The 106,418-nt window shown below is 40.9% G+C and overlaps 3 protein-coding genes across 3 annotated transcripts; all 3 read left to right on the top strand.

The window, feature by feature from the left end:
• Positions 1-4,187: 4,187 nt before the first annotated feature.
• On the top strand, positions 4,188-97,413 carry nol11 (nucleolar protein 11). Its single transcript, XM_039693820.2, has 18 exons — positions 4,188-4,388; positions 4,604-4,717; positions 4,815-4,871; positions 28,910-29,058; positions 60,288-60,345; positions 60,448-60,589; positions 60,671-60,874; positions 73,956-74,032; positions 74,136-74,256; positions 74,359-74,456; positions 92,199-92,252; positions 93,961-94,145; positions 94,258-94,383; positions 94,549-94,779; positions 94,883-94,961; positions 95,568-95,660; positions 95,761-95,868; positions 95,976-97,413. The coding sequence occupies exons 1-18, from the start codon at positions 4,242-4,244 to the stop codon at positions 96,087-96,089; spliced, it is 2,157 nt and encodes a 718-aa protein (XP_039549754.1). The 5' UTR covers positions 4,188-4,241; the 3' UTR covers positions 96,090-97,413.
• LOC148977681 (uncharacterized) lies at positions 44,682-50,826 on the top strand. Its single transcript, XM_089134042.1, has 2 exons — positions 44,682-49,577; positions 49,652-50,826. The coding sequence occupies exons 1-2, from the start codon at positions 49,138-49,140 to the stop codon at positions 49,830-49,832; spliced, it is 621 nt and encodes a 206-aa protein (XP_088990168.1). The 5' UTR covers positions 44,682-49,137; the 3' UTR covers positions 49,833-50,826.
• On the top strand, positions 85,453-90,218 carry LOC148977680 (uncharacterized). The gene is made up of 2 exons (XM_089134041.1): positions 85,453-86,193; positions 86,267-90,218. The coding sequence occupies exons 1-2, from the start codon at positions 85,739-85,741 to the stop codon at positions 86,445-86,447; spliced, it is 636 nt and encodes a 211-aa protein (XP_088990167.1). The 5' UTR covers positions 85,453-85,738; the 3' UTR covers positions 86,448-90,218.
• Positions 97,414-106,418: the final 9,005 nt, after the last annotated feature.

Here is a 106,418-nt window from a genome sequence, read left to right as displayed (position 1 = left end):
AGTCTATGGTTCACCTTGGTCTCAAAACCAGCATTTACAAAATAAATTCTCCCGCTGCTCACTGTGCCTGAGCAGTTTGAAATAATTTGTATCCAAACCACAACGTTTAAAAACGCGTTTAAATGATAAACTTACATCATGATGGCGCAGCAAAATTTAAATATTTCTACCGGATATATTATCGCCAGTCCTTTAGGCGAATATTGAGTTTAATCAAACACAAAAAGCAAAATTATACATCCATCAAGTTAATATTCAAACTTACCGAAAGTTTGTGGGGTCGATGACGCTGTGTTTTAAGACTAGATTAGAATGAAGAGAAGAGTAAAGGCGATTTATTGGTTGATGTATAACCTATTCTAATAAGGCGCAGGCAGCAATCATCTATAGGCCTACGTGCAGCAGCAGGTCGGTCGTTCACAAGTTAAATATAGAATAAATATATTTGTCATATCAAATTAAAACCTGACGTTTCAATTTACCATGCCCTGCTCAGAGCCGTTGGCCCTGCATGCCTACGGGGGTTTGATTGACAGGTGGCCTGGCCAATCATAACGCCGAATACGCAACTTTGTCCGACAACAAAGCTGTCAGTCGGTGGACATGAACTTGAAAACGGTAATGTTTAAATTACTTAAATGACAATATTTGAAAGTTGAGACTTTGTTTCATATCAACAGTAAGCTGCTCTGAACTCTCTCTCGTAATCACTCGGTGTAACGTTAGTCTTTGCCCCGCGAAGTATTTTTCACTGCGTGAGTGCATGAGAACATGATGTGCGTGACTCGCGAGAGCCGCCTGGCTCGTGGCCCGTCCGTCACATAGTACCTAAAAAAGGCGGGTCTTTGCGAACGTCTCTATTAATGATAATGATTCCATGATAATGCATGGAATATAAGGCAAAGTGCAACTAAATAACAGGGATAATTTGTGGGGGACGTTGTTGCGTGGTAAGGCTTTGGTAATCAGATGGCTTGCAGTATCTGCTCCACAGCCAATCACGGGCCCCCTCCTTGCTTGGGCGCCGGGGCTTAAGCCCCGCCTAGCCCTATGGTTAATGCGGCCGTGCCTATGGTTAATGCGGCCGTGCTTATAACATGGATTGAGGCTTTCTTTCACCTAATTCTTTCTCTATAACATGCGATTAAGGCTTTATTTGACCTAATTCTGTCTTTATAAGATGCGACTGAGGCTTTATTTCACCTAATTCTGTCTTTATAACATGCGATTGAGGCTTTATTTCACGCAATTATGTCTTTATAACATGCGATTGAGGCTTATTTCAAGCAATTATGTCTTTTATGCGATTGAGGCTTTAGTTTATTTCACGCAATTATGTCTTTATAACATGCGATTGAGGCTTTATTTCACCTAATTCTGTCTTTATAACATGCGATTGAGGCTTTATTTCAAGCAATTATGTCTTTATGCGATTGAGGCTTTATTTCAAGCAATTATGTCTTTATAACATGCGATTGAGGCTTTATTTCACGCAATTCTGACTTTATATCTCACAATTCTGAGAAATAAAGTCTGCGAAAAGTAGCCTATAGGCTACTCGCAATTGTAAGGAAAAAGTCGCAATTATTAAAAAAAAAAGTTTTATTCTGAAAGCTCTGAAAATAAGAGCTTCGCTAGTGACCATATTTAAATGTATTCTTGGAAGATCAACGATTGTTCACCAACTCTCTAACTAGGCCTATGAATTCTTAATGTGCATGTGCCATCAGCGTTTATCACAGGATCGCGTTTAAAGTCTGTTTAGAGAGAACGATGTCATCCCCTAATTTAATAACAAATTATCATTTCGACAGAATCAAAACTAACTAGCTGTAAAATAACATTATTCATGAACCGCTATAAAGCAAAAACAATCTGTTACATTAAATTAAAGCTGCTTTGAAACAATCTAAATTGTTAAAAGCGATATATAAATCAAGATGACTTGACTTGACTAGTGCGCATACGCGCGTTACAGGGTCCAATACGTATTGGACCGTCCAGCTACGTCATCGTGCTACAGACTGCAGCGAGGACCTCTTGACCCCTGTCTCCTTTCAGTTGTGTGCAAGTTGCAAGAGGTCCTCGCTGTGTAACGGAGGCCAGCTAGTAGTTGCTGTGCGAGTAAACCTCACTCCCCGATCTCAATAGGCGCTCTAGCGACAGATGCTAGAGGCTGCAGTCTTTAGCCTCCTTGTTAGCACGCCTGACTCTCATGCCGGAAACCCGGGTTCGAGGCCCGCTCGGAGCGGGGCGAGTAGGACCCGGGTGTGAGGGGTTACATTGGTGCCGTGACCCGGATGAGAGTGAGGTTTAGGGGGGTGAGTGTAACGGAGGCCAGCTAGTAGTTGCTGTGCGAGTAAACCTCACTCCCCGATCTCAATAGGCGCTCTAGCGACAGATGCTAGAGGCTGCAGTCTTTAGCCTCCTTGCTAGAGCGCCCGACTCTCACGCCGGAGACCCGGGTTAGAGGCCCGCTCGGAGCGGGGCGAGTAGGACCCGGGTGAAGGGGTTACAGCTGCAGTCGGAGACAGGGGTCAAGAGGTCCTCGCTGCAGTCTGTAGCACGATGACGTAGCTGGACGGTCCAATACGTATTGGACCCTGTAACGCGCGCATGCGCACTAGTCAAGTCAAGTCATCTTGATTTATATATCGCTTTTAACAATTTAGATTGTTTCAAAGCAGCTTTAATTTAATGTAACAGATTGTTTTTGCTTTATAGCGGTTCATGAATAATGTTATTTTACAGCTAGTTAGTTTTGATTCTGTCGAAATGATAATTTGTTATTAAATTAGGGGATGACACCGTTCTCAAACAGACTTTAAACGCGATCCTGTGATAAACGCTGATGGCACATGCACATTAAGAATTCATAGGCCTAGTTAGAGAGTTGGTGAACAATCGTTGATCTTCCAAGAATACATTTAAATATGGTCACGAGCGAAGCTCTTATTTTCAGAGCTTTCAGAATAAAACTTTTTTTTTTTAATAATTGCGACTTTTTCCTTACAATTGCGAGTAGCCTATAGGCTACTTTTCGCAGACTTTATTTCTCAGAATTGTGAGATATAAAGTCAGAATTGCGTGAAATAAAGACTTAATCGCATGTTATAAAGATAATTGCTTGAAATAAAGCCTCAATCGCATAAAGACATAATTGCTTGAAATAAAGCCTCAATCGCATGTTATAAAGACAGAATTAGGTGAAATAAAGCCTCAATCGCATGTTATAAAGACATAATTGCGTGAAATAAACTAAAGCCTCAATCGCATAAAAGACATAGCTAATTGCTTGAAATAAGCCTCAATCGCATGTTATAAAGACATAATTGCGTGAAATAAAGCCTCAATCGCATGTTATAAAGACAGAATTAGGTGAAATAAAGCCTCAATTGCATCTTATAAAGACAGAATTAGGTCAAATAAAGCCTTAATCGCATGTTATAGAGAAAGAATTAGGTGAAAGAAAGCCTCAATCCATGTTATAAGGACAGAATTAGGTGAAATAAAGACATAATTGCGTGAAATAAAGCCTCAATGTTATAAAGACAGAATTAGGTGAAATAAAGCCTCAATCGCATCTTATAAAGACAGAATTAGGTCAAATAAAGCCTTAATCGCATGTTATAGAGAAAGAATTAGGTGAAAGAAAGCCTCAATCCATGTTATAAGGACAGAATTAGGTGAAATAAAGCCTCAATCGCTTGTTATAAAGACAGAATTGCGTGAAATAAAGTCGCAATTGTGTGCTATAAAGTCAGAATTCTGACCTTTTTTCTCGCAATTCTGAATGTATAACATAAATGCGAGTTTATTATTACAAGATTTATTTTCCCCATGCTGTTATTATTTTAGCATTTTCCTTACTTATTCATCAATAATTACTTATAATTATTTAACAGTATTATACTACACAGTTTGAACATCATCTCAGTACAATATTGAGCTTACATAAACCAATGCATTCGAATTATAATCAGAGATCGGCACTGCGCATGCGTAAATGACGTCACCAAAACACACATCCATCCACTACGTATTGGACCATCCAGCTACGTCATCGTGCTACAGGCTGCAGCGAGGGGTGTCTCGCAAGTTGTGTGGCCAATGGAGAAAAAATATAATGCTTTCACACTCCTGTCCAGCTGGTGGCGGTAATATACCAGAAGTTGGTTTATCAACGACTTTAAGCAGTACTAGAAAAAGAAGAATCACTCGGCCCGCGTGGAAAGAGAAACATGGCTGCGTTGTTTGAAGGATACACACTGTGTGGAATTGGACCAGCGCAAAATTCTTCGAATTCGGGAATTCTGGGTATTGAATTGGGCAGAGATATCGACCATGTCCTCGTAACCGACGCTTCGAGATCTGTTACTGTTTACAAGGTAAAATTGGGTTAGTTGTAAATACTGTTTGTCTCATAATGGATTGCATGCAGTGCTGTGTTAAATTCTAGCACGTGAACATGAGCGCTACATCACACAAACACAGGAAATGCTCCAACGGCATATAATGCTGTTTTATTTTTTCTGTAAATGTTATTCAGAAAGTAATTTGGTAGCTGTTTGTGTTGCTGTTTAACCGATATCTTGATTAATAGGTGTCTGATCAGAAGCCTACGGGCAGTTGGACAGTGAAACATGGGCAGATAATCACCTGCCCCGCTGTGTTTAATACTCAGTCCCAGGAATATGTGGTTGTAACTGATGACAGGGTAAGGATCGAGACATGATGTTTTCCATATGAATAATTCAGTTTTACATGCAGAGTACTTACAATTATTTTTTTTATTTATTGTTCGTGTGTCTAAGGTTGTCAGAGTTTGGAAAGATGATGATGTCTACTTGGAAAAGGCTTTCAAAGCTACAGTAAGTGAAGTTAAAATTCATAAGGATTCATTTGAGTGAGTGGTACCTGCCAGGGGCAGATAAACGTACAGGGTAGGCTAACCTGGACTGTATCAGAGAATAGCTAGCTGTGTCCCAATGTGAAGGCTGTGGACTTAGAAGGATGCAGCCTATTTGTCCTTCGAAGGATGCATCATGTAGCCTTCTTGGGATGTCCTAATTGCGCAACCAGGTGTTCCTGATTACCGCTCCTGGCGCCAATCTACGGTGTAAGGCCATGTCCACACGGAGTTTTTCCCTCCTGCGTTTAAAAAAAAACCTCCATCCACATGAAAACGCAAAAACAAGCCATCAAGCGCTGTCAAGAGCATGCAACACCAGCAGGCGGCGATATAAACCTAACCGTAAAGCCACGTTAGCTAATCAGAAGCCGTCAGCGGTGCAAAAACTCCGGTTTCGCTGTCTACACGACAACACTGCAACCGACTTTTCAGAAAATACTCACCCTGGCAGGGGTTTTCAAAAATGTTCGGTTTCAGTGTCCTTTCACGTTTCCGTGTGGACGAACGGCCAAACCGCGTAAAAAAAGTCACGGTTATAAAAATACCCGTGTCCGTGTGGACATGGCCTGAGTACCATCCTGCCATCCTGATCATTTATTTGATAAATTTGATAAATATATATATAGCCAGAATTTTACAGGCCTATTCTGGGTGTGGTGGCGACTCATATGGGCTCGTATGGGTTCTTGAGGCTTTTTTGTGCGTCTTGATATGATACACGTCGCCACCAAATTTCGCGCTTGTAGGTTGAACGTGGACGAGGGGCTAATTTTTTACAATTTTCTAGGTGGCGCTAGTGTGCCATTTTGCCATGCCCATCCACGAAACTCAGAAAATACAAAATTATTCACCAGTCCTGACATGCGTGAGACGAAACGACACTTTCGTGAGTTTTTGAGCATGTTGCGGCCCCGAAAATGGCGCTTACTTTGCAGAAAAAAAAAATAAAGTTGCAAGCAGCGATGGGCAAGCCCTCGCACCTGTCGCGCGTCGGGTTGTGAGGCGGCCGCGTTGCATATTCTGGAGCTCAGCCGATGCGGCTGTGAATTTGCTATGCTTCATTGAAGGTCACTTCCTGTTGCCAGCAGGTGGCGCTATGACTTGGTGAATGTCGGCATGTAGATTTGTTCAGGGCGGGACTCTTGTCAAATGTGTAAAATTTGGTGCAGATCTGGGCATTTACAGCCAAGTTACTACAACTTCCTGTTTCATGGCGAATCATCGACGCCACAGACACACCCATCGACGAAAACATGCAGATAGCACAACTTTACATCGTCAACGCCTTTAGAAGGCACAGCAGAAATGTGAAGTCAATTCGACTAAATCCCTAGGAGGAGTTAGTTAAAGTACGTAATGAGTAAATCATCCAAAAATGGCGGTGAAATTAGAAATGGCCGACTTCCTGTTGAGTTTAGGGCATCGCTCCAAGAGACTTTTCTGTGCGTCTGGACATGGTAGATGTACCATAGAAATTTCGAACATGTCGTTCAATCATGCGACGGGGGCTGCTTCTTTAAAGGTCACTTCCTGTTGACCGATATATCGGCCGGCCGATATTTGAGGTTGTTACGTGTATCGGAATCGGCCGATACACCGCTGCGCGTTCGCCGATAGTTTTTTTTTTTTTTCCCGCCGTTATTTAAAGCAGGCGGCCACGGGCAGCTCTGTGCTGCTGGAGATGCTGCATTTCACGTGCCCCACTAGCAGAGTGCAACCTTCTCTTCACGAGAATGGTAACTTAAACTTTCAAAGGATCTTTTAAATGTTTGACTGCTGAAATATTGTCAAACACTTTGAAAATGGAAACACGTCGCCCTATAACTGTTATGTGCTTCCAACTAAGCAAGTTTGTGGGTCCAAATGGAAAACGCGAATGCCTCGTCTATAAAACTTAACTGCTTGCCATTGTATTAGGGAGCTCCAAATAGCTAAGGTGTAGGCTATCCGTTCAGTATGCATTAGGACTGTCTATGAATATTCTACATTTGAATATCTATTAATTTTTAAGGTGAAAATTAATATTTGAATGTGGAAAAACACGCCTGCGGTTGCAGACTAATAACGTTACCACAGCTGCACAGCTCGCTCAGAGCGCTCACTGTCGGTTCCATACTGTGAAACTTCAATCACTGAATGAAGCCTGTTATATTTGGGACAAGAGTCACGACTCGCAACCTTAAATTGCTTGCACAAAACTCTTGATCAGCACTCAACATTTGTTTGTTGTTGTTCATTTAACCGACGCGCAGAGAGCGTGAGGGCGAGAGAGAGAGTGCCTGCTACGAGTCCGGGCGAGAGAGAGAGAGTGCCTGAGCGAGTCCAGGGTGAGAGTGAGCTCTGCGGTCTTGGCCATTAGTTGATTTACTTGCTTTTTAATACGTTGTCAAATGTTTAAACTCAAATGAACTATCTAATACTAGTTGTTATGTCTCTTTGTATTAATGTGTCCTGTTATTGACGTAATGCGCGTCAATAACAAAATGCGCAACGGGATGTTCGGATATGTTTTTTAGAGGGAATATGCAAACTCCATTTGAGCAATTTTGACAGCCCTAGTATGCATACGGGTGCTGTAACGAACACTGGTCATAGGATTAAGTAATGCCAACGTTGTTCTGTGCTTTTTGTGGGAGATTTATTCAGCGCCCACCTGGCTGAGGTTTGGACGTGTGTGGTGTGTCTCCCTCGCCATCGCAGTGATATTAGAGACTAGACATGCTCATTTTATTTTATGTAGAAAAATTGAAACCATGCAGTATATAGTTCGTTTCTTTTAAAATGAAGTACAGTGTGCACTGTGCACTTTATTATGCTGGTTGCTACTGTGTGCAATAGTGTAATTTAATTTATGCTTATTTATTTTCAGCACTGAACTTTTTTTGTTCTACTTTGTTTTTAATATTTGTTAAATTGTTTATCTTCTTGTTCTACCTCACATGTTTTTACTATTTGTTAAATATTAATTTTTGAAGTTAGTTATATGTTACTTTTATTAAATTGAGACCTGTAACATTTGTTAACATCATGTAATTTTTATGATGTAAATTGAGGGAGCAAAATGTATCGGCTCCAAATATCGGCTCAAGAAAATCGGCAGCCCGTATCGGTCATCGGCTAAGGCTGATGGTAAAAAAATCGGTATCGGCACTAAAAAATCCATATCGGTCGATCCCTAGTTGAGACGTTGGCTTGACGTTGTATTTTGATGAGTAAGTACCACAACCTGAAACCAACATATCAACGTCTAATGATGTTAGAATTTGTCGTTGTGTGGACGATGCATTATCACGTTAAGAACATGTTGGGTTTTGGTCACCATAACTCACGACCAAATGTCAATGTTTGACGTAAATATGACGTTGTCAGGAGACGTTGGTTTGACGTTATTTGGTTAGTTAATAACAATAACACAACCTAAAACCAACAAAATATCAACATGTAATGATGTTGTAACAGACGTTGTGTGGACGTTACAATTATGATGCCAAGATGGCGTTTGATTTTGGTCACCATACCTCAACACTAAATGTTAGTATTTGACGTCAATGTGACATTGGTTTGAGACGTTGGCTTAACTTTGGATTTTGGTTACTTTAAAACGCAACCTAAAAATAACAAAAGATCAACGTTTAATGATGTTAGAACTGACGTTATATGGATGTTAACATTATGACGTTAAAGAGACGCTGATTTTTGGTCACCATACCTTTATGACTAAATATCAGTATTTGACGTTGGTTTGAGACGTTGGCTCAACGTTGGATTTTAGTTTCTTTACAACACAACCTAAAAATAACAAAGGAGCAACGTCTAATAATGTTAGAATTTGACATTGTTTTGAAGTTACCATTATGACGTCAAGGAGATGTTAGGTTGTGGTCACCATACCTAACGACTAAATGTTAGGGATGCACCGAAATGAAAATTCTTGGCCGAAACCGAAAACCGAAAAAGAGGAAACCAAGGCCGAAAACCGAAACACCGAAAGAAATTATGCCAATTATTAGTATAATTGCATTTATGGCTATGACTGTGTACAAACTTTACTAAAATCAAGGCATTGCAATTGCATAAATTAATATAACATTTTCAAAGAATAAATCAATTACAAATTATGCAAATATTTATTTAGCACAATGCACAGTATAAAATAAAATTCAAACTAAAATGTTTAACTTGACCCCACTCATGTGTACACTAAATAATAATCTACTGGCCTGCAGAAAGGTTTTAAAATGAAATGTTCTCTCAAAAACAAAGCCGAGCACAAACTTCTCATCACACTAGCACCCAGTTTGCATGTCTAAATTAGTTACATTTTAAAAATTTAGCATACAATAGCATAAAAAGCCTTTTTAAATGAACAATGGTCCATGTTTAATACAAATGTACATGAAACTTAATGAAACATGTTTAGTGAATGTAGAAAATATTTAATTAATTTAGTTCTATACATACATGTTCCCAAATATACATATTTTTTTGTAATGTCACAAGTAATAATCTCAGGGTTTACTGAGTGTTACATGATTATTTTTGTATTGGTGGTGGAATACTAAAAAAATAAACATTGTCATGTATCTGTCTTCTTCTCACCGATTCCTGATGGTTAGAGAGGACAGTTACTTGAGTCGTCCCCTGTCGTTTCAAGGAATAGTACAACGGAGAGCGCGTCAAGTATAAACGCCTCGACCGTTTGGAGCAGTGCACGCGCTGTTTGTGGAGACTCGCGCTGCCTTGTTTCGCCTGCCTCCGCAGCGCGAGTCTTAATTATAATTTTTAATTGTTTCATCCACCTATATCTGCTCTAAACAATGCGTGCCGCCATGACGACGACTCCGGTTGTGAGCGGGTCAAGAGCGGTGCGCGCGCTGTCTGTGGAGACTCGCGCTGCCTTGTTTATACTTTCGCCTGCCTCCGTAGCGCGAGTCTCCACAGACAGCGCGCGCACCGCTCTTGACCCGCTCGCATCCGGACTCGTCGTCATGGCGGCGCGCATTGTTTAGAGGTTTCCGTCTCATCGCGGGTTCAGATACACTGAAATACGTCCACACCACAGACATGTTGCTTCAGACAAGCACGTGCAGGTCGCGGTTTCTGTTTGCGTCATCACAACATTTCGGCCGTATTGTTTCGGTGATAAAAGTCTTTCGGCCGAAAACCGAAAATGCACTTTTGGGCCATTTTCGGCCGAAAATTTTCGGCGGCCGAATATTCGGTGCATCCCTACTAAATGTCAATGTTTGACGTAAATATGACATTGTCTCGAGATGTTGGCTTGACGTTGTATTTTGGTTTGTTAATACCACAACCTAAAACCAACAAAATAACAACGTCTAATGATGTTAGAATTTGACATTGTGCAGACATCAACATTATGACGTCAAGATGATGTTGGGTTTTGGTCACCACGCATCACATATAAATGTTTGTCGTAGGACGTTGTGTTGAGACGTTGGCTTGACATTGGATTTTGGTTAGTTAATACCACAACCTGAAACCAACAAAATATCAACGTCTAATGATGTTAGAATTTGACGTTGTGTGGACGATGCATTATAATGTTAAGAACATGTTGGGTTTTGGTCACCATACCTCATGACTAAATGTCAGTTTTTGACGTAAATATGACGTTGTCAGGAGACGTTGGCATGAAGTTGTATTTTGGTTAGTTAATACCACAACCTAAAACCAACAAAATATCAACATCTAATGATGTTGGAATTTGGACGTTGTGTGGACGTTACCATTATGACGTCAAAAAGACGTTGGATTTTGGTAACTTTACAACAGAACCGAAAAATAACAAAATATGAACGTCAGCTGACGTCATTATTTGACGTCAATTTAACGTTCGCCATAGATGTTGAGTTGATGTTGGATTTTGGTCACAGACGTCGCAACCAAAATTAAACCAAATATCAATGTCATATGACGTTGTGTGTCTGCTGGGAAGGCAGGCAAAGGCATTCGTTTTCAAGTCGAGTTCGCACGCCACTGCGCAATACACACACAGTGTGTGTGTACACACATTCATAATCTGGACGATGATAGCTTATTTAATGTATGAAGTAATGTATATGTCCAAAAAAAAGGGTAATGTCATGCTTTGTAGTCGTGCTATACTGTATGGTGTTTGGTTGTAAAATGTATTACCTGAATGAAACGAAATCGAATGTATCGTCGTGTGGAATGATTCATTCACAGACAGCTTACGAAGTAACATACGAAGATGTTCAACTAATAAAGATCTTCATCGCTGGCATCATACAAAAATATGATGCATTTGCAGATTTACCACAGCCACTTCATACAACGCTCTTGATGTTGTTTATCTTCCTGTTACGACTCCGAGACGATTCAGCGTGTGCAGGAAACTGAACAGATCATTCAAACTGATTTGTGAACCGATTTAGACAGATCTGCCCAACTTGCTTGATGAAGTCTTTGAACAGAATCAACTCAAAAGAGTGATTCATTTGTGAATTGCGCTTTGCTCATGCCCAGAAAAAAGAGAGAGCGCGCGCTTGGAATAAACTATGCTTTTAACAACGTATTGCATTAAAATAAAGTAACGAGAGGAACGTCGCTCAATGTAACGAAGTAAAAGTACAGTTTTTTCATAAGAAATTTACTCGAGTTAAAGTAAAAGTACCCACAATTAAATCTACTCTTAAAAGTAAAAATTTTCCCCAAAAAAAATACTCAAGCAGGGCTCCAGACTAACTTCCAGACTAAGTGCTGTTGCCCCTAACTGAAAATTTTAGGAGCGCAATCAGAAAATTTAGGGGCACACCTTAAATCAGCTCGCAAAGCAATTATTCAAATTTACCCCAAAACAACTGTAATACTGACAAATTCTATAATAATAAATAGACTTAACATTATGATATGCTGTTTTATTTTAAGTTCACAGGGCTCCAGACTCAAATTTGAAAGCAGCACCACCTCAACTGAGAACTCACACCGAGTTCTACAAAAAAAAAAAGAAAAAAAATCTAGTATCACTGGGGCTGACAATAAATCACTAGGGTGTAGATGAAATTAACTTTAGTTCTCATTTATAATGTCTTAGGCCTAATATTAAATAAAAAAAAAAACTATTAATTTGAAAACATGTATATGGAGTGAAAATAGCCAATAAACATTCCTACTGTTTACAATGGTGTTATTATTTTTTAAATAAATGTTTAAATAAGAGTCTTAAAATGTTTATTTTAGGACAATCTTTGAAGGATGAACAAAAAATGTGTTAGTCATCACATAAAAAATACAAAAAATAAAATATTTATATGTGATATTATAGTTTTGATTTTGAAGTGCTAGAAAAAGATGTGTAGTAGGCTACTTGTAAGTGTTTAACCATAAATATGATAATGTGGAAGAAATAGTCAGAGTTAAGTTACTACATTAGCCTAAATCCATGGTGAGCTGCTGATTTAGTGGACTGAAAGCCTTCTATAAGTGTTTATCCTGGTTTCCACGTCAGCGCTGTTGATATGATAACTTATAACTTACTATATATGATTTATAACAGAACTCTGCGCCGAATCGGAATGTTTGTCACTGGATCTCGTGGTGTTGATGTTACTAATTCTGAAGCGAATTCAATGGATTCATTCACTGGATCTCCTAACAGTGTCGCGTGAGCGAGATCGGCCCGCGACTGGCAAGTTCGGGGCTTTTTTAACTGTCAGTGGTTCGGGTCGCTGGTGCTGTTGCTCGACGGTCCTAATCATGAGTATCGTATTTTCGTTCCACTCCACTTTCGTTTCGTTTCATTTTGTTTGCATTCGCTGCAAGGTAACGAGTCGATAGATCGCTTATTTGCTCAGACGCACATAGCAGGTTGTGATATTTGTCTCCGTCTCCTTCCCACAGACGTTTATGCGCGCGATTCTTGTCACTGATTCATTGACGCGCCCCTTCCACGCTTAACCATGCGTTTAACGTGTGGCAAATTTGGTCGCACATGTGCGACTGGATGTAAAATTCACGCCTGCAGAACAGAGGGGCGGGGTTTATTATTTAAAGGCATATGACACTCAAACAGCTTGCTGATAACAAGAGCTGATTTTGACCAGGTAAAATGGTGTTTTCTTAAAATACTGAGAATTTTTAATAAAAGTATATTACAAAGTTTTCATTTAGACCCTAAACATTCATATTAACTTTTACAAAAATGGCATTATATGACCACTTTAAGCCAACGATTCGATTATTTTCGATTTTTCAGAATTTCCCACAATACGATTCGATTCAATACTAGATATTTTTTATGATATATATTGAGTTTAAAAAAATTATAATAATTAGCCTTTTATTGAGAATACAGAAACCGCATTTGTAGCGAGCAGGACACGACCGACGTAAGAGAATGGCGCTAGGCCGGTGGCATGGGTGTTAATGACTGTCACCTGTGAGACGCAACGGTCTCTCGATCTTCAGCTCATCGATCCTCTTTTTGATAACGTCTTATTTGCACTCTTGATGTTTTAGAGTGTCACCCCTTCATTGCTGTACACTTTTTTTTTTATGCAGAGTTGCTGATCTGTAGCTTGTACCATCAAAAGTTTCTCTGAGTTTTCCTGTTTTTTAGTATTTTCTATTCATTTCCTATGTCGTCCGTTTTTGACTGGGAGGAAGCTAAGTGTGACTTTTTTTTTTTTACAGCCCTTGAACAAATCAGAATCATCTCTTTTTTTTTTTTTGTTCATATAGGTAATACAACAAAAATCACCCCCATCCGATAAAGCAAAAAAATTAAATAATTAAAAACGTAAATGTTTTCTACCTTTTTCAGACGAAGAAGCCCAGAGAGTTAAAAATTTGATTTGACGGGTTTGGAGCTGTGATCCATGCGTTCACCGGGGTCTCAGCGCTCACCCCGCCTGAAACAGCATTACCTCAGCTGGTGCTTCTGACGTTTGCCCCTGGTTCTTCTGATGTCTCTAGTCTAGTGGTTAAATTATATAAACATGAGAGATAATTCATCTTGTGTATATCTAACGGGCGATCTTTGGTCTCATTAATTGATCATTTGTTCCCTGGCAATTTGTTTTGGCTGAGGGGAAAGTGAAGTTTCATAACTTCATATTTAGGCTATTTTAACATTGTATCCTGTAGGGGTGTAACGGTACACAAAAGTCACGGTTCGGTACGTACCTCGGTTTTAAAGTCACGGTTCGGTACGTTTTTGAAACAGCAGAAAGAAAGAAATTTCTTGTCTTGTATAACTTATTATACCTTTTATAGTATCTTGTCTTACAGATCAATAAAACTGAAATTTAACAAAAATAGACAGGGTTGTCATTTTATTCTATATAGACTATATTTTATATAGCCTTTTCATTACTGTTTTATTCGCTGTATACTGTTTATTTTGACTATAGGGGTGTAACGGTACACAAATCACGGTTCGGTACGTACCTCGGTTTTAAAGTCACGGTTCGGTAGGTTTTCGATACAGCAAAAAGAAAGAAATGCCAGAGAAATTTCCTATTTGTTTAAAGAAAAAATATTTTTAAATAAGTGTGAGTTTTCCTAGATCTTGAAACTTTCAGGTTTATAAATAGGGGTCATCTTTGAAGAATGAACAAATAATGTTTTGGTTATCACATTAAAAATAACATTTAAATATATATTTATTTATATAATATTTGAATTTTGAAGTGCTGGAAAAAGATGTGTGAAGTACTTGAAAGCATTTCACCATTCCAGCCAAACTGGTTACAGTTAGTGTTACTATATTAAATCCATGGTGAATGTTGCTGGTCTGTGGACGTAAAGTACCAGTTCATTCACGGCACAATGTTTCTCCTGGTTTCCATGACAGCGCTGTTTGATCTAATAGAGATCTACGGTAGGGGTGCACGATATTGACAAAAATGTGATATTGCGATATCGATAATGAATATTGCGATATCGATATTAATTTCGATATTTTTAAACGGATGAAAAAATACAAAAGTTATTGGAAAACGCATCAAAAAGATTAATAAATAAAACAAGTTTTCTTACAACATAAGATTTATTTCAACTGACAGTCATATTGGACTGGTACAGCATTAATAAATAGGCCTAAATAATATGTGAACAGAACAGGACATGTTAGTTGTGTACACTACACTGTAAAAGATAATAAATAAATAGCAAGTCTACAGAACACACTATGCAAAATAAACCCCACTATATGCGTTTTCTTTGACCGAATAGCTATCTGATCGTGAAAAGACCAGGTGTAAATGCCCTGTGAAACGCATTCGTGACGTATTTGAATCTAATCGCTCAAACCACTTCAGGAGGCGGTCTGGGCCGCATTTCAGTTGAAATTGGACAAATGTAAATGCATCTCGTTACTGAATAAACCACATATGTAAAATGTACTCCTTCCAAAAACGCTAAAAATGAGAACGTTACAGGCTTGTCATGTTATAGCCAGATATGACGACGAGCGCGACTGCAACACGCATCACCGCAGATGAGCAGCTGTTGAACATTTCCTTTTCATCAAGCCAATGCGCAAACTATCGCAAATCAAAGTGAAAGTAAGTCGCAGACGCTTTTCACAGTTATCTTCATTAAAAGTAAATAAACGAACTGATCTTATTTTACCTGATGATCATAAAACGCAGCTCATAACTGTTGACGTGACGGTGACGTGCACTCCATTAAATCTGCATATAGCGCGGGAATTGAAGATCGTATTTTGATAAATCAGATAGCTATCCGATCAGTGAAAACGCATGAAGTTGCCAGGTGGACCGTGGCCTGATGTTTAAAGGCTACTTGTGCGCTGGTGTGCGCGTCGAGCCGGGGCAAGTGTGTGTGTGTGTGTGTGTGGGACTGTGTGGCAGGAGAGCAAGGGAGAAGTGAGAGAGTGACGGCGGTTAGCTTTGGAGCGAGTAGCGACTTTATATTGAGAAAAACAAAGTGTCTCTCCTGTTCTTTCTGACCACTGTGGGAAATCTGTAGCATGAAAAGTTAAACCTCTCTTGATTTAATATTGTTTATGGAAAAGGAGAATCAGGAAATGAGTCGGGGGGAAATGCAACGGTGCATGTCGGACCAGACGCATCATAAACAAAATATTGCATAAATATCGCGACACTTTCGATATGGATATCGAGCAACGTGATATCGCGATAACGATATTGATTCGATATATCGTGCACCCCTAATCTACGGTTAATAACGGAGAAATGTGAATGCATCTCACTAGATCTCGCAGCGATGTTATTACCTCAGTGGCGAATTCAAATGTTTTCTTTACCGGATCTCTTAGCGCGGTGTGGTAACAGTGTTGCTTGATCGAGAATGATACCAAATCGGATGCATGTTGTGGACGTATACTTCCATGCTAGAGCCATTTGTTGCCATGGCAAGCAATCCCATTAAAGTTTTTTGCAAGAAAAATTCACACCTTTTTGCAGGAAACATTCACACGTTTTTGCCTTCCAACCAAACCGGATTGGTTGTTCTTTTAAAGCCTCTCCCAACACCCAGACCACTATTGGAGGACAGGACACATTGAAAACCAAGTAAAGGGACTTTATTGGTTACTTTTAAACATAGCCCACCCTAGGCCTTATAGCATAGTGATGCAGATATTGCTCAAATATATACCAAACCTCCCTCCCCCAATTTTAATATATTCATTAAAATAAAATTGATATATATATATATATATATATATATATATATATATATAGTGTGTGTATATACAGTATATATATATATATATATATATAACACAAAGAACAATGGGAAAGTCTGAAATTTTTATTAAGGTGTATAACACATTCCAAATAGCATTATAAACAAGCATTACAGAGGAATGGGGGAACAAAAACAAGAAAAAAAAAACTATGAAGTAATGACATCTCAAAAGAAGAAAAAAAAACATGGACGGTATTAGGCTTCTCTCCCGCTACAGACTTAGAAAAATCACACCCTCCTTGCCACAGTCAGGTTTGCCGGAGTGGTTTAATTTGTTTATTTTTGTCCCTGCGTGCCGATCGGAGACGGAGTTCACTGCTGATATTCTGAGAGCTTTCTTGTCTCGCGGCTGTCATCAGCAGCGCCTTGTATCGGCCAATCAGCGGATGGCGGGCAGGTGCGGTTTTGAAAATTGGTCAAAAACGTTGGTGCGGATGGTTGGCAGATGGATTATGAGTTTTGTGATGCGGTTGCGGATGAATTAATACCCCATCCGCGCATCTCTAGCGCCATACTGTGCCTGGTTCGCGCTTAAGAAAAAAAAAATGTCTGGCCAATCCGAGGCCCTCTGAACACGTGGGGCCCCTAGGCTGCAGCCTATGTAAGCCTGTGCATTAATCTGCGCTTATATATATATATATATATATATATATAAACTTTCATGTTTTTTGTCAAATAAATTAACTTGTCCACATTGTCTGCAGAAAGGGAAGATCTGCTGGCAGTTACAATTTCTCCAGCTGCTAAGGACTGAGGTAGCAGGTACAGCAAGGTACTGCTTTGCTAACTTGGCAATATGAGGATATGTGGGTTCATTGGTCCTCCACCATTCAAGTGGGTTGGAATCCAGTGAAATGCAATCCACAGACTTGTATAAGGTAACCTCTTCCTTCACTAGCTGCAAAGTAGGCTTGTTTCCCACCTGAGTCTTGAAGAGTTCACTGAACAGTTCAGCCATGGCAGACTTCTTGACAGGAGGAGATGATGCCTCTGAGTGTCCTGTCACTGGAGATGAACTAACTTCTGTGGCCTCTGCAAAATAAAATGACAAAACTAACTTTAATAAATTACTACTACTGGCACTGTAGCAGCAAAGTATTTCGGATTATACAATGTCAATGAAGATATTTTACACACTAGCAAATTAACACAATACCTGTTCTTCCATGGTTACAATTTCTGTGATGAGGTCGTTGTAGATTCTGTCACGACAGGCATCATCCACATGAGGAAGGGCCTTGAACCTTGGATCAAGAACTGTGCATTTGTGGAGGAAGTAATGACAAGCAGAGTATCTGTTCTTCAGGTTTTCTGTGATGACAGCCTTGATTTCTCTTACAGTTGGACTGTCTTCCTCATTGGGTGCCATAGAGTTGAGGACTGTGGTTTTTAGGGGGAGGATCATTGATGGTGAAGGTGTGGATTCAGTGCTCATCAGTGTTGTGATGGTTTTTAGTGGTTTAAGAACCTCAAGTACCTCCTCTGCCGTTTTCACATCCTGGTCAGACAACGTGCTTATTTCTTTGTTCTTCTTGAGGGCCTTTTCTGTCAGTGCAGAGTACACCGCTGCTTGCAGTTCAAGGTACCTCTCTAGCATATCATAACTGGAGTTCCAGCGGGTGGTGACATCATGAATAAGGGTGTGTTTTGGAATATTAAGCATTTCCTGTTTGCTCTCCAATAGAGGCAATGCATTGACGTCACTTTCCCGCTGGAACAACCCCCCTCAGCCTGACTGAGTGGCAAAAGATCTGCTGCGTGACTGGATTTAATAGGGGAACACTGCGAAAATGCGAGTAAAACGAACTATTTGATCAATTTAAACTAAATGTTGGACTCAATATAGTGTTCCTTACAACTCACTAAAGATCCAGTGATCCATTGATATTGACATGCAGCCATGAATCGTGTTGCCTGACATTTGTTTGCCTGATTTCGACACCGGGAAAATAAAAGCAATATAGACCTAAACATAAAGCAAATTTGCCTGTGAACGCTTTATATAAATATAATATAGGTAGGTCTAAATCCGGGTGATCACTTGTATCAGTGTTATATATAGCCTATAGGGATGCACCGAATATTCGGCCACCGAAAATTTTCGGCCGAAAATGGCCCAAAAGTGCATTTTCGGTTTTCGGCCGAAAGACTTTTATCACCGAAACAATACGGGCGAAATGTTGTGATGACGCAAACAGAAACCGCGACCTGCACGTGCTTGTCTGAAGCAACATGTTTGCGGTGCGGACGTATTTCAGTGAATCTGAACCTGCGAGGAGACGGAAGCCTTGTTTATCCACCTATATCTGCTCTAAACAATGCGCGCCGCCATGACAACGACTCCGGATGCGAGCGGGTGAAGTATAAACTGTGGAGACTCGCGCTGCGGAGGTAGGCGAAAGTATGCGCGAGTCTCCTCAGACAGCGCGCACACCGCTCCAAACGGTCGAGGCGTTTATACTGGACCCGCTCTCCGTCGTACTATTCCTTGAAACGACAGGGGACGACTCAAGTAACTGTCCTCTAACCATTAGGAATCGGTGAGAAGAAGAATAATCATGTAAAACCCAGTAAACTCTGAGATTATTACTTGTGTGACATTACAAAAAAATATATATGGGAACATGTATGTATAGAACTAAATTAATGCTCTCTTAAATATTTTCTACATTCACTAAACATGTTTCGTTAAGTTTCATGTACATTTGTATTAATCATGGACCTTTGTTCATTTAAAAAGGCTTTTTATGCTATTGTATGCTAAATTTTTAAAATGTAAGAAACTAATTTAGACGTGCAAAGGGTGCTGGTGTGATGAGAAGAAGTTCGCACTCGGCTTTGTTTTTATGAGAGAACATTTAATTTTAAAACCTTTCTGCAGGCCATTAGATTATTATTTAATGTACACATGAGTGGGGTCAAAAACATTTTACTTTGAATTTTATTTTATACTGTGCATTGTGCTAAATAAATATTTGCATAATTTGTAATTGATTTATTCTTTGAAAATTTTATATTAATTTATGCAATTGCAATGCCTTGATTTTAGTAACGTTTGTACCAAGGTTATAATCGTTAACGAAAACTAACGAAAAAACGAAACCTAGATGGGAAAAAACATTGTCGTTAACTGAAATAAAAATAAAAACGAGCCATTACAAAAAAACTATAACTAACTAAAACTGTAATGTGTGTTTGCAAAACTAACTAAAATAAAATAAAATTATAGAGCAAATGCCCTTAGTTTTCGTCTCTAACACTATTTAAAACACGCAGTGTATTCGTTGCATTTCATTTCCCTGTAACGCTCTCTCCCTCCGTCTCTCTCTCAAATGCACGCACACACACAGCCCCTCCCCTCCGTGCAATGCACACCGCGTCTCTATGAAAACGAGGGTTCGGATCAATGTTAAAAGCAAGTTCGCGAAAGGTTGGTATCTCATGATGAACATCTTTACACAATCACACATTAAAAGGTGGTGTAAAAATATGTTAAATTCTTAATACAATTCTGTAAGTGTGTTAATGTCAACCCGAGAAGCGATTGAGCCTTCGTTAGAAAGTTACTGACTTAGTTGCAATTTTGAGGTAAAATGCTGCTGGGCATGGCCGTAGCTAACCAGTCCGGACCTCGGCCATTTTTTTTACATTCAAAAATGGAATGGCATGATTGAATGATTATGTGAATGATTAATTAGCCATGTTTAGACCACCTGTGTGTTTGCAATTCATGTTGCAGCGAGAAGCTAGCGCAGTGAAGGGGGCTTGAGAACGCATTGTGAATGAGGGCGCTAGTGTAGCCTCTGTGTTGCCAGATCCACCTAATCGAAGGGTGCGGTAATCTTCTGGACCTGTTTTTCGGATTTAATGTGACACTTTAGGAAGTTATTATAGTGGAAAGTTGCATGTTAGTGTTAGTGATATATTAATCTTATTTCCAAAACACAAGCTTTGAAGTAATTTCGAATTGTTATTATATTATTTGTTTTGTTTTGCTTGTTTTTCGTAGCAATATCTTGCAACATTTTACTGTCTGCGTTAATAAAAAAAGCTTTTAGACAAACTGCAATTGCATAAAGCTACCACACCAAACGCAATGATCATTGTGATTATCTGTAAAAACAATAGCATAATACAGATCTGTATGTTACAGAATTAAATTTGCTAAAATAACCTTACTGGCCAGCTGGAAGACGGCTCATGCTTTGTTAACGTTTCACATAGTCATCATAAATGCAATAATTAAAGTAGTGTTTCTCAACTAGCAATCTATTCAACTAGCAATCTATTTAGACCTACTTTTATTCTGTTTCTTTGCACAAAACTCTCCAGAAAGTGCCATTTAATAGTTATAAATAGTTATGTATATATATATATATATATATATATATATATATATATATGGTAAATTCCTTTAAAAAATCCCTTCATGTCCATGGGGAAATGTGGGTCCAATAGCCTAACCATTATTATATTACTAATTATTGTGAGGTAATTATTAACCATTATTACCTCACTAGTTTTCAGACCCTGGTTGCGGCCTTGCTGCTTGGTTGTCGGTGTCAAAACTCTATAAGCTGTGATTCAAATATTAAATAATGTTATGTCATTATTTTACTCTTACACTGACTGTTTGCTGCTTCAGTCCAGATTAGTGTTGTATAGGGTAAATTTAGTATAAGGTGTGGAAATTGTAAAGCTGTGGGATTTTTTTATAGAAGATATGTAGATTGTTACGGTAAAGGATTTTCACATTGTAGGCTTCATTTTATGTACTGGTTTTAATGTTGAATAGATATTTCTAAAATTGTATGATGTTTTTGTTGAGTTATTATTACACAATTCTTTTTCTGACCTTTTTCAACCTTGCCCCTGACAAATAACCCAAACTACAAAAAAGACTAAAACTAACACTAAAACTAATAAAAACTAAACTAAAACTAAGCATTTTCAAAAAATAGAAACTAAACTAAACTAGCAAACCCACTTTTAAAACTAATTAAAACTAAACTGAATTTGAAAACAAAAATTCAAAACGAAATAAAAATAAAAACTAATGAAAAATGCAAAACTATAATAACCTTGGTTTGTACACAGTCATAGCCATAAATGCAATGATACTGATAATTGGCATAATTTCTTTCGGTGTTTCGGTTTTCGTTTTTCGGCCTTGGTTTCCTCTTTTTCGGTTTTCGGTTTCGGCCAAGAATTTTCATTTCGGTGCATCCCTAATAGCCTATATATATCATATCGTCCATATATATATATATATATATATTAGGGGTGTGCAAAGCAGCCGCTATTTGTATTTGTTCAGGGAGGAAAAGTATTTGTATTTGTATTCGAGTAAAATTCAAAATAGACATAAAAATCTTTAAAAATACTTTATAGTGTATGCATTCTTTAATTATATCCATTATAATAATTATGGATATGCAATATTGGTTGATTTTTTTCTATAAATCCAGCAATGAACATGTAACAAGAAAAGTCATTGAAAAGAAAATAACAGTCAGCCATTACCTCATGAACCATGGTTAAACCAACAACTAATAAAATACAATTGTGAACATTATGAACCCCAACACCACGGTGGAGGATGCTGTGCAGACAGAATAAGTTATATGGATAATTTATAGTGAGGAGGTTGATTATGAGCCCGACGCGAAGCCTGAAGGGTTTTCGCTATAACTACGCCTCGCTCTACATTACCCCGCTTATTACATGGCTACCTACCAAATAAATCAATAATTTGACTCAAAATATGGATATAAAAAGGAGTTTATTGATTTAAAAAGCGATTGTATCGCTCCCGCTAAAAAAAGAAAAATAGTCCGTTCTGTCTCTACGTTTAGAATCCATGGCAACGCTCTGTTTTTCATAGCAACGGTGTGTTATACTTATAATCAACGGCCTGTTATAATAACAGACCGCATTCTACATTGGAATTCAATCAAGCCATGAAACAAATAATTACCGTTACCGAGCTAACAGAGCTACGTAAACAGAGCGAACATGAGAGCACCCGTCTGCAGACGTCAATAATCATGGAATATACTCCCGATCAAACTCCGCTTCCCGAAAGTTATAAACTGCCACCGGAACATAGTTAAGGTACAAACATCTATTAAACAAAAATAGTGATGCAGTTAAGTGTTTTTTTTCTTTTTTTCCCTCTCTGTTGCTGTGTGGAGCAGCCTGTGTCAGTCACCTCTTCCTGAACGTCACTCACTTAACTCGGTCTCGTGAGGAACGCAGCTTTTTTAAAATAAAGTATTTCTTGTTCCCGAATACAAATATTTTTTTAAGTATTTGTTCGGAATAAGTATTCGTAAAAAACACATTATTTGTACCTTTCCGAATACCGTATTCGGATTCGGCTCCACCCCTAATATATATATAACAATACAAAATATATGGGTATGGTTTTTCACCTAAATTCAGCATATTGACACAAAATGATAACTGCAAATCCACCTTTCGCTGACTGGAGTTCAGTTGTTTCTGTCATTTGCAGTGATCCATTTGCTCCTTCTATAGCAGTCTGTAAAAATATACCTCCTTTTTTTTGTCAGATCTAGTTGTACAGTCAATCGCAAAGCTCTTTCCGACTTTATATGTGTTTGTTTTTCGCGGCATTCACGCTGAAAGCATATACAGCCGCTCAGTCTTTCTGCCACTCGCTGTGAGGAACTGCAGGCACTCCGGCCGACGGTGACGTCACGCGCATTCCCTCTATATATATGCTGCTGTTGGGCTACGGTGAAAAAAAGACACAACCCTTCTGACTCTACCTAGCACTCTGGACACCTGGTTGGGACCTGTTGCATTCTGTGATGCTAAATTAATTGTGTGTGCAAAACATCCAATTTGAGCGCCCAGTCCAGCTTGACTGACTGCATTGACAATTAAGGCTGTCGCGGTAACCTCAATTTTGTAGTACTGCGCTTCTGACAAGTCAACCGCAGAGGATTGCACGTAACCGCAGCAACCGCGATATTCACATTTTTTTTTTATAAGGCTATACCCTTCTTGTTTTGAACTTAATGCATGTGTATTGAATGTTAAACAAGTTCATAATGATAACAAGACTGTTTATCATGGTGATGTGTAGCCTACAGGCTTCACACAGACAGTGAATGATCGGCAGAGCGCGTGCAATTCTGCGTCTGTGTTTGAAGTCGTGAAAAGCTTATCGTGTCGAAGGGAAGCAAAATATTTGTCGCATCATCATATTAACGTTCTCTTCACGGATATTTTCCCATAAGTGCGCATCAGCAGCAGCGCTGGTCAGCATCCCATAGCACAAGGAAACCACGGGGAAATAAAATCAGTGAGTCACGCATTGAATCAATGCTATATTGGTCTCTAATAAGTTTTTTTCTGATTTGATTGATCCATCTGTATCATGCTAGGGTAATGTGTTTAACACGTGAATCCTTACTAAAAATGCAGTTCTATAATGAGCCGTTGGCATGAATTGTCCTCGTGATAGAGCGGTAGTGGAGCGCGCTCGGAGCAAGTGAAAACCACAACGCTCTGACTTTTAAAAAATCCGCTCCGCACTCCATTCAAAATCATGCCGCTCCCACTCCAGTCCGCTCACATACTCTGGTCGAGTTCATAGCCGTGGAGATTGTCTTGGACGGGGTGCAGCAGGCAATCAGATGATCTTCTAGAAAATAACATGCAATGTGTCACAGAGCCAACAATGTTACATAGAATTTACAATAGGACAAATGGTTTATTACAAGGAAGCAAGCTAGAGCAGAGATGAAATGCAGAAAAGATAAAGAATATAAAAAATCCTAAGGTAATATATTGTGCAATAAATGCAAATTATTATCATGATAAACAATAATTCCCCCTTTGTTGTGGAGGGTTTTTTTCTCTTCCTCCTGAAATCACTTATTATCAATCTTTGTAAGTGACGTCATTAACAGTACGTTACAATGAATTATTTCAGGTTAAATAAATTAGCTTACTTCCCACCCACTGACAAATTACCAGCAAAACAAAACTATCAAAAACTGTTAACACAAAAATGTGGTTAAACCCAAACTTATGTAGAACAAGAGCTCAATTGTAACGTAAACTTAACTTAACGTTAAATTAGCTCTTCTGAAAACGGAGATGCTAACAGACTTTTTCCGAAGACACAAAACCATTTCTATAAAGTAAATATTCAACAGAAGTGTATCAATTACACGTAAGAAAGGTGTCCGGAACGTTTATATGTATTATTTGAGTGATTTTGGTAACTAAACTCACCTGAAAACAGAGAAAACAGTGAGAGACGCTAGTCTTGCTGTTTGTCAGTTGATGAGGTTTCCTCGTTTCCATGGTTTCCATCTGCTCGTGCGCTCCTTTCAATCAGATAGCTTTTGCGACTCAATGTTTACGCGCACGTACGCCCAAAAACGTCAAAAGACACGCAGCATTTAAATAAACATCTAGAATTATAACATTTAACAATTTAAATATCTTGTAAAAAAGGGGCCACAAAATCGATCCAAATAGCGGGGTTCGATTTGTGGTGAAGGTTTCAAGTGCGTTCCGTCTTTTCCAAGCAAAGTGTTTTTTTAATTAAATGCGACACATTTAATCTTATGTATTAACTCGTTTCATCTGACTCCACAAAATGAAAAAGTGTTTATCAATGATATCTGTGCATCATTTAATACGTTAATGCTTGAAGGTATAGCGGAGGATCTTTCCGAATTTTAGAGAAGACCCGCCCTCTCCATTTTTAAAAAAAAAATGCACATGCACAAACACAACACTCTTGCTCCCGAGAGGGAACGTCTATTACGCCTTGCACAATTATGTTGCAAATTCTAAACTAACTCAAAAATATTCATAAAAAAGACAACATCTCAAATGCCCTTCCGTGTTTTATTTACTTATTATACTGATCGATTGAGTGACCGAGGACTCAAGACATGATATGTGCAACCCTGTATCACACGAAATACGTTCTGAGGAAACTATTTTGCAAATCGCAATTACGTTACATAGCAACATATAATCAGTGCTATTACGTTGGTCCTTAACCTAATATCTCTCATTGTTAATACGTTATTTTTATACATAGTTGCATATGGAGAAGTAGCTTGTTGCATTTGTGTAATAATAAACACAAAAGGTTTTAGAATATTTCAGCGTGATACCATTTACCATTTTGGTCAAAAGGCTACTTTAGACAAATTGAGATGTTTACCGTGTCTATGCGGTGCATGACTCGTGCCAGGGCTAGCATTGTAGCTTGCATTAACTTTTACTAGTGATTTTAAATGGATTTCTCCAAATAGCGTGACAAACTTTACCTGTCTGGTAGAATCTTCGCGACTGCGGCATCAATGAGAAGCCCAACCTGTGCTTTTAGCGCACGCCAGCGTGTGATTCACCCAAAATCACTCTGGTCTTGTTTCTATATTCTGAGGCCTTTCTCTTCTTATCATACACTTCGTAAACATTTTTTCTCTTTCGACCCTCACCCATTTTCAAAGGAATGGCTGAAACCGTAACTCTGACATAATACACCTGAAAGTGAAAACTACATAGGGATGAGCACGTAGCCTACGACGGCCTTACGTAAACATATCACCAGAATGATTGACACTTAGGTGGACCAATAGTATAGACTACCCACCCGGAAAAAGAAAATCCTCCGCTATACCTTTGACTTTCTTATAACTCTAATGAAAATAAAGTCAAAGTCTGTTAGAATAGCCAAATATAACAATGTATTATGTCAGGTAAATGTATTATTACAGTTCCACAAGATAATCAGAGCAAACCATCAATTGTTTTAGGACAAAGATACTTTACCCAACATATTAACTACATGAGCTGAGTCTCAAAGACACAGCATCATGGGCTGATCTGATACAGAATAGCAGCCCTGAACTCTTGTGCATTTTCCTTAAATAGAGCTAGACCTGATCCAATCACCAAATTTACCTGATTTAATCACCAAACTACAATGGACTGAATCCCCCACCATGCTTACTGTGGGAAGGAGAGTTTGCATTCAGACAAAAGGTAGAAGGTGAATAACTCAAAGACATACCCTTTTGTGTGCAAGATATTTCTATATTCTTAAAAACCTTATTACCTTTTCTTTTACTTCTTTGGAAATGAGACATTATTACCAGTCACCCTGAGACTTTTGAAATGATTCTAAACAGTCCTTAAAGATGATCACATTCACATTAAAAACACATATTCTTGTTCAAGCAAGGTCCTCTTGTCTTCAGAAGACACTGGTCACTAATTACATCAACCAGTTCCAGTTTTCCAGTCTTACAATACCAATCTTTCATTTGAAAGTCATGTGTCTAGTATCTGTAAAACTGCAATTCCATCTTAAAAATATATCTAAATTACGCCATATGCTCTCATTAAAAAATGCGGAACAATTCGTTAATGCGTTCATGACCTCAAGGCTAGATTATTGTAATGGTCTACTGGGTGGGTGCCCTGCACGTTTAATAAACAAACTACAGCTAGTTCAAAACGTTGCAGCTCGAGTTCTTACCAGAACCAGGAAGTATGACCATATTAGCCCGTATATTCTTCAGAAAACACTGGTCACTAATTACATCAACCAGGTCCATTTTTCCAGTCTTACAATCTTTAATTTTAAATAATGAATTTAAAACTCATTGTAGTTCTCATTCACTTGACAATTATGCTTTTTTTATACCATTTTGCTAATGTAAGCAATTTTCAAATTTCAATTGCAGTTTCGTTGCCAGTAAGTCATAAAATTACCAAGTAATTACAATTAGAGCACGTATCTGCGACGTTGGTTATCTTATAACCTTAGGAGGACGTACTGATGACTTTGTGAGTTGGTAATATGATGGTAATGAAATTACGAGCATACGACGTTGTAGTTACGTTGTCAATTGGTAAGTCATGAAGTGACCAAAAAGTACGAATATATTACGTAACTGTTACGTCGTGTGTTAGCTGGGAAATAGCTTTGTTTTAGTATTTGATTTAAGTTGATATTTACAATAAATATTGTATGGCTACAGTGTAAAGGGAATGCTGCTGGTTTAAAGCACCTTATTTGTTTTCAAGTTTTTGCACCCCTAGCCACTATGTTAATAAGCAACTGAAAAAAGCACAAATCTCAGGGCATGTCAAAACATCTCAAGGACCCTAAAAACACCTTAGACCCGAGGGTTATTCTTGTGGGCCTGGACTTCTTGTTCAGACACATGGCATCATGGAATCAAGTAGCAATGGATAAAAAATCAAAACCTGACTAAATCTGCTACAAATCTTATATTGGGACTTGTGTGATTCTTCCATCAGAGCAATGATCCAAAACAAACATAATCAACAACAATAAAAAGGGTAACTGAGCACAGAATTAAGGTTCTGCCATAACCATCCCAGTCCTCTGAACTGAACCCTATTGACAACTGAAGAGGAAAGTGTATCAACATGGACCCAGGAATGTGAAGGATCTGGGGGAGTGATCTCTGATCTCCAAACATTATAATCATTATTGAAGAATACTCTGTTAGAAGAGCTGTTATCATGACAAAAGGAGGTTGCAAAAAGTATTGAACAAAAGAGTAGAATTATTTGTTGGCCAATGTGAATTAAAGAAACATTTCATAGTGAGATTTCCCCCTCGTTTCAGTTGTTTTACTTCAATGAATGGATAGGTTTTTGTGACTTGTTATTTGCCAAGGGTGCCAATAATTCTGACGACTACTATATGTACTCAAGTAATACATGTGTCTTTGAAACGCAGTGTAAATATGAAGTTAAACCTGCCTCCTGATAGGTTTAATTCAGCTGTATTCAGCTCAAACTCTGCTACAGTAATATAAGCAGCATGTATGTGTGTGGGTTGTGAGAGATTAAAATGCTTTGTGGTGCTCCCTTAAAATGGAAATATCTATATAAATCTAAATATATCTAAAAACAAATAATTATAAATCTTTTGCACAAAAGCAACAAGAACTAAAACAAAATAAAAACTATTTACAGGCAGAGTTTCTAATTATAAAATGTTTTTTACAGCATTGTGCAAGCCAATCACAGTTTATTTCTTGAACGCAATGGCCAATCAGATGCATTATAAAAAGATTCATTGTGTGATTCAAGGCACCTAACCCCCAATCGCTCCCCAAGCCCTGCAGAAAAAAATGGCTGGGTGTATTCACTGTGTGTGTGTGTGCATTGGATTGTTGAAATGCAGAGTACAAATTCTGAGTATGGGACATCATTATTTTTTTGTGCCTTTTTTAGGTTTCTGCGGATGTTCTTAGAGTGTTGTCAGCTGCCGACTCTGAGGCTGTGGTGCTGTTTTGTTGTGGGGCTGTCAGGTTCCTGGACTCATTGCTCGCTTCCCCACAACAGCCTATAGAAGATGTTTTGGCAGAGGAAGAAATTATCAGGTCAGAGATTGCAAACTATTCACTATATCTTTTTTCAGTATGGCCGAAAGGATTTGTGGGGCCGATTACTGGAAGCTGAATCACCCGATACCGATCACCCTAACAGGGTGTATTTGTAGCCTTCTATTTATCATGTAGCATTATTTATTACAGTATATTTAACAACAATGTACATTAAGTATTACAATTAAGAGAAGACAACACATCATGAATTCACAACTGTGTATTTTTTTGCAAGCAACATGATGCAACCAGCATATTGACAGCCTGTGCTTGGTTATTAGGAACAGTTAGGGCTTGACAAATATAACTTTCCTGTAGAATATAAAATAAAAAAGATAAAATACAGAACATCTGAGCCTTTAAATTTAGCTTTAGACTACTTAACTAAAAACTGCAACAAAAAAGACTATAGCCAAAATATTTTTGAGTCAGTCAGCCATCAGTTTTTCTAATAAACTTAAAGGACCACTGGTAACAAAGTGCACAGCAACAAAAAATACAAATAACTAAGAACTTCCATATCTGTATCTATGTATAACTCCTTGCTCAGTCAGATTTGGGCATTTAGAGAGGTAGAGAGAGGGAGAGTGAGGTAGAGAAAAGAGAAGAGGGAAAGAGGTTATTAGACTGTGATCTCTTCCAAAACTAACTAACTTAAGCATTAATGGCAGATTTTTCTTTATAAATATAAGCATCTCATCATCATTTTTGGCTGACAACTTATTCCTTTTTTCATCTATAATATTCCCTGCTCTGCTAAAAAGCCACTCGGTATGAACACTTGTGCACGGTGAACAGAGGTAGTTTCGTCCTGCTTGTGCGAGAGCCGGAAAGCAGCTTTTATTGTTCTGCCAATAAACAAGTGGCTGTCTACTTTGTGTTATAACTGGCTCTGACAGGTAGAGATTGATTTGAAATGATACTGAGCTGTTGTCACTGCCACCACATTCCTGATCTCCACCCAACAACTCAGTATACATTGCATGCAAGGAGCCAGTTCGTGGTACTTTCTCTGGGGGTCCGGCTCCAGACCCGCTTGCAGCTAAACTCTCCTCTCTCTCCTGCTGTTCCAGTCCAGTGGCCAGACATCAGAAAGCAGCCCACGTATCTGGGGCTTGACTGCGTCAGAGAAATACCTGTCTTTGTACCTTTTATTAACAAGAAAACAAAACATTCATTAATTTATTTGAACTGTATATTAATTTGTCAAGTCAGAATCAGAAATACTTTAATAATTGGGTTACAGTTGCTCCATGTTAGAAAAGAAATAAGTAACAGCAAAGAAATAAGAAAAATGGAATCTTTATTAAGAAATGTTCTATTTAATTTAGAAGGTTATGATTAGTCAGCCTAGCATACTCCATAAAGTTTTTTTTTTACTCTTTAGACTTAACTCTTCTAAATGCTTATGTTTACAGAAAATGTAACGTAACTTGAAGGAAATACCAGCCTACACAAGACACAATTACACTATTTATTTCAGTAATAGCTCCTTATTAATCATGTAGTCCAAAGATACCTTCTAAGGAGCCTACTAGAATAGTCAAATATACGGTGGGGCCAAAAAGTATTTAGTCAGCCACTGATTGTGCAAGTTCTCCTACTTAGAATAATGAGAGAGGTCTGTAATTTTCATCATAGGTACACTTCAACTATGAGAGACAAAATGAGAAAAAAATCCAGGAAATCACATTGTAGGAATTTATTTGTAAATTATGGTGGAAAATAAGTATTTGGTCACCCACAAACAGCAAGATTTCTGGCTCTCACAGACCTGTAACTTCTTTAAGAAGCTATTCTGTCCTCCACTCGTTACCTGTATTGGCACCTGTTTGAACCCGGTATCTGTATAAAAGACACCTGTCCACAGCCTCAAACATTCACACTCCAAACTCAACCATGGCCAAGACCAAAGAGCTGTCGAAGGACACCAGGAAGAAAATTGTAGACCTGCACCAGGGTGGGAAGAGTGAATCTACAATAGGCAAGCAGCTTGGTGTGAAAAAATCAACTGTTGGGAGCAGTTGTAAAAAAATGGAAGACATACAAGACCACTGATAATCTCCCTCGATCTGGGGGTCCACGCAAGATCTCATCCCGTGGGGTCAAAATGATCATGAGAACGTTGAGCAAAAATCCCAGAACTAGACGGAGAGACCTAATGAATGACCTGCAGAGAGCTAGGACCAAAGTAACAAAGGCTACCATAAGTAACACACTACATGGGGACTCAAATCCTGCAGTGCCAGGCATGTCCCCCTGCTTAAGCCAGTACATGTCCAGGCCTGTCTGAAGTTTGCCAGAAAGCATATGGATGATCCAGAAGAGGATTGAGAGAATATCATGTGGTCAGATGAAACCAAAATAGGACTTTTTGGTAAAAACTCAACTCGTCGTGTTTGGAGGAAGAAGAATGCAGAGTTGCATTCCAAGAACACCAAACCTACTGTGAAGCATGGGGGTGGAAACATCATGCTTTGGGGCTGTTTTTTCTGCAAAGGGGACAGGAAAACTGATCTGTGTTGAGGGAAGAATGAACGGGGCCATGTATCGTGAGTTTTTAAGCCAAATCCTCCTTCCATCAGTGAGAGCCTTGAAGATGAAACTTGACTGGATCTTCCAGCATGACAATGATCCCAAACACAACGCCCGGGCTACGAAGGAGTGGCTCCGTAAAAAGCATTTCAAGGTCCTGGAGTGGCCTAGCCAGTCTCCAGACCTCAACCCCATAAAAAATTTGTGGAGGGTGTTGAAAGTCCGTGTTGCCCAGCGACAGCCCCAAAACATCATTGCTCTAGAGGAGATCTACATGGAGGAGTGGGCCAAAATACCAGCTACAGTGTGTGCAAATCTGGTGAAGACTTACAGGAAATGTTTGACCTTTGTCATTCAAGGTTATGTTAAAGTATTGAGTTGATCTTTTGTTATTGACCAAATACTTATTTTCTACCATAATTTACAAATACATTCTTACAATGTGATTTCCTGGATTTAATTTTTATTTTTTTCATTTTGTCTCTCATAGTTAAAGTGTACTTACGATGAAAATTAGAGACTTCTCATCGTTCTAAGTAGGAGAACTTGCACAATCAGTGGCTGACTAAATCATTTTTGCCCCCACTGTGTGTGTGTGTGTGTGTGTGTGTGTGTGTGTGTGTGTGTGTGTGTGTGTGTGTGTGTGTGTGTGTGTGTGTGTGTGTGTGCGCGCATATATATCGTTAAACACAGCAGGAGAGAACGCAATGTTAGCCAGCTAAAGCCTAGTTCACACTACATGATTTTAAAACGTCGGGCTGAACTGTGCGGTTCACACTACATCACTTGCTCTCAGTGAAATCAGGAGTGTTCAAGTTTTTAGCTGTTCACACCACACAACACAACGTGATTGATCCACAACAGGAGGTAACTCACTACACGAGTTGACAACGCACTACATAGAGATACAACCACGATTGGATGATAAGAGCAAATCATTTGTGACTCAATGAGAGCTGTTTCATTACTATGCTACGGTCTAAATCCTGAAAATCAAATAAATAACGAGTTGACGACAACTCTGTCACTCAACGATTTTATCTTGTCTACAAACCACGTTTTGTCACGATAAAACACGCAGTAAATAAATAAATATTGCGCCAATTATACCCAGCGAAGAAGAGAACACAACACGTGAATATGGACGTCAGACAGAAACTAGTGCTGCACACTGTTTGCGCTACGATCTTCTCTGAGGGAAAAAAAAAAAAAGAGAAGATTTACCTGGTGTCCTCAACCCATGCGTTGCTATGATTGGCTGTACCCATGACATCACTGAGTTTGAGTCGCGTGATGGCTCTGGATATCTAGCAGGCTAGATATTTTTCTGGGCTCGGCGACGAGTCTGTGAGGCATCTGCGAGCGTTTTCGCTGCGTTGTTGGCTCTTTCATACTAACAGATTGGCAAGCGTTCATCGTCCGCTAATCCCCCGCGATTTGCACACGATAACACCCTGTCCTGTCGGCATAAATCGGGCTTAAAATCCTGTAGTGTGAACTTGGCATTACTAAAGCTCCGGCGGAAAATTATTAGCTAACGCTACGGAGGCCATAATATTTTTGACTCATGGCTGAAGTTAAGTTTCTCCAGCTCTCCACAGTTAAAAAAAAATGCATCTCAAAATGCATCAGATTGATGCTTTAAAATATGGAATATTTACAATTTTCTTACGGGGGAGCATGCCCCTTAAATTTAAAGAGATTCACAAAAGTATATCAAAGTCACAAATAAATAAAGATCCAGAAATAAATGTAAAGAGTTTCACAAAAAAAAAAAAAATAAAACTCACAAATAAAATGAGATTTGCAAATAAAAATATATATTTACAAATGTTTTTTTATGCCACAAACACAACTCTGCCTGGCATTTATTTGTGTACCGCTTTTTGTGCATTTGTAAATCCCCTCACGCATTTGTGAATCGGTTCCTGTGCATTTGTAAATCCCCTCACGCATTTGTGGATTTTGAAACAAATAAGTGCACTCCACCCACCCTTTCCTCAAGCCAATCAGATAATGGACACATTGAGCTGACCAGTCATAGCATGTTCTCGCTACAACCAATTAGGCTTTACTCTTGGGGACGTAAACTGAATCTGATTCATTTTGAAGATATGCACCCTTGAAATGGAGCTGTAAACTATGGGCGCTTCATTCAAATTGAGCTGTTTGTGTGGTTAACACCCTGTTTTCAAAAGGTTGTTGGAGTTTAAGGCTTTTTTATATTTCCATCAGGATAAATTCAGGATTACACGCAAATTATGATCACCATCCCGGGCATAACAACCTCTACACCTGAATCAAGCGGCGCGACAGCTCGTTAGAAGCAAATATCCCATTATCTTCTTGGCTGCCTTGGCAGTTTCGATAATGTAAACTAACATGTTTGTAATGTTAACACATTTTGCCCATGACGTTTTCTTACCTGCAGATATATGACGCGTCTATAATCTTCCTTCTTGACTAATGCTGGCTACATGCATAATTCATAATTCGTGATAATGTAGTCTATTGCAGTGTTTCCCAAACTTTTTTTCTGGCGACCCACATTTTAAAGTCGATAAATCCTTGTGACCCAAAAAACATTAGGCCCATATAGTTCATATATCACGAAGAGAATTTATGCATTAACAAAATATGTATGACCATTTTTTAAGGTCATTTTTTAAGCTTACAGTTAACTATTTAAAAGAGATACAGATATTTGACAAAGCACTTTTTTTGTTTAACCTGTTGTTGACAATATGCAGAGGTGAAATGAGAAAGGAAAAGTTGACAGGGCATCTCATTGTTTTCATATTCTCATAGTTACAGTGTACATAATTTACTATAATAATTATTATAGGCTTAAATTAAAATATTCTGACACTGAGACTTTGTAACCATGCATGGCTCACTACCACTGCATAAAAATGCCTAAACAGGCACAAAAAAAAAAAAAAAAACTACACACACGATTAAATACATATTCCTCTACCCCCCTAATAAATCTAAGGCAATATAAATGACTATAACATAGCATTCAATATAAATATTCCACATTTATGCCCAAACCATGGTAAATTATTACATTCAGGCTATTACATGGTAAATGTTTGTAAGGGGGGTGATTAGGGCATTTAGTCTTCTAACTGTATTCATGTTTCTTCTATTTTTCTCATCAGTAGTGTTGGGAATGTTAAGACTGTTTCATCCGATTTAATACTAGTTAAAATCATTGAGTGATGTGTGGTTTGTAAGAGAGAGGAGTACGTGTCCGACGCTTCTTAAAGGATGTCGCGCAACGTTGTTTAATAATAGTGTCCGGGACCGGGAGTAAACGCAACTCCTTTAAGCTTTGCGTTCCGTTATCCACTGGGCCGTGCTGCCTAGTTCAAAGTAAACTAGTGAAACGACTGAAACCAGCGCTATTTTGTTCTATTTGTTGTTACTTACCGAGAAACCGCTTCAGGTGAACAAATCCGAATCGTTTCAGACCGTTATGCACGCGCGTTTGGCCAATGGCCAATTCATGGAAAGGAAATAATCAAACCAACGAATGATTATTATCGCTGGTTCAGTCGACAGAAATACGGGACACACATAAAAACTGCTGAAATATTCGGACTGTAAACTTTTCTCTCAGGTCAGTCGGAGTGCTCATGGTACACACACAGTGCGTGCGTATAGTCATCCAGCTGCACGCGCCACTGCGTCCACGTGCATATCTAACCAAATTTAGCCGCGCGGCACCACCAGAAAATAGGAGGAGAGGGAGGTTGGGGTGCCCTCGGCAGTATGGAGATGATTGGCGGGCTGCACTTGGCCCGCGGGCCGCCAATTGAATAGCCCATATCTAGAGAGTAGCCTACAACACACTGAAAAATAGTGCTCGACTTGGCGACCCAGACAAAATCTCCCGCGACCCACGTGTGGGTCGGGACCCCGACTTTGGGAATGACTGGTCTATTGGACGCGGCGCAGCGTGACACGATGATTCACTGATAGTAAACGGATGCCCGTTCTTCTGAAGCAGCGGCTACACAGAGGACACATCATTTGCACCTTTGCTTTGTCCAGTGTAGACAGACTCCAAGGGGTAGACACAATGTAAAAAAATGACAAAACGGATTTTCTTTTAAAGTACAGTCTTGGTGACAAATAGCTTGCTATTAGGGGTGTATCGATATTCGAACAGAACTGAAAAACCACGATACAGACCTCAAGATTCGAATCCCGATACTCTCATTGCGTGCCGAACATGCCCCGCCCCCTGTTACCCCGGTCCCGCCCAGCCCGGCTCAATGGACCTCAGGTCTTATGTGTACAGTACACAACGAATTCAGTTTTGTAGCCTAATCACCATTAACACCAAATAACAAGCTCTGTGTTTTGTTACTTTCGATGATAAGCAAGGTGTAATCTTTCAAATTCTGTCTATTTGATCACGAAATTCAAACAATAAATGGCGTTTTGGTGCTCTTTGATGTGGCGTGACCGATTGCTGTAGGCCTATCAGGGTCCTTATTTCAAGCAGCAGCGCGGCATGCGAGTAAACGCAATCATCTTTTCCTCAGTTACAGAATGGACACAAGGCTCGAAATTGCGACCATTTTGGTCGCATATGCTCCTGAATTTTAACCTGTGCGACCTAAAAATATATTTGGGAGCATTAGTGCGAGTGCAAATAATGGTTGTGGTGCGACCTGTTTTCATTTCTCTACAAAAAGTTAGCAAGTTTTTTTTAACAAATCTCTTGAACGAATGATTCAATAATAAATACATTTAAGTCACTTGTCGCAACCTAGTGGAGTAACAATGTGATCGATACAATTGTTATTTGAAGCTCCATGTTACTTTCAAAAGGTCTCTATTTTGATCGCTTCTGTAGACGTCAGTGTTTATATCCAAACCATAATCTTTAATTCTAGTTCCGATTCAAGTTCTTCTGTGATAAGAATATTTGTAACACAGAAATAACAATACTGCGTAGTTGTATATACTCTCTGGGTCAGCAGGAGCACCATAATGTTCCACTGTGATTTATTATAGACATGTTTAATAGACAAAAAAGTTGTAATTTAGGAATGAAAATCAGACATTAGATCTTCATTACATCCTAACACAGTAGAAGATCTAATCCAAATCAGCGTTGAGGGTCCTCCTTTGGAGGCGTTCGATGCCTCAGTGAAGAGATGGATGGAGGAGGGACAGAGAGCCTGGAGACCAAATTTCAAATCCTGGCCACAGGATGTGTAAAGCCCCAGTGATTGTTGGTGTTGATAGGTGTTGTTTTTAATTGAAAGAAATCTGTTTATATATAATTTGTAGTTGTGGTGCTCCTTAATTTTTGGTGGATGCTCCTTAATTTTTGGTGGGTGCTCCTTAATTTTTGCTGGTGCTCCTAACTTTTTGAAGTTAAAAAAAGTTAATTTCGAGCCCTGGGACACCTGAAGGTACAGTAGGTGGACAACCAGAATGACACTTACCGCCGCGACAAAAATAAACCAGCCGTATTTCAAAGTCGTTCGCTAAATGACCACCAGGCGGCGCAAAGGGACATTTAGTAAAAGCAAAACGTAATTATGTAAAAGTAGCCTACATTTTAAAAAGAATATAGCAAACTTTTATAGCAGAACATTTTATGAATCAAAAGTTTAAATAGGCCTGTCTCGCAGTCAGTGAAAATAAATTGGTTGCAATCAAATACGCTATTGAGTAGTGCTGGGCAAAAGAAACGGTTTTTCGATTAATCTTTTTTTTTTTTTTGGACATGAGGAATATTCACTTGCACAATCGGGCCTGCATTGCATCGTAACTAACCTTTATCATTTTCACGTCTTTTTAAGTTTTACCAGTTTAAACATTCAACCAATGTTAAACAATCCCATGCTTGCGCACTCTCAGAGATGTTTTTCACTGCGTGCACACACAGTAAAGCCTAAATCCGCCTCACAAACTGCTCGCCAGTAACAGAAGTTCCTTTTCGTGGATTATATTGCTTTAACAGTTAAAAACACACAAAAAGATGTCAACTCTGGTCTTGGTGAGTAACCTCGTAAAGACAGTCGGTTATGTCTGTCGGTTAGACAGAGAATAAGCATAAAACGCGTGTGACAGACAGTAAAATGAAACGGTAATGGATTTGTGCACTAGTTCTTAAAGTGAACGCAGCCATTTGTGTCTGTCATTAATTTTGTTGTCATAACAACATAGTATATGGTATACTATATTGTTATGACAACAAAATTAATTGTAACAAATCAGAATTAATATTATTTTTAAAGTAGGCCTTTTACATTTTATAATACATATTTCAAAGATAAGGATTCATTATTTTGATATGTGCATGCCATTAGCTTGCATTGGATAACAGTTGATTAGTTTATTTTTGACAAAACATACTATATATTTAACATATGTGCAGAAACTGTCTAATTAAAGCTTATTTGATGTCTATATTATAGTAAACTTTATAATCTATTTCGTCTGTAACAATAGGCTTTGCACTTTTTAGTTTTACAGATCAGTATAGAACAAATCTCAGTAGTCTATATAGTCTTACTAATGTAGGAGCGAAAGTGAATGAACGCCCAGTGCTCGCGCGTCTGTCTGTGCGCGTATTTACTATTTAAACAGTCTTTGTCTAGTTTACAGACACTATTCAATAATGCGATTCGAACAAAGCTCTTAAGAATAAATGACTTACCGTATTTTCCGCACCATAAGGCGCACTTAAAAGCCTTCTATTTTCTCAAAAAACGACAGTGCGCCTTATAATCCGGAGTGCCTTATATATGGATCAATTGGTTAAAGGGGGGGTTGACTGCTTTTTTTCTTTGCATGATTGTGTTTATGGGGTGCAATATAACATGTATTTGTGGTTTTTCTTTTTTTTAAAAGTCTTTTTTAATAAACTTCAGCTTTATTGTCAGCCGCGCTCTCCTCTGTCCCCTGAACGAGCGGTTGACTTCCTGATTCTATGAAAACACTCCCTCAGAAACACGTAGTGGGCTCAGATTGGTTGGTTTGGCCCGGTGTGTTGTGATTGGCTAAACTGTCGCTCACGTTGTCCAGAAGGTTTAACGCCCATTACCTTTACGGGCGGAACGTGAGCTCCGGTCCAGAATGTAAATATGTGTCGAACTGCAGTATCAGTATGACCCAGAATCAGACAGAGAAACCCGCGATGAAGACAGTCAAACAGAACCTCACCACACACGGCACTTAATAAACGTTTCTGAATGATAATTTGCTACATTTTTTAACTTTTTGCACGTTTGTTTTACACAATAACATCTGACTGGCAACAATAGCAACTGACTGGCTACTAATGTCATACTCAAACAGCGTTGGCATGTTTACGTTCTTGATCAAATCGAAAATAACGTCATAAAGCATATGAAGAGTTCAGATGCAAAAGCCTCTAAATGCCATTTGAAATTTTCTTCTTTAATGATGATTTTCATCAAACTTGTATATTTAAGTTCAGTAATTTCACTTAAATAACAATTAATAGGTAATTATCATTGCCATTTAAGTGAAATCACTGAACTTAAATATACAAGCTTGATAAAAATGATCATTCTAGAAGAAAATTTCAAATGGCACTTAGAGGCTTTTGCATCTGAACTCTTCATATATATATATATTAGGGGTGTAACGGTACACAAAAATCACGGTTCGGTACGTACCTCGGTTTTAAAGTCACGGTTCGGTACGTTTTCGATACAGCAAAAAGAAAGAAATGCCAGAGAAATTTCCTATTTGTTTAAAGAAAAAATATTTTTAAATAAGTGTGAGTTCCTAGATCTTGAAACTTTCAGGTTTATAAATGGGGGTCATCTTTGAAGGATGAACAAATAATGTTTTGGTCATCACATTAAAAATAACTTTTAAATATATATTTATTTATATAATATGTGAATTTTGAAATGCTGGAAAAAGATGTGTGAAGTACAAAGCATTTCATCATTCCAGCCAAACTGGTTCCAGTTTGTGTTACTATATTAAATCCATGGTGAATGTTGCTGGTCTGTGGACGTAAAGTACTTTATTCACGGCACAATGTTTCTCCTGGTTTCCATGACAGCGCTGTTTGATCTAATAGAGATCTACGGTTATTAACGGAGAAATGTGAATGCTTCTCACTGACTAGATCTCGCAGCGATGTTATTACCTCAGTGGCGAATTCAAATGTTTTCTTTACCGGATCTCTTAGCGCTGTGAAGTAACAGTATTGCTTGATCGAGATCGGCTCGCGCTGCACAGATGTTGCTGGTCCGAACTGATAAACGATCCGTGAAGCACATAACGAGGAGCGCAGTTTCGTTCATTACGCTTGCCATTTGATGTTGTGCAACGTTGTGTTGGCCGCGTCAGCACGAATTTTGTCGGCAGGAAAAATGATCCAAGCAATCGTTCGGTTTGTATGCGTACCGAACCGGAAGCCTCGAACCGAAACGGTTCAATACGAATACATGTACCGTTACACCCCTAATATATATACATGAAAAATACGTTTAAAACATTAGTACTTATAGAAAATTAAGATCCATAATGTTTGTACGAGTTTGTCGTGGACACAAAATAGCATAGGCTAACTAGTAGTGGCTATAAAGCCAGCGCTGGCATTTGAAAAAATAAAATAAAACACAAGGCTAACGTTACGTCTGGAATTATACATGCAAATACATTTAAAATAATGAAGTCTTAGCCTACTTACAGGTTGTGGCCCAACACTGCTGCCTCTTGTTTTAAAGTCGGAATTGCTTCATGTTTCTGGTTGAATCTGGAGTTGAACTCGTGGAGATTCTGGAAGCTGTCTTCTGTAAAATGCGCAGCACAGAGAGCTAGATTGCTAAACAGAGAAGACCTGACAGCTGCGTGAACAACACACTCGACGAGTCGACGTGCCTCAGAAATATACGCATGCCATTTTCTGCATATTCTGAGGGAGGGGTTGATGCAAATGTGCGGGTTAGTGACGTACCATAACCCAGCTGTAGTCCCAATCGAGTCGTTTTTGTAGGCAATTATACTTCCTGATTTTTAAAAGACGATATCTCTGCTTACATTGAACTTTCAGCGCTGCAACTTTGCAGATACTGTTCATGAACCAACAGCAACATTACACACTATTTAAAATGAAAAAAGTGAAATCGCAGTCAACCCCCCTTTAATAACGCTCCGTGTTATTAAATTCACACGCAAACTCGTGCTCATGTCCATCTTATGCTCGCTCTGTCACACGGCCAGTTCAACCTCGTATAAATCACTGTCCCCGGCGCTGCTCGCGCATCACAGAATGTTCATAAAGCGCTCACCGTTCAGCGCTTAACCCAGTTTGCTTCACGCTCCACTCAAATCGCCCCCGCTCGCTCCAAAAAACGAAAGAAAAAAAATCTGCATTATTTTTATTTCACTTTTTGGTTTTGGCCTTACCTTACAAAGAACTAAAGACCTAAAACAACTATTAACAACTATTCTGTGTTATTGTTAAGCCCCACAAAACGCACAGAAACATTCTAAAGTACCATAAAGTTTTCGTGCACCATATTATAAGTGTTCAGAAGCCATTATGTGAGAAATTAATTCATTAAATTAGTCATTAAATTCAAGATCACGTAAACTTTTCTCTCCGCTGCGGCTGTCAGTCATTCTCCATTCAGTGTTCAAACAGCGCGTTGCGTTGATTGTTTTACAGCTTATGAATTCAAAATAAGAATATTGTGAAAGGGTTTTCACATTATTATTGACATCTTTTAAATTGAATTACTGAAATTACTTTTGCATGATATTCTACTTTTTCGAGTTTCACCTGTAGTTGTCAACTAGGGATGGGATGGTATGAAAATTTCATATCACGATTATAGTGACCCAAATTATCGTGATTATCAATATTAACATGGTTTTGTTAAAACGAGATGAAAGTTCAAAAACAATTTATGCTCACACTGAAAACATTATATTTAATAAATCTACAAACAACAAATAAAAAAAGCAGCTCTATGCACTTTTTAAAGCAAGATTCTATTCTGTGGCATTTCCTTCCTTATAATGACCATCGTCAATAGCAACACATTACCAGCACATCCATGTATCACGCGTGCTCTAATTTCATTCAAATACAACTAGGGCTGTCGCGGTAACCGCAATATTGTAGTACCGCGCTTCTGACAAGTCAACCGCAGAGGATAGCACGTAACCGCAGCAACCGCGATATTCACGTTTTTTTTTTTATAAGGCTATACCCTTCTTGTTTTGAACTTAATGCATGTGTATTGAATGTTAAACAAGTTCATAACGATAACAAGACTGTTTATCATGGTGATGTGTAGCCTACAGGCTTCACACAGACAGTGAATGAGAGAGATCGGCAGAGCGCGTCACGCGCTGCGCATGCAATTACCTGCGTCTGTCTTTGAAGTCGTGAAAAGCTTGTCGTGTCAAAGGGAAGCGAAAAATTTGTCGCATCATCATTTTAATGTTGTTCTCTTGTTCTGTTGTTCTCAATGTTCTCTTCACGGGTATTTTCCCATAAATGCGCGTCAGCAGCAGCTCTGGTCAGCATCCCACAACACAAGGAAGCCGAAATAAAATCAGTGAGTCACGCATTGAATCAATGGGTCTCTAATAAGTGAAGCATCAGCTTCAGCATTGCCTATGCGACGCATTGCTGCTCAGCTGAGCCTTGAAAAGTTGAATCTCAAAGTTAAAAATAAATAACATCTTGTTGAATCAGCTTTTTTAAACGTGTTCGTTGAATGAACGGTTCAATGACTCGCTCAAAGTCCGTTGTCATAACAATATGCGCGCTGAGTGAAAGTCTTTCAATGCGCATATACTGTAGACGCTGTTTAGTTTCGGTTACATTGGTTACTGAAAATGTCCTCGTTTTTGTCCACATCGTAAACATTATTTATATAGCAACAAAAACATAAAAATTAAATAAATAAATAAATAAATGGCGGTAATACCGCATATCACGCTATTGAGCCACTCAACATTACCGCAAGGGAAATTCCATAACCGCGACAGCCCTAAATACAACTTGCCGTCTTGATTGTATTGAAAATGAAATCCGAGATGATTTATTATTTACAGTTTGATTATATTGTTGTGATCATCTTGTCTGGACAAGTTTTGTACGCTGTACAAAATGGATTTAACAGGTAACGGTAACGTTAAGATTTAAAACATTAATCTCAATTCAATATGTCCCTGTAACTTAATTATGTGCTAAAAAATAGATATAATAAGTGTACAATAAATATATAAAGTTGCATTATTATCTCTTAAATGTCACTCTTAATTAGGGCTGAACGATTTTGGGAAATAATCTAATTGCTATTTTAACCAATATTGCGATTTAATATGCGATTTAAAAAAAAAGTTCTTTACCTTCTGTATTAGTCGACAAAGACAAGTACTAAATCATTGTACAGTAGGGATGGGAATCTTTAGGTAGCTCATGATCCGATCTACTTTTTTTCTTATTAATTAATCTTAATAACACTTAAAATATGCATTTAATTACATATGTAAACATTCTTTTAAAAAATAAATATATATATAAAAAAACATTTAATTAAACCAATTACATGTTAAGAATTTTAAATAGGCTATATAAAATAATATAGCTTCAAAATATAAAAGCTAATAAATAAAGAGAAACAAAAAAAGCATTACAAGCAATAAACAGTGGTCTCAGTATTTAAAAGTAGGCTGTCTGAATGTTTTTCATTCAAGAGCTGGAGTGATTTCCCCCTCAGTAGATACGATAAGCTGTGTTCATACTAATGCACATATCTCTTTTGAAATTGTAAATGTGGTTTGTCCTGTTGGTTTAAGATATAACTGACCGTGTTTACTTTAATTTCGCGTCATAAAAGCATTTTGACATGCAAGTAGATTTAACCAATGAGTCGCTCACGGCCGCATGCACGAGCGCTCTTCACAAAGCACGCGTTAGTATTTTAAAATGAAAGCATCCTTCTAAGTGATTTTCATAGTTTTATTATATAAGCCAACTGCATTCCAATAGACATAAATAATGCCTCTGTGACTGCAAGAGTAACGTTATAACATCAAGCAAAGCGGCAAAACCTGTTCCCGGGAATGTCCTTGTAATTCGGTTCAATCCCGAACTTTATGAAATAACGTTAATATGTTTCGGAACTCGGAAGGTTCAGGCGGTGTCGTGTGTGTGTGTGTGTGTGTGAGAGAGAAAGAGAGAGAATAGAAGCAAGCAGAACACGGTTCGTTTCTAAAGCACGTGCAGTGTCATCACGCATCTGTGTTTAAAAACTAAGCTCAGACTCGATTCTGAAATTCTCTCAATCGATCCAGGATTGTTGGGGAGAGAATAAAAAACACAATATCACATACATTAAAAATAAACTGTTATTTTCTGAACGCCGGACTGCGTAGCGTGGCAAGTTGATGCTTGATCTTGCAGACTGCTTTTCTCTCGCGTGTCACGTGACCAGTGTAATCGCGTTTCAACATATCGCGATTTTATCGCAAATGCAATTAATCGCTCAGCCCTACTCTTAATTGAACATGTTCAATCTTTGGCCAGGGAACTACACTAACCTTTTCCACTGGTGGCACTTGCGCTACTAACTTTTTCAGTTACTGGTGCAAAACATGATTTGGTCGCACAAATTATTTATAGTAAGCCACACTCTGGATAGTAATGAATAATAATGAAACTGCATTAGGGGTGGAACGGTACAGAAGTCATGGTTGGGTCGGGTTCATACCTTGGTTCAGACATTCAGACGGTTCGGTACGATTTCGGTACAATGGAGTGAAAAGCAAAACAAAAATGCAGAAGGCATTTTTATAAATGTCTTAAGCCTCTTATTTTTTAAGTTGTTTAAGTTTTATTAATAAAGGCATGAAACCAGTTTATTTGTAGTGCACTGACAATAGTTTTATATAATTAGTTTATTAATTAAATTAATAAAAAGACAAAATGACCTTGATATGTTTGGTAATTGTACTTGAATGAATGTAAAATTAATTTGCAATATTTCAGATCAGTATATTTGTTTTCCTTAATTTTAACTAACCCTAACTTATAAATACACTATTTCCGTATAAAATAATTACCATTAAAACACATTTGATTTTCTTTTTTAATCAATGTAGAATCATATGCAGGACTGTTGGAAAGCTGTGATGGCAATAAAATGATAGCTTATAAATATATCTCTGGTTGTTTCTGTTCCACAACATTTTGTATGTCATGTTTGGGGTGTGGGATGAAGAGAGGGATATTTTCAGTAATTATTTAATAAAACATTTAATTTATCTTCAGTGTGTAGTATTAGCCAATCAGGTGTCTTGACGCGAATCACGCGATTATGATTATGAAAAAACTAACGTTAGTCTAAAAAACTGCTAGTGATCATATAACGTTAGTCGATGTCAATATCAGCGCTAGCAATATAATTAGTTAGCTCATGGCAGAGTTTATCAGCCGAACACCAGACCGCAAATCTACCTTTGATGTAAGGAAGAGACACGGTGTCTTACATCTCTGCGTCTTTTTCCTGCCGCCATGCAGGCTCAGATGGTAGCCTATATGATTATGATTAGCATGCCTATTATAAAGACACAAACCTTTTACTATCATGTCATTTGAATAATATGCGCGCGATAGAGAGAGAGAGCAAGACAGCGCTTGTGTTGTGTGAAGATGTGATAGTGCGCGCGGCCAGGGCGCGCTCTCTCTCTCTCAGCTCGTTTGCGCCCTGTCAAACACATCAGTCATTCTACTCTACAACACTCACCGCGATCAAAAAAGGCTTTGACGGGACAAAAAGCGGACGATCCGACAGGTTTTAGAAGATTAAATACAAACCGAAAGAAACTAAAAAAAAACAGACCCGTCAAAATAGTCAGTGTAACATTTGCCACCCATTAAAAATTATGGTCGCAATGGGATTTCAAAAGGTCGCATATGCGACCATTTTGGTCGCAGTGTAGTTCCCTGTTGGCTCAAAGCCACTTGTTGAGGACCTTTCTTCGCGGAAGCTTCACGTTTATTTTAAGTGAGTGAGATAAAATATTTTAAGTCATAATAACATATTGTGCACAATTTTTTCCCAGACGTAGTTTTGGTATTGGGGTCAAAGTTAACTTGCCTTGCGTTCGCTATAAGTTACAACAGAGGGTGATGGTCACACAAGACGATTTGAAGCGTTTCCCCCTATTACAGCGACTTTTTTGTGCATGTTCTGCAGACAGGGTGACCATCCTCGATTTAAGTTTCCCTCTGGACTTTTGTAAAAACCAAAATATGACCACATCTCAGATTTGGTCCTCTAAAAAGGCTGAAATATCTCCTGATCACGGTCACTTCCTTCCGCCATTCCTTCTCGAATAAAAAAATAAAAATAAACATCTTTGCGTGCCTGCGTCAGACTGTGTACATGCTTTTATAGTGAGTTATTAAAATCGCGATAATCAAACACGGTTTTAATGACAATTAAATTTTAAACGATAATACTAACCGTCGGTACATTATCGTGGTTTATAGTGAAACCTGTAAACGTCCCATCCCTATTGTCAACATTTGAAGTGGATCAAAAAAGTGAACCAAAGTTGTCCTAAGACAAGAACGGGTTTTGTTCAATATTAATGTATAACTTTGAAAGGGTTAGGTCCACTTCAAATGTTGACTACTGCATTCATTTATAAATACATAAACAAAAAACATCCTCTCACTTTCAACAGCTTTTATTTAGGGGTGCACGATATTGACAAAAATGTGATATTGCGACATCGATAATGAATATTGCGATATCGATATTAATTTCGATATTTTTAAATGGATGTAAAACTACAAAAGTTATAGGAAAACGCATCAAAAAAGATTAATAAATAAAACAAGTTTTCTTACAACATAAGGTTTATTTCAACTGACGGTCATATTGGACTGGTACAGCATGAATAAATAAATAACCATGTCTACAGAACAGGACATGTTTTACTAGTTGTGTACACTACAGTGTAAAAGACAATAAATAAATAGCATTTTGTGAGTATTTGAATCTAATCGCTCAAACCACTTCAGGAGGAGGTCTGGGCCGCATTCCAGTCGAAACTGGACAAATGTAAATGCATCTAGTTATTGAATAAACCACAAATGTAAAATGTACTCCTTCCAAAAACGCTAAAAATGAGAACAGGCTTGTCATGTAATGGCCAGATATGACGACGCGCGCGACTGCAACACGCATCACCGCAGATGAGCAGCTGAGCATCTCAAGTCAACGCGCAAACTATCGCAAATCAAATTGAAAGTAAGTCGCAGACGCTTTTCACACAGTTACCTTCATTAAAAGTAAATAAACGAACTGATCTTATTTTACCTGATGATCATAAAATGCAGCTCATAACTGTTGCTTTTGGTGACGTGCACTCCATTAAATCTGCATATAGCGCGGGAATTGAAGATCGTATTTTGATAAATCAGATAGCTATCCGATCAGTGAAAACACATGAAGTTGCCAGGTGGCCTGATGTTTATACTTGTGCGCGTCGAGCTGGCCGGCAAGTGTGTGTGTTGGGGGACTGTGTGGTAGTAGAGCAAGTGAGAAGTGAGAGAGTGACGGCGATTAGCTTCGAAGCGAATTAGCCACTCTATATTGAGAAACAAAGTGTCTCCCCTGTTCTTTCTGACCACTGTGGGAAATCTGTAGCATGAAAAGTTAAACCTCTCCTTGATTTCATGTTGTTTATGGAGAAGGAGAATCAGAAAATTAATCGGGGGAAATGCAACGATGCCGGACGCATCATAAATGAAATATTGCATAAATATCGCAAGACTTTCGATATGTATATCGAGCAACGTGATATCGCGATAACGATATTGATTCGATATATCGTGCACCCCTACTTTTATTTCCAGCAAATTTCTTATTATGTGGAAATACTTATGAACACACAATGCTTCAACAACTGAGACAACAAAAAAACACATTTCACATATTTTTTTTACAAACAGAGATGGAGTAATGAGTCCCTGAACCCCCTTTGTTCAATATCAATCAAGTTCTCCAACACATCTGGGGCTTCATACAGTGTGCAGAATTATTAGGCACGTTGATTTTCTGATCATATTTTTTTAAGACAGTTTACCAATTCCAAACCACATTAATCTTAACTAATATTCATTTCAGTTTGTATTTAATCATTTACAAGTGATATATAATTGACCCTTCGCTAAGCCACGCCCGAAAACCGCCACTGGCCAATCATGTCTTAGCAACCGTAACTATGCGCGGGAGGTCTGGCAAGCTTTCGAACGAGGGAAACATGCTAAAGCATTGTGTGTATGGATTGTGCAAATCTGATACCGGTATACTAAAAGTTTGGATGGGGGAGAGGAATTGTTTTCCTTCCAGAAAATCTAAAAGCCAAGGGGAAAAATGATTGGCGTGATCTAGCGTCTATGTGCGAGACCCATTCACAACTACTGGTAAATGTCGACATGCTTAACAAAAACACCTATTGCTTGGAAATATTGACGGTTCTTTGGTCATAATGATAACGTAAAATAAGACGATTAAAGAGACAAGACAAAGGCTCACTGACATACTTTAAAATATATTTCAGCATTTTGTTAATCGACGTCCTACTAACGTTACCCCTTACTAAGTAACTTAACCCAATCCGATCGCGGCTCTCCCAGTATTAATGTTATTCCACAAGATTTATTGATTAGCTGTTTGATTTATAATTATTAAGATTATTTTCACATACCCTGCTGTGTATGAACATAGCTGTTCCTCAATTTGTGTTTCCCATTTGAACGGTCAGCGTATGAGGCGCTGCTGCTTGCGATGCGACTATAACGTTAGGCTTTAACTTCAATTTTTAAGAAATTATTCTCTAATCGGTTGCATATAATGTCGTGAATATATCCCTCGAATGCATACTGTAGTCCCTTTTGTCTCTCTCAGATATTTCACTTGTTCGCCAAAAAATTACTAATTATCTCATTGAAATGTCTGATACTGGGTGCATCCACACTATAATAGATGGGCCAGCCGCGAAAGCTTGACAGGCGTAGCAACAGTAACTAGGGAGGGCGGGGCTTAGCGAAAGGTCAATTGTTTATAAAGGCTGGAAATGAAAAACGCCTTATATTCAGGTGTTCATAATTACGCATTTTTTCTTTTACAGATAAAATAAGCCAAAAAGAGAGGCAAAGAATCTTTAAAAAATTACCCCCACTTAATAAGAATCACAAGCTGAAGTGTAGTAAACTCAGCAAAAAAAGAAACGTCCCTTTTTCAGGACTGTGTATTTCAACAATAATGTTATAAAAATCCAAATAACTTTACAGATCTTCATTGTAAAGGGTTTAAACAATGTTTTCATGCATGTTCAATTTACCATAATCAATTAATTAACATGCACCTGTGGAATGGTCATTAACACCTTAACAGCTTACACAGAGAGTAGGCACTTAAGGTCACAGTTCTAAAAACGCAGGACACTAAAGAGACTTGTCTACCGACTGTGAAAAACACCCAAAGAAAGATGCCCAGGGTCCCTGCTCATCTGCGTGAACGTGCATTAGGCATGCTGCAGGGAGGCATGAGGACTGCTGATGTGACCAGGGCAATAAATTGCCATGTCCGCACTGTGAGATGCCTACGACAGCGCTACAGGGAGACAGGAAGGACAGCTGATCATCCTCGCAGTGTACGTGTAACACCTGCACAGGATCGGTACCGAATATCACACCTGCGTGACAGGTACAGGATGGCCACAACTGCCCGAGTCACACCAGGAACACACAATCCCTCCATCAGTGCTCAGACTGTCTGCAATAGGCTGAGAGAGGCTGGACTGAGGGCTTGTAGGCCTGTTGTAAGGCAGGTCCTTACCAGACATCACCAGCAACAACGCCGCCTATGGGCACAAACCCACCTTCGCTGGACCAGACAGGAATGGCAAAAAGTGCTCTTCACTGATGAGTCACGGTTTTGTCTCTACCAGGGGTGATGGACGGATTCGTGTTTATCGTCGAAGGAATGAGCGTTACACCGAGGCCTGTACTCTGGAGAGGGATCGATTTGGAGGTGGGGGGTCCGTCATGGTCTGGGGCGGTATATCACATCACCATCGGACTTAGCTTGTTGTCATTGCAGGCAATCTCAATGCCTTGCGGTACAGGGAAGACATCCTCCTCCCTCATGTGGTACCCTTTATGCATGCTCATCCGGACATGATCCTCCAGCAGGACAATGCCACCAGCCATGCTGCTTGTTCTGTGCGTGAGTTTCTGCATGACCGCAATGTCAGTGTTCTGCCATGGCCAGCGAAGAGCCCAGATCTCAATCCCATTGAGCACGTCTGGAACCTGTTGGATCGCAGGGTGAGGGCTAGGGCCATTCCCCCCAGAAATGTCCAGGAACTTGCAAGTGCCTTGGTGGAAGAGTGGGGTAACATCTCACAGCAAGAACTGACAAATCTGGTCCAGTCCATGAGGAGGAGATGCACTGCAGTACTTCAAGCAGCTGGTGGCCACATCAGATACTGACTGGTACTTTTGATTTTGAGCCTCCCATCATTCAGGGACAGATTATTCTCTTCTGTTAGTCACATGTCTGTGAAACATTTTTAGTTTGTCTTATGGTGTTGACTCTTTTAGTGTTCATACAAATATTTACACATATTAAGTTTACTGAAAGAAAAAACAGTTGAAAGTCAGACGTTTCTTTTTTTGCTGAGTTTAGAATACATGATCATCCAGAATCTGACTAAATTTTGGGAGTTCATTTTTAGTCAATCTCTGCTAAACGGACTTCAGGGTAGGAGATGGACTAAAAATTAACTCTGAAATTAGTGCCAGATTCTGGAAGATGAATTCTTCAAACAGTGGTGCTGGTCCTTCAACAGTCACTCTCAATCTGTCTGTCTATAAAGCCTATAAAAAAGTCTTCATGTATTTTACTAACTTCAGCTTGTGATTCTTATTAGGAGGGCATCATTTTTTTAGGATTCTTCACACCAAACCAACAATTGCTAAACACGCACAAAAAATATTTTGCACGGGCATTTTGCGGTCAATAGTAAAACGAAACGTAGACTAAATTGGCGTCGACAAATTTGCATTGCCGATTATGTCGACTAATCGCGGCAGCACATACACACACAAACAGATCTCAGAGTGAGATCATAGGCTCATTTGGAAACTGTTTACCAGTTAGTTGAGCCAGCAGATTCAACAACATTTTAAACAAATCAAATTTAAATTTTGAAAGTAGCCTGTGAGTAGTCTTGAGTGTCTAAAAAAATATAGCTTTATATTATTCTAAGTAGGGATGTCCCGATCAGGTTTTTTTTGCCTCCGAGTCATTTGATTTTGAGTATCTACCGATACAGAGTCCCAATCCGATACTTCTATAATATATACAAAAAAGAATAAAGAAGACTGAAAAAACAGATCCAGATTCCAGGATGTTCCTAATTTTTTATTTAATTCGCCTTATTTTAGCACTTCTGTGAGGTAGCTTGAACAATCAGGTAATAAACAAATTCTTCACTTTTGGACTGTAGTGCAAAACGTGTGTATAAAAAAAGTCTAATATAAAAATAAATAGCACTCATTGCGATCATTTGTGCTATCTTGGCTGTGATGACCTCCGGCTTCTCACAATCAAGGGGCATTTTTCTCTTTTCTTCAAACTGTCCCGCAGCATTAGCAGACTCGTCTTCGGCGGGGTTTGCGGGTAAACTCACTGTATTGTCGGGTGTGTGTTTTTGAGGTGCCGTATCAGGTTTGTTGTGTTAAATGTAGCCATTTTCTTTCCACCTATTGAGATCCCAAGTTTACATACCTCACAGTTTGCTATGGTAATGTTGTCTTTATATATACTGATAAAGACACAGTCAGCAGTATTGACAGCAAAATAGACCACATAATATTTCGTTCTGTATTGACAGGTGCAACATTTGAAAATTGATAATTAGGGGCCAAGCACCGAAGGTGCGAGGCACCTATTGTAATCGTTCTGGTTCTTATTATTCTTCTTCTTCTTCCGTTTCCGACTGGGCGTCTATGGCAGCCCATAGACCGGTTTGCGGGAACTGTTTTGGTTTGACATTCTGATAGACGACAGTCCCAACATTAAATACACCAATTTTGGCGTCTCTAACTCATTCCCTCTAGCGCCACCAACTGTCCAAAATTTCACTTTTATTATGCTAATAACTTTTGAACCGTAAGGCCTATCAACAAAATTCTTTTTAGGGGCCAAGCACCGAATGGTGCGGAGGCACCTATTGTATCCGTTCCCATTCTTATTATTCTTCTTCTTCCGCTCTGGGAGTCTATGGCAGCCCATAAAACCGATTGTGGGAAAGTTATGAAATTTGGTACACTGATAGAGGACAGTCTGAAAAGTCTTCATAGCAAATTTGGAGTCTCCAACTCAATCCCTCTAGCACCACCACCTGTCCAAAATTTCCAAAATTCTATGCAAATAACTTTTGAACCATTTTGAACCATTTTTTCCTCTGATTCCTGAGCTCATGAATTGTTCAAAAAAACTACTTTTGCGAACTCGTCCTAGACGTTTTTTCCGATTTTCACCAAAATTGCACCAGATCATCTCCAGGCTGTGCTGACAAAGTTATGGAATTCAAGTCGATTCGCTTAACCGTTGTCAAATACCGCGCAAATTATTTTTACGTAACGCTTGCAAAAACAGACATAAGGCTGTATCTCCGCAAAGCTTTTACTTATTTAGACCAAACTTGGTACATGTCATCATAAGCATGACCTGAGGCTATATGCTGTTCTCTTACGAGAGGTTCTCTCGTATTGCGTAAGCTAGCTTACGCTACGGGAAAGATTCATCTTTGCTGAGAAGTTGAAGCCAAAAAATTATTCCATAATTTTGTAATCATTGTCAACGCAGTCTCTCTGAGGCAGACCATGAGCGGGCTAGCTAGCAGCTCATTGGTTCGCTCAGAGAGAATGCACGAACCTATGGGGGAGCGGCGCTGAGCCCGCGGCCAATGAGCGGACGGCGCTCGCTCATTGCGTCAGAGCCCGCCGAAAGGGGCGTGGCTACAGTGTATAAAAGTAGCACTCCCAGACTCGTTCGTCGATTCTTCATCATTCAGCGAGCTACACGCATCCGCTGTCCTGGGAAGTAGCTGCCGTCGTCGAGAAGGCATCTTCTAGCGAGCTCCGGAGACTGAGGAAGCCGGCCGTCTGCCACCTTCAGCCGCCCAGCAAGCTAGCGCCATCCGACGCCGTATCCTTTTTCACTTATTCCATTCACAAAAGAGCTCGAGCGTCTTTTTCAAGATGCCTCGAATTTCCTTCGGCTCATGCCGCTCTTCACTCGAGGAAGGAGACCGCCACCCCATCTGCGCTCTCTGTCTCGGAGTGGAACACGCAGAGCTCGCCCTCGCCAACGGAGGATGCGACCACTGCGAGGACCTGCCTCTGTCCGCCCTGCGGGCTCGACTGCAGGTGGTCAAAACCGCTCCCGCGCCGCCTCTCACTTCGCCGCGGAAGAAGAAACGCCGCTCCCAGAGGCTGCCGGAGCCCCCTGCGGATCCATGCGGGCCGCCGCCCACCGACCGCTCTCCCTCTCCGCCCCAGCCGGACATACAGTTGCCGCCGAGTGGCCGCTCTGTCGCCTCCGACGACACCGCGGATGAGAAGGACTCCTGTTCGCTGCACGCTTCTGACAGCGAGGACTGGTCGTCGATTGGCTCTTCGACAAGAGAGAGTCTGCGGGGACTTGCGCCGGCATCGAAGAGGAACTTTTGCGTCTCCTCTCACAGGCCGTCGACCGCCTGGGTCTCGAGTGGTCTCCTCCCCCCGAGCAACCACCGAACTGTATGGATGGTAAATTCCTGCACCGGCGCCCGTCCTCCGCCTGCAGCCGGGCTGCACCATTCCTGCCTGAGCTGCATAACGAGCTCACTAAGTCCTGGAATGCCCCTCTTTCGGCTCGAAACCGCTCCGACGTGTCCGCCTCGCTGCGCTCAGTGGACGGAGCCGCCGAGAAGGGTTACACCGCCATGCCACCCGTCGAGGACCTGGTCGCCGCTCATCTTTGCCCGCCCTCTGCTAGATGGCGTTCTTCCCCTACGCTTCCTTCAAAGGCGTGCAGAGCGACCTCTACCTTTCATGCTTGCGCCTATGCTGCCGCCGGACAGGCCGCTTCAGCGCTGCATTCAATGTCAGTCCTCCAAGTGCTTCAGAGCGACATCTTGTGCGAAATGGCGAACAGCGGTAGGAACCCGCCCATCCTCTCGGATCTGAGAAGCGCTACGGACCTTTCCCTTCGCGCCACTAAAGCCTCCGCACAAGCCCTGGGGAAATGCATGGCCGCCCTCTGTGTCGCTGAGAGACACTTGTGGCTCACGCTTACCGACATGGGAGATTCAGAACGCGCCGTGTTCCTCAACGCGCCTATCTCTCCGACCGGCCTCTTCGGATCTGCCGTCACGGGCATCGTTGACCGTTTCTCCGAGGTACAGAAAGCGACCCAGGCCATGAACTTGTTCCTACCCCGCCGCGCTAGCTCTTCGGCAGGCCGCTCTCACGAGCCCCCTGCCAGAACCCCACATCAACGCCCGCCTCAGCAAGCTCAGCAGCCCCAGCGTAGACAGGGCGGCCGCCCTCGCTCTCGCTCTGACAGCCGCCGCAGACAGCCTCCCCCCCGGGGGCCTCGACCCAAGATCACGCTGAAGCCTGATCAGCAAATGTCTGCCTAGCACAGCTGAGAAAAAGACTGCTCTCTCCCGCTGCGGCCGGACCGCCGTCAAAGCTTCGCCCTCTGTTAGTCCCCGTCTCCTCGCCGACTACAGTAGAGTTCACCGCCACAAACAAGCCGGTCTCCCTGCCCGCTTGCGAGCGACAAAAAGCTGTTTTCACGGCTACCCAGAGAGTTCACAAAAAGAGCATAAAAGCCTCAAGTGTAAAAAATGTGCCCACAAGCATGTGTTCACGTATACACACAAGCACCATATGCCCCGGGTCTCACACAGAGCCCATTCTCACGGAGCGGTCACTAACCGCTCTAGTAGCGGAGAACAAAAACACGTCCACGAGCCCATGCGCGTGTCCCCCCTCTGCTTGCTCTGTCACACGGCCAATAAACTCCTCTCTGAGTGCAAGTCCCGTTGCCACTCACATTTTAAGCGCGCCCACACCCAGTGTCCAGCCCGCTATGTGCAGCAACCAGGGCGAAATCGCCATTCAACCGCTAGCCGCATGCTGCGAAGCGTGGGAAGCCATCCCCGGCATCTCCCCGTGGGTCTTAAGCATCATAAAGAATGGCTATCGATTACAGTTTCGTCGCCGCCCGCCACGTTCGTGCGTTCGGCTCGAATCCACTGTCAGCCCAGCTGCTATGAACACGCTTCGCTCAGAAATAGCCAAGCTGCTGCAGAAAGGCGCAATAGAGAGAGTCCCGCCATCTATGACCGAGTCGGGGTTCTACGGCCGTTACTTTCTGGTTCCCAAGAAAGACGGCGGCCTCAGGCCGATTTTAGATCTCAGGGCTTTGAACAAAGCGCTCATGAAGAGACCGTTCAAAATGCTCACAGTCAAGAAACTCCTCGCGCACGTCCGCCAGGGGGACTGGTTCATCTCTCTAGACCTGAAAGACGCCTATTTTCAGATCCAGATAAACCCTCATCACAGGCCATTCCTACGTTTCGCCTTCGAGGGTCAGGTTTACCAATATGCCGTTCTCCCGTTCGGCCTATCCTTAGCACCCCGTACGTTCACGAAGTGCATGGATACAGTGCTCGCTCCCCTGCGGAGTCAGGGGCTGCGCATTCTAAACTATCTGGACGACTGGCTGATTCTAGCAGATTCCCAGACGGGAAACCATCTGAAAGCGCTGGGACTCTCTGTCAACTGGACAAAGAGCTCTCTCCAGCCCAGTCAAACTATTTCATTCCTTGGAATAGATTTGAACTCTATCACAATGACGGCTCGCTTATCCACACAGCGCGCTCGCCGTGTTCAGCGTCTAGCCGCCTCTTTTCGGATGGGTACCCACACATCCCTGAAATCTTTTCAGAGGAGGCTGGGTTATATGGCCTCAGCCTCCGCTGTGCTACAGCTGGGTCTTCTGCACATGCGCCCCCTTCAACTCTGGTTAAAGAGCCGCGTATCCCACCGCGAGTGGACTACGGGCCGCCAGATTATTAAGATTACTCAGACATGTATCTCTGCACTGCAGCCATGGTCAGTAATCTAGTGTTTTCAGAAGGGCGTTACCATGGGAACCTTTTCTCGCCGAAAAGTCATCTCGACAGACGCATCCAACTCGGGTTGGGGTGCGGTCTGCGAGGGCTCACCGGCCGCCGGCCAGTGGTCGAGCCAGGAGAGTTCCCTACACATAAAGTGTCTGGAAATGATCGCGGTCGAGAACGCGCTGCTGTTTTTCCTCCCGCGCATACACGGTCACCACGTCCTGATTCGCTCAGACAATACGGCCGTGGTATCTTACATCAACCGTCAGGGCGGGGTCAGATCCAAGAATCTCTTTCATCTGATGCGCCGCATCCTATTGTGGTCCCAGAGTCACCTGCTTTCGCTCAGAGCGACGCACGTACCGGGCCATCTGAACGACGGCCCAGACATGCTGTCCAGGAACCTTGTCTCCCCCGGAGAATGGTCCCTGCACACTCATACAGTCCAAACGCTGTGGCGCCTATTCGGCAGAGCGGAGGTAGATCTTTCCGTGTCAGAAGAGAACGCTCACTGCCCGATATTCTTTTCAAAGAGCGAGGACGCGTTAGCCCAGGATTGGCCCCGCCGCCAACTCTATGCTTTTCCCCCGATTTCTCTGCTACCGCAGGTCATTCAGAGAATCAGGGACTCACGCCACTCGGTGCTCCTCATAGCCCCGCGCTGGGAGAATCAGATTTGGTTCCCGGAGCTTACGCAGCTGTCACGGACAGCCCCGTGGCCCATTCCAATCAGAGCAGATCTCCTCACTCAAGCCCGCGGCTCGATCTGGCATCCCCATCCACAGCGCTGGGCGCTTCATGCATGGGTGACCAACGACTACGCGTCGAATTGCCAGAAGGGGTTCTGAACACGATCAAACACGCCAGAGCGGAATCTACCAGAAAGCTCTATGCTGCTAAATGGTCTGTGTTCTCTAGATGGTGCACCGACAAAAATTTGGACCCACGGGCGTGCGAGGTTTCGTCTTTGCTCGTGTTCCTTCAGGAGATGCTGGATAAGGACAGGTCCCCATCCACTCTAAAGGTTTACGTGGCAGCCGTCGCGGCGTTCGTTGAACCCCGGCGCGCCCAGTCTTTGGGCAAAGACGAGCTAATCATCCGCTTCCTCAGGGGAGCCAGAAGGATGAACCCCCCCCTCGCCCCCCCACGGTGCCGGTCTGGGATCTTTCTATAGTCCTAGAAGCTTTAAAAGCCCCACCGTTTGAACCACTCGAGTCCGTGGAACTAAAATACCTCTCGCTAAAAACCGTTTTTCTGACTGCACTCGCCTCAGTAAAACGTGTGGGGGACATTCACGCGCTGTCTTCAAGCGCCGCGTGCCTTGAGTTTGGACCTAATGACTCCATCGTCATTCTGAAACCTAGACACGGTTATGTTCCGAAAGCGGTTGGTACCCCCTTCAGGGCGCAAGTGATCTCTCTATCGGCGCTGCCTGCATCCGATAGCGAACATGACGCTGATCGCCTCTGCCTGGTTCGGGCTCTCAGAGTGTACACTACACGGGTTGCTGCGTTCAGACGCTCGGAGCAGCTGTTTGTGTCGTTCGGTGGCCGCACCAAGGGATTAGCCGCCTCGAAACAGACACTATCCAGGTGGATAGTAGATGCGATTGCCTCTGCTTATGCCTCAAAAGACCTGCCTTGCCCACTGGGCATCAGGGCTCATTCCACCAGAGGCATGGCCTCATCGTGGGCATGGTCCTGCGGAATTTCCATTCACGACATTTGTGTGGCTGCGGGATGGGCCTCCCCCTCCACTTTTGTCAGATTCTATAACTTGGAAGTTCCCGCCTTACAGGCTAAAATTCTGGCGGTCTAGTACTATACAGCTCTCCTATAGGAAGCCGCACTATTGGGAGTTCTATTACAACCGGCTCGCCCCTTGTGTTTCCCCTATGTGCTTATGCATTATACTTTCACGGCCCGCTACGCCGGCCGCCTTTAGGGCGTTTTGCACTAGATGATAACGGCCGCTATGCTGGCCGCCTTATTCTCTTCGTCCACTTAAGATTCCCCCGGTGTGTTTTCCCCCTGGGATGTTTAGTGGTTACATAGCGCGCACGGTGTTGACCAGATGTTCCCGTAGCATAAGCTAGCTTACGCAATACGAGAGAACCTCTCGTAAGAGAACGAATCGGTTACCTAACGTAACCTCGGTTCTCTCTAGATGAGGGAACGAGTATTGCGTTCCCGGCCGTGCTTGCGCCACCAGCATTTCGCTTCATGCTGAAGAATCGACGAACGAGTCTGGGAGAGCTACTTTTATACACTGTAGCCACGCCCCTTTCGGCGGGCTCTGACGCAATGAGCGAGCGCCGTCCGCTCATTGGCCGCGGGCTCAGCGCCGCTCTCCCATAGGTTCGTGCATTCTCTCTGAGCAAACCAATGAGCTGTTAGCTAGTCCGCTCATGGTCTGCCTCAGAGAGACTGCGTTGACAATGATTACAAATAATTTTTTGGCTTCAACTTCTCAGCAAAGATGAATCTTTCCCGTAGCGTAAGCTAGCTTACGCAATACTCGTTCCCTCATCTAGAGAGAACCGAGGTTACGTTAGGTAACCGATTCGTTTTTCGGCGCTGCGCCACCTACCGGTCCGGAGATATGAGAAATGGCTATTTTTGCTCATAACTTCTGAGCAGTTTTTTTCAAAAATCATAAATATGGTCTTCTTAGATTCAGGGCGTCATGTCGACGTTTTGGCTGTCGGCCATTTTGAATTATGTGCTAAAATGCTGTATTTTTTGAACGCATGAGCGAATTGTTACGAAACTCTGTATGGGTCATCAGTACGATTCCCTGAAGGAGCCTGAGAAGTTTCGAAACAGCGCCACCAAGGTGTGAATTTTTTTCCAAATGCTTATAACTTTGGGTTTGGTAAACTTATTTTCACGGGAGTCATATTTTTGAGTTCCTGACTCGTTGCCGAGTCCAACGATACCACACATGCTGGGTTTTGTCTTACGGTTGGTGTAGTGTAGCAATTTAGCGTGAAAAAAAAAAACATTTGGCGATATCTTCGAAACCGCTGTTCGATCGAGACGAAACCACTGTCAGAAAATTGGAAACATAGGTCGATAGCTATACGCCTATGCCCAAATGCGAAAATATTGATAGTAAGGGGTAGTAAAATTCAAACAAAGTCATGTGTCGGTCATTTTTACGTGTTTTTTCATATAAATGTCTATAACTCTGAAGCGAATTGAGATTTTCAGTAAAATTGACACATGTATGGGCTCACTCTGAGGACGCATAAAAAAAATTGTGGGACTGAGCCTCTTGGGGGTGCTATAATAGAACAAAACGTGAAATTCCCATTGACTTCAATACAGTTTTGTGATTTAAATGCTATACTAAACAAATGCATTGGTGTAATATTACAAACTCAGAATGTGTGAACACCATCCCCTGAAGGTACTCAAAATATTTTTCGTGTCGATTGATTAAACCGTTTTCGTATAGCGCAGCAGAAAAATTGAGGCATGATGCTAAAAGCACTATTCAGGCTTTATCTCTGCAATACCTTGACATTGACACCAAACTTTATATGTGTCATTGTCACTTCACTCTGACCACATCAGTTTTGTAACTGCGCCACCTATTGGTCGAAAGTGATAAATCATAGAAACTGTAAATAAAAATATGATTTAATGGATTTTCAGCCATTTCGCCTACAATTGTCTTTAAATGTCTTTAATTGTTCATTGTTGCAGTTGGTCTGACATTTTCAGCAATGTTGGCATGTCTTGTCGTCTGATTGTGCTTGGCCCCGGTAATGGCTGCTTGCAGCTATATTTATTTATTTATTTTTGAATTATAGCCTATTTATATCAGAATTTGTCAACCTAGACTTTCAACCATCAACATTTAATTTATTAATATGTATTCGTGTACAAAACAACATATAAACATCTTTTCCTATTCTAATTTGCCTGGAAACACTTCCAACGCTTGTGTGTCGCGTGAAAAATAGGCGTCATTTCTATTTCTAGCATGCATGCGTTTTCCGCGCGGCTCGAGCGTGCCTGAGACTTGCGTGTCACTCAGGCAGTCTGCAAGCTCTATCCTGTTAACATGGGAGCCGAAATAAAAACGGACACGCCACGCAGCTGAGATGCCGCCACGCAGCCATTGCGTCACAGGGCACTCTGTTCCTCCGCATAACTATTGATGTGTTTTAAAAATACTAAGAATATAATATACATGTATATCCGAGTCCTGATCGGGAGGTAACGTCCGATTCCGATTGAGTCTGAAAACACGTGATCGGGCCCGATTTCCGATCACGTGATCGGATCGGGACATCCCTAATACTAAGTTAATATTCAATTATAAGCTAATACTAACAGATAACTGCATTAGCTCACTACTTGATGTCCAATGCTATTTTCTGCAAAGACTTATTTTAAATTAAGTGCAAGTTTCCTTATTAAATTTCTTTCTCTTTTTCACAGATGGAGTACTGTTGTTAAGGCAGAGCACCAGCTTGTTGTTTTGTTCAACACAGAACAGGTTCTCTCTGAAGTCTTTTTGAATCATTGTTGATCTTTTGTTCTATCTGTGCATAGTGAGGGGAACCTGTAAATCAACTCTAAGGTTTTGTGTTCGTTTCAGAGAGGAGAGCACTGGCTTTATGCTCAAAGATTTAACCCCAACACCCTTGTGAAACACAGAATTGAGACTGAACCTGGTCTCTCTGCACCTATCAGTTTCTCTGCCACATGCAGGGGTTGTAACATACACCTGTTGTACTTGTGTAAGTCTCTTAATTTATTATCATCTTACCAGAGAGACAATTTTGTACTAATAGCAACCCAATGACTCTGCATTATTTCAGATTTGAATGGCAGCTTGTATGAGAGCGTGTTGCCACTCAGAAGTTCAGCAACAGTAGCTGAAGGTGTCCAGGCTCTACCTCGCTCCCTGCGTCTTAATCTGCCTCTGGGGGAGGAAGAACTGAAATCTGGTGCTGCTGTTGTGCTTGATGAGGCTCATGTAGCTGTGGTAGGATTCCCCCACCTCTCTGCTGGATCTTGCAAAGGTGTGATGCTCCATCCTTAATCCCGATATTCCATCTTATTCACTAGGGGTTGTGTAATATTGTTGATGTTTATCTTCATTGTGCTAGCTGATTATTGACCATCCACTTGAGTCCAGAGAGTCTGCATCACTGTGTGATGTGGCCTAATATGTTAAACTAGGGTTCATGTGGATTGGTGAGTTTATGAAACTTTTACTCACCAGTTGGATGGTAACCTTTTTTATTTATATGAATTCTAACAATGCAATTTTGAGAGAATGTGATATGCCATAATGTGATATATCAAGAGTGGCACTGTTTTTGTTTTGTTGGCAATATTGACAATTATCAAGATAAATGTCAAATCTTATTTATTTCAAGTTTAAAGATGAACTGAACTGAAATTTGGAAAAAGGTGACATAACAGATGTATTTTATTAATTATCATTGGTACAATTTTTAAAATGGCAGAATTTGTTAAAAGGGATAAAATGGTACATTGAAAGTGTTGTTTTTGTTACACGGGCGCCACCATGTTGGATTTCAACATTCGACTACGTCACTGGCATGGTAAGCCACTCGCTACCTACCCGCACCAGCAGAACAGCTGTAGCTTGTAAACAGTCTGAGGCGCGCTGACATGACTGAAGAAACAGAATTTTTAGCGACACACTATCTAGAGATATGTACTTTCGTCAATGAGTACATGAAACGTCTGACAATGTCTGCATTAAATGTTTTATTTACACAAGTTACAAGTTCAACACATCACGTTAACGTTACACGAATCCTTGATATTCGGCTGAGGGGAAAAGATTCCTGATGTATAGTTCACGGTAAAGGATGGGATTCTCCTTTCTAAATGCACCCTCGCACATAGAGTGAACTGCCAGTACGCTGTTAATCTAAACAGTCTGAGAAAAGTATAACAAGTTAGCCCAGCCTAGTTGCTATTCATAAAATACCCTGCTACTGATGGGGCGCTCGCGCCTCAGCTCGGACATCCATTAGAGACAGCATAGCCTCCTCCAACACGTTTCTCTCACCGAACAGCATCCGAAATGAACGGTGCACGACGGTGATTCCTTTTTTCGCCGATCAATATATGATCCAGGTTGACCTCTCTGCAAAAGATCGACTCCTGTGCATTATGCATACTCCACAGTGCTCGCTCCCACAGTCACTTCTCCCCAAACAATCCTGTACTGTAAGTGAAGCCTAAAACTGATCGTCCTCCATGTGGTGGTAGTCAGACACTACCGGCCTGTCCCTCGCGGGCTCAAATGCGTAATTCATGCCGTTAAAAGTGTGTATATGGGAACTGCAGCTGTTGTTTATGGAGCTCCGCGGGTCCTACCATGCCAGTGACGTCATCGAAATTGCCAGCGCTAACAAGCGCAATTTTGCGTTGCTTATAAAAAGCTATATTAATATTTTTTATTAAAATGTTTAGTGTAATTTACTTTTAATTGTCAAACACGTTTTCATCGTCTTTTTTTTTTTTTTTTTTTTTTTTTTTCAGTTCATCTTTAACCCTCTGGGCTTCTTCGTAAATGGATTACACTTAGCTTCCTCCCGGTCAAAAACGAAGCCTTAAAATTTAACTTTACTTTTCCCCAGGATAACCGTTCAAATATATTTTTGTTCTATAATATTTTCTGATTATTATTAAGAATTTTCAGAGTTTTTTATATTTTGCATTACTTATATAATTTTTAAGAGCTATTTTTTCCATTAGAATTAATATTTTTTTTTTTATTTTATGTTTATTTTTATCAAAATAGTGCCAGCTTAATAAAAAAAATCTTCAAGTAGATGAGCGCCACCTTGTGGCTTTAAAAAAATAGTTACATGTGTGCAATGTCCTGTACAGCCTGTAGGCTGCCTATAGCTTCCTATATAAATACATAGGAAGGCTTTTTGATTCCTGTTGTTGTTTTAGACATGATTTCTCCATCTTATTCGTTTTTTATTTATTTAGATATACAATTAGATATTATAAAAGACAACTAATTAATTTTTTTATCAATTTTTTTGATAATTATCAGGTTTTGCATTATGATTACAATCAAACTATAGCATTTGGTTAGAAAGGGAACACAATGCAAATATTTTTGTTACTCAGTATTTGATCATTCAAATAATTGAACAAAATAAGGGATGGCTAGTGATAATTCAAAACAATTTACAGACATTTTGCTATAAATTGGTATTTTTTCTTAATAGAATATATTAACCTCTTAATTGTTGCCAGAGCGCTGGCACACTGAAGCGTTTTTTTTTTTTTTTTTTTTTTTTTTTTTATAGTTCAAAGTTACTATCATATTTAAAGTTATTATCTTAACAAACATCATTAAAGGTGCCCTCTGGGATAAAAAATCAAATCATACCCCATATTCCATACCAAATGGGGGCAGTATACCTCCAGAAAAATACCTCCGCGGCTGCGCGCACTCATGTCTTCAAACAACACGGGCGAGCGCTGTGTTGCTCTGTCTCCCTCGTGCATTTTAATCAAATCAATTGACACGATAGTGAAAGGTTGGAAGACCGCAGTTTCATGTGGATCATTTGGAGATTTTCAGAGATTAGAGACTAAATGAACAACATATCAATACTAAATTATAAAGGCCGTCTCATAGACAAGTCGGTGCATTTCGACGATATGGGAAAATTAAACCCCAGGCATTTCTAGTTTATGGTATTCGTTTTGTTCATGTTACATTTTTATCATTAGTTTGAATTAATTTGACAGACAGCATTCCCTGATGTGGACCAAGCTAGCGCGTTTCAGAGCTGCCAACTCTCACAAATTCACTGTGAGACACAACTTTTCACACACTCTCATGCCACATCAATTTTGTCATGCACAGAAAAGGACAGAGACCGATCTCAGCTCTCGGATTCTGTCAATTTTATTACGCAATTCAAACAATAAATGCAGTTTTGGCGCTTGTAAAAATGTTAGACGACAGATCCCTAGCGCACGTGAACCGATCATCTCTACTAGCTAATGGTAAAAGAACAAGAACACTGTTGAAAGATATGTTACAACTTACCAAAATGTATTCCTCATGCATAATGTCGACCAATCATTTTTTTTAACTCATCCCTGAACTGAAATTTAGTAGTGGGCTGTATTTCCACATGACTGACATCAGGTTCAAGTACACACAAGCCGGCGCGAGCGCGACTCACTCGTGTACATCAGTTTGGCTGATGGTAACGTTGCCCGCCCGCATACCGCCTCCCATGGCCGAAACTGGTATTACGACACCTGCCGGGCCGGGGCTAGTAATTTAGCATGCTAATTTAGGTTTATATCTCGGCAGCACTATAACTTGTCAGGTTTTAAATGACATCATTGCACTTATTTCTTCTCATTCTTTTGATGTGTGTAGTTCATTTTTTGGATGTTTTTACCTCAATTATCCCATATGGCACCTTTAAAAAGATATAAGACTCAAGTTTCAGTATTTGTCCACTATTGTATTACGAGAAACTTATAGTGACAGTTGTCTTAATTTGTGTCAGGAGTTATGTAATTAAAAAATGAATCTATTCTTTTAATATGAATTATGAGCGTCAGCCGCTCCCATTCAGAAAAAAAACTCCTGTGTTGTCTTGACAGCGCTTGACAAAACGATGTCCCTCAGGGCTTTTAGCTCCACAATGTGCAGATTTGGAAAAATATTGATAGATTCTCATAGGTTTACATCATATTTCTATAGACAAGAATAATATTTATTGAATTTATACCCAAATGTGTCCATGTAATCTTTGAGCGCTGGATACTCTGATGTACTGTGTTCAGTCCATACCAGCAGCCTGAGGGCACCCTATGCACCGTATAGTCCATATATGGTACACACGAAGAAGAGCCATAATCATGTGACATTCCAGTCACTGCCTGACCAACAAAGCTAACAGAGATTGCTGTAACATGCAGATAAAGATGTTTGAAGACAATAAACATGATTGCAATGATATTTGATTTACGTGTTCTTCGAGCCCTGTCAGGTATATTCAAAATAATAGCTATATTCATAATGTAATGCTAATCGAAATAGACTTTATCATTGTCACGAATACTATAAAATTATATATTTTCTGTATCATTTTTTTTTTATTATCTGAAGCTAAATCAGATCACAAAAGGTTATTTAAAACACTCGACTTGCGTTATAAAGTAAGTTTGGAACAAATATTATAAATTCTTGTGTATTGATGGTGTGCTAAGCTAATATGCTAGCTAGCTCTAGGTGCACCTGCCTCCCCATCTGTTTTTTTCTAAATATAAATGCTTACTGAAATGTTAATTTATTTATTTATTTTTTTCTAAAAAGGTCAATTGATACAGTTTCATAGTGAAGTGAGAACTTTGATAAAAGAAATGACTGCTCGAAACAGTGAATAGCCAGTCCTTTAGTGATTATAATGTAGACAAAAGAAAAGCATATATAGAGCCATAAACAGGCTGGAGAGGTGTTAATGTGTGCAGGGGAGACTGACCACTTAATAGGGCTCGTTTGTACCCCAACACAATAGAGTCAATAGACTGAATAGATGCTAGACAATGACAAACACCAGTTATCTGAATGACACCTGGCCGTTTATTTTAAATGTAGAATTAATTAGTCATAATGAAAAAAAACAACAATTATAAATGGCTTCAAAGTTTTGTAAAGCTATTAGAAATTTGTTTTTATGAAACATCTTCATGAAAATAAAATGGAAGTTGGCCCTGTAGCAATCTAGAAATGCACTGCAGCTAAAGCCATATATGTGTGACCATTTTATATTTAAAATCTTAAAATGATAAGTCTAAAACTTTATTTAGTTAAACGTTTTTCCAAGATCATGTCAAATTACTTTATTTTGATTATACTCTAAAATGCAAGCTGATGTTAAGTAATCTTCTAAGTCATCTATTCAGTCTATTGTCTCTATTGTTTTGTGGTGCAAACGAGCCCCATTCAGTCTGTCTCCCCATGCACACATTCACACCTCTCCAGCCTGATTATGGCTTTAAATATTTTTTTTTTTGTCTGCATTATAGCTACTAACGACTGGCTATTCACAGGCTGTTCATAGGGTTTCAAACCCTAATTTCTTCAAACCCTACAATCTTCTGTGATCTAGTTTGGTTTCAGATAAAAAAAAATATATTTTGGTTTGTAAAATTCTTATTGTAGTTGCTCAATTAATTGGGAAAAAATAGAAGTAAAAACGATACAAAAACACAAATCATAACTGCTTTTTTGGGTTGAAAATGCAAGGAGTATAGATCTAGGCGATAAAATGATAATTATTGAAAAAAATTTTCCTCTAACAAGTTTAATAAATGTTCAATATAATGTTTGCACACCAAACGTCGAATGAAATTGCGCTACTTGTTTGATCTCTACCACTCAAACCATTTATTAGCTCGCTACAAACTGCATCAGCTCGGTACAAACGGCTCGGTACGAATATTCTGTGCAGAGAGCGCCCTCAGGCTATTGGTATGAATTGAAAACACAGCACATCTCAGTAAGAAGCGGGAATTATACCACGGCTATGGCCGCCGTTGCCCTACACTTTTTCCCGTCATGCCCCGTGAAAAAAGAAATCATCCTACGGCCACAGTGGCCTGTGTGCCATGGCCCTGTCCAAGTTCCATGTATAAAGTGCCTGTGCAGCATAAAGGGCTTGCTTTGAATTACAGCGAGCCACCCAAGAAGTCTCTGAACTTCAATTAGTTTGTGGATTCGTGCAGGTGCAGTGTCATAATCATGTCGATGATCTCACGCCTCAAAACAGCAGTGAAAGAAGCATGTAATGTCAGCACCAACAGAAGAACGACTCTCAGGCAAATATTAGCATAGCAAACAAGCTAAGCCGGTGATGATTAATGTGGTTAAGGTTAGGATTTGACTGAACGTAACACTTACCGTTATCTTAAACCTGTTAACCGTTTCCAGTGCGTCCGCGCACAAGTGTTTTATTTTTTAATAGTTCAAAGTTACTATAAGATTTAATGTTTTTACCTTGACAAACTATACATTATTAAAAAGATATAAGACTCACGTGTCAGTCTTTGACCACTACTGTATTCTGAGAAATTTATATTGACAGACAGTCATGTCTTAATTTGCGTCAGACGTTCCCATTCATAAAAAAAACCCCTCCTGTGCTGTCGTCATGACAGCGATTCACAAAACAACGTCCCTCACGGCTTTTAGCTCAAAAGTGTGCAGATTTGGCGAAATATTGATGTATTCTCAGTTTACATCAGATTTCTATTGACAGGAATAATATTTCATTGAATTTATAGCCAAATGCGTCGATTAAATCATTATGAGCGCTGTGGGCGCTCTACTGAACATTATAGTCCATATTTGAAACACATGAAGAAGAGCGTTCGACAATGCATGAAAACCAAAAAGATTTAATAGATCGCTGTAACATGCAGATTATGTCGTTTTGAAGACAATAAACATTTTTTGCAATGATATTTGACTTACCTGTGTTCTTCAAGCCATGTCAGGCATTTTCATAATAATAGATTATATGTATAATGTTTTGATAATCAATAGACTTTATCATCGTTGCAATATACATAAAATACTATATTTTCGGTCTGACTTTTTTACCTTCTAGAATGTAATCTCTCTCTCTCTCATTAAAAAATGTTTTTTTTATTTTTTATTAAAAAATTCATTCATGTCTTATTCCAAATTAGGATGTTATGGTATTAATCTGAATGGGAAAACCATCGAATTGTACTCAATGGCCTTTGTGCCCTGTCATATGGCCTTGGTGCCCCTAAAAAAAAAAAGAAAAGGTGGAGGCCAAATGGCCTTGCCCCTAAAATTACATAATTCCCACCCTGATTTCATCGACACATTTTAGTATAAATTCAATAAATACCTATTAAAGGGCACCTATTATGCCCCTTTTTACAAGATGTAATATTGGTCTCGGGTGTCCCCAGAATGTATTTGTGAAGTTTCAGCTCAAAATACCCCACAGTTAATTTATTATAACCATTTGAAAATGTCATTTTGGGGCCTGCTTAAAAATTAGCTGTTTCGGGGGGTATACCACCTTAAATGCAAATGAGCTGCATATCCCCGCCCTGCCTTTGGGGCGTATACGTATAGCAGTCGGTACTGAGTAGGGCTGAACGATTATGGAAAATAATCTAATTGCGATTTTTTTTTTTTTTTTTTTTTTTTTTTTTTTACCAATATTGCGATTGCGATTTAATATGCGATTTAAAAATAAAGTTTTTTACCTTCTGTATTAGTGGACAAAGACAAGCAATAAATCATTGTACAGTAGGGATGGGAATCTTTAGGTAGCTCATGATCTGACCTACTTTTTTTCTTTTAATTAATCTTAATAACACTTAAAATATATATTTAATTACATGTGTAAAAACACATACTTTAAAAAATAAATATATTAAAAAAAACATTTAATTAAACCAATTACATGTTAAGAATTTTAAATAGGCTATATAAAATAATATAGCTTCAAAATATAAAAGCTAGTAAATAAAGAGAAACAAAAAAAGCATTACAAGCAATAAAGAAAGAGTGGTCTCAGTATTTAAAAGTAGGCTGTCTGAATGTTTTTCATTCAAGAGCTGGAGTGATTTCCCCTCAGTTTAGATATGATAAGCTGCATTCACACTAATGCACATATCTCTTTTGAAATAGTAAATGTGGTTTGTCCTGTTGGTTTAAGATATAACTGACCGTGTTTACATTAATTTCGCGTCATAAAAGCATTTTGGCATGCACGTTTATGCACATTTAACCAATGTTCACGGCTCACGGCCGCATGCACGAGCGCTCTTCATAAAGCACGCGTTAGTATTTTAAAATGAAAGCAGCCTTCTCAGTGATTTTCATAGTTTTAATATACAAGTCAACTGCATTCCAAAACACATAAATAATGCCTCTGTGAAGCATTTGTAAGGAAAATTCCCGCGGCAGAGAACGTGCACTGCAAGAGTACCGTTATAACATCAAACAAAGCGGCAAAACCTGTTCAATGAAGCCCGCGAATGTCCTTGTAATTCGGTTGAACCCCGAACTTTATGACATAACGTTACTATGTTTCGGAAGGTTCTAGCGGTGTCGTGTGTGTGAGTGAGGAAGAGAGAGAGAGAGAGAGAGAGCGAGAGAGAGAGAGAGAACATAGAAGCAAGCAGAACACGGTTCGTTTCTAAAGCACGCGCAGCGTCATCACGCATCTGTGTTTAAAAACTAAGCTCAGACTCGATTCTGAAATTCTCTGAATCGATCCAGGATTGTTGGGGAGAAAATAAATAACACATACATTAAAAATAAACTGTTCTTTTCTGAACGCCAGACCGCGTAGCGTGGCAAGTAGGGGTGGGGAAAAAAATCGATTAACGATGCATCGCGATGCGGACGTGGACGATCCTGAATCGATTCACAAATGTCAAAAAATCGATTAAAAAAAAAATGTTTTATATGTATTTATAATAACGTAATATTGACGGAACGCGAAAGACGGAACTCTAAAGCGCGGAAGTGCAGTGGCGGGACCGTCTGTGGCGTGCACATAATAGAGATGAGATGGCACGCGAGATCCAAACACTTTCCTTGTTAGGTTAAAAGCTGACGTGTGGAAATATTTTGGCTTCTGAAGTTGAAGGGGGAAAGGAGCTGGACAAGAGCCGCACTAGTTGTACGCTTTGTGGAATAAAACCAACGACGGAAACACGACAAATATGATAAGCCATATGACACCTTTCCAGCCAGAGGAGGAAAAACACTCGGCTGCACCAGTCGTTATATTATTTATTTACTACAAGTATGCTCCTAGTTCAAGCACACATTTATTTTCCTGGTCGTTCTTTGTAATGTTAATAAAATATATTGTGCATTAATTCTTTATGGGTCATTAATTTGTACTTTTAAAGCAAATTATTTATAGTCACACACAAAAGCTTCAGATAATCGATTTGTAACATTATAAATGTCTTGTACTTTAACTTTTGATCAACTTAATTTATCCTTGATGAATAAAAGTATAGATTTCTTTTTTCTATTGCCCAAAAAATTAAATAAAAATTCTTACCGACTTCAAACATTTGAACGGTATTGTTTAATGTTACAAAAGCTTTCTATTTCAGATAAATGCTGTTCTTTTGAATTTCTAGGTGATTCTCTTAATCGGGTGCCCTTCAAGTCCCCCAAACTTGCTTCAAATATTTTCAATTGAAGGAAATCACAAAATACATTTTAATGCTGTCAATTAATAGAACCAGGTGCATTTGCATTATAATGCAACAAAATTGCTTTTGAAAAAATTTTTAAAGTTAATAAATGTAAAGATAATGAGTTGCCTAAGTAGTAGACAACAAGCATGTTTGCATGTCCTCACTAACCATCATTATATTTTCAATGAATATCAAACAAATAAAAAGTGCAATTAATACCAAAATGTTGCTGCTGCTAATATAATCATATGTTGATCTAGTGTATTTTCGTTTACTGTTGTGAAATGGAAAATCAATAATCGGTAATCGAGAATCGTTAATAATCGAAAATCGACTGTAATCGAATCGGGACTTCAATAATCGGAATCGAATCGAATCGGGAAATCAGACAGATTAACCACCCCTAGTGGCAAGTTGATGCTTGATCTTGCAGACTGCTTTTCTCTCGCGTGTCACGTGACCAGTGTAATCGCAGCTCTTGCGAATACAAAATCGCATTTCATCATATCGCGATTTTATCGCAAATGCAATTAATCGTTCAGCCCTAGTACTGAGTGAGTGAGAGAAACCGCTGTTTTGAATGTCATTCAGCGTACTTTTGAATCGGAATATATAAATAGTACGAAGAGACTCCGGCAGAATAAACACAGATGCGAATGGACCAGTACGTAACGGTATGGTTATTTGATACATTTATGTACTTATAGAGTTGTAATCGCGTCCCCTTTGAAATGATGGGCATGTGCAACGCACACACACAGACACACAAACACTAACGCTGGCGCAATTTTGTGAAACTACATACACATTTTGTGAAAGTTTGACGTACAAGCGAAATTACATTTATGCGAGGGACCTGTTGCGCCATGTTTACTTGTCATACAGGTGCTTCTGTGGCAAATGTGAGAAGATGGCTAACTTACAGAACAACATATGCAGTTTTTAATACAATATCTTTAAAAATATATATATATATTTATAAACGTGTTGTTACACACTATACAAACAAGGTTTAAATTATATACACAGACATCCTACGATGACGACGACGACAACAACTTTAGATGTATTTGTTGTTGAATTGGCTGACATCGACTGAAAAGACTATTTGCTCAAAAATCATAAAATACACTTACTGTTACTGGAGGTGACAGTGGAACAGTAGACAACAATCCACACTTGAGGATTAATTTTAAGCTATAACAACAGGATTAACCCACGACAGAACATTTATTTTTCCAAAAGACATTACCGGCTGTCGTTGAAACAATGGAGGATGGTGTGCAGATCACCGAGGGCGGGGTCTATGCCACAACCACACTGTCAATCAAACCCCTTGCTCAATTCTACGTCACAAAGCGCTGTATCTTAGAACAGCTCGTTCTGAGACAGGGCATATTATTTATTAAGATTGTAAAAAAAAAACACTGGGTGGATTTGTATCATTCTAGGGTGGTTTTGCTAACACACTGCCAACACACATTTATGTTCAAACACCATGTAAAAGTGAATTTTCCATAATAGGTGCCCTTTAATATTACTGCTTTTCACACCTGAGAAAGATATCAAGAGAAACTATAGGGCTGCAATATTTTGGGAATACATTTATTTTTCTGGTTACAATTATTAAATATATATGAACACCAAGTTTGTTGTGCATTGTTATAGCATATATATATAGGGCTGCATAAAATAACAGATAAATAGCAGGCAGCCTATATATTGTTAAAAAGAAACACTTCAGTAACACTACACTAGACAAAAAAATATGAAAAATATATATTCAAAAGTTTCCATTCGTTATGAAATGAGATTGGAGAAAACCTGTGCCTATAATGTTTGGCATGTTTTGCTTTTCAAACCCACAGCGCGAGTGACTCACTCACCGCGTGCAGAGGACATTTACTGAACCGATCCGAATCCGCTCCAAACTATTAAACACTATTGTTACATTATACATATCTACGTTTCAGCAGATATCAGCAAACATACATGTCTTAACATTATAATATTCACCATTGAAGAGTAACTAATCCTTCTTTTATCATGCTGTGTTTAATTATCGAAGATAAAAACATTCTTGTGTGTACATTCACTCCAGTCTCATTTCATAACATTTTAGTCTGGCACCAGTTTAACTAGTAGCTACAATGTAAAGAAGGCTGTATACAACCATAAGATGTGTATTATGTGTCTTACCTTAATCTTCCAAACTCGACAAAAAGCAGAGTGAAAAGAGTTTGTTTAGAGGTGATTAGGGCGGTAACAGCTCTGCTTCCTTTACGTGGATCATTTGAATAGCTCGCGTGGGCGTGGTCGCACTAGCGCTAATCAGCTCGGCCTGGAGAAAATGTACATGTCGTTGCTTTCATACGAATTACTTAGACAGAGAATATTTGTTTTTGGTTTGATTTACATCATTTAAAAATGGAGACTTAATTAGTGTACACAAATAAAAGACATTTAACAGTTTTGAATGATGTATAACACTTGCCTGTATCACAAAAACCGACAGTTATTTGAGTCTCTTATATGTTAGGCTGCTGTAACTTTAAGCACAGATCTAATATATAATTATGCGTTTTCTTTGTTAACTGTTTACGTTCACATAAGACATAACTGACTGTGTTTGGGGATATTTTGACTTGTGTCCATTCAAGTAAAAAAAGATTAGCAATGCACCGATTACAATTTTCTAGGCCGATTCCGATTTTCATTGAGTTTGACCTGCCGATGCCAATTTGAGCCGATAATCACCATATACTTTTATCCAAACTGAATAATAAAAACAAGTTTAATTGGGTGAACTTTTTATAAATATTTTCTATAAAGAGTCATTTTAATTTCTGACACAGCCTACTCCAGTTCTTGTTAAAACACACTAGACATGCAAATTTTGTGCATTTTGGGCACTTTTTGTGTTAAATTTATTTTGTCCATCAAAAGTGTGCTTTCACTTTAATGGAGCGTGAGCGGCGCAGCAAAAATAGACTCGGTGGCGAAACCACTTCACTGCTGCTCATGCGACGCTCCTGATGTGAATGCACTTGTTTAACATGCACGCTGGAAAAAATGCGCGCCGCTTGCAGTGTGAAACGGTCATATTTCACAAGGTTTCCTACATGTGCGTTCCGTGTGCATTTGTAATGCTGATGTTGCGCAATGTTAATCATGCACCGCCCGACTGCATTTGACCGGCATAAAATCGGCATGTCAGACTGACCGGCCGGTCGCCGATCATGGCAGATCACATGAAAATCGGCAAATTCCGGTCACCAGCCGATCAATCGGTGCATCTCTAAAAAAGATGCTTCTCAACTGGATCTCAAAATACTTGTTTAGTGGTTGCGTGATCAACGCTCAGTGTTTTGAATTCATTTGCTCTCGTAAGCTCGCGCTGTGCTGCCGTTTGTACCGAGATGATAAATTGTTTGAGTGGTGGAGATCAAACAAGTAGCGCAATTTCATTCCACGTTTGGCGTGCAAACATTATATTGAACATTTATTAAACTTGTTAATAGAGGAAAATTAATTTCAATAATTATCGTTTTATCGCCTAGATCTATACTCCTTGCATTTTCCACCCAAAAAAGCAGTTTATGATTTTTGTGTTTTTGTATCGGTTTTACTTCTATTTTTTCCCATTTAATTAAGCAACTTCAACAAGAATTTTACAAACCAAAATATATTTTTACAAATTTCTACTTACCGTTATCAATAAAATGACAATCAAATTGTCAACACCCATACTCTTCACATTCTTATCAATGACATTTAGTGCTGGATTTTTTTTTATTCTTCCCTCTTTGATCACTTGATATCTGATTGGTGCAATAATCATTGGAATTTTGTCATTCGTAGATTACCTTTGCATCTGGAACACTCATTTCCAAACTCTTCAGGCTAGTAAAGAAATGTCAGGAAGGATCTGTAGTCAGGTATGGTATTATTATTATTATTATTATTATTATTTTATTTTTATTTTTTTTCACAAAGATAATACATATGTTTAATTATGGATTCACTTTCTCCTGAATACAGTTGTGGTGTTATTCTGGGAAGCTGTACGTCCCTCATGGGAAGATGCTTTCAGTAATTCCTTTTGAGTGCCAGAAGTCATCTCTCGCGGCTACCATGGGAAAACTGAAGCAGAGTCGGAGTGGTAAAGACTTTTGTTGAAATATGAAATGTCTGCCGTATACTTTTCTAGAGTAATGTATATAAATGTGGCAAAACATGTCATGACGTTTTGTCTCTTCATCAGAATCCAAGTCATGCAGCCGTTTGTCTTCCTGGACTGCCCAGCCTCAGGATGACATCACACAGACACCAGGAATCAAGAGCAGGATGTCAACAAGACATGTAAGACACTAAACTAAACCTGTTTTTCCTACAGATTTCTGTTTTTGCAGTGGGGGCAGTACATGCATGGTATTATGTCAAGTCACATTTATTTATATAGCGCTTTTCACAATACAGATTGTATCAAAGCAGCTTCACAGTGATAACATGAAAGTAGTACAACACAGATCAATAATATTGTTAAATATTAAATAACCCCAACTGAGCAAGCCAAAAGCAAGGCGACAGTGGCAAGGAACCAAAACTCCATCAGATTGGATGGAGAGAAAACCTTGGGAGAACCCAGGCTCAGTCGGGAGCCAGTTCTCCTCTGGCTTACATTCATATTGTTTATATATAAATATTAAATATAAATATTGTATAAAACGGCACCATAACATATCGCAGACGTTGAGTAGTCTCTTCATAGGCGTTGGTCTTCTCATCACAGGCGTTGGGGCATCCGACATCCCCGTGAGAGGCTGGATACAAAACTGGACCTGACGAACGCCATTTTTCTCGGGACAAGCGTCCCGAGATAACAGCAGAAAGGCAGATGGGAAATAATTAGCATAGCTGATGTTCATAATGATTTCCATTATACGGGAGTCGGTGTTAGAAAACCCCTATCTCACAAACTCTCCACAACCCAAACTCTCCGCAACCCAACCATACGCGCCGACCCGTTTGTCTAAAAGGCTGTCGAGCCCCACTGGTGCGTTAAGCAGTGTCCGTGGCAAACGGTTCCGTATGGCATAACAGAGGACTAAAAGGTAAGCATTATGTGAATGCTTGACTAAAGAGATGCGTCTTTAATCTAGTTCTCTTACGAGAGGTTCTCTCGTATTGCGTAAGCTAGCTTACGCTACGGGAAAGATTCATCTTTGCTGAGAAGTTGAAGCCAAAAAATTATTCCATAATTTTGTAATCATTGTCAACGCAGTATCTGTGAGGCAGACTATGAGCGGGCTAGCTAGCAGCTCATTGGTTCGCTCAGAGAGAATGCACGAACCGATGGGAGAGCGGCGCTGAGCCCGCAGCCAATGAGCGGACAGCGCTCGCTCATTGCGTCAGAGCCCGCCGAAAGGGGCCTGGCTACAGTGTATAAAAGTAGCTCTCCCAGACTCGTTCGTCGATTCTTCATCATTCAGTGAGCTACACGCATCCGCTGTCCTGGGAAGAAGCCGCCGTCGTCGAGAAGGCATCTTCTAGCGAGCTCCGGAGACTGAGTTCTGCCACCTTCAGCCGCCCAGCAAGCTAGCGCCATCCGACGCCGTATCCTTTTCGCTTATTCCAACGGAGGATGCGACCACTGCGAGGACCTGCCTTTTTCCTCCCTGCTTGCACGACTGCAGGGGGTCAAAACCGCTCCCGCGCCGCCTCTCACTTCGCCGCGGAAGAAAAAACGCCGCTCCCAGAGGCTGCCGGAGCCCCCTGCGGATTCATGCGGGCCGCCGCCGCCGCCCACCGACCGCTCTCCCTCTCCGCCCCAGCCGGACATACAGTTGCCGCCGAGTAGCCGCTCTGTCGCCTCGGACGACACCGCGGATGAGAAGGACTCCTGTTCGCTGCACGCTTCTGACAGCAAGGACTGGTCGTCGATTGGCTCTTCGACGAGAGAGTCTGCGGGGACCCGCGCCGGCATCGAAGAGGAACTATTGCGTCTCCTCTCACAGGCCGTCGACCGCCTGGATCTCGAGTGGTCTCCTCTCCCCGAGCAACCACCGAACCGTATGGATGGTAAATTCCTGCACCGGCGCCCGGCCCCCGCCTGCCTGAGCTGCATAACGAGCTCACTAAGTCCTGGAATGCCCCTCTTTCGGCTCGAAACCGCTCCGACGTGTCCGCCTCGCTGCGCTCAGTGGACGGAGCCGCCGAGAAGGGTTATACTGCCATGCCGCCCGTCGAGGACCTGGTCGCCGCTCATCTTTGCCCGCCCTCTGCTAGATGGCGTGCTTCCCCTACGCTTCCTTCAAAGGCGTGCAGAGCGACCTCTACCTTTCATGCTTGCGCCTATGCTGCCGCCGGACAGGCCGCTTCAGCGCTGCATTCAATGTCAGTCCTCCAAGTGCTTCAGAGCGACATCTTGTGCGAAATGGCGAACAGCGGTAGGAACCCGCCCATCCTCTCGGATCTGAGAAGTGCTACGGACCTTTCCCTTCGCGCCACAAAAGCCTCCGCACAAGCCCTGGGGAGATGCATGGCCGCCCTCTGTGTTGCTGAGAGACACTTGTGGCTCACGCTTACCGACATGGGAGATTCAGAACGCGCCGTGTTCCTCAACGCGCCTATCTCTCCGACCGGCCTCTTCGGATCTGCCGTCACGGGCATCGTTGACCGCTTCTCCGAGGTACAGAAAGCGACCCAGGCCATGAACTTGTTCCTACCCCGCTGCGCTAGCTCTTCGGCAGGCCGCTCTCACGAGCCCCCTGCCAGAACCCCACAGCAGCGCCCACCTCAGCAAGCTCAGCAGCCCCAGCGTAGACAGGGCGGCCGCCCTCGCTCTCGCTCTGACAGCCGCCGCAGACAGCCTCCCCCCCGGGGGCCTCGACCCAAGATCACGCTGAAGCCTGATCAGCAAATGTCTGCCTAGCACAGCTGAGAAAAAGACGGCTCTCTCCCGCTGCGGCCGGACCGCCGTCAAAGCTTCGTCCTCTGTTAGTCCCCGTCTCCTCGCCGACTACAGTAGAGTTCACCGCCACAAACAAGCCGGTCTCCCTGCCCGCTTGCGAGCGACAAAAAGCCGTTTTCACGGCTACCCAGAGAGTTCACAAAAAGAGCATAAAAGCCTCAAGTGTAAAAAATGTGCCCACAAGCATGTGTTCACTTATACACACAAGCACCATATGCCCCGGGTCTCCCACAGAGCCCATTCTCACGGAGCAGTCACGAACCGCTCTAGTAGCAGAGAACATAAACACGCCCACGAGCCCATGCGCCTGTCCCCCCTCTGCTCGCTCTGTCACACGGCCCATAAACTCCTCTCTGAGTAAGTCCCGTTGCCACTCACAATTTAAGCGTGCCCACACTCAGTGTCCAGCCCGCTATGTGCAGCAACCAGGGCGAAATCGCCATTCAACCGCTAGCCGCATGCTGCGAAGCGTGGGAAGCCATCCCCGGCATCTCCCCGTGGGTCTTAAGCATCATAAAGAATGGCTATCGATTACAGTTTCGTCGCCGCTCGCGCGTTCGGCTCGAATCCGCTGTCAGCCCAGCTGCGATGAACATGCTCCTCTCAGAAATAGCCAAGCTGCTGCAGAAGGGCGCAATAGAGAGAGTCCCACCATCTATGACCGAGTCGGGGTTCTACGGCCGTTACTTTCTTGTTCCCAAGAAAGACGGCGGCCTCAGGCCGATCTTAGATCTCAGGGCTTTGAACAAAGCGCTCATGAAGAGACCGTTCAAAATGCTCACAGTCAAGAAACTCCTCGCGCACGTCCGCTAGGGGGACTGGTTCATCTCTCTAGACCTGAAAGACGCCTATTTTCAGATCCAGATAAACCCTCATCACAGGCCATTCCTACGTTTCGCTTTCCAGGGTCAGGTTTACCAATATGCCGTTCTCCCGTTCGGCCTATCCTTAGCACCCCGTACGTTCACAAAGTGCATGGATACAGCGCTCGCTCCCCTGCGGAGTCAGGGGCTGCGCATTCTAAACTATCTGGACGACTGGCTGATTCTAGCACATTCCCAGACGGAGCTTCTGTCGCACCGCGCAGTTCTCCTCAACCATCTGAAAGCACTGGGACTCTCTGTCAACTGGACAAAGAGCTCTCTCCAGCCCAGTCAAACTATTTCATTCCTTGGAATAGATTTGAACTCTATCACAATGAGGGCTCGCTTATCCACACAGCGCGCGCGCCATGTTCAGCGTCTAGCCGCCTCTTTTCGGATGGGTACCCACACATCCCTGAAATCTTTTCAGAGGATGCTGGGTTATATGGCCTCAGTCTCCGCTGTGCTACAGCTGGGTCTTCTGCACATGCGCCCCCTTCAACTCTGGTTAAAGAGCCGCGTATCCCACCGCGAGTGGACTACGGGCCGCCAGATTATCAAGATTACTCAGACATGTATCACTGCACTGCAACCATGGTCAGTAATCGAGTGGTTTCAGAGGGGCGTTATCATGGGAACCTTTTCTCGCCGAAAAGTCATCTCGACAGACGCATCCAACTCGAGTTGGGGTGCGGTCTGCGAGGGCTCACCGGCCGCCGGCCAGTGGTCGAGCCAGGAGAGTTCCCTACACATAAAGTGTCTGGAAATGATCGCGGTCGAGAACGCGCTGCTGTTTTTCCTCCCGTGCATACACGGTCACCACGTCCTGATTCGCTCAGACAATACGGCCGTGGTATCTTACATCAACCGTCAGGGCGGGGTCAGATCCAAGAATCTCTTTCATCTGACGCGCCGCATCCTTTTGTGGTCCCAGAGTGCTCTCGCTCAGAGCGACGCACGTACCGGGCCATCTGAACGACAGTCCAGACATGCTGTCCAGGAACCTTGTCTCCCCCGGAGAATGGTCCCTACACACTCAAACAGTCCAAACATTGTGGCGCCTATTCGGCAGAGCGGAGATAGATCTTTTCGCGTCAGAAGAGAACGCTCACTGCCCGATATTCTTTTCAAAGAGCGAGGACGCGTTAGCCCAGGATTGGCCCCGCCGCCCGCTATATGCTTTTCCCCCGTTTTCTTTGCTACCGCAGGTCATTCAGAGAATCAGGGACTCAGGCCACTCGGTGCTCCTCATAGCCCCGCGCTGGGAGAATCAGATTTGGTTCCCAAGGCTTACGGAGCTGTCACGGACAGCCCCGTGGCCCATTCCAATCAGAGCAGATCTCCTCACTCAAGCCCGCGGCTCGGTCTGGCATCCCCATCCACAGCGCTGGGCGCTTCATGCATGGGTGACCAACAACTACGCGTCGAATTGCCAGAAGGGGTTCTGAACACGATCAAACACGCCAGAGCGGAATCTACCATAAAGCTCTATGCTGCAAAATGGTCTGTGTTCTCTAGATGGTGCACCGACAAAAATTTGGACCCACGGACGTGCAAGGTTTCGTCTTTGCTCGTGTTACTTCAGGAGATGCTGGATAAGGGCAGGTCCCCATCCACTCTAAAGGTTTACGTGGCAGCCGTCACGGCGTTCGTTGAACCCCGGCGCGCCCAGTCTTTGGGCAAAGACGAGCTAATCATCTGCTTCCTCAGGGGAGCCAGAAGGATGAACCCCCCTCGCCCCCCCCACGGTGCCGGTCTGGGATCTTTCTATAGTCCTAGAAGCTTTAAAAGCCCCACCGTTTGAACCACTCGAGTCCGTGGAACTAAAATACCTCTCGCTAAAAAACGTTTTTCTGACTGCACTCGCCTCAGTAAAACGTGTGGGGGACATTCACGCGCTGTCTTCAAGCGCCGCGTGCCTTGAGTTTGGACCTAATGACTCCATTGTCATTCTGAAACCTAGACACGATTATGTTCCGAAAGCGATTGGTACCCCCTTCAGGGCGCAAGTGATCTCTTTATCGGCGCTGCCTGCATCCGATAGCGAACGTGACGCTGATCGCCTCTGCCCGGTTCGGGCTCTCAGAGTGTACACTACACGTGTTGCTGCGTTCAGACGCTCGGAGCAGCTGTTTGTGTCGTTCGGCGGCCGCACCAAGGGGTTAGCCGCCTCGAAACAGACACTATCCAGGTGGATAGTAGATGCGATTGCCTCTGCTTATGCCTCAAAAGACCTGCCTTGCCCACTGGGCGTCAGGGCTCATTCCACCAGAGGCATGGCCTCATCGTGGGCATGGTCCTGCGGAATTTCCATTCACGACATTTGTGTGGCTGCGGGATGGGCCTCCCCCTCCACTTTTGTCAGATTCTATAACTTGGAAGTTCCCGCCTTGCAGGCTAAAATTCTGGCGGTCTAGTACTATACAGCTCTCCTATAGGAAGCCGCACTATATGGAGTCCTATCACAACCGGCTCGCCCCTTGTGTTTCCCCTATGTGCTTATGCATTATACCTTCACGGCCCGTTACGCCGGCCGCCTTTAGGGCATTTTGCACTAGATGGTAACGGCCGCTATGCTGGCCGCCTTATTGTCTTCGTCCACTTAAAGATTTCCCCGGTGTTTTTCCCCCTGGGATGTTTAGTGGGTACATAGCGCGCACGGCGTTGACCAGATGTTCCCGTAGCGTAAGCTAGCTTACGCAATACGAGAGAACCTCTCGTAAGAGAACGAAACGGTTACCTAACGTAACCTCGGTTCTCTCTAGATGAGGGAACGAGTATTGCGTTCCGGGCCGTGCTTGCGCCACCAGCGTTTCGCTTCATGCTGACAGAATCAACGAACGAGCCTGGGAGAGCTACTTGTATACACTGTAGCCACGCCCCTTTTGGCGGGCTCTGACGCAATGAGCGAGCGCCGTCCGCTCATTGGCCGTGGGCTCAGCGCCGCTCTCCCATAGGTTTGTGCATTCTCTCTGAGCGAACCAATGAGCTGCTAGCTAGCCCGCTCATAGTCTGCCTCAGAGATACTGCGTTGACAATGATTACAAAATTATGGAATAATTTTTTGGCTTCAACTTCTCAGCAAAGATGAATCTTTCCCGTAGCGTAAGCTAGCTTACGCAATACTCGTTCCCTCATCTAGAGAGAACCGATGTTACGTTAGGTAACCGATTCGTTTTAAACTGTGTCAGCGAGTCAGAGCCTCGGACCGTATCGGGAAGGCTATTCCAGAGTTTTGGAGCTAAATGCGAGAACACGCTCCCTCCTTTAGTGGACTTGGATATCCTAGGAATGACCAGAAGCCTTGAATTTACTGATCTTAAGGATTATGTGGAAGGGCTCTTCTCTTGCTTTAATAACTATTCACAATACAAGTTTAGTTTTTCATGCTGCTAAGTACACTGCAAAGTACAGGTTATGTGAAAAAACGTCCACGAACCGGAAGTGATGTGACCTCTCATTCAGAATTAGTCTTTTGTATGTTCTGTTAAATATTGAGCTCTTTTACTTAAGTTGCCTTTAAAGGAACTGCTGAGGATGAGCATATCCAATGTCCACTGTATATACAAGTTGACAAGTTTATTTGATCCAATTCTCACTATTAACTATGACTTTTACCTCAATTTCCAAATTACTGCTTATTAATAGTTAGTAAGGTTGATGTTCTTTTTAGGTATTTGGTGTGAATTGGGTAGTATTAAGGGATTTTGAATATGGTCATGCAGAATAAGGCATTAATATGTGGTTTATAAGTATTAAAGATGCCCTAGAATTAGGGCTGAACGATTAATTGCATTTGCGATAAAATCGCAAGAGCTGCGATTACACTGGGTCACGTGACACGCGAGAGAAAAGCAGTCTGCAAGATAAAGCGTCAATTTGCCACGCTACGCGGTCTGGCGTCCAGAAAAGAACAGTTTATTGTGTTATTTATTCTCTCCTCTCCTCAACAATCCTGGATCGATTCAGAGAATTTCAGAATCGAGTCTGAGCTTAGTTTTTAAACACAGATGCGTGATGACGCTGCGCGTGCTTTAGAAACGAACCGTGTTCTGAATCTGCTTGCTTCTATTTTCTCGCTCTCTCTCTTCCTCACTCACACACACGACACCGCTCGAACCTTCCAAAACATAGTAACGTTATTTCATAAAGTTCGGGAATAAACCGAATTACAAGGACATTCGCGGGCTTCATTGAACAGGTTTTGCCGCTTTGCTTGATGTTATAACGTTTACACTTGCAGTGCGCGTTCTCTCCCGCGGGAATTTTCTTAACAAATGCTTCACAGAGGCATTATTTATGTATTTTGGAATGCAGTTGGCTTATATTAAAACCATGAAAATCACTGAGAAGGCTGCTTTCATTTTAAAATACTAACGCGTGCTTTGTGAAGAGCGCTCGTGCATGCGGCCGTGAGCGACTCATTGGTAAATGTACTTGCATGTCAAAATGCTTTTATGACGCGAAATTGATGTAAACACGGTCAGTTATATCTTAAACCAACAGGACAAACCACATTTACAATTTCAAAAGAGATGTATGCATTAGTGTGAATGCAGCTTATCGTATCTAAACTGAGGGGAAATCACTCCAGCTCTTGAATGAAAAACATTTAGACAGCCTACTTTTAAATACTGAGACCACTCTTTGTTTATTGCTTGTAATGTTTTTTTTTGTTTCTCTTTATTTACTAGCTTTTATATTTTGAAGCTATATTATTTTATATAGCCTATTTAAAATTCTTAACATGTAATTGGTTTAATTAAATGTTTTTTTTATATTTATTTTTTAAAGTATGTGTTTTTACACATGTAATTAAGATTAATTAATAAGAAAAAAAGTAGATTGGATCATGAGCTATCTAAAGATTCCCATCCCTACTGTACAATGATTTATTGCTTGTCTTTGTTGACTAATACAGATGGTAAATAACTTTTTTTAAATCGCATATTAAATCACAATCGCAATATTGGTTAAAAAAAATCGCAATTAGATTATTTTCCAAAATCGTTCAGCCCTACCTAGAATGTTTTTTTTATTATTATTTTATGTTTCCTGGGTTGCCCTTATAATGTTAGTAAGTTATTTAGATAAAAAATAGTCATAATTTAGAAATAAAGGCATTTTTCCTAGCCTGATTTTTGCCTCTGATTTGAACGCTCTGTTTGAAGGCGCGTGTCTGCTGTGTGTAACCGGCCTCTGCTGTGATTGGCTGACATGCTTGCATATGAAATAGCTATGTATTACATGTGAATTTCTCTCAAATAATTTTACTACAGCTATTATATGTTTTTACTATTACAGCTATCGAGACTAACGAATCGTGAGATGTTTTTGAAGTATTTAGATCTATTCCCATCACATAAAATGTAGCTGTGATGAGCATTGAGCAAGCATAGGACAGTCTGTCGATCGCTAGGATGAAAATCTTATTGCAATGCAGTTTCTGCTCTCTAATGCTTTCACCAATGCAGACACTATCATGTAAATACAGTAAGAGCTTCGTTGTGCAGTGTAACATGCGTCATTGAATTCATAACCAATTAGGCAAGTGTCCAGATAAACTCGCTGTTATGACCCTTCGTTCCAATCAATAAAGTAAAACAAACATACCAGCAAATAATATTATTCCAAAACTGGAAAAGAAAAAGGGAATAACTGGACAGTGCCAACTCAAAGAAATGAATAAAAAGAAAATAATCTTTTTTAACCTGTTTTCAATTAACCTAACTAATACCAAACCAAAATGTAGAAAAGAAAAGTGTTCGACGCCCGAGACGCCATATACTTCCCTACTCTAACTATCCAAAACAACTTAGTGTGTTTAAACAGAGAAAAACCCTAAATGTGCAAAGTGTACGTCACGTGACACCTTACCCGACCCTTTCCTTTATCCAGTTTTAACACAGCATAATTACTAAATTCGGATAACCAGCTAAGGATTTTAGGTCGTAAAAATGACACACACTCGCATGACAAACTAAACATGAACGAAGCTTGATAAGTAATCAAACAAACATCAAAACAGGCATAACAGAGAGCTAAACACACAGTTGCAGTTCACAAACAAAAGGCTGGCATTTTCAATTGCGTTCAGGTGCTCTTTCAGAGTTTCCGCGGGGTCTTAAAGTCTAAAAAAAAAGTCTAAAATTTTAAAATCACAATTTAAGGCCTTAAAAAGTCTTGAATTTGCTGAAGTATTGTGTTCTAGGTCTTAATTCATTTTAAACGGGTCTTAATTTTCCTACGTCCATGTAAATCTCATTGAAATGCTCCCGCAGCGCTTTGGAATGTTTTTTTTTTTTATTCCGTGGTTGTAGTTCCTTATTTTGCTAGTTCAAATATAATTTGCTGTATTGTGACTACAAAATAGACCAACATGCAACAGCCAATCAATGGTGTTATTGGCGCGTATCTCAGATACCACAGACATAAAACGGATTTTACTCCACTATGGAGAAGTGGAAGTTACTTACTTGTTCATCAAAATGAATTAATCTTTTTTCGAGTCATTTCGTTCGTTGAATGAATGAAATGACTTGAAGATTCTTTCATTTTGATGAGCGAGTTCGAACAGGAGAGTCACAAACGTGCATCACAGAACAGAGCAGTGCGAGCATTTGTGCTTATAAAACTTAAACTTTTTTTGTTTATTTTTGAAACGAATGATTTTTTCGCTTGTTAAGACCCTTATTCATCGTCTGGTGTCGTTTAAAGCCCCTTGAAGCTGCACTGAAACTCCCATTTGGACCTTGAACCGTTTGGCACCCAATAAAGTCCATTATACGGAGAAAAATCCTGGAATGTTTTCATCAAAAACCTTAATTTCTTTTTGACTAAAGAAAGACATGGACATCTTGGATGGTCTGTAAACTGCACAAACACTGTTTTAATATGAATTGTGTGTATGAATGAATTGAACAGACACGCACACGATGTTTACTACAGATATACATCGCATCTGTGCGTTCATTCACTCTCGCTCCTACATTAGTAAATGTTATTATTGAACACGTCCAAACTACATTGCTATAGCCTACTGAGATTTGTTCTAATCGCGATATAGAATAGTGTTTGTAATGACAACATTTTGTTGACTAGTTTGGGTAGATCATAAAGTTTTAACTCTAAAGTAGACATAAAATAAGCTTTTGTTAGACAGTTTCTGCTCATGTTAAATATATACCGTAGTATATTTTGTCAAATAATCTAATCAACTGTTATAGTGTTTGTTCCAATGTAAGCTATATCAAAATAATGAATCCATAACTTTGAAATATGTATTATAAAATGTATTAGCCTACTTTAAAAAAATATTACTTTATAAAGACATTTATGGAAAGACAATTTTGAATGGCCCATATAACCTATTTGAACAGGATTTGTTTCCAGGTATGACTAAAAATGTGCTGTTAACTTTCATTTATATATATTCATATATACACACATATATGTATATGTGTGTGTGTATATATGTGTGTGTGTGTGTGTGTGTGTGTGTGTGTGTGTATATATATATATATATATATAAACTCAGCAAAAAAAGAAACGTCCCTTTTTCAGGACTGTGTATTTCAACAATAATGTCATAAAAATCCAAATAACTTTACAGATCTTAATTGTAAAGGGTTTAAACAATGTTTTCCATGCATGTTCAATTTACCATAATCAATTAATTAACATGCACCTGTGGAATGGTCATTAAGACCTTAACAGCTTACAGAGAGTAGGCACTTAAGGTCACGGTTCTAAAAACGCAGGACACTAAAGAGACTTGTCTACCGACTGTGAAAAACACCCAAAGAAAGATGCCCAGGGTCCCTGCTCATCTGCCTGAACGTGCATTAGGCATGCTGCAGGGAGGCATGAGGACTGCTGATGTGGCCAGGGCAATAAATTGCCATGTCCGCACTGTGAGACGCCTACGACAGCGCTACAGGGAGACAGGAAGGACAGCTGATCATCCTCGCAGTGGAAGACCACGTGTAACAACACCTGCACAGGATCGGTATATCCGAATATCACACCTGCGTGACAGGTACAGGATGGCCACAACAACTGCCCGAGTCACGCCAGGAACACACAATCCCTTCATCAGTGCTCAGACTGTCCGCAATAGGCTGAGAGAGGCTGGACTGAGGGCTTGTAGGCCTGTTGTAAGGCAGGTCCTTACCAGACATCACCAGCAACAACGCCGCCTATGGGCACAAACGCACGTTCGCTGGACCAGACAGGAATGGCAAAAAGTGCTCTTCACTGATGAGTCACGGTTTTGTCTCACCAGGGGTGATGGACGGATTCGTGTTTATCGTCGAAGGAATGAGCGTTACACCGAGGCCTGTACTCTGGAGCGGGATCGATTTGGAGGTGGGGGGTCCGTCATGGTCTGGGGCGGTATATCACATCACCATCGGACTGAGCTTGTTGTCATTGCAGGCAATCTCAATGCCTTGCGGTACAGGGAAGATATCCTCCTCCCTCATGTGGTACCCTTTATGCATGCTCATCCGGACATGATCCTCCAGCAGGACAATGCCACCAGCCATACTGCTCGTTCTGTCTGAGTTTCTGCATGACAGCGATGTCAGTGTTCTGCCATGGCCAGCGAAGAGCCCGGATCTCAATCCCATTGAGCACGTCTGGGACCTGTTGGATCGCAGGGTGAGGGCTAGGGCCATTCCCCCAGAAATGTCCAGGAACTTGCAGGTGCCTTGGTTGAAGAGTGGAGTAACATCTCACAGCAAGAACTGACAAATCTGGTCCAGTCCATGAGGAGGAGATGCACTGCAGTAATTCAAGCAGCTGGTGGCCACACCAGATACTGACTGGTACTTTTGATTTTGAGCCTCCCTTCATTCAGGGACAGATTATTCTCTTTCTGTTAGTCACATGTCTGTGAAACATTTTTAGTTTATGTCTTATGGTGTTGACTCTTTTAGTGTTCATACAAATATTTACACACATTAAGTTTATTGAAAGAAAAAACAGTTGAAAGTCAGAGGACGTTTCTTTTTTTGCTGAGTTTATATATATACAAACCCAATTCCATAAAAGTTGGGACACTGTACAAATTGTGAATAAAAACAGAATGCAATGATGTGGAAGTTTCAAATTTCAATATTATATTTAGAATACAACATAGATGACATATCAAATGTTTAAACTGAGAAAATGCATCATTTTAAGGGAAACATAAGTTGATTTTAAATTTCATGGCATCAACACATCTCAAAAAAGTTGGGACAAGGCCATTTTTACCACTGTGTGGCATCCCCTCTTCTTTTAATAACAGCCTGCAAACGTCTGGGGACTGAGGAGACAAGTTGCTCAAGTTTAGGAATAGGAATGTTGTCCCATTCTTGTCTAATAAAGGCTTCTAGCTGCTCAACTGTCTTAGGTCTTCTTTGTTGCATCTTCCTCTTTATGATGCGCCAAATGTTTTCTATAGGTGAAAGATCTGGACTGCAGGCTGGCCATTTAAGTACCCGGATCCTTCTTCTACGCAGCCATGATGTTGTAATTGATGCAGTATGTGGTTTGGCATTGTCTTGTTGGAAAATACAAGGTCTTCCCTGAAAGAGACTATGTCTGGATGGGAGCATATGTTGTTCTAGAACTTGGATATACCTTTCAGCATTGATGGTGCCTTTCCAGATGTGTAAGCTGCCCATGCCACACGCACTCATGCAACCCCATACCATCAGAGATGCAGGCTTCTGAACTGAGCGCTGATAACAACTTGGGTTGTCCTTGTCCTCTTTAGTCCGGATGACATGGCGTCCCAGTTTTCCAAAAAGAACTTCAAATTTTGATTCGTCTGACCACAGAACAGTTTTCCACTTTGCTAGAGTCCACTTTAAATGAGCCTTGGCCCAGAGAAAACGCCTGCGCTTCTGGTTCCCGTTTAGATATGGCTTCTTTTTTGACCTATAGAGCTTTAGTCGGCAACCGTGAATGGCACGGTGGATTGTGTTCACTGACAATGTTTTCTGGAAGTATTCTTGAGCCCATGTTGCGATTTCCATTACAGTAGCATTCCTGTGTGTGATGCAGTGCCGTCTAAGGGCCCGAAGATCATGGGCATTCAGTATGGTTTTCCGGCCTTGACCCTTATGCACAGAGATTGTTCCAGATTCTCTGAAGTTCAATTCTTCTTGTTCAAGATTCTATTATGCACTGTTGATGATGATAACTTCAAACTCTTTGCAATTTTTCTCTGAGAAACTCCTTTCTGATATTGCTCCACTATTTTTTGCCTCAGCATTGGGGGAATTGGTGATCCTCTGCCCATCTTGACTTCTGAGAGACACTGCCACTCTGAGAGGCTCTTTTTATACCCAATCATGTTGCCAATTGACCTAATAAGTTGCAAATTGGTCCTCCAGCAGTTCCTTATATGTACATTTAACTTTTCTGGCCTCTTATTGCTACCTGTCCCAACTTTTTTGGAATTTGTAGCTCTCATGAAATCCAAAAGGAGCCAATATTTGGCATGGCAATTCAAAATGTCTCACTTTCAACATTTGATATGTCATCTATGTTGTATTCTAAATATAATATTGAAATTTGAAACTTCCACATCATTGCATATATATATATATATATATATATATGTGTGTGTATGTGTAGAGCTGTCGCGATAGTCAATATATCGACTTATCGCATGATATATGGAAACTAATGCGATCCTTTTTGGTGCCGCGATATATTGCACCAGATAATTTGTTTTACTATTAAGAATAATAATTAGATTCATTTTTACAATAAAATGAATGTCATGAGCATTTTAGTTGATCGCGCTGCCTCTGTCATCTTGTCTGCACGCGTCCACCACACACACACACAGGGAGAGAGCGGACACCGGCAGGTTAAGAGAAGGCGTGAACCAACCAACTGCATTTTAAAGTGTTCTCGTGACATCTACAGCGAGCCAGACAGTTAGGAAGAACGAGTCCAACATGGAATTGATTTCAAAGCCACACAATCTTCAGCTCCGGTGTGGGAACATTTTGCTTTTAAGCCGAACAAGAGAGGAGAGATAAACGTGAAGGAGCGGGTATGTCGACTGTGTTTTAAAACAGTAGCAACGCGACGAGGCAACACAACAAACTTAAAATCGCACCTAAAACATAACCATCCCACCCAGTTTTTCAACCTGGGAACAACAGCAGCAGCTGGAGTTGGAGAGGGGCCTTCTTCCAGACAGTTATGTTGCAGATGCATTTTCCCGTCCCGACAGTGCAAATATAGTAAACGTGACAGCGCGAAATGGCACACACTCACGGATAGCGAAACTCTCAGTGTTGGTAAATTTCACTTTCTACACGAATTAGTTCAAAGTTCAGTTCACACATTTTAAAATGAGTTAGTTCAGTTCATAGCTCATACTTAAAAAAAACTAGTTAATTTATAGTTCTTTTTTCCATGTTGTGAGCTTTTTTTATTAGGCTGTTATTGTCACAGCCCATACAACCACAGACAACAATTATTTTATCGACGGCCAGTTTGCGCAGAAATGTGAGATTTTTTTCCCCATCTGCACTGACCTCATAAAATCAGTTTAAATGATCATACATCTCCTCACTCGCTGCTTTGTCGACGCTGGCCGCGGCGCGGTTGGTGTTGCCAGATTGGGTGTTTAAGGCATGTTTAGCCTACGTGTGTTTTAGCCGGGTTTTCGCCTGGAAGGCTCTATACAAATCGGCACCCTATTGTAAGGTAAGAGTTTAAACTGATAGAGCGTGCGTTCGCAGACACCAGAATGAACGCGTTCACAGTAACGTTCATCAGGCAGTAATACAGTACATTCTTCAGTTCACTCAAATATGAACGTGTTCATGAACTATCGTTCATTGAACGCGTTCAGGCACAACACTACTCCCTATTTAGCCAAAGAGATGCAACCATTATGCACGGTCGAAAAACCAGCATTTAAAAATATGAAATGTCCTGTTGATGCATCTGTGCCTTTGTGTGAGACACTTTAAAAGTTTAAATTGACATATTTCTTTGTTTTGATCTAGTTTTTGATACCTGACACTTTTTTGTTAACGAATGTGTATTTATTTAGGCTACTTGTTTTATTTATTTGGGATATATTTTTTCCACATTTCACAATGTCTAAATATTGAATAGAATAAGAATACAGTGTACTTGCATTATAATGCTGTTATATTGTCATAGGTAATCAGTGGCATAAAATGGTCTGAAAATGACAATAATATCGTTTATCGCAATTAATTTTGGTGCAATATATCGCACAACAAAAAGTAGTTATCGTGACAGCTCTATGTGTCTGTGTGTATATATATATATATATATATATATATATAATGTGTGTATATAATGTGGGTTTGTATATATATATATATATATATATATATATATACACACACACACATGCATGCATATATATATATATATATATATGTGTGTGTATGTATATATACATACACACACACACACACACACACACACAATTTTCCCTTATATAAGGCATGCACCGAATATTCTGCCGCCGAAAATTTTCGGCCGAAAATGGCCCAAAAGTGCATTTTCGGTTTTTGGCCGAAAGACTTATCACCGAAACAATACGGCTGAAATGTTGTGGTGATGCAAACAGAAACCGCGACCTGCACGTGCTTGTCTGAAGCAACATGTCTTTGGTGTGGACGTATTTCAGTGTATCTGAACCGGACCCGCGATGAGACGGAAACCTTGTTTATCCACCTATATCTGCTCTAAACAATGCGTGCCGCCATGACGACGACTCCGGTTGCGAGCGGGTCAAGAGCGGTGCGCGCGCTGTCTGTGGAGACTCGCGCTGAGGAGGCAGGCGAAAGTATAAACAAGGCAGCGCGAGTCTCCACTGAAAGCGCGCGCACCGCTCTTGACCCGCTCGCAACCGGAGTCGTCGTCATGGCGGCACGCATTGTTTAGAGCAGATATAGGTGGATGAAACAATTAAAAATTATAAATAAGACTCGCGCTGCGGAGGCAGGCGAAAGTAAACAAGTCCTCAAACAGCGCGTGCACCGCTCCAAACGGTCGAGGCGTTTATACTTGACGCGCTCTCCGTTGTACTATTCCTTGAAACGACAGGGGACGACTCAAGTAACTGTCCTCTAACCATCAGGAATCGGTGAGAAGAAGACAGATAAATACATGACAATGTTTATTTTTTAGTATTTTACCACCAATACAAAAATAATCATGTAAAACCCAGTAAACCCTGAGATTATTACTTGTGACATTACAAAAAAATATGTATATGGGAACATGTATGTATAGAACTAAATTAATGCTCTCTAATAATAGTTTCATTAAGTTTCATGTACATTTGTATTAAACATGGACCATTGTTCATTTAAAAAGGCTTTTTATACTATTGTATGCTAAATTTTTAAAATGTAACTAATTTAGACATGCAAACTGGGTGCTAGTGTGATGAGAAGTTTGCGCTCGGCTTTGTTTTTGAGACAACATTTCATTTTAAAACCTTTCTGCAGGCCAGTAGGTTATTATTTAGTGTACACATGAGTGGGTCAAGTTAAACATTTTAGTTTGAATTTTATTTTATACTGTGCATTGTGCTAAATAAATATTTGCATAATTTGTAATTGATTTATTCTTTGAAAATGTTATATTAATTTATGCAGTTGCAATGCCTTGATTTTAGTAAAGTTTGTACACAGTCATAGCCATAAATGCAATGATACTAATAATTGGCATAATTTCTTTCGGTGTTTCGGTTTTCGGCCTTGGTTTCCTCTTTTTCGGTTTTGGCCAAGAATTTTCATTTCGGTGCATCCCTAAAATATATATATATATATATATATATATATATGCGTATATATACATACACATACATGCATACATACATACACATATATATATAAAACTATATATATATATAACTATGTTGTTAATTAATATAACAACATAGTTATATTATGTGTATATAACTATATTATATACATATAATATAGTTATAACTATGTATATAGTGTGTGTGTGTGTATATATATATATATATATATATATATATAAACATGTTAATCCAAATTTAGTTATAGAATTTTACCAAAAGTTGGTCTTAAATATATTTAATTTTGCCATTTTATATTTTAATAACTTGATTATGATTTTCACCAGGAAAAATCCAAATAATTGTTTGTACATGTAAATGTGCACTCAAATATAATTTTTCAAATGTATTGATTCTGGCTGTATGTCACTTAATATATTGTGCTTTACTTTTTCTTGCAGGCTTCTGTTGTCAAGTCTGCACTAACAGTGGATCAACTTATAGAACACATTAAGGTATAAGGCTGTCTGTCATTACTAAAAATGCAGAAACTTCTTTTTTATTTCATGATACATTCAAGATAAGTTAGATCTTGCATGGATCTTGCAAGTTGAATTCCTACATGGCTAATTTGAAAATTCAAATACATGTGCACAGTTGTGTAGTTGTTTAAATATTAGCTTATTTGCCACTATGTATTTTTACTAAAATATATACACACAGATGTACTCAAGTTTGGATACCCCTTAAAGAGTCTTCAAGATGTTTATCAAAATAGGAAAATCATGAACGCTTAACATAAACATATTCACATACGGTATATACATACAATTTCCCTACAAAATAACTGAATTAACACCCTAGCTGGTTCAACTTCTTGCTAACACCTTACAATAAGGTTTCATTTGTTAACATTAGTTAACTACATTAGTTAAAGTCCCTGTAAAGTCAAAATAAAGTATGTTCTGAGTCTGTCATACCACAGAAAAATGTGTTCTTAGCCACCCAGCCAAATTTGAATGATAAAAAAAGTACATAAAATAAGCTATCAAAATCATGAAAAAATGAGCAGATTCTCTGCTCTCAAACGCTGGGGGCGTGTCCGCTGGCTGCGCTGAAACCACGCCCACTAGCGGGAAAGCTGTTGACGGTGATATTAGCTGATTAGCTTTTGGAGACGGGAGGATGAACACTGAGGCGGGAGATCGTCGTTTCGGCCCCGTTCACCAGTAACAGCCGATTATCAGTGAATCCCAGTTGTCTCTGAGGAAAGTTTATAAAACGATCCAGTGTAAAACGATCACTACAGAGGCGGGTGTTGGGGGTGATACTCAGCTTTTCATCAACAAGGTTGGCTCTCTAAAAACCTCTTCTTGATGTGATCGTTTTTAGGGGAATTTAAATGAAGATACCGATCTGTTTTGTACATGATCGCATCCAGGTAGTAGCCCATGCATGTCCATGTCGAAGGCATAGCAAGCTAGAAAACTGTAGGCTCAGCTGTAGTAACTAATAGTCCTGACAGACACTCGCGATTGAATGGTGAATGCGAATGTGCTCGGGGAGTGTGTGTGGAGAGGGGGAGATCAGACTCTTTGCGTCATCAAATAGAGGGGTGTCCAGCAGCTCATGGGCTCCAGTGCGTCATCGAGCCCTGTTTTAGCCCCGCCTAATTAATCCGTAAAATTGCAATGGTGAAAAACTGTTTAACGGTCTAACTCCACATTTCAGTACTTCACAGTTCACAGACTTTGTAATATGTTTTAGCAATACATATGTAACATTTATAATGTGTTTAGAACTTTTTTGTAGAATTGCCTTTACAGGGACTTTAACTTTAACTAACAGTGAACAATACTTCTACAGCATTTATTAGTCTTAATATTTTAGGAAAGGTTGAAAATTTGAAACATCAATGAAACATTTACTAAGATTAAAAGTTGTATCCGTTAACATTTGTTAATGCACTGTGAACTTACTTGAACATTTTTATTAACTAACATTAACAAAGGGGTAAGAAATTCTGTAAGAATATATTGTTCTTTGTTAGTTTGTGTTAGTTAATTGAGACCTTATTGTGAATTGTTACCATTTTTTGATAACTGCATTACACCGTTTACAGTGTAAAAAAAGTCAAATATATTCTCAGGTATATGTATACAACAGCCTTTGCAGTTTAGATAATTCAATGGTTTGTAATGATGCACTGGCACTCTTTGCTAGACTGGTGCAGTAGAGGATGTACAAGCAAAGGTGGGGGAGTTTATTCATCTGACGACTCGGACTGACCTACAGCTGGCAACAGGCAGGATGGCATTAGAGCTAGTGTCAAGATCCCAGACAGATGCCGACTTCTACCCTCAGGCTGTATTTCTACAGCTGTTGGAGACTCGGTACCTCTGCTACAGGTTAGACCACACATAAGCTCTATGGAAACCTTTGTCTTCCATCTACTAGTGTTTTTTGTGTATCTATGCTCATTGTCCTTTTTTTCTTTTTCTTTTTTTTTTGGAAATGCAGTGTGTGCCCTGATCTGCTGACACTGGCCATGGTGAAGAAAGATTTTCATCTCTGTCAGATTGCTTTCCAAATTTTTCCTGACATTCCTGAAGCTGTCACCTGTGCTTGTCTGAAAACAATTCTCAGGTGAGTCCTGTGCTTACCTGCTGCTGAATGACATCCAGACCATTACACTCTTAATAACTGAGGCACTGTAACCAAATAATACTAAGCTTTTGATAATTTGCACAAATGTTGTTTTAAAGAGAAATGATGTGAAACTAATTTTATAAAAATCTTTTCTGACTGTAGTACTCCAGACTCTGAGATTGAGACTGTGAATCTTGACACAGAGAGTGTCATCTTCATGAAAGTGCTGACTCAGACACAAAGTGGATTAAAGGAGGAGGGTGGGCAGCAGAACGGCTTTTGCCCTCCAGCAATAGAGACTGATGTATCTGATGCCCCCAGCACCATGCTACAAAGAGATCCTTTAGCCCTGGTTATGAACTGTCCTGTGGGGTTACACAAGGGTGCTCTTCTGTATCCTTCATCAAAACTGTGTATTACAAAAAACATGTTTTTTTTTTTTTCTTTTCCATTTTTGTTTTTTCTGGTTGCATATTTTCTTTAACCTATCGGATAGAAATGAGGTTCTGCAGACAGCGTACAGTAACAAGCCCCTGCTGCCACATCTAAAAGATCTCACTGTTCCGCAGGTCATTGTGAGTATCTGACACACAAACACATCTAGCCTAGATTGGTATAGTTAACCATTATTTAGTATCCCAATTTGTGGAAACAGAGGTAAATGCCCCCCAAAATAAACATATTGACCAGTTTTTGACCTAGTTTTGTTGAGTTAAAAGAAGTTTAAAAGAGAAGAGTTTGCCCTTGTCCCAAATGGCACCCCAAGTCCTTGCAGCAGAGTCAAAGCTTTCATGACGTAATGCTACTACTTGGGTAAATTCCCAAATAATCTCCCCGGAGCATGCGGTAGCACAGACTCTGCTTAAGTGTGCAATGTGCATCAAGGGACATAGAGGCTGTGAGCACCCATCTGAAACCTAAAATGAGAAATGGGACTCCGCAGTCTTATGGACTTCACAGACACGTGCACGCAGCATAAATGTTCAAGACCACAAGTTCACATGAGACAGGGCCTTTATCTCCAGTGTGAAAAAATAGTACCTCTCTGGACACTGAGCAGGATGTGGAATGTTTTATTTTAAAGCATATTGCTTATTTGTTGATTAATTATCAGTAGTTTGTTATTTTGTTAATCTTTAACGAACTTTGCCCTAATTTTTTTTCTTCTCTTTTTTTTAAAGGTCTTTTTACAGTATCTACTTTTCCTTTATCTCAAATATTCTCATGATGCCCACAAACAAATCCCAGCTCTACGGACACCAAGTTTTTCTAAGGTCAGTTTTTCTCTGTAATCAAACAGATGCAAACTAAATATAAAAAATTCAAAACTGTCTAACCTTTTTAACCTTAACATTTTTTCTTCTCTTTTTAAAGATAATAGACTGGATTTGCTTATTACTAGATGCTCATTTCACAATCTTGGCTGTGGCACCAGAAGCCAAAAGATTGGTGTCTGATCTTCACAAGTTTGTGAGATCCCAGGTACAGCACAGGTCCTTTACTGCTTATTGGAAATTACAGTTCTTGTATTGTGTGTATCTTGTAAGCTGAAATAACAATGAAATGTGTCCCCTTTCAATCCTTTTCAGGTAAAACTGTATGCTGAACTGGGAAAAATTGAGGGAAGTCTTCAAGTCCTCAAAAAGTCTAAACAATCTGAAGATTTTGGCATGTACTCCATAGAAGTAATTGAGCTCTTTTAGATGACTTGCACAGATCTTTTTTAATAAAATGCTGACAATGACTTAAATTTTCTGCCAGTTTTTGGCAGTTTTCTTGATTTGTTTTTAGAAAAAAAAATGGATTGAAATTCTTACATATTCAAAATAATTATGAAATAAAGACTGAAGTAACGCTTTCCAGATTGTTCTCTGAAATATCTTGAAAAAAATTTTCAATACATATGTGGAATGTTTTCGATAAATAAAATATGGTACAGACATGTTTAACACACTTCATTCATGTTCTATAAATTAATGGAACACTAAAATGGCCTCTTCTGCACTACTAAACTTGCATAATTTGTGAAATCTATAAATCAAGTAAACTGAAGTCTGTTTAAACATAAATAAAATAATATAATTTGATAAAAGGAGAACAGGATTAAATCACCTTCAAAGTTTAGCTTCAACCCTAAACTAATTAACGCGGAGCTGCAGATTAGGTTTTGTCGTCAAAACCACACAAATTCAACAGCGTTTAAATCGGAAAGACATTTACATGAAAGTTTTGTGTCATTATATAAAGTTTTTGATATAAACTGACACCTGCAGTCAGTGAACAGTCAAATAAAATATGAAGACAGTTGGTATGATTTTCCCTTACAAAAGTCAATTTTATTCATGTGTCCGCTGAAAGTTAAGGTTAAATTATGAAATTTCAACCATATAAGGGTGTCTCCGTTTCCATATGGTTTGAGTGATCTGAACCATATACTTACATATTTCATACAATTTATCCTATTTAGTAGTATGGAAAGTTTGGCAGATTTTGATATGAATTCAACCTCTAATAAACAAAAAGAACACGTTTTCACACCTTTTTTTTCTAAAAAATAAAAAATGAACGGATGTTATCTTTTGAACTCTTGGCATGAAAAACAATGCTCTTTACTATACAAATCAAATGTTAATGTGTCCACAAATCCAACATTAACAGAAGACAACTGATATTCGCCATATTACAATGTCGCATATCACTACGACATTGTACACAAAATTCAATTAACCTAAAAATGGTTCTGACTGACAAAACCACAAATGTTGTTAATCAGATTAATTTTTTTAATTGGTGGGGCCACAGCCATTACATATTAACCCCCTGGGGTCGGCTATTGCGCCGGTGTGACAAGCTCACTTTTTTCGTTAACAGTGCAAAAGAGACTCAAATTACTCTGTTGATTTTTAGTGCTGTAGATTGAAGTGCTGTACATCATTAGATCCTGTTAAGTGTCTATTTTTTGTGGATACTCACAATAAAAACAGTGTTCTTCTTTTTGTCAAAGAAAAATAAACGATGCGAATTTTGTGTTCTCTGTCAGTGAAGTTCATTCTGAAAGGCGTCTGAAAATTAACTGTTACTAAGTAAATACTTGTCACACAGGCACGAAAGATTTTTTGTTATGAAGCTGAAATTCTCTTTTAAATGAAGTAATTTATATAAAAACAAATGATCTCAGTTTATGTAATCTGTATGAAAAGAGAGATGTCAGTCTTTCCTTTCAGCTAATTATAGCGTATGACGTGTTAATGTGACCACGCCCACTGAGAGTGCGTGCTATTCTATCTTTGAAATATGTATGATAAAATGTATTGGCCTGCTTTAAAAAAAATAGTACTATATAAGAGATTTAATGGAAAAAGACAATTTTATTTTCACAATGTTTTCAACTCTAACTTTGAACCAATTCTATAGAATGGCCCATATAAACTATTTGAACAGGATTGTTGCACCTAAAGGGTTATTAGGAACACCGGTTCAATTTACCATCAATTCAATTATCTAATCAACCAATCACATGGCAGTTGCTTCAATGCATTTAGAGGTGTGGTCCTGGTCAAGACAATCAAACTCCAAACTGAATGTCAGAATGGGAAAGGTGATTTAAGCAATTTTGAGCGTGGCATGGTTGTTGGCGCCAGACTGGCTGGTCTGAGTATTTCACAATCTGCTCAGTTACTGGGATTCTTACGCAAAACCATTTCTAGGGTTTACAAAGAATGGCGTGAAAAGGAAAAAAACATCCAGTATGCGCCAGTCCTGTGGGCGAAAATGCCTTGTTGATGCTAGAGGTCAGAGGAGAATGTGCAGACTGATTTAAGCTGATAGAAGAGCAACTTTGACTGAAATAACCTCTTGTTACAACCGAGGTATGCAGCAAAGCAAATGCCACAACACTTGCAACCTGTTGGTGGATGGGCTACAACAGCAGAAGACCCCACTGGGTACCACTCATCTCCACTACAAATAGGAAAAAGAGGCTACAATTTGCAAGAGCTCGCCAGTTGAATTGGACAGTTGACGACTGGAAAAATGTTGCCTGGTCTGATGAGTCTTGATTTCTGTTGAGATATTCAATAGTAGAGTCAGAATTTGGCATAAACAGAATGAGAACGGATCCATCATGCCTTGTTACCACTCTGCAAGGCTGGTGGTCGTGGTGTAATGGTGTGGGGGATGGTTTCTTGGCACACTTTAGGCCCCTTAGTGGCAATTGGGCATTGTTTAAATGCTATGGCCTACTTGAGCATTGTTTCTGACCATGTCCATCCCTTTATGGCCACCATGTACCTATCCTCTGATGGCTACTTCCAGCAGGATAATGCACCCTGCCACAAAGCTCGAATCATTTCAAAATTGGTTTCTTGAACAAACGATGAGTTCACTGTACTAAAATGGCCCCCACAGTCACCAGATCTCAACCCAATAGAGCATCTTTGGGATGTGTTAGAACGGGAACTTTGTGCCCTGGATGTGCATCCCACAAATCTCCATCAACTGCAAGATGCTATCCTATCAATATGGGCCAACATTTGTAAAGAATGCTTTCTGCACCTGCCTTAATTCCACGTAGAATTAAGGCAGTTCTGAAGGCGGAAGTGGGTCAAACACCGTATTGGTATGGTGTTCCTAATAATCCTTTAGGTGAGTGTATATTGTCCTTGCATTCTTTCTTGTGTGACACACCTGAATGAAAGGCTCTTTATTATGTGGGACTTTGTCTTTTCAGGTGAGAACCATCTAATTTTACATAATAATAATAATAATAAATTGAATTTATATAGTGCTTTTCTCAATCAATCAATCAATCAAATTTTATTTGTATAGCGCCTTACAACAGCTAAAAGGTGCACAAGGCGCTTTCCAGTAAAAGCATCAATAGACAACAGAAAAAGGGGAAGAACAAAACAAAACACAAAAATAAGCCAGAGTTAAGATTACATGTTAAAAGCTTGTCTGAACAGATATGTTTTTAACTGTGATTTAAAAGCACCCAGCACAGTGATGCATCTTAGGAATGTTGGTAAAGCGTTCCACAGTTTAGGGCCCTGGACAGCAAATGACCGGCCTCCAAACTTTTTATATTTAAATTTGGGAATGACCAGATAGGTCTGTTCAGATGAGCGCAAAGTTCTGGGTGGTTGATAAACTGTTACTAAATCGGCGAGGTAGACCGGGGCCAGACCATTAATAGCCTTGAACACAAACAGTAGGATCTTATACTCCACCCTAAACCGTATCGGGAGCCAGTGGAGCGAGCGGAGGACAGGGGTGATGTGCGAGCGTTTGGAGGTGTTGGTGAGTAGACGTGCTGCCGCGTTCTGAACCAGTTGAAGCCGATTAAGAGATGATTGATTAAGTCCAGTGTAGAGGGCATTACAGTAGTCTATCCTCGAGCTGATAAAGGTATGAATGACTTTTTCAAAGTCAGCTTGGGACAAGAATGGTTTGACCTTACTGAGAAGCCTTAGCTGGTAAAAGCTCGCCCTGACAACAGCACTAATCTGTTTGTCATACTGCAAATTTTTGTCAAAAATAACACCCAAGTTGCGTACAGTGGGTGCAAACTGAGGTGTTAGAGGACCAAAACTAAAAGAACTACTGGGTGAATCAGGGCTAAAAAGAATGTACTCTGTCTTTTCTTCATTCAAATGAAGGAAATTCTGGGAAAGCCACTGCTTAATGTCCCTAAGGCAGTCCAGCTCCACTGCTTAATGTCCCTAAGGCAGTCCAGCTGGGGTCCAGCGCAGAACGATTGTTCAGAATCACAGGAAGGTAGATCTGGAGGTCGTCTGCATAGAAGTGAAAGTGAACATTATGATTGGAGATGAGTTGTCCAAGTGGCAGCATGTAGAGGGAGAACAGAACAGGACCGAGAATGGATCCTTGAGGCACACCGGATGACAGAAGGGCAGATGAGGATGAGAAGTCATCAAGCATTACTGAAAAAGTTCTGTTGGTGAGATATGAAGAGAACCAATTTAGCACTGCGCCCTGCAAACCAACAAGATGTTGAAGACGGGAGATGAGGATGGAGTGATCCACGGTGTCAAATGCAGCGGTAAGGTCCAGTAGTACCAAAACCACAGAGCTTTTACTATCCAGAGCTCCAAGAATGTCATCATGGACCCTTAGTAACGCAGATTCAGTGCTATGTCTGGACCTGAAACCAGACTGAAATTTATCACTAATGACGTGCAGTTGTAGGTGAGACTGAAGCTGGGAGAAAACAAGCTTCTCCATCAACTTAGACAGAAATGGCAGATGAGATATTGGTCGAAAATTGGACAGTATGGTAGGATCTAAGCTGGGTTTTTTGAGCAGCGGTCTTACAATAGCATGTTTGAGAGCAGTGGGAACAGTCCCCAAACTTAGACAGCTGTTCATGAAGGTGACGAGAAAAGGACCTACGATGTCAATAGCCTCTTTCAAAATCCTGGCAGGAATTGCGTCTAGAGGACAGGTGGTAGGCTTCAGCTCATGAACAGCTATCTTGAGGTCCTCCAGAGTAACTGTATCAAAGTCCTCCAGCATGCATTGCATCGCTCGAGAGGAAAAGACAACAGCAGGAGCATGTGTGATAGTTTGCCTAACAGATGAAACCTTGTCCAAAAAGTGTTGTTTGTTGTTTTAAATAATGTATCAGAAAAAACATGCAATGCATTCAGACACCGGATTAATGACAGAATTAACAGTCCTAAACAGGATTCCAGGGCGGTGGCTATTGCTATTGATGAGGTTAGAAAGGTATTGTCCTTTAGCTTCCTTCACAGCTCTCTGAAAGTTGGCAAGACTGTCTCTAAACATGTCCAGTGACACCTGCAGCCTATCCTTCTTCCATTTACGCTCAGCCTGTCTACACTGGCGCCTGAGGGCCCAAGTTGAATCATTGAGCCAGGGGACCGATGGACCTTTGGTCGTCTTTACCTTGTAGGGCGCAACAGAGTCCATAATCTGGGAGCAGATGGTGTGGAAGGAGGAGAGGAGAAGGTCAGGACATAAAGGCGTTGTCAGTTCAGCAGTGGAGACGATGTCGGAGACAGAGAAGGCAGCAACAAAGTTATCGACTGTGGATGGAGTAATAATGCGATGACGAAGGGGGGCAGTAGATGAGGGAGCAGGAGAAACAGCACAGATGTCAAACCGTATGAGAGAGTGGTCAGAGATGGGAAAATCCAGAGCCTCACAGGTTGAGACTACCACCCCACGAGAGATAATAAGGTCAAGAGTATGACCTAACCTATGAGTGGGACAGGATATGGACTGGGTGAGGTCCAATGAATCTAAAAGTGCCTTAAAATCATTAGCATGTTTATCAGAGGGGCAACAGACGTGAATGTTAAAATCCCCACAGATTAAAATATTATCAAACTTTGCCAGAAACTCTGTCAAAAACACTGAAAACTCATTTAAAAAATCCTTATTTAGTTTTGGTGGCCGGTAAATTACTGCACATAAGATGGGACAGGGTAGTGTGAGCACAAATGCTTGAAACTCAAAGCTGAAATACCCTCTAGTGGACAGCTGGCGACATATCAAGGACTGTCTGTGCAGTAGCTATCCCCCCGCCCCTACCCGTTTGCCGCGGGGTGTTTAGGTAAAGATAGCCAGAGGGGAGGAGTTCTGAAAAGGCACTGATGTCACCTGGGTGAAGCCAGGTTTCGGTGAGAAAAAACAAATCCAGATTGTACGAGGAGATGACATCATTGAGGAAAAATGTTTTGTTATTGAGCGATCTGGTGTTACATAATGCCATGCGAAACATGGTCGAGTTGGCAGGCGACGATGTCACACGAGGAATAGGACGGAGGTTTCTTTGGACGCAACCCCGTGTAGATGTTTTGACACGGCGGGGACACGGAAAAGGAACGTCAGTGTTGGAATTAACCGGCCGAAGCCATTGGTAGCATTCCCACGATCCTCTAGCACTACCAATTCCTGATTGATTTCCAGTCCTCGACGGCGGAGAAACCAGGCGAGTCCTCAGCCTGACATGTAACCCACTTCTCCGACTTCTGCGACGCTTGCTGCCTGGTAGCAGACAGGTAGGGCGTCTCAGGTGAGAAGGAATTAGTGTCAATAGTGGCAGTGGTGGTTTGAAGGATTGGGCATTTAGAAGGTGATTAGTTGTAAAACGCAATTCCAGCAGCGTAGTGCGATCATAAACGGTAATCGGCGAAACGTTAGCAAAAACAAACATGAAAAAACAGAGAAGCAAGTGGCAAGCCAAACATAGCGGCGCCATCTTTCCCCAAACTCAAAGTCGCTTTACAGGGCAGGTGAATAAGTGAATAAAAAAAAAGAGATGGGAGGGGCGTTAGGCTATGGATAGGCAGAGGAGAAGAGATGGGTCTTGAGGCGGGACTGGAAGATGGTGAGTGACTCGGAGGAGCGGATCTCATGGGGGAGTGAATTCCAGAGCCTGGGAGCTGCCCTGGAAAATGCTCTGTCCCCTAAACTGCGTAGCTTGGATTTGTGGATGCAGAGGAGACCGGCTGAGGAGGATCTGAGGGACCGTGAGGATTGGTAGGGGGAGAGGAGGTCAGCGAGGTATGAGGTGGCAAGGTGGTGGATGGCTTTGTAGGTGAGGAGCAGGATTTTGTATGTGATCCGGTGTGAAATGGGAAGCCAGTGAAGTTGTTTTAGGACTGGCGTGATGTGGTTTCAGGATTTGGAGCGGGTGATGAGTCGGGCAGCTGCATTCTGAACCAGTTGGAGTCTTTTAATGTAGTTTGAGTTGATACCAAGGAACAGTGAGTTGCAGTAGTCCAGTCGTGATGAGAAGAAGGCGTGAATGAGTCTTTCAGCAGCAGAGGGTGTGAAGTGAGGGTCTGATTTTGGCAATGTTGCGGAGGTGAAAGAAGGAGATTTTAATGACATGACGGATGTGAGGTTCAAGGGAGAGTGTTGAATCAAAAATCACGCCGAGGTTGCGGGCCTGGGGAGATGGGGAGACAATAGTGTCATCAATGGTGAGAGTAATGTTATTGGTTTTGCTGAGAGTGGCTTTGGAGCCTATGAGGAGGAATTCTGTTTTATTGCTGTTGAGTTTGAGGAAGTTTTGTTTCATCCAGGTTTTAATAGCTGACAGACAGGAGTTGATGTGGAAGAGGGGAGGATTGTGGGGGGATGTGGTGCTAAGGTAGATTTGGGTGTCATCGGTATAGCAGTGGAAATTCATTTTGAAGTGACGAAGTATCTGACCAAGGGGGAGGATATAAATGATGAAGAGGAGGGGGCCAAGTACAGAGCCTTGGGGAACGCCTTGGGTGACTGTGACTGTAGCAGATGTGTGATTATGAAGAGAGATGAAGTGTGATCTGTTGGAAAGGTAGGAACGGAGCCAGCTGAGTGCAGTACCTTCAATACCAAGGTCTTTGAGTCTGGTGAGCAGGATGTTATGGCTCACGGTATCGAAGGCTGCACTCAGGTCGAGAAGAATAAGGATGTTTAAAGAACCATTGTCAGCGGAGGTGAGGAGGTCATTGAGGACTTTGAGGAGAGTGGTTTCTGTACTGTGGAGGGGGCGAAAACCAGATTGGAAAGGTTCAAATTGGTTATTGGCATGAAGGTGGGCTTGTAGTTGTGAAGCGACTATGCGTTCCAGGGTTTTGGACAGAAAGGGGAGGGTGGAAATTGGGTGGTAGTTGTTGAGGGAAGAGGGACCCAGACCAGGTTTTTTGAGGATTGGGGTGACAACGGCTGTTTTGAAAGCAGAGGGGACAATTCCAAGGGACAATGAGGAATTGAAAAGGTTAGTCACGTAGGGACACAGGACGGGGAGGTATGACTTCAGGAGTGGAGTAGGGAGGTAGTCAAGTGAGCAGGTAGTCGGTTTGGAAGAGCTGATGAGTTTAGAGATTTCAGGAGTGGTGACCGAGTTAAACTGGGAGAGGAGGCAGGATGGAGGAGGGGGAGGGAGGTCAGGAGGGATGGAGGGAAAAGGAGCCGTAATAGGGACTGTAGTAGATACTGGAAGGTCGGATGAAGGGGAAAGAGATTGATAGTGTTGATTTTATCAGCGAAAAAGTGAAGGAATGATCCGGAGTAGAGGTAGGGAAGGTGTTAGTCTGAGGCTTGATGAGGTTGTTAAATGTGGAGAAGAGGGTTCTGGGGGTTTGACAGGGGTTGGTGAGGATGCTGGAGAGGTAGACAGATTTGGCGGCAATGAGGGCATCTTTGTAGGCAATGAGGTGGAGTTTATAAGCTTCATGGTGAACTATGAGCAATGATTTTTTTGTCATGCGTTCAAGTTGGCGGCCAGTTTGTTTCATTTTCCGGAGTGCAGGTGTGTACCAGGGTGATGAGTTGATAAAAGAGACAGTTTGTGTTTTGAGGGGTGCCAGAGTGTTAAGCGTGGTACACAAAGCGGAGTTGAGGTGGTTAACGAGATCATCAGGTGAGGTGAAGCCTGAATCCAGGTGGAGAGTGGTGGAGAGCAGGTCCGTGAGATGATGTTGATCAATCGATTTAAGGTTGCGGAAGGTGATTTCTCTGAGGAGGCGGGGGCGAGGGGTTGGAGTCGGAATGATGAACCGTATCAGTTTGTGATCAGAGAGGGGAAAGAGACATGGATGGAGCACTGGTAGGTTAGTGGAGCAGACCAGGTCGAGGATGTGTCCTTTTTCATGGGTGGGGAATGTGACATGTTGGGAGAGAGTAAAGTTGCCCAGTAGAATTGCGAATTCTGATGACAGGTTGCAGGTGGAGGAATCCATGTGGATGTTTAAGTCACCGAGTAGCAGCAGACGTGAAGAGATGAGGCTAGTGTGAGGAGTTCGGTTAAATCAGAGAGGAAGGAGGGATTTTGTTTAGGTGGCCGGTAGATGAGGATAACTATCATGGAGGAAAAAACTTTGAAGACTAGATATTCAAATGATGATACTGAAGAAAGGGTAAGTTCAGTGATCCGGAAATTTTGATTATATATAACGGCGAGACCACCTCCACGGCGGGAGGGGCGGGATTTGCAGATGTAATTGTAGCCAGTGGGGGATGCTTGATTGAGGGAGAAAAAGTCATTGGGTTGTTGCCAAGTTTCGGTGAGCAGAAGGAAATCCAGTGTGTTGTCGAGGATAAGTTCATGGAGAGCAGGGGCTTTATTGTTAAGCGATCGGGTGTTAAGGAGGGCAAAGTTGGCATGGTGAGAGGGTGTTGAGATGGGGGCAGGCTGAATAGATCTGAGGTTATCCTGGTTAGCACTGCGTGCGGGGGAGTAATGCAGTTGAGAAGGGACAGTGAGTGGAATTGCAGGTGATTGGAGAAGAGGTATATGTGAAGTGCGAATAGCACTGTAGTCCAGTCCGGGTATTCTGTGCAGCCAGACGGTGCGCTCGGCTCTATGTAATCCAGCGAGGGAAATGTTCCGATGACGTGGTAGAGATGCGACAGAGCGAGCAGGAGACCAGATGGAAGGAATGGATTGTCCGTGGTGGAAGTAAACAAACTTGCGGCGAAAACTTCTATGAATGTAGCGGGGTCGACGTAGGAGTCCAAGCTGTTTGATTGATATGCAGGATGGAATTGAGTAGTTGATTAGTTCGACCAGTTGTGGAGTTGAATAATAGAACATGATGCGGAGCGAATGTGATCCGTGATAGCAGTAGGTGATGGACGAGGGACACAGAAATGGATAACTGATGTAAGTGCCAAGATGATCCAAAGCATGACTAGACGAGATGAAAGTCTCGGTCACGGCTGGCATCTGGTGGAGGTTGCCTGTGAAAATGAGGTGGGCAATTGGCTTAGCTGCGGTTGCAGTTAGAATTAGCCGTCACGCGCTGATGAACGCGGGCAGCCAGCAAGCGGCTAACCGACGAGGCGACAGTCCGGTCGAGATGTCAAGCGGCTTTGGGAGCCAGCTGTGAGGCTGTCCAGAGGTAGAGGTACAATGAACATAAACAAAACAGAACAAAAGCAGGAATAGCAGACAGAGAAGCGGCGAACAATCAGCGCCAGCGTCCTCTCACGTCCACAATCATGAGGGGGTTGGTCCACCAACATGAGGGGGTTGGGCTGTTCACACCTGCACG

Source organism: Pimephales promelas, chromosome 8 (assembly GCF_988280905.1).
Source record: "Pimephales promelas chromosome 8, fPimPro1.hap1.1, whole genome shotgun sequence".
In the NCBI taxonomy this organism is placed as follows: Eukaryota; Metazoa; Chordata; class Actinopteri; order Cypriniformes; family Leuciscidae; genus Pimephales; species Pimephales promelas.
This window is presented reverse-complemented; position numbering and strand designations above follow the sequence as displayed.

What these genes read in the sequence shown, in the direction of transcription:
- nol11 (XM_039693820.2), top strand. Translation starts at nt 4,242, where the DNA reads ATGGCTGCGTTGTTTGAAGGATACACACTGTGTGGAATTGGACCAGCG. An exon ending in AAAAGGCTTTCAAAGCTACA is followed by an intron (nt 4,872 to 28,909) that starts GTAAGTGAAGTT and finishes TGCCTTTTTTAG; the next exon opens with GTTTCTGCGGATGTTCTTAG. An exon ending in TTACACAAGGGTGCTCTTCT is followed by an intron (nt 94,780 to 94,882) that starts GTATCCTTCATC and finishes CCTATCGGATAG; the next exon opens with AAATGAGGTTCTGCAGACAG.
- LOC148977681 (XM_089134042.1), top strand. Translation starts at nt 49,138, where the DNA reads ATGCCCAGGGTCCCTGCTCATCTGCGTGAACGTGCATTAGGCATGCTG. An exon ending in AAAGTGCTCTTCACTGATGA is followed by an intron (nt 49,578 to 49,651) that starts GTCACGGTTTTG and finishes CGTTACACCGAG; the next exon opens with GCCTGTACTCTGGAGAGGGA.
- LOC148977680 (XM_089134041.1), top strand. Translation starts at nt 85,739, where the DNA reads ATGCCCAGGGTCCCTGCTCATCTGCCTGAACGTGCATTAGGCATGCTG. An exon ending in AAAGTGCTCTTCACTGATGA is followed by an intron (nt 86,194 to 86,266) that starts GTCACGGTTTTG and finishes CGTTACACCGAG; the next exon opens with GCCTGTACTCTGGAGCGGGA.